This window comes from Trichosurus vulpecula, chromosome 4 (assembly GCF_011100635.1).
Source record: "Trichosurus vulpecula isolate mTriVul1 chromosome 4, mTriVul1.pri, whole genome shotgun sequence".
NCBI classification, from domain to species: Eukaryota; Metazoa; Chordata; class Mammalia; order Diprotodontia; family Phalangeridae; genus Trichosurus; species Trichosurus vulpecula.
In genome coordinates, this window is record NC_050576.1 from 431,907,728 (window position 1) to 432,041,125 (window position 133,398).

At 49.2% G+C, this 133,398-nt stretch overlaps 3 protein-coding genes across 3 annotated transcripts; all 3 read left to right on the forward strand.

Annotated features, from left to right (window-relative positions):
• The first annotated feature begins 2,242 nt into the window (after window positions 1–2,242).
• PDCD1 (programmed cell death 1) lies at window positions 2,243–29,736 on the forward strand. The gene is made up of 5 exons (XM_036757467.1): window positions 2,243–2,414; window positions 19,080–19,439; window positions 19,808–19,969; window positions 24,510–24,544; window positions 27,498–29,736. Exons 1-5 carry the CDS (start codon window positions 2,342–2,344, stop codon window positions 27,681–27,683), a joined length of 816 nt encoding a protein of 271 aa, XP_036613362.1. The 5' UTR covers window positions 2,243–2,341; the 3' UTR covers window positions 27,684–29,736.
• An 846-nt stretch (window positions 29,737–30,582) lies between these two features.
• Window positions 30,583–114,659, forward strand: MROH2A (maestro heat like repeat family member 2A). The gene is made up of 51 exons (XM_036755840.1): window positions 30,583–30,597; window positions 31,241–31,436; window positions 32,501–32,591; window positions 35,073–35,157; window positions 35,902–36,138; window positions 46,821–46,922; window positions 47,344–47,592; window positions 57,765–57,950; window positions 58,647–58,788; window positions 60,536–60,729; window positions 61,847–61,978; window positions 64,694–64,856; window positions 65,187–65,285; window positions 66,154–66,305; window positions 66,845–66,988; window positions 71,369–71,461; window positions 71,768–71,846; window positions 74,387–74,500; window positions 75,503–75,579; window positions 76,690–76,809; window positions 77,528–77,638; window positions 80,368–80,512; window positions 84,781–84,821; window positions 85,351–85,492; window positions 87,142–87,194; window positions 88,165–88,272; window positions 89,366–89,485; window positions 90,310–90,432; window positions 91,351–91,503; window positions 91,743–91,862; window positions 93,371–93,450; window positions 95,995–96,103; window positions 96,939–97,034; window positions 97,327–97,431; window positions 99,185–99,331; window positions 99,732–99,827; window positions 101,575–101,727; window positions 101,836–101,990; window positions 103,493–103,652; window positions 103,759–103,952; window positions 105,043–105,107; window positions 105,205–105,280; window positions 105,560–105,697; window positions 106,494–106,608; window positions 107,630–107,776; window positions 107,847–108,029; window positions 109,365–109,517; window positions 111,146–111,274; window positions 112,496–112,598; window positions 113,215–113,280; window positions 114,514–114,659. The coding sequence occupies exons 1-51, from the start codon at window positions 30,583–30,585 to the stop codon at window positions 114,657–114,659; spliced, it is 6,402 nt and encodes a 2,133-aa protein (XP_036611735.1).
• A 5,528-nt stretch (window positions 114,660–120,187) lies between these two features.
• LOC118845359 (receptor-transporting protein 1-like) lies at window positions 120,188–124,517 on the forward strand. Its single transcript, XM_036753259.1, has 2 exons — window positions 120,188–120,462; window positions 124,001–124,517. The coding sequence occupies exons 1-2, from the start codon at window positions 120,188–120,190 to the stop codon at window positions 124,515–124,517; spliced, it is 792 nt and encodes a 263-aa protein (XP_036609154.1).
• Window positions 124,518–133,398: the final 8,881 nt, after the last annotated feature.

Genomic DNA, 133,398 nt, shown 5'->3' on the forward strand with positions numbered 1-133,398 from the left:
TCTTTCACACTTAAGAAATGGTAAAGAGCTGTTCTTACAGTGTAACCTTTGCTATTGACTCCTTCCTTTCTCCAATTGTGTCCTGGGCTTTTGGAGCTAAAAGCTTGCTCAGAAACTGTCTTCTCTGCACTAACAACTGCTCTAAAGTGGAAGGTGTTGGGTCAGGAGGAGCTGGACTCCTTTTTGTTGGGGGTCTTCAGGCTAGATTACCACTCACTACGGATACTCAGAAGGACTCTTCTTCAGGTGTGGGTTAGACTATCGAGTAGTGAGGTTCCTGCTGACTCTAACTCCCAGGATTCTGTGGCTGTGGGAGCTAGCCTGAATCCCCCCAAGAGTCCCATTTTCTCTCTTGGCCACCTGAGTGATCTTCCTGTCTCTTGACACCCAGCTTCTCCTATTTTGTCTCTGGATGGATGCCTGGTTCCCTTTGGATCTTAATGTTTTCTGATCCTAGAACCACAGGTATTCTCTTACCTGTTATTGTACTAGAGCTGGGCAGACCCATCCTTTTAACAGCATAGGAATATCTAGTCCCATTTCTGTGCTTTCTTCTAGGCTCTGGCCTCTGTTCGTTCCAGAGCAAGAGAGTAGCTGGGAAGCTCACTCCTAAGGTTTTTGGGGTGAACTTTTTTGGGGTGACAGTAGTAGTAGGTTTTTGACATATGCAGGGAACAAGTTTGGGGTTTGGAGTCAAGTGGGCCTGGATTCTAATCCCTGCTCTGTCACTTACTTCTTGTGTGCTTCAGGGCAGGTGGGTCACTTCCCCTCTCTGGCTCTGTTTCCTTATCTATAAAATGAGGGGAACCAGACCAGGGAACTGAAGAGGTCTTTTCCAGTTTCAAGCATTTAATCCTACAAACTTCCCAAATCCTTTCTTCTTAAGGTTGAGTCAGGAGCATAGAGACATCACATCTTGCATTTCAGTTGCTCTGAATCTCCATCCCTTCCTCCAGTCCTCCAGGGTCAGAACAAACATGTCAAATCAAGTCCTTCAATATTCCCCCCAAAGTATCAGCCTGAAATCCCTCCCTCCCCCACCATGACTAAAAACTGAATTTGTAGACATTTTTTTGCACATTGAGGTAGGAGGGACATGGGGTAGATAGGTTTTGGAGGAGTTTATTTCCAGTGGTAGGGTTGGTCAGCTGCCCTTTTCTTTCCCAATAATCTGAGTCTTAGCCACCCAAGTACTGTTTCCTGCCTAGTGGGGTGGAGATGGGAGGTGGGCAGCAGAGATGAGCTGGGGTCCGAGAAGAAGGCCCTGAGAGGAAGGATGGAGGGTCAAGGGCTGTGGGGATGGGCTGGGGTGGTCCATGGGTATCAGGAAGCCTTGACTAGACCTATCTATAGGCCAGCATCTCTGTGTCATCTAGTATCTGTGTCCTAGGTTGCATGCCTGTGTGAGTATGCGTGTGTGCTTATGTGTCTGTGTGTATGTCCTGGTATGATTGAATCTGTGTATCTGTGTGTTTGTAGGTGTCATCCGATTGTACATGTCTGTCTAGGTGAGTGTCAGTGGCACGATCTCTGCATGATCGTTTATGGGTCTGTGTGACGCTGTGTGTGTGCATGTGTTTGTGCATGGTGTGTGTGTCCATCCTCATCACCTCTTCCATCTGAGGCCCTGACAGAGTCAGAGCCTTGGAAAGGAAACAGAAAGGAGAGAAGCGACGATGACACACCACCTTTGAACTGAGATCTCTCTCTGTCTCTCCCTCCCTCCTTCTCTCTGTGTCTCTCTATCACTGTCTCTGTCTCTGTGTCTCTCTGTGTCTCTGTGTCTCTGAGTCTCTCTTTGTCTCTGTCTCTGTCTCTCTCTCACACATACACACACATATACACACACACACACACACACACACACACACACACACACACACGCACACGCACACGCACACGCACACACATCACAGGGGTCAGAACATGTCAGCATGCCCAGGAAATGCGGCTCCTGCTTTCCCTTGTGGTTTCTTCCTCTCTCTGTCACCACTCCTTTCAAGGCCCCTCTTTCCTCTGCTCTCTTTGGCAGAACACAGGCTGCCAGAAACTGGCGGGTTTTTTTTCTTTCTTTTTCCAGGCCTTATGATGAGATGATGAGAACCAGCGGTAGGAGGAAGAGCAGGGGGCGGAGGACGAGGGGGCGGGGGCCCTGCCAGGGCTTCCCTCGCTGTTGAAATGGGGCTTGTTTCCTTTCCATTACCTACTGGTGTCTTGGAGGGCTGAGGGTGAGGACCCTTAGTGCTCTGAAAGGCAGAGGCTGGGCAGGCTGCTGCCGAGCTGCTCCCACAACTGGGGTCTAAGGAGGCCAGCCCCTAAGATCCACCCTGCCAAGGCGGCCATGAGGCCCTCTTGGGGGAATGGGGCTGTCTGCTGCTTCGGGTTGCTTCTCTGGGCATCACAACTGGTACCAGGTATGTGGGGAGCCCGCAGGGCTATTCTCTGAGTCCTATCAGGTATAAGCCTGGTGAGAGTCCTATGTCAGGAGGGTGCTCAGCAGGCGGGTGGGGGTGGGTGCCTGCCCCAGGCATTGAATCCAACCTTGCTAAAAGGCTTTGGAATTGAGATCAGGATGGAGATCAGCACATCGACCAAAGAGTATGACTGAGCACCAAGTGTGGGTAGACAACAGTCAGGGGAATGAAAAGACTAATAATAACAATGGACACTTCTATACTGCTTTGCTGAGAGAGATACAGAGAGAGAAAGAGAGAGAGAGAGAGAGAGAGAGAGAGAGAGAGAGACAGAGACAGACAGAGACAGAGAGACAGAGAGAGACAGAGACGGAGAGACAGACAGAGAGAGACAGAGACGGAGAGACAGACAGACTTAGACACACAGAGACAGTTATTATCTCATTTTGCAGATGGAAAAGCAGGTTAATGACATGCCAAGGTTACGTGCTAGTAAGGGCCAAAGCCAGGACTGAGGACTATAGAATTATAGACCTTGAGTTCAAAGGGACCTCTGAGGTGACCTGCTCTGACACTTTCATTTTACAGGTAAGGACACTGAGGTCCAGGTTGGTAAAGTGGCCTCCCTGAGGCCACACAAGCTTTAAGGATCAAAGGCAGGACTTCCTAGGAAGTGCCTTCTAGGTCATCTCATCTAACTTCCTCATTTAACAGAGTTGAAATGAGCTGCCCCAGATGACTTAGGCAATATGTCGCTGAGGTAGGATTTGAACCCAGGTCCTCTGACCCTAAAGCCAGGGCTGCCAGCTTTTGTTCCAGCAGCCCACAGCACCTTTCCCTTTGTAAGGGATCTTCAAGTCAGGAGACCTGGTTAACAGCCACCCAGAAATAACGAGGAATAAAAGGGAGCAGAGAACAGAGGCCTCTCCTGTGTGGATCAGACCCTGCTGCTGGAGGGAGAGCAGAGGGAGCCTTAGAGCAGTCAAGGAGGGCTCCACTGTGTGGCTCAGACCCTGCTGCTGGAGGGAGAGCAAGCAGTCTGGGAGGGACTCATGGAGGCAGATGCTCATGGAAGTCAACCCCCTGGCCTGGGTAGCAGGAAAGGACAAACCTTAGTGTGTCCCCATGAAGGACAACGGCCAGTGAGACTCTTCTGGTGTATGCTGCTTGAAAAGCCTGAGGGAAAGGCAGGGAGAAGTCACAGACCATTCAGCAAACAGCAGAAATAGGATTCCCACCAGGGGCTCTAGAGCCAGAGGGCCTGGGTTCAAATCTCATCCTGGATGCTTTCTTACCTGTGTGATCCTGGGCTCTCACTTCATCATGCTAGGCCTCATCTTCTTCATCTGTGAAATGAAGTGGTTGGCTCTAAGAAAATCGGGCACTTTTGCCTCTAGACTGGACTCTACTCTTTTTTCTTCATCAGTAAAATGGGGATGCAGATAGTGCTGGCCCAGCCTGACCTGTGGGCTTGAGAGCTGACCAAATGAGACGATAGACATGAAAGCTGGTGAGAAACTGTCAAGGGCTGATCGGAGACTTTTCTTCTGTAAGGAGCTTTCCTGATACAATGTAATTATCACAGCTACAATTCATTCTCCTTTGGAGATGTTTCTCTAAGATACTCCTGGGGTTTACAAACAATTGTAAAACACACACACACACACACACACACACACACACACCCATGTGTCACATACATGCACGTAAGATATTCTTTCAGGCTTACAGTCTTTTTTTTCTACTACCTACATAAAAAAGAAAAAAAGAACCCAGACCTCCCCCACCTTTGATAATCCTGTATTGGTTTTTCAGAAACAAAATAAGCTCGTATTTTCAGTTTCCTTCAGGGATATGATTTAGTGCCTCCCATAAGACTAGGGGAGAACCTGGATAACTTGGGGAGTTCTAGGTCTGAAAGGGGAAACCAGCTAATCATTCCTGGGTCTCTTGAAAAGCTTTCTTCCTTGACCATCTACATGGGAGGGGCAATAGGCAGCTCCCAGCAAGTCTCCATGGCCTACAACCTCCCTGCTCTTCACCATGGAGGGAGGCAGACTGCTGAGGTCAGGAGCTCCTCTTGTCCAGGTTGACCTTGGATGACTGAGGCACCTAAGGGGATGAATGACATGGTGCTGTGGCCATGCCTCAGGCCAGCTCTTCAGGTGACAGGGAGCTGACCCAGGGAAAGATCTCTACAGGTGGATGCTCTCTCTTTAAGGCTGAGGTTGTAGCTTACAGCCCCACCCATGAATCCATGAGTGCTTTGGTGAGAGGATTCCTTCTGTCCTCTGTGCCTTAGGAAATGGTCTTTGTTTGTTACAGGGCCTGAAAATGTCATCACTCCAGGGCCGGGATGGTGATGGATCTCTCCCAACTGATCAAAGCTGGAACTCAGATGATAAACATAGTTGCACAGTTTCTCTACAGGACTTGGATTTCAGCTTGGCAGGGCACACACACACACAAACTCTCTCACACACACACTCACACACACACTCTCACACACACACATTCTCTCTCTCTCTCACACACACACACTCTCACACACATATTCTCTCTCTCTCTCACACAGACACACACACACACTCTCTCACTCACACACACACTCTCACACACTCTCACTCACACACACTCTCACTCACACACACACACACACACACACACTTTCTTTTATGACTCTGTTAGGGCTTTAAAACTGGTCTAAGGATTCCTACCAAACACAAGTGTTAGATGAAACACTTTCGTGGGTTGGGGGTGGGAGAAGGACACAGCAGTGAAGATCCCCAGGCACGGTCTATACTACATGGGCCGTCAGATTAGCCATGTTCAGGAAGGTTCCATGACTGTAAGGTGGAGTTTGGTTATAATCAATAAGGATTTTATTAAGCATCTACTCTGCACCAGGTGGGAGCAGCTAGGGTGCTCAGTGAATAAAGCACTGGGCTGGGAGTTAGGAAGATCTGAGTTCGAATCGGACCTCAGACACTTACTAACCATGTGACCCTAGGCAAGTCACTTAACCTCTGTTTGCCTTAATTCACTGCAGAAGGAAACAGCAAACCACTCTCTTGTCTTTACCAAGAAAACCCTGTGGACAGTATTGGTGTGCTCGGCTCCACAGGGTCACAAAGAGTAGGACACGACTGAACAAGCAAATGACAAGTGCAGCAACAACGTGCCCACATTGTCACCCACACTTGTTGGGGACAGACCTGGCCCAAGGGGCCAAAGGCATGCTTTCGGGAACCTCTGACTGAAATTGATTATTTCTTTCAATTATTGAAAGCACGATTCTGAGAACAATCCATGGACTTCCCCACAACTGCCAAAGAGGGTCATGATTCAGAAGAGGTGAAGGACCCCTGGACTAGATGGTCCAGGCATCCCTTCTAATTCTGAGATTCTGTGGTTCTGAGAAATAAAACCAGAAGGAACTGGGAAGAGACCACGGATTGAGATCTGGCAGGGACCTCAGAGCTGATCTAGTCCGATGCTCCCATTCTACAGATGATGAAATTGAGATGGGATTCGACCGGTCCAAGGTTCCCTAAGTAAGACAATGAAAGAGTCAGGAACTGATCATAGCAGGGGACAAAAAACTTGGATCAACTTCTGAGTAGCCTTGGGAAGAGATAGTACTAAGTCTGCCCCAGTACAAGACACATGAAAGAAGGGAGGGGAGGAAGGGGAAACCAGGAGAGAGGCTTCTGGGAAAGAATAGCCATGGATGTGTGGTGGGAGGGAACTCATAGGAAGGCAGACATTACTAAATGGAATGGCAGTGAGCAGAAAAACCTTGTAAAGAGGAAGATTTGGGAGTTAAATGAAAGAAAATCAGCAACAGGTGAAGAGAAAAGCTCTAGGATAAGAATTGAAAAAGGAGACTCATTCATTCATTCAATGCTTACTTATTGATTCCTCTCCATTGGGGTCTCAAGAAGATCATAGGTTAGATGCTTTTATTGAGGGGATTTGTTCTGTGAAGTTTGGATTTAGTCAAAGGGCTGTACTTGAGGACCTAGAAGGCCACGTGTGGCCTCGAGACTGCAGGTTCCCCACCCCTAGGTTAGCAGGTTAGCTAGAAGGGATCTCAGGCTATCTAGTCCACCACTGTCACTTCACTGCTGGGTCATGTGCCCAAGGTCTAAGTCAGAACTAGTAAATGGCAACAGAGGGATTCGAATCTAGGTCTTTTGACTCCCAATGCTCTTTCAATTGTACCAAGCTGTCTCCCCCAGATCCCACAGGACCCAGACCAACCTTGGGTATGGTGCTTTGCTTTGCTTGGATCTGTGCCCCCCTCCCTGAGATGACAGAGAAAAGAGAGAGCATTCAGCAGAGACCCACCTAGGGGCTTCCCCAGTGGGAGACGCTGAGGCTTAGCTGAATCCCAGGATTTAGAGGTGAGAGGGACCTTGCAGGACATCAAGGCTGAAAGGGGGCTTGTCAGCATGGAAAAGAGCTTGTAGAGGAAGTGACTCGGTGATGGTTTGGAATAAACTGAGGGATTCGAAGTGCACAAACAACTGGTCGTCATTTCAAACAGACATGCCCAAACTTACACATTCGTATGAAAAAAAAGGCAGGGTGATGCAGGCAAGACAGCTCCAAGATTTGGACTCAGGAGACCTGAGCGAGAGGCCCAGGTTTTGCCACTTAACAGCTTCATGACAACGGATCCTTTTTGGGCTGCCCAGTTTTTCCTGTCTGGAAAATGAGTGCAACAGTACTTGCATTAACTGAAATTTGCATTAACAGTAATCTGTAAGATAGGTCATCTGCCTCACATGACATGGAAAAATTTATGCAAAATGTTTTGTAATTGTACAGAGATATGGAACTGTCAGCGATAATTATTACCAAGAGGAGAATAAGTTAGGCAGGGTGGGAAGGGCCGTGTTCTATAGCCTTTGAAAAACTTGAATTCAGTCAGCCAACTATTAAGCACCTTCTGCTGTGTGATGGAGATCCAGAGACAGGCCAAAGACAGTCCCTGCTCTCAAAAGTGAGCTCTCAGTGTGATAGGAGTGACAATATGAAACAACTGTGAGCAAACAAGCTATTGACAGGATAAATTGGGGATCATCTTGGAGGGAGGGCTCTACCATGATGATGGGAGCCTCCCCTTTAATTTGGGGGTTCTGGGGAAAGTAGTGAATGTGGAGTCAGAGGACCTGAGCAGAATCAGCCCTGGGTCTGATACATTCTAGTTATGTGACTTTGGGCAAGCAATTTCAACTCCGTGAGTTTGGTGTTTTCTCGTCTATAAAGTGGGAAGACTGTACTCCCCACTGCACAGGAGTGTTGTGAGAATAGTGGGGTCTTGCTACGTGGATTTGAAATGCTATTACAATTCAGAGCTTCCTGGTGACCAGGGAAGGGTAGGTTGAATTTCTAAACTTCTATGGTTGCACGTGGTGAGAAAGGATCCCTTGGGTCTGGGAGGAACATGGCTGCCCCAAGGTCCTTAATTATTTCTGCCTTTTTGATTTAGGGAAATTCTGAAAGGGTAAAAAGGTGTGCCCAGGCCAGTGAGTGAGATAAGGAAACTGAGCTCAGCTGTCTGACCCCCTCCATGGAAAATCATACTCTGGTTTGCATCTACTGGGCATTCAAATAGGCATCCTGGGTGAAAGAGAAAAGGAGTAGATGTCAGTCCAAGGTCTGCGGTGTTTATATGGTCTCCTGGCTCACTCAAGCCCTGTGTGTCCTTAGCCCAGGATGGGACAGTGTCTACTCCCTCCCAATGTCAGGCTTACTAGACTATGGGCAAAGAAGGAATGGGAGCCAATGTTCTTTCTGGCTTCTGATGCTACCTGCCAGTGCTCTGCTCTTCAACATGAATCCCTGAAGGAAATGTCCAAATCACCATCTCTTTTCTTTGGCTCTGAGTTTGAGGCAGAGGACTAAGGAGGGAAGGTCTCACAACCATACATGGAAAAGAGAAAGTTGATTTTTTTTTCATGGTAACTGTTGAGAAGCTGTTGATAATACAATTGGTGTGTGTGTGTGTGTGTTTGTGTATCTTGTGTTGTTTTTGGTTAACCTGCTTCTTATAGGTTAACCTGCCTGAGATGGGAATCAAGATGATGAGGAAATTTGCAGGGATCCAAATGATGACCCATCTTTTGTCAGCTCATACACCTCTTTATTCTCTGTGGTCCTTTTGTTGGTGGAGAGTGTGTTTTCATCTTTAAAATAATTTTTACTGATTTTTTTTAATACATCACAAAATTTCTCCCTTTATCTCTCCTCTTTTCTCTCTACTAGAGAGCTATTTAAAAAATAATTTTTGTTAAAAAGAGGAAGAGAAAAAATTAGTAAATCTAACCAATAGATTAAAAAGTCTTTAAATACTTGCAATGTACCACACCCATGGATCTCCCATTTCTGCAAAGGAGTGGGATGAGGGGGCCTTCTCATTTCACTTCTTTGGAAGCTTCCTTGTTTGTAATTTTCAATATTCATTTTTAGTTGTTTTGTGGTTGGTCTTTCCATTTATGTTGTTACAGTCATTGGGGAGAGTGTTTTCCTGGCTTTGCTTACTCCATTTTGCATCATAATATGTTAATCTTTCCATGCCATTTCTCACAGCACAGTCGTATTCCATTATATTTATGTACCACAGTTTGTTTATCTAGTTCCCAATCACTAGGCTTCTACTTCGTGGTGCTACTATAAATATTTTATCTGAGAAATTTGACTAGATTTTTTCTTCTTTCTTTCTTCTTATTTCCCTTCTCATCCTAGACAAATTATTGTTTTTTTTTTGCAGAAGCTTTTTAAAATCCATGCAATAAGAGTCATCTATTTAATTAAAAAAACTCTATCCCTCTTTGCTTAAAAATCTGCATCCTGCTCCTAGCAGTGAAAGGTGTATGATCTGTTTCTTTTCTACAAATTTTTTGGGTCCTATGTCCACGGTGAATTTGTTGTGGCCTGAGCCTATTTTTGTCAGACTGCTTTCCAGTTGTTCCATCAATTTTTATGTAATAGGGAGTTCTTTCCTAAGTAGTTTATGTTTTCTGGTTTATTAAGCATTAGATTATTATTGAGTTCCACCATTGGAGATTCTCTCTTGTCTGGTCTATGTCTCATTGATTTATTTCTCTATTTTTAAACCAATTCAGGACAGGCATTGTTGATTGCTGCTTTGTTATATAACGTGAGTCCGGGAAGTGCTATTTGTCCTTCATCTTTATATTTTTTCTATATTTCCCTTGATAGTCCAGATCCTTTTTCTCCAAGTATCTTTAGTTATTATTTCTTTCTTTAGTTATTTCATCAAATTCTGTAAAGTATCCATTTGATAGTTTGATTGGTGCAGCACTAAGAGTGTAAACAAATTTTCGCAAATTTGTCATTTTTATTATGACCTTATTACAGGCACAGCCCAGCCTTGAGCACCGAATATTCCTCCAGCTATTTGAGTGCTTTAAGGAGCACATTGCATTGGAATCTTTACAAGTATTTTGCGCATTTTGTAGATCGAGTACAAGAATTCTATACATTTTGTAGTTATTTTGAATGAGATTTCCCTTTGAATTATTTGTTATTGCCATATTTGGTCGTCGTGATCCCATGGACCGCCGCGCTCTAGGCCCTTCAGTCCTCTACTGTCTCCCAAAGTCTGTCCAAGCTTGTGTTCATTGTTTCCACGACACTATCTATTCGTCTTATCCTCTGCCACCCCCTTCTTTTGTCTTTAGTCTTTCTCAACACCAAGGTCTTTTCCAATGACTCCCGTCTTCTCATTATGTGGTCAAAGTATTTAAGCTTCTGTTTCAGTATTTGACCTTCCAGTGAATAACCTAAATTATTTTCTTTAAGTATTGACTGATTTGTTTTCCTTGCTGTTCAAAGGACTCTCAAAAGTCTTCTCCATCACCATCATTTGAAATTTGGCATCATTCAGCTCTCCTTATAGCCCAACTCTCACAGTCATACATTGCTAATGGAAAAACCATAGCTTTGACTATATGGACCTTTGTTGGCGAGATGATGTCTCTGCTTTCTGGTACGTTGTTCAGATTTGCCATAGATTTCTTTCCGAGGAGCAAACATCTTTTATTTCATAACTGCAGTCACCATCTGTAGTGATCTTTGAGCCCAAGAATATAAAATCTGACACTGCTTCTACCTCTTGGATTTTGTTATCAATATATAGAAATGTGATTTTGTAGGTTTATTTTGTAGCCTGCAACTTTGCAGAAGTTATTGTCTCAATTGGTCTCATAGGTGATTCCCCATATTTTCTAATTAATTCATCATGTCATCAAAAATATCAGGATGGTTTTGTCTCTTCTTTACCTATCTTTATGCTTTTAACTTCTTTCTCTTCTTTATTGCTATTGTTCTAGCATTTCTAGAATCAAATAATAGTAGGGAGAGTGGGCATCCTTGATTTACTCATGTGTTTATTAGGAAAGCTTCTAGTGTATCATTATTGCATATGATATTTGCTTTTGGTTAGATACTTTTAAAAAGATTAAAAAAATGATCCCTCTATGACTATACTTTGAATTTTTTTAACAACGTGCAAATGAGTACTGTACTTTATCAGAAGCTTTTTTCTGTATCTACTGGGATACAGAGAAGGATCATCATGTGATTTTGGATGTTTTTGTTTTTAATATGATTGTGATTATTGTTTTCCTAATGGTATAATATTAAGAAACATTAATTTATATAACACTGATTTCTTAGGTGAGTTGTTCTTAGTTGGTCATGTTTTGCCCTAAGAGCATACATTTAATCGATTTTCTTTCTCTGTCCAGTTGAGTGTTTCTGGGTTCCAAGACTCCTTTGAGCTCCCTGATGGTCACTATCTCTGTGTTTATCCTCTCTCCTGTTCCTTTTAATCATGGTTTATGCTTTCAGGGAACATCTTGTCCCATCCCTGCTAGAGAAGACTCATTGAGTGTATTCTAACCTCCTTGTGGTTCACAAGGCTTTCACTTGGATTTCTCTGGATTGATTTACTCTAGGTAAATTGTGTTTTGCATATGTGACACCAGCTTTTCTCAAGCTCTGGGGAAATTTCTTGGGAGAATCCAAAAAGGAGAAAGAGGCATCAGGATTGTGAGAGCAGCCCCTGATGCTTCCTACTCAGTCCTTGGAGGAAAGGCAACGGCATGAAAGCTATTCCATACATGCTGAGGCAACCTGCTGCTCCTTTGTCCTTTTTAGCTCTGGGCTCTGCAGTAGTAAGGGTGCTCAACTCAGAGTCAAAAGATCTGAATTCAAATCCTGACTTTGATCCTTACTAGTGGTGTGACTTTAGGCAAGTAACTTTATGTGTTAGGGCTTAGATCGGTCATCTATAAAATGGGACAAAAATACTTGATGCATAGATTCACCTCATGGGTACATTGAAAATAAAGCACATTGTGAAACTTCAAGCAGTGAAGAAGCAAGTCCTGGTGATCTAAAGCACATTCACTTGTATTGAGGGACAGCAACCATTGGTCACCATCTATTTCTTTGGATGAATTAGTCAATCAGTATTTATCAGCAGACAATCAGTGTTCACTATGTACTAGGCACCACACCGGGCTACAAACCCAGAGAATGAAGCCCTCCCTACTCCCAAATAACTTACCTTCTGTAGGGGAAGGCAATAGGCACCAATGTAAGTGTATAGAAAATGAACCCTAGGTAATCGGGGGCAGGGAAGCTCTAGCATTGGGGAGAAGAAGAAAGGCTTCCTTTAGGAGGTGATGTTGGGCTCAGATTTGAAGGGAGGTGAAGGTGAGGAGAGAAAAGACACTTCCTACCTGGGGGACAGCCTGTCCAGAGTTGGGGAAATGGGTGATGGAACATCATGTATGAGGAAGGTGAGTTTTGCTGGAGCGTGGTGCATGTGACAGGCACTGAGGGACAATACAATTAGAAAGTTAAGTTGCAGTCAGGTTGTAAAGAGCTTTAAAAGACAAACTTGGGCATTTGTATTTGGCCTTAGAGAGCGCCTTGAATTTATGGAGTGAGGGAGTGACTCAAGCGCAGACCTTTGTTTGGGTATATCACTTTCATAGCTAGGGGCGTGAGGGATTGGAAGTGGAGAGACTTCAGACAGGAAGACTAATTAGGAGGCTATTGAGGTAGCTGAGTGAGAAGGGAGAAGGGGACTGATTGATATGAGAGATGTTAATGAGTGTGGAAGAGCACATGACATGGAATCCGAGGATCTGGGTTCAAATCTCACTTGTCACTTAGGACCTCTGTAACCTTAGCCAAATTGTTTAACCTTTCTGGGCCTCAGTTTCCTCATCTGTAAAATACAAAGGTTGGACTTGATGACTTAATCTTCTCTACTTCCAAGTCTATGATTCTGAATCCATGAGAAGGCTTGGCAACGGATTGGAAATGGCAGGGGAGGGAGTGGTGGTGGTGGTGGCAGGGTGAGGGAGGGAGCGAAACTGAGGAAGATGATGGGGTTTGGGAGCTGGGTCCCTGGGCTCCAGGAAGGGTGGTGATGACCTTGACAGAAATAGGGAAGTTTATAATGTGGGTGAGTTTGGGGAGGAAAATAATGAGTTTTGGTTTAGACAGGGTGAATTGAAGATACCCAGGGGACTTGGGTTGGAAATAATCATTGGATAGTTTGTGGTGTGGGGCTGTACCAATGAACAGAAATATGTTAGTGGTGGAATACTTTTTCCAATAACAAGCTAGTTTTAAAATGCCTCGCACAGCTAGAGTATTATCAGGAGTGAGTCATCCCCCTTTCTCTAATACCTCAACATTTACAAAAAGCTTTTCTCCCAATGAGCCTGGTTGGTGGGTTGCGCGAGGGTTTTTATTTCCATTTTACGGATGAGGAAACTGAGTTTCAGGGACGTGGAAGGGGCAGGGGAGGAAATGCTCCACTGGCCCCGGGTCTTCTAATGCTAGTCTGACTGCCGTCTCTCAAGGGAAGTCTACGCCAAACCGTCTTGTGCGTATAAACCATACACATACACCCACCCAAATACACGCACTCACTAGCCTTCGGTAAAAGGTGGCTTTGTCCTATATTGGTGTCTTAAAGTCAAGAGAGACCAACAGAGTTTGAAGGCAGCTGCTTCCCCAAGACCCACTCAGCACTTCCTTTGATGGCAATCTGCCTCCTTTATTTCTCTATTTTGAAGCCGGAAGGAGTCCAAACTGCTCATTTAACAGAGAAGGAAACAGACTCTGATAGGGAAACTGACTCACATCAGGTCACACAGTGAATTAGTAGCAGTTTTGACTTTTGAGATTCATTTTCATGTGGATTAAACAAATGTTTTATGGTGAGTGTTGGGGGCGGGGTCCTGATAAATGTCTATTCGTTCTCTGAAACAAAATGTGCCGGCAACACTTTCATGTTTGATCGGCACCGTTATTTCTCCATCATCTCCTTAAGTCTTACATTAACAAAACAGCAAACCAGGCCCTGATGTGTAGCATTTGTTGATTTCTGAGGCGTAAATGTTGACGCTAGAAATTTAACCATCAGCTTTCCAGTTTGAGCTGGCTCCGGCTGTGTCCTTCGGTGTTGTCAAAGGCTCTCAGCATTCAGGGAGATGTAAGGAAGTCTAATGGATGCTGCCTGTGCTGGGCATCTTCCTTGTGAGCACAAGCAGAGCTTGGAAGCCAGCGTTCCTGCAGAGAGATCACTGGGTGAAATTTCAAACACACACAAACCACAGAGCTCCTCCCTCCTCTATAATTCACTGAGGTGCCTTCCACGAGGGTGACCTGTGTCTTCCTGCCCGGTCCCTCTCTCCTGATTCTCCCTCCCAGCATCCAGCCCTCGGGCCCCTCCTTGGAGGGACTCAAACTGGGGAGCTTTGTTCTTTTTTCCATTTACATCTTTCCCTCATATTCCCTCCACCAATCAGCAACAAATAAGCCCTGACTCTGGGCCAGCCACTGTGCTGAACACTGGGGATACCAAGAAAAAGCAAAAGCAGGCCCTGACTGCCATTCTTACATTCTAATGGGAAAGACAATGTGTCCCTCAGTCAGTTCATACAAGATGAATGCTACACAGACAGAAGGCATCAGAGAGATAAAGTAGCAGCTGGGGAGGAGTCGGAGCATGCCAGATAATCCCACCTTGCCTAAGGTCACAAAATAATAAGCATCAGAGGCAGGATTTGAACTCAAGTCCTGTGACTCCCCTTCACCTCCCTGATGATCTTAGAGCTCTTGGCTCCAAATCTGACATGCTCCATGTCTCACTGGATTGTGGGGCTTTTCTTTATCGCCACAGACTAATACTGCCTGTTCCTAATACTCACTCTAAGGAGCCAAATCTCCAGTGGGATTTCTCCACCCTATGTGTTATTTATAGGGTTACTTTTAGGCCAGGGCATAGAACATTCTGTTGTTCAGGTTACTGCCGATCTCTAATAGATTGTCTTCACTCGGTCAAAAGTGAGCTGAACTAAAGCGTTAGAGTTGTTTTTAACACCATTCCATTTTCTGTCACCAGGTCTTTGCCCAGGTGGGTTTCTGCATCTTTTCCTCACCTTCCTTTCTTGGGGTCTGTAGCCGTCTTCAGGCTCAGGTGCAGCCTCCATGAGCCCCCCACTTGATAGGGTCCAGTACACTTTGTGTCTTGGCAATACTCCTCTGTGGGTGTCGTTCTCCCCACACGGACAAAAATGTAAACTTCTTATAGTCAGAGACTGATTGCTTTTGCCTGTGTCCCCTGGACCTGGCATGCAGTAGGTGCTTAATTACTGTTTGCTGAGCCAAACTGGATTACATCCAATGTATGTACAACCAGCCATGAGAATGGGAGGGGAGCCTCAGTTCCTCCCTTTGTAGACTGGGAGAACATAGGTTGGACTAGACCTTTCCAGTCCCTTCAGCCTTCAGTCTATGAGTGCGCATGGTTGGTCTGTCTTCCCCACCTCCCTCCTCTGCAGCTTACAGTTCACTGCCTTTGTTTTATCAGTGGTGACGTCACTGAAGTTTTCCAACGTATTTCTCAGGCCTTGGGGTAATTGACTGGGTTTTTATTGCTTCTTAAAAAACCCCAAACCCTCTGGCTGTGCTATCCTTCTAGCCTGGAGAGGAAGCTGCCCCAGCTCAAGGGAGCCTGCGCTCTCCACACTGCCACCCCCTCCCGTCTCCAGAGCAGCTGTTTGCCCCCCTTCTCTCCACCTGGCCCCTCTCAGGGAAGCTATTTTCCTTGCATCTCGGGGGTGGGTGCAGCTTTTCGGCAGCCTGGTGCCGAAGACGGTTAGGTTTCAGAACACCCACCCCTATGGTCCCACACGCCTGAAAAGGGCACATAGACTGGGAAGGCAGAAATGGTGGCTGAGCCCTCAGTCTGGAGTTCTAATCACAGGCAGGTTAGACAAAACAGGACTCAGGGACCATCTGATGCAAGAAGCTTGTGGAGTCTCAGAGCTGAACAAGCTCTGGGGGTGTCTGGTCTGACCCACACCTCAGCCTGTTTAGTCATCTAATCTTAGCTCAAGGATCACCTCTTCCAGGCTGCCTTCCCTGGCTCTTTGGTTGGCAAGGAGGTTCTTCCCCCATCTGGTTCCAGCCTTATTTCCAGGCTCACATCTTTATTCCTGCCAAACTGTTCATTTCCCATCTCTGCGCCTTTGCTCAGGCTATCCCTCATTCCTGGAATGCCCTCCCTTCTCATCTCTTCCTCTTGGAATGGACCTTGAGGGCCACCTCCTACAAGAGGTCTTCCTTACCCTCCACTTCATTCCTGTGCTTCATCCCCAAATCTACTTTGTATTTACTCATCTGTGTGCCCGCTACTCTGCCTCCCTGCTCCCTGAGGGCAGGTGTTGCTTCCTTTTTGGCTCCCCCCTCTAGTGATCAGCACACAGCAGGCTCTTAGTAAATGCTTGAGTTTTCTCTCTTTTCAATTTCTAGAATTTCTGCTTTATCTCCACACCTCACCTTATGCTATATTCATAGGATCAGAGGCTGGGAGTTGGGAGGGTTCTCAGGGGCCATCCATCTAACTCCCTCATTTTACAGATAAGGGACTCAAGCCCAGAATGGGACAGGGGGAAGGGACTTGCCCAGAGTCACAAGGCTAAGAGGCATCTGAGGTGGGAGGTGCCTAAGCATGAAGAGTGCTGGATGAAGCAAGGAAGTAGTCAGAGCAGGATCAGTTAGTTCCCAAACACAGAAGCTTTAGTTGATATGTGCACTTACCAGGGTTGTGGGTAACTCCTTACTTGGTGTCAAGAACTTCACTTCATTATAAACCAGCTCTGGTTAGCATGGCAATGCTGGCATTCTGTACATGTCACAGCAAACACTCATCCATCCTCCACAGAGTCTGATCTGGGTCAGGGCAGTTTGTCAAGTGCAGGACCAGGGGAGCCCTGGCATTGTCTGATAGGATGGGGCAGCCGTGCCCCATCGGGCTGTGGTTCTTAGGGACCACTGAGGTCAACTGGCTTTGGACAGCACAGTCATCCGGAAAGCTTAAAATAATATGGCCCCCACTTCTGTATCTGGCAAGAATTCATCATAGGCCAATGGTAATGAAGGCCAGGCTTTATTCATGCCTCATTAAAGGAAGTGGTCAGTCTTCCTATTCATTTGGGGGAGAAGTTTCTTGCTGGTGGCCAATGGTGTGGCTTGCTGACAAGTCTCAGAACATGACTAATTCTCCTATTTGGGGACCCTTCAAAAATGTCCACACAACTCTGCTGTTCTCTGTGTCTTCTCTTCTCCAGAATCATTATCCCTAGTTCATTCATTCAATGCTCATAAAGCATGAGCTCATGGCCCTTCATTCGTCATCCTGGTCTCCTGCTTTTGGATCCTTATCAATGTTTTCCCTAGCATGTAAATGAATGAATGGATGGAAAAGCATTTGTTAAGTGTTTACCAGGTACTGAATACAATATTGACAATACAAATAGAAAAGATGGCCCCTGCTCTGATGGAGCGCGTGTTCTTAGGGGGAATGATGCATATGGGAAGGGTCAGCTGCAGGACAGATGGTAGGAGCCCTGGATCTAAGGGTAGAGTGGTCCAGATGGTCACACATATTCTTTGTATCATCCTCATTGATAAAATCAACTCTGTTTCTGATACTAAAACATTGGACAGCACCAAGGACTTAGCTGTTGATAATTTCCTTTTCCATGCCTTTTGGAGCAGTGGCTGGTAAGCATGGGGGCTGTCACTCCTGCAGGGACAGCCAGCAGGTCATATCTCCCTAGGGGTTGTTTGCCTGGACAATGGCTTCAAGGACAGACTGGAAGCAGGGTGAGTGGTCTGCAGAGGGTGGTGCTGCTGCTCCTGGGGCTTTTGGTTTTCCTGCCTGCCATGAAAGTTGGTTGGCAGTTGGTGTTGGTGTTGGCATGGTTGGTGGGCTCCTTGTCCACTGAGATTGCTCTCTCAGATGAGATATGGTTCCCAGTAATGAACATTGTTCTCCAGATGTGGTCTGCCCAGGGCAGAGGACAGAGGGCCTACCCTCTCTCTCATCCTGGATATTTTACCTTTGACAAGGCAGCCCAAGGAGGCTTTTGTTCCTTGCGCAGCCATGCTACACTGGTAATTCAAAATGAGCTTGTCGCTCACTAAAAGCTCCCCATCTTTTTAGATGAACAGCTGGCTAGCTGTGCCTTCCCTACCTTACACTGGAAAAATGGACTTTCGGGAACTTAAATGTAGGATTTTACATGTATTCCTCTTCAATTCCACAGTATTCCATTCAGTCTGAGGCTATTGAGTTTTCCTTCCTCCGGTGTGTTAACTGTCCCTCCCAGCTTTGTGTCATCTGCACATTCAATGAGCATGTGCCACACGTGCCTTTATCCAAGTCACTGACAAAACTGTTAACTTGCTCATGGCCAGCCTAGCCTGGTGTCCTTTTTCCAAGTTGACACTGAAGGATTACACCCAGTCATTCAACCGGTTCAGAATCCACTCATGTTTTCCCTCTTTTCCATGAGTAAAGCATGGGATGCTTGGTCTTTTTTCCCCCTCCAGAAATTCTTGTCTGATTCTCAGAGGGTCTGGTTTTCATTCCTTTCACCATCATGGGAATATTTGGTGATAAATAGAATTTCTTCAGAAATGCTTGTTATGGTGGAAAGCACACTGGCTCCAGAGTCAAAGGACCTGGGTTCAGATCCTGCTTCTGATGCTTACTACTTGTATAACCTTGAACTAATCACTTAACCTCTCTGAGCCCCAGTTTTCTCTTCTCTAAAGTGAGAGGGGTTATAGTAGATGACCTCAGAGGACTCTTTAAATTTAGGATCCTCTAGTCCCCTCATTGTGTCATCTTTACCTACATGGAAAGCCCTGTGCCCAGGACACAGCCATCTTCAATACATACTAGACAAATGGCTTTCTTGATCGAATTCTCACCAATTAGACTGGCTAGTTTGAGGCTCCAGAAAACAATAGGCCTAAGAACAATTCTTTTGGCTTGTTCCAAATGCCCACCTTTTATAGACAATCATTTCCCCCATCTGGTAGCCCCTCCCTTTGTGGTAACTCTTCAGCTACAGAACCTCAGGGTTAGAAAGGTCTCTCAGTGACTGGCTAGCCTAACCCTAACCTCAACAAGGCTGAGGTTAGGGGAGAGTAATATGGTGTGGCAGAAGGAGCGTTGTGTGGGTAGAGATAAGGGGTCAGAAGCCAGAGGTGTCATGGACAGCAGACTCTCACATCTGATTTCTTTTCCAGTGAAAACCAAGTACAGCCTTGGCTTTTGGCCACTCCAACTCTCGAGGGCAGCAGGAGAAAACGCCACTTTTGTCTGCAGCGTCTCCCACAAATTACCATTTCTCATCTTAAACTGGTACAGAGAAAAGAATGGCAGCCAGCCTGTGAAGTTAGCTGCCTACCCCAAAGACACGCCCAGCTCTCACCTGCAGGACAGGTATCACATAGCCGTGCTGGATGACAACCAGACCTACGAGATGACTATTTTGGGGCTACAGCTAGATGACAGTGGGAGATACTTCTGTGGAATTATCAATCTTGAAATGACTTTTGAAATGCCACCAGTAGAAGAGAGTGATCGGTCAGAGCTCAATGTGACAGGTGGGTTACTCGTCCTAAGGAAAAATGGGCATCGAACGATGTACCAGGGACTGAGAAAGGTTCCTGCTCTCAGGCTGTGTCTAGTGGAGCCCAACAGGGTAGTCTGGGGTTCAGGCAAATTCCAGCCTGGGTCATGTGCCACTGCTGTGGGAACTAGCTGTTCCTCTTGCTCTTTTTTACCTTATCTAGTCCCAGCCCAGCCCCAGCCCCACCATTAAGAACACACCCCGTACGCTCCTGGCTTCCCATAGCCTCCGCTCTATAGAGTCATGGCTGACCCACTGAGGAAAGCACATGAGTATGAGCTTCCCCCGGTGTCACTTAACAAGAGGCTTGATATGTCTCCTGCCTTCTTCTCCAACCTCTAGAGAGAATCGTGGTTTCAACAACGACTCCTCCCTTCACCACCCCAGTGCATCCAGAAAAATTCCCGTGGATCATTGTGGTGGTCTCTGTCATCGTGGGTGCTGTACTGGTCCTGCTGCTGCTCTTTTGTATTCTGTTTGTGGTAGAATTCCGAGATCGAGGAGGTAACTGCTCTCCTTAGCATCCCTCCCCCATCCCACCCCTCCCCCTCACCCTGCTCGGGTCTTCCTTGATAAGGTTGCCTTCCGTCCTCTCTGTATGTACCTATTGATGGACATGTTGTCTCCCCTGTTGGAACATCAGCAAGGACTGGTTTTGCTTTCTTTTTGTGTTGTTAGGGCTTGGGACAGAGACTGGCCCATAGTAAATGCTTAAGAAATGATTATAAGTTGGCTGTTTAATTGCCTGTCCCATGCTTGGAGGAGCTCAAGAGGTCATTGCCACCCTCTCTCTCTTCTCCCTCTCCCTCCTTTTCTTCAGCATCCTCATAATCAGTGATCACTAGATTGGAGTCAGGAGACTTGGGTTTAAATCTTTTTTTGGGTGAATATGGCCAGTCATTTTACTCTTATCATTACATTTTCCTCATTTTCAGAATGGGAGTAATAATACAGCTTACTCCAGCCACCACCTCAGGAAAGGGGGTGGGAATGGACCGCTCTGTTGTTCCACTTGCCATCTTGGTGATTTCCCAGACCCTAAGTTCATTTCCTGGCTACCACTCCCTTCTAGGTGCTGCCTCCCCATGTTAGAATGTCAGTCCCTTGAGGGTGGGTGGGTGGATGGATGGATGGATGGATGGATGGATGGGTGGGTGGGTGGATGGATGGGTGGGTGGGTGAATGGATGAATGGATGGATAAATGGATGGATGGGTGGATGGATGAATGGATGGATGGATGGGTGGATGGATGGGTGGGTGGATGGATTTTTGGATGGATGGATGGATGGATGGGTGGGTGGGTGAATGGATGAATGGATGGATAAATGGATGGATGGGTGGATGGATGGATGGATGGATGGGTGAATGGATGGTTGGATGGATGGATGGTTGGATGGATGGATGGATGGGTGGATGGATGGGTAGGTGGTTAGAAGGATGGATAGGTGGGTGGGTGAAAAGCATTTAAGCACTTACTATGTGCTAAGCACTGTGTCAAGTGCTGGGGCTATAGATACAAAAGCAGGACAAATCCCTACCTTGGTCAATCATTTAACTTCTCTGGGCCTTAGTTTCCTCATCTGAAAAAAGAGGTTGGGGTAGACAATCCTTCTGGGTCTAGACTATAATCCTTTGAACTCTCAAAGACCAAGATCTGCAGGGCATGCAAGTTGTATGTTAGCTTTTTTCAGCTATAAGCATATAATGATAAAAATAAATAACAATAATAATATAGCTAACACTTATATAGCGTTTACTTATGTACCTGGCACTGTGCTAAGTGCTTTACAATCATTATCTCATTCGATCCTCTCAATAACCTTGGAAGGGGGTGCTGTTATGATCTCCATTTTGTAGAGGAGGAAACTGAGGCAGACATGGTTAAGTGACTTGCCTAGAGTCACCCAACTAGTAATATCTGAGGCTAGATTTGAATTCAGGTCTTCCTGACCCCAGACCCAGCACACTACCCACTGCACCACCAAGCTGCTATTAAGTTTAAGTAATTCCTCTTTGCCAGGAATGTGCTAGGAACTGATAATACAAAGACAGAAAAGAAAATTGTCCCTCCTCTTAAGAAGCTTCTATTCTGTCAGGGAGATAATGCCTAAGTATGTGCATATATGCCCCTACCGTTTGGCTTTGCCTCCCTTGTCTTACACTGGTCTCCCCTTTCTGTCTTCTTGTGACATTGATTTTATAGAGAAGGAAATTGAAGTCATTGGCCCCTCACAAGTGGCAGAGTCAGGATTAAAACCCACATGTCCTGGATCTGTGCCCACCATTAAAAATAAAGGAGGGCAGGGGCCCTCATGGATGCTCTCCCTCTCTTACTGGCATGGGAGCTTTGTCACGCTCCACTTCTGACTTGGGTCACTTAGCCCCTCCTTAGGCAGCTTTGTGTTCCCCCACTCTTGGGAGCTTACCATATGGGTGCCAGTTTTGCTGTCACCCAATTGTGATAGCCTGTTGCAGTATTCCTTAGTACTCTGGGGATCAAGCGAATCTGCCAGTCTCAGCTTCCATGGCAGCCCTCACACCCAACTTCTAACACCATCATGCCAGGCTGGCTCTCTCTGGTAGCTCCAGGACTGGTTTCTGGACACAGAGGGGATATGCCTACTTGAGGTAAGCCTACCCCTAGGCCTGAGGTGTGTGGGAGGAGAGGGAACTAAGAGAGACACTCCTAGAATCATCAAAGGCACAAACTTGATTTCAGCCTTTGCCACTATGATAATGAGCCAGGGAAGGTTCTTGGCCCCTGAGCCAGGACACAAGCAAGAGAAGACAGTTCAGTATGTCCCAGCTTCCTCCTGTCCTCCGTAACTCAGCCCTTCTGCTTTCAAACACCACTGGTTTGCACTGTGAGAAACTGGTACAGAGGGTGAGGGGCGGAAGTGCCGGTAACTAGCCACCTAGAGTTCCAGGATCCGAAGAGAGGTCTGGCCTGTCTAGTGGTCATTGTGGAAGCCACAGAGGTGAAGAAGCTTGAAACTCTGGACTTGGACTTTCACCTCAAATTTCTGTGTAACCTAGAGCAGGTGGCTTTCCCTTTCTGTCCCAGCTGCCTCTCCAGCAAAGGAAGCTGTGTATGGAAGACGGTTGTCTCCAGGGGACAGTCGCTTGGAGAAATCAGCTATTTTTTCTTAAACTGTTAGAGACTTTCTAAGGTTTCTTTCAGCTCCAAACTATCTGATCCATATGGCACTGCTTTGAAAGTATGACGACGATAACAATTACTGCTGCTGCTGCTGCCGTTGGCCTCTATTACTACCTTTACTGCTGCTGCCGCTGCTTCTGCTACCATTGCTACATACATTTCAATAGCTCTTTGAAGTCTGGAAAGCACTTTGCCTGTGTCATCTCATCTGAGCTTCACAGTAGCTCTGTGAAGTGGGGACTTAAAACACTATTATACCCGTTTTGATAGAAACTGAAGGAAACTGAAGCTTAGAGAAGTTAAGCCACTTATCTAGGGTCCTTCTTTTTTAAAAAATATTTTTAACTTTCATTTAAAAAATTGAGTTCCAAATTCTCTTTCTTCCACCCTCCCCCTTCCTTGTGCAAGCAATATGATATCAATAATACATGTGAAATCATGTAAAACATATTTCCATATTAGCCATGTTGCAAAAAAAAAAAAAGAAAATGAAATAGTGTATTTGAGTCTGCATTCAGAGTTGGTCACCTACTCTGGGGTGGAGAACATCTTTGTCATGGGTCCTTTGGAATTGTCTTGGATCATTGTATTGGTCCAAATGAGCTAGTACATTTCTTTAAAAAATTTTTTCGCTTTATTAGGTTAAAGATTTCCCAATTACATGTAAAAGTTTTAATGTTTTTGTTTTAAATGTTTATTCATTTATTTATTCATTTAAAATTTTTTGAGCTCCAAATTCTCTCCCTTTCTCCTATCCTCCCCCACCCATTGAGAAGGAAAGTAATATGATCACATGATATATGTGAAGTTATGTAAAACATTTCCATATTAGCCATGTTGCAAAAGAAAATGGACAAAACCCTCTAAGAAAAATAAAGTAAAAAAAAAAGTCTGCTTCCCTCTGCACTCCAAGTTCACCGGTTCTCTGTGGGGGTGGAGGACATTTTCATCATGGGTCCTTTGGAATTGTCTTGGGTCACAGTCTTGGTCAGAGGGAGCTAGTACATGTCTAAGGTGGAATGTCAAGATTTTCCTGGCTCCAAGGGCAGCCTTCTGCCTCTGGCACCCCCTCCCTACTAGGCAGAAACATCTTGAGACTTTGATGAGCCTCAGGTTTCCATTTCCCCAAGTTCCTGCCACACTCACTGTATCTTCTTTAGCCCAGTTTAGGGTGGGGGAAGTGGTGATTTCTCAAAGTCCCTTTTCCTCCCTGTTAGCAAACATTTGGGACTTGAGGCTGCAGGCTGGCTCCTCCCTGGCCTGATTTCCTCACCTATTTACCTCTCTCACCCTTCCTCCTGCTCTGACCCTCCACTAGGGGTGACCACGGAGGAGCAAGGCTAGTTTCTATGTATTAGTTTCATTTTCTGTTGGTGGGAAAGGAGCAGCTGCTCTGGTCCTTGGGCTATTTATTGGTGAGGGAGAGAGTGGCAGATAGGGAGCATTGGGCCATGGAGATCTTGCTCCTTCACCCTCTGCTCTCCATGATGAAACCTTCATGCAATGATGCTGCCTTATGCAACATGGCTCTCCTGGGGGCTCCGAGGGGCCTCTCTGGGCTTCCCAACAAATCTCTGCTCTGCTCCAATGTTCTCCTTGGGGATTTTGCTTCAGATTTCTCACCTTTCAGGATCAGAGCTTTCCTCCTCCCTTGTAATCTCTGGAGAATGGTAGGTTTAAAAAGAAGAAAAGCTGTCAGGCACGAGGGAAGGAAAAGCAGAGTCGGGGAAGACCTTCCTGGACTGACCAGAAGACACCCCTTTACGCCACCCCCCACCCCGTTCCATGCTTCCTACCCCACCCCAGGAGCCCAGGTGGGGAGGTGACCACTGCAAGATCTCAGCTCTTAGATTATTTCTAACCAGTAACTGTCTTCTTTACAGGGGCTGGTAACTCTGAGAGTGACAAGGACTCTCTGGTGAGTTTCTTTAGAGTCTCTTCCTCTTATTTTGGCCAGAAGTGTGGCACTATCCATGTTTGTGGAGGCAGATTGGCATGCATGTCTCCCTGTGGAGAATCCTGGATTTGGAACCTGAGGAGTGGGGTTCAAATCCCAGCACTGCCAAGCTGTGGCTAAGTCCTTTCCCTCCCCCTAGGCCTCAGTTTCCTCTGTGTAAAATGAGTAAGTTGGGCTAACTGTTCTCTCAGGCCCATCTGGCTTTTGTCCCTGGGGTCCCCAGGGTATGGGGAGAGAGCACTGAACTAGGAGTCAAAAGGACTCATATGGAGGCTCAGTTCTGCCACTTTTCACTGGTGTGATGTTAGACATGTCACTTCAGGATAACACCACTGCAAAAAACATATTCTGGAGTCAGAGGTTCAAATCCAGACATCTTTGTGACTTTGGGCAAGTTAGTTCCACCTCTCTGGGATTTGAGCCTGGTTATCCTGACTCCAAAAGGAATTGTTCTTTCTACTACATCTCACAAAAAAAGAAGAGAGAAAGAAAAAGGGAGGGGAAGTGGTAGAGAGGAGAAAAAGGAGAGAGAAGAAGGCAAGAAAGAAAAAGAAAGAGTGCATCTGGTGGGGGATGGGGGCTACAACAGGCTTCTCTAGTCTCCCCTTTGGCCTGAGACCATCTCTGGAATCACTGCGGAAGTGTTTGACACTACAATTACAAACAATCCATTTCAGCTTTATCGTTCTTTTAACATTTCCTCCCTCGCTCCCTCCCTACCTTCCTCCCTTCCTCCCTCCCTTCCCTCCTCCCTCACTTCCTTCCTCCCTCTCTTCCTCCCTTCCTTCCCTCCTTCCTTCCTTCCTTCCTTCCTTCCTTCCTTCCTTCCTTCCTTCCTTCCTTCCTTCCTCCCTTCTTTTCTTCCTCCCTCCCTACCTCCTTCCCTTCCTTTCTTCCTTCCTTCCTTCCTTCCTTCCTTCCTTCCTTCCTTCCTTCCTTCCTTTCTCCCTCCTTCCTCCCTCCCTTCCTTCCATCCTTCTTTTCTTCCTTCCTCCCTCCCTTTCTTCCTTCCTCTCTTCCTTCCTTCCTCCCTTCCTCCCTCCCTCCCTTCCTTCCCTCCTTCCTTCCTCCCTCCCTCCCTTCCTTCCTTCCATCCTTCTTTTCTTCCTTCTTCCCTCCCTCCCTTCCTTCCTCCCTCACTTCCTTCCTCCCTCTCTTCCTCCCTTCCTTCCCTCCCTCCTTCCTTCCTTCCTTCCTTCCTTCCTTCCTTCCTTCCTTCCTTCCTTCCTTCCTTCCTTCCTTCCTTTCTCCCTCCCTTCCTCCCTCCCTTCCTTCCTTCCATCCTTCTTTTCTTCCTTCCTCCCTCCCTTTCTTCCTTCCTCTCTTCCTTCCTTCCTTCCTCCCTTCCTCCCTCCCTCCCTTCCTTCCCTCCTTCCTTCCCTCCTTCCTTCCTCCCTCCCTCCCTTCCTCCCTTCCTTCCTTCCTTCCTTCCTTCCTTCCTTCCTTCCTTCCTTCCATCCTTCTTTTCTTCCTTCTTCCCTCCCTCCCTTCCTTCCTCTCTTCCTTCCTTCCTTCCATCCTTCTTTTCTTCCTTCTTCCCTCCCTCCCTTCCTTCCTCTCTTCCTTCCTTCCTCCCTTCCTCCTTTCCTCCCTCCCTTCCTTCCTTCCTTCCTTCCTTCCTTCCTTCCTTCCTTCCTTCCTTCCTTCCTTCTGCTGAAGCCCTGACACTAAACTTTTTTCTGTGTGAACTTAGGCAAGTCATTGGGTCTCAATTTCCTCATTTGTAAAAGGAAGGAAAAACATGTATGAAGCACCTACTATGTACCAGGCATTGTGCTAAGTGCTTTACAAATATAATTTGACACAACAACCCTAGGATGCAGATGTTATTGTCATCCTCATTTTACAGTTGAAGAAACTGAGGCAGACTAGGGTTAAGGGACTTGCCCAAGATCACACAGCTAGTAAGTGTTTGAGGCTGGAGTTGAACTCAGCTCATCTTGACCCCAGACCCACGGCTCTATCCACTGTGCCACTTGGTTACCTCTAAAAAAAAGTAAGGGAATAAGTATTTATTAAGCACCTACTATGTGCCAGGCACTGTCCCAAACACTTTACGAGTATTATCTCATTTGATCCTCATAATAACCCTGAGAAGTAGTTGCTACTATTATCCCCATTTTACTGACGGGGAAAGCGAGGCAGACACAGGTGAAGCAACTTGCCCAGGGTCACACAACTAGTAAGTGTCTAAGGCAAGATTTGAACTCAGGTCTTCCTGATTCCAGCCTTAGCACTCAGAGTTGGATTAAGTATCCTCTGAGGTCCCTTCGCCTCCTTGGCCTCTGATCTGCAGGTTGGGGTTGGCTTTGAACCTTACATCAGTGACATTTCGACCCCATTATCACTCACAGAGGAGGCGTGATGTTTCTGTACAGATGGAGAAAGGGGTGAAAGGAAGTCAAGTGACTGATCCAAGGTCTCACAAGTCAGTGCCTGTGTTCTTTTTCCACTCCCTGATATCAAGAGAACCACACAGTAACAACAGCTGTGCATTAAAGCTTACAAACCCGCATGGTCTCATTTGGACATCACACTGACCCTGTGACATAGGTGCTATTAGGATCCCTACTTTACAAGGCGGGCGTTGTTAAGGGACTTTACCGGGGTCACACAGCTGTTAAGTGTCTGAAGCAGCATTTGAACTCGGATCTTCCTGACCCTAAGTCCATAGCTGTCTTTCAAAAGCGGCCAGAAGGAGGGTGGGCTGGTCCTTGCTGAAGACGTGGTCAGATGACGGAGGGTCAGGCAGAGCTGGCATTAGAGCAAGGTGTCCCTGGCTTCCCGGTCCCCACACTATGGACAGTGATATCCTTTCGGCTGCCTCACCTGCGGGATGGGGCTAATGCTGAATGCTGATGGAGACTTCGGAAGGGAAGATGCTCAGACAATCTGCCGCATTTTCTTTTTTCAGTCCTTGAAGAAGGCTGAGCCATCTGTAGCCTCCGTATCCACTGTGGTCTACGGCCAACTGGATTTCCAGAAGACTGAGGTGCCCAAACAAGGCGGGGCCGATTCGGGTGAGCAGACGGAGTACGCCACCATCATCTTCCCGGCAGAGAAGCCTGCATTCTACGGCAGCTCTCCCCATAGGAAGTAAGGTGCCACAGCCACAAGAGGACGCTTGCAGACTCTCAGAGCCCCTGGATGGGACGTCTTTCGGACTCTTGGAGGACTTTCTTCTGAGCGCAGGCTGGTGGGCTGTCCCTGACGAGTGGGAACTCCATCCCTTCCCTCCTCCCCATCTGCCGCTGCACCTGGGAAGGGCCAGCGCTGAGAGAGAGGCAGTGGCTCCTCACCCCTGTCCAGGGGTCCCAGGAGAACCTAGGGGATGGTGGGATTGTTTGCTTTGCAGTCTGCCTGGCATTCGCCTTGGGGGCTAGGAGTGAGGGTGGAAAGGAAGGGCTGTTGAGGGCCATGCACAGGGGGCTGTATTTGATCCTAGTGACCGTAGGAACCAAGAGGATGTGTTCTCTTGGACTTGACGATCCCAATGCTGGTGCTCCCAGTGAGCTAAGAAAGCACACATTGAAATCTGTCCTTCCCTAGGAGTTATGCAAGATGGGCCTCATTCCTCTCATTAGGTGGATGAGAACGCTGAGGCTCAGAGAGGCCCCCAGGAGGCCCAGCTAGTAGCTACGAGAGCTGGACTGGGCTCCTGAGCTGTCCCAGGCTATTCCCTGCATCCCACCAAACTGCCCTTCCTGGGGAAATGGATCTTGGTTGGGGGTGGGGGGAGATTACTGGTCATTCATAGAATGTACAGCTAGAAGGGGCCTTTGAGATCCAGCCCCTCATTTTATAGAAAACAGGCCAAGAGAAGGGAAGGGGCACCCCTAAGACCACTGCACGAACAGAGGATGTCCCCCTTGCTGCTGTGGACCAGCATCTTCTCTGAAACTTAGGAGCTGCCAATATAAGATTCAATCATTTGTCCAGGGGCACACAGTCATTGGGTATCAGAGGCAGCGCTTGAACTCAGGCCTCATCTGGGGCTCTGTCCATGGGGTGAGATGGGAAGGCTCGTTCAGGAGGATAGCGGATTAATGGGGCCGGATCGAATCCTCATAGTTAGGGCAGGATGATAGAGCTTCTCCTGGGTGAATGGATGGGCTGGGGGCAGAGCAAGGAAGGAGAGGGAGGAGCATGACCTGGGGCACACTCAGCACTACAGAGAAGCAAGGAGGTGTCGGCAAGTTAGACACCCTTCCCCCCAAATTGGCCCAACGTGGGCATTTTTAATGAGAGGTAATGCAAACTTTGTGGGCACAGGCTGCTAACCGTGAAAGTGAAAACCTTAGAGGTTCTGAAGGGGTTGGGGAGGCAGGGCCTGATCAGAGCTGGGCTCTTGTCCTCACCTGTCTGGGGCTGCTCTAGCCTGCGTCAGGAACCTAGAGGAGATAGAAGAGGGAATGGAGCCTCCTCCCCTACCCCACCCCACCCTGGATTCTGACCCACTCCACTCCACAGCCCTTTGCTAGCCTTGGTCCCCAGATTCACCTTTCTCCCAGCCCTCCCAAGCCCCAGGACATCAATTGGGCTCCCGCAGCCCGGAGCTCTGCCAGCTCCTCAAAGCCAAGGATGAGGTTCTTGCAGGATCCTCATACTCCCACATACCAGTCCCCAGGATGGTTCCTGGGCTGTGTCCAGTGGCTTTCTGGGCTAGTCTCAGCCTGGTTAACAGCAATAGAACTGAGGCTGGTCTAACTTTTTCCTTTAAAGATTACTCTTCATCTTTTTAATCAGCACGGTCATCCCAGATCTGGGAGCCACTTACTTCTTCTTGAATCAGTGTCTACTGTGATTTGGCTTCTTAAAGTTATTCTTATTCTTATTATTTATTTTAACAAGAGGTATTGGTGAGCCCTGCAGCCCTGGGCTCTTACTGGACACTACCCCTATCTCTGATGGTGCTGCCCTGAGGGCAGTCTGCTGGCATTGCTAAATCTTGTATTTAAGATGGTCTTTGACAGATGAACTAGAATTCTTTGGTGATTTTGCATATTTGCACTTGATATTGGCCAGTGAAGACCGTGGGGAGGGGCTGAGGTGAATCTAGCCTGGAGCTGCTCCAATGGGCTTTGGGGATGGCAAGAGAGAGAACTGGGCGGAGAACAGAAACCACGCCACATGCCGATATGATATCCCCTAATTTTTTTGTAGGCCCATTTGGGCTTTGGTGCCTCATTTCCATGAGTTTGTTTTCTACTGTATATTTAAAAAGAAACTGCCTTTGAAGCGGTTTGTGAATGTGGTCTTGTTTTTGGTGGGTGGAGAGGATGGGAACAGGAGAGGCTAAGGAGAAGCTAGTGGAGGAAGGGGAAGTAGCTCCTAAGGGTCATAGACTGAGTTCTAAGTCCTGCCCAGGAAGCTTGGACGACATCAGCATTCCCCACTCACTAACCTCTGGGGTGCCTCCCAACGTCCATCCATCGACTAAAAAACATTACCCCCTCCTGTGTGGTGTGCACTATGCTGGTGGAGGAGGGTGGGCTAGAGCAACCAGAGATACACAAGACCCTGACCCCAACGAGCCTGAACATGGAGAGGAGAGACCCGACCTTGGCAAATGAAACATGAACGGACAGCCCCACTGTCATCATTTATTAAGCAGCTACTGCGTGCCTGGCCAGGCACCGGGGGGCAGAGACAAAGGCTGAGCAATTTCTCCCTTCAAGAAGCCGACATTTTACTTGGATGGTCCAAGAGAGCCGATGCTTGAACGACACACAAAGGACCAGAAATGCTACAGGATTCAATTTCAATTCAACGAGTATTAAGTCCCTACTATGTGCCAGGCCCTGTGCCAGGCACCAGGGATATAAAGAGAGAAAACAAAATAGTCCCTGCTCTCATTGAGCCTACCTTCTATGGGGGGAGGAGAAATAACCTGTTTATCAAACACTGAGGGCTCAGGGAAGGCATGGGTTCTAGAGCCGAGCCTCCAAGGGAGCTAGAGGTGCCAGGAGGCGGAGAGCCGGAGGGGGAGTATCGTCGGCATGGAGGACGGACCAGTTTGCCTGGGACACAGAAGGAGTGGGGGAGGAATGAAATCAGTCAATTAAATAGGGCCTGATCTAGGGTAGGGGCCATTATCACCTCATTGGATGAGTGTGTGATGTGTGCCACAACAGTCCTGACAGGGACTATCATTGTCATCCCCGTGTTAAAGATGAGGAAGTTGATGCCAACCAAGGCTCAGAGACTTGCCAGGTCACACAGCTTGTAAGTGTCTGAGGCTGGCTTTGAACTTGGCTCTTCTGCTCAATCCAGCCTCTGTCCACTGTACCAGCTAGCTGCCTGTGCCCAAGGTTCAGCAGCTTTTATGGCAAAGCCAGCTCTCTGAACTCTAGGTTCAGAAGTCCTTCCTGAGCCCCGGTGACCTCACCTCTAAAATGGAGATTACACTCCTCAGAGTGCCTCCAAGGGCTTTGCAAGCCTGGTAGGCAGTCCGGCCCATGGCAAGGCCAGTCCCTATCAGTGCTCTCATTACCTCTGCCAGGAAAGGGCCCTGGGGGGCTGGTGAAATGAAGACTCTCCCGGTCCCTTTGCCCCAGACCCAGGGCCTCCCCTCGATTTTTGGGCAGGGAGGCTCGAGTGCCTGGGTGGTCGGCACAGTTGGGGCAGATAAAGAGTCTGGCTTCTTGTCTTGCCCAGATTGGAATTGGCAGCCCCTTCTCAGCTGGGGGCCCAGGCCTCCAGGGCGAGGGGGCCAAGGAAGCCTGGCTGTTGAGTGCCTTTGGCAGAAAACAGCCCCCTCCCTGGAACAGTGAGACTGGAGGCAGGGGTGTGGAGGTGGAGGTGCGAGGCAGTTATCAGCCTGCTAGTGGCTTCCTGTTGGAGGGCTCCCCCGGTGGGGCTGGGCCAAGCTGCCTCCTCACATTTTCCACTCTATTTTATTCATCTTGGGGAGAACATGTCATTGCCTCCCCCCTGCCCCAGGGCTGCAGTGAGCAGGGGAGAGGGGAGGAGGGGTGGACCGGCTCTCCTGTGCTCACACACTCATCCAAACATACACACTCATTTGCACTCATACATACACTCATCCATCTATACATACCTACAAGCTCCCTGTACAGACAGACACACACCTTTGCACAGACACACGCGTCAGGATGTCCTCATGTGCAGAGACACCAACAATCCCATACCCAGGCACATCTACTTAGCCATACACAGACACAGACACACACTCTTACGTATGTACCCACAGGCAGACGCATACATGTACTCATATATACATGTATAGGGAGGCATAGAAAGCCTATGTTTGGGAGGCATACACACACACACATACTCCTGTGCCCAGACACGCCTACCCACAATTGTATACACACTCTGGGTCCCAGATACACACACCCACACCCAAACCGACACCCTCTTGTCTTGTCTCCTCCCCTCCACTCCTAAGCCCACACTAACCCACAACAATGTGTACTTTTGTGCTCACAGGCCCTCCCCTCCCTCCTGTGGCCAGACTCACAGTTACTCACACACACACACAAGCACACATACCACTAGTCTTAGACACACACACATAAAGACACACACACAGTTACTCACACACACAGGCACACATACCACTAGTCCTAGACACACACACATACAGACTCACACACACACACACACACACACACACACACACATATAAGGAAGCAACTCTCCACAACTGCTCAGCCAGAAGCTCCTGTCCTCAGGCCAGGCACAGAGACTGCTGGGGCAGGCTCTGTGGTTAAGCCAGGGCATCGCTCTGATTCTCTGCCCTGATGCCCTGGAAGAAGGGAAGTCTGAGGCCCCAGAGAGGTGGGGACAGAGGAGAAGGCAAGGCCATTAAGGGAAAGGACATGGGTGTGGCTGGCTGGGGGCCACAAAGAAGGGACCAGAGAGGCTGTCCCGTTCAGACCCCTCCTGTTTTAGAGGATGACCCCGAGGCTCAGAGAGGGCCAGGGATTGACATGAGGTCTCGTGGGTGCTCAGTTCCTGGCTTTGGCCCCCACTTCTACCACTGGTGAGCTGTGGTGCCTGGGCAAGTTCTCTTCCCCTGCAGGCCTCAGTTTCCCTGTCTGTAAAGTGGAGGGTGATCATGGGCTCATTGACTTGGAGCTGGAAGGGGCCTTATAAATCAAGAGGCTCAAGGTCCTCATTTTACAGAGGAGGAAATTGAGTCACAGAGAGGTGGAGAGACTTGTGCAGTGTCTGAGGTGGGATCTGAACTCGAGTCTTTCGACTCCAGGCCCAGGTCTCTTTTAGCTCCATGGTGCTATGCGATGTGATCCAGGGTGGCTGGACGCCCACTCCACACCTAATTCCTCTCATTCTGCTGGATGGTTTGTCTTCTCTGGGCCAGGAGGCTGGGCAGCTGTCTAACCCTCACCGTGTAGACTCCTCTCCCACAGCTCCCCAGTCCATCCATGCCATCCTATCCAGCTCAATGGCTTACACAGTGGATGTCAGTCAGGACCCAAGGGGATCACGGCTAGGAATCTTTAGAAGAAATTCAGTAGAGTTCAATGAAAAGTCTTGCACAGGGGTACAAATTATCAGCTTTGCCAAAACAAGATGAGGCGGCATGGATGGACAGCAGCTGTTCTGAAAAAAATCTAAGGGTCTCAGTGGACCTCATTATAAATCAGTAATGGGATTTGTCAGTCAGAATCAGTGCCATCCTGGGCTGCATCAAGAGGAGCTGGAGCTTCCGGGATCAGGGAGGTGATCACTCCGTTGTCCTCTGCCCTTGTCAGACTTCATCTGGAGTCTTGTGCTCAGTTCTGGGCACTCCAGCTTAAGGAGAGTGACCAACACGGTGAAGGGGCTGGAGTCCCATGAGATTGGAGGGCCGGACGAATGACACGGCATTATCTGGAAGAGAAGATGGGGAGGGAGGGGCTTTGAGAGCCATCTTTGAGGGTCTGAAGAGCTGCTTTTGGAAAGCAGGGTGAAGAGAGAAGGAAGCAGGAGGGGCCAGAGGAAGAGGGGGCCGGGGGAGGGGGCGGGGCTTGGGATGTCCTTAACCCTTCTTGTCACTCACACTGCAGAGTCCCAAGGCTCTGAATGACAAGGCTCGTCTTTGCCCAACTTTGTGGTTTACAGACACTTAGTAGCTGTGTGACCCTGGGTGTGTTGGCAACCAAAAATGGGCTCCTTAGCACTTAGTCAACAGGTGCCCTTGAATAGTTTGGCTTTTTCCCCTGAACTAACTGAATGCCGTCTGTATGTTGGATTGGAGTGAGCTTGTTGGCCCCTTCACCTTGCTTCCCTTGGTTAAGCAGATTGAAAGAACCTGTGCTTTCCCCGGCGTACCTTACACCCCTGCAGAAGCTGCTAGCCAGATGGTTAAAAACAGCTTCTGTTGGAGCCAGAGACAGCTACAGCTACAGCTGAAGCTGAAGCAGGAGCTGCCGGTAGCAGAGCTGACCTACGTGAGGATTGAGGAGTGCTGAGCAAGGACTTGAGGCCAGTGGGTAATCTTTTTACCATAGAGGGGAAGCATGTATATGATTTTGCTTTATACCATCATGCTTCTCTGTGGCCTCCTGGTTACTCTTGTGAGGCGGACTTATTGGGCCTGGAGGCTTGTGATCAATATATCAAAAAGGGGATGCTGGTTTGTGGGCTTGTTACTGTGGAGCTTAAATATATGCTTTGATTCTTCTGTCTCCTACTTTGAGAATTCCTTATATCCGGCAGTTCCAAACATTTCAGACATATATATGATCCTCTTTGAAATTATAAACTCTGCCCTCATAATACACTGGGCAAGTCACATGACCCTGTTTACCTCAGTTTCCTCATCTGTAAAATGAGCTGGAGAAGGAAGTGACAAAGCACTCCAGGATCTCTGCCAAGAAAACCTGATAAGGGGTCATGAAGAGTCAGACGTGACTGAAAAGACTCAACAACAAAAATGATTTACAGAATGCATTCCCTACGACATCATCATGAGAGAGATGCAATGAATATTATTAATAGATGAGAGATCTGAGGTTCAAGGGTGTTAGCCTAGCCCAGGCTTACACAGCTGGCTTCTCTGCCAGTGTTCTTGGCTGGTCTTGAGATACAATTGATCAGTCAATCAATCAATCAAGCCTTTTTATGCTTCTACTATGTGTCAAACACTGAGCTAGTCTCTGAGGACACAAAGACAGAAGGAAAAACAGCCCCTGCCCTTAAGGAGCTTACATTCTGTGGGGGAAAACAACAGGTATCTATGTCACTGTTTGCCAGGAGGAGAGTGGCTGTACAAGCTACTCCTGCTGCTACCGAGGGAAAGAACCAAGCCATCAGCGGGAAGACTTGGCATCTTCTCCATATCTGGCTCTGGATGGCTCTGGCAGAGTTCTGAAAGGATGAGAGCAGCTCCATGTACACTCGAAGCCTCAAATGGCTCTGCATTCTCATTGATTTGGGAGCTCCCTCCTTTGGGGCGCATCACTGCCCATCCATGCTTGTCCATCTCTGTGGTCCATGTCCTCCCCTGGATCCTCCATAGGCTGAAGGCCTCCCTTTCTCCCGACATTGTGAGGGTACCAGGTGAGTACCCGGGCTGTCTACCTCACCCTGGTTACGTGATCACTGTAAGTTCCTTCCTTGACAGTGTCCTTTTGTCTGGTTCTTCTTAGGAGCTCTTCGTTGGTTCTATGATGTGGCCTGCTCCTACCCACCTTTCTCCCATCTTCCCACTGTGCCTTGTGCGATGTTCATCTTTGGTCCTTCAGAGGCGGGAGTATTTTAGGTCTCACTGCCATATTAAATACTAAAATGTTGATTTTGGAAAGATGGGCCTTTGTCCTTGAGAGTAACAAAGCTTTGAAATTTCCCAAAGACAATACAGTCCGTTCTCCTTCTCAACTCTTAGCCCAGTTCGTTGTCTATCTGTACTGTCTGCCTCAGATCAATACACTGCTGGGAAGCTCTATAGAGCTTGGGAGAAAGTTCAGAAGGGAAATAACCCAGCAAGACTGACCAAGTGGATGCATGTTGACATCTGGGCAATAGCTATTCTTCATCCTCTTGGTCTTTCTTGTGTGGATGGTCAGGCCAAATGCCTCTGAATGGGCCCAGAACTTTTCTGGAACCTCTGTAATGTCTTGGGGCTTGATATGATCAACGGAGTGCCACCTGCAAATGGAGCAGAGCTAGCTGTAGGTGTCCTGCTAATACTGCTCTCAGAGCCAGAAAAATGGAAAGAAAGCCTCAGCCATAGTCCTGACTTGATTCTTTCCCCTCTGAACATTATCCCTTGCTTATCAGATGGCACAAATAGGTGTCCTATGGCTCATGCTTTTGTGACTGCCAAAGGGCATTGTGCACCATGCTAGGGGCCAAAGGTGGGCCTGAGGGGTTGGGGAGCAGCAGACGCCTTTAAAGAAAACCAGCTTGGGGATGTGTGGTCAGACCCGCCCAAAGGTCTAGGTCCCCCAGACCTAGACAAATGGCAGTTTGATGCTGGGTCTGGGCCAGGGGACTCAGGGTATGAGACAGCAACGAGTCACTTCTACCAGGGACATTTCAATGCCCTTGGGAACAAGGCCAGAGAGCAGAAGCACTTTCGTTTGGTGGGTAGAGGCAGAATTTGGCTGCTGCTCTTCCTCTCCAGCTGGGTCGTAAGCCATTGCACAATAGGGAACGTTGGATGTGAGTGATAGCAGATCCATCCGCAGGGTGCTGGGAGGCTGACTCTGGGAGAGGAGTTCGGATTCTCTCCTACAGGAGACAGGGAGATAGGGAAGACTTCTGAGTAGGAAGGGGAGAGAGGTGGCCAGACCTGTGCTTTTGGACTGGAGCGAGGAGAGCTGAAGAAGTGGGATGTTTGGAGGAGGGGCAGGTTTAAGTGTGACTTGCGATCAAGGCAATTCAAGCACTTTGTGAGCACCTACCAATTGTAAGGGACTGCAGGAGGAGGAGCTTTTAAAAACCAAAACATCAAGACATCGTCTTCCCAGACACAGCCATGCAGTTACTCACAGGCACAGAAAGACGCACCCAAACACGCCCAGATGAACACGGGACACACGGAGGCCACAGGGGAAGGGATTTCGAGGTTGTTAGACAAACACTGCTTCCACCTTCCAGCCTGAGCCAAAGCTCTTGGGTGATCTAATGTCACAAGAAGCGTGAGGATTGAGGGCAAACCCGGCTCTGGATGGGAGCCAGAGGAGGATCAGAGCTCGATGCCCATGCTGCTCCCGGGGCCAGTGCCCTCAGCTCTTGATTCTGTAAAATGGGGATTTGGTCCCTTCCAGCTCTAAATCTACGCACCTAAAAGTGACGGATGAATAGCTAGATGTGGGAACGTTTGTCTGACAATCATATCTTAGGAAAGGAGGCTCATTTCTTGGTGCTGGACTCAGGATGGAGCCTCCCTCTTTATTTCGGTGGGGGATGATTCATGGAGGAGTCACATGACTTATTCAGGCTATCCCACCAAGTCATCAGATTTGCTGGTCCTAAACCATGGCCCTTTGTTTACTCTGTGGGATTCTTCCCCAGATTTCTAAACAGGGGGGAAGCTTCTAAATCTAAGAACTCTGGAGAGGTTATGGGGAAGCATTTACATCTACCTGACAGTGACTGGAACTAATTTTTCTCCTTTTGGGTCCATCAGACCAGGTAAGAGGGCAAAGGTGTAACTAAAGTGAGGTGACTGGGGCTCTGTCTAGGGGTGCTGATTCTAGAGGACACAGAACATTGACAGTCCTTCAGCATCATAGAAACAACAAAGCACAGTTATCACTTGGTTCTCAAAAATCATTGGGTAAAATAGTGAGCTGCCAGATGGTGGGAGGAGTTCTCTCTCTGCTCTCCCCTGCTCCCTCCACTCACCGTCTCCCAAGCAGCTTCTGCCTTGCTCTGGTGTTCTGGAGTCTTTACACGGACTCTACGGGACCCACAGGACCCTTCCATCCTACCCCCTCTCCCTAGAGTCCCACAGCTTGCTCCAAACTAGGTTAGGCTACATCATCTTGGAGGGTCTTGCCAACCTGGAACGGCTTCCAGTATAGACCAGGATGACAGCTGAGTCTGCTGCCTGAGGTTCCAGCCCAGCTAGCTTTGGAATGGCTGCAGTGACAGACATTGGGGCCACAGTGACTCACAGTCACCACTTACAAGATAATCATAAATCATTGTGCCCATAATGGAGAAGTCCCAGGTCCTTAAGTTAAGAAGGCGACGTATGTCCTACATGCCACCTGGTCTAGTTATAGGGGGCAGACCTGCCAATGTGGTGAGATGAGAGCAGCTCTAGAAGAGATCTGACAGATGGGGAAGCTGAGGCCTAGCCCAGGTGGCACTTCCTCCTTAAAGCTTTTTCTTATATCACCAGTTCACTGAATTAAAATTGTAGGATTTCAGAAAAGGAAAGGAGCTCATTGTCACTGCAGGCAAACTCCTAGCAACAAGAATCCCCACCTCAACATCCCCATGAAGTGGACAGTCTTCTAGCCTCTACTTGGAGACATCTAGGGACAGGGAGCTCACTAACTTCCAACAGAACCTATTCCATTTTGGGAAAGCTCCAATTTTGGAGATTTTCCTGCCATCTGATCTGAACTGGACCCTGAAACTTCTACCCATTGCTTCTGGTTCTTCCCTTTGGGGCCAACGGTGTCCAATCCCTCTCTGACATGGTAGCCCTTCATATGCTTGAAGATAGCCACCACAACCCCACCATGCCTCATTTTCTTCAGGTTAAAATATTCACTGTCCCTTCCATCTTTCCATGGCATGAACCTGAGGCCCTTCAAGTCAACCAATCAATTGGTAAACATTTATTAAGTGCCTACTGTGTGCCAGTCAACAAGTATTTATTAAACCCTTAACAGGTGATATGCTAAAGGCTGGGAACACAGATACAGGCAGAAAGAAAGTCAGTCTTGCCCTCGAGGAGCTTATATTCTAGTGGAAGAAGACAACATATGAGCTGAAGAGTGTGTATGTGTGTGGTGATGGTGGTCCAGGTGGTGGGGAAATCAACCCTGGGGGTGTGGTAGGAAAAGCTGGGAGAATCAGGAGCAGACCCCAGAGAGGAGGAGGACATGCAGCTGCCTTAATTGTCTTCCTCCGGACACTGACGTCCTTCCTAAAATACAGTGCCCAGAACTAGACACAAAATTCCTGGTGTGGTCTAACTGGGTCCAGAGTACCAGGGGCTTGTCCACTCCCTAGAGGCAGCTGGGGAGTGCCATAGTGCACAGAGTGATGGGCCTGGAGTCAAGAAGATCTGAGTTCAAATCCAGCATCAGGCACTTTCTAGTGGTGTGACCCTGGGCAAGACACTTAATCTCTGTTTGTCTCCATCCCACTTGGGAAGGAAATGGCAAACCACTCCACTATGTTCGCCAAGAAAACCCCACAGACAGTATTGGCATGTTATGGTCTATGGGATCATGAAGGGTCAGACACGACTGAATCACAATAGAGATTTAGCCCAACGTGCTAGCCTGTTGCTTCCTTTGGTTCTTTGTCCCCTGGATCCCCAGTGCCTAGCACAGTGCTTGGGGCTCATTGACTGATTGAAGGTCTTCTGGGATCCTGCTGCTTTCCTGCAGCCCGTGAGCCCCTAGCTCTGGGCCATCTGCCACCTCGGCTTTCATTTGTGTCATGGGTATCTGGTTCTCTCCTCTGCTCAGTTTTCTTTGTAGTTACCTGCATCCCTGCTCTTCAAGGCTGGGGGCTGGCTTGGTTTTCTCTTGGGATCCCTGGTGTGACAGCAGAGTGCCTGGGCCAGGGTAGGTGCTCAGGGGATGGAAGATGAAATGAATGGGGACCTTGGCAGCCTGCCCAAGGTCACAGGGCAGAGCTGGATGCCCCAGCTGGCCACAAAGCTCCCTCAAAGGTGACAGATGTAGAGAACAAAGCTCCCAGGAGGCAGGAAGCCAGGCGGCCTGTCCTGCCCCCTCCCCCAGGCCCCTACCCCTGCCTGCCCCCTGTGGTGAGTGTGGTTGTTCAGGCTCACAGTCTGCCAGTTCTTGTAACTGCTTCCGTCCACTGATGTGGACGTGGACGTGAATGTGCAGAGGTTGCCTCCAATCATGGTAAAAAGCTACCTATGTCCTTAAAAAAAAAGAAAAAAAGCCTCTTGAAGGTTCTGCTACTGGCTCCTGGTCTTCCACCCTGCCTGAGCTGGAGAGTCAGGGGAGGGAGAGAAGAGGAAGCCTTGGCCGGCCCCTGTTTCCCCTCCAGCCTCTGCTGGTGTCCAAGCTGGAGGTCAGGCAGGCTTTCCTGGGCTTCCTACAGGTTCATAGGCTCATAACTCTAGAGCCGGAAGGGACCTCAGAGGCCATCTCATCTAACCTGCTCAGTGACCTCTGGCAAGAAAGCAGTGGGGTCACAGAGGGTAGGAGGGCTCTCTGTCACTGACCAAACCAAGAGTCAATAAAGCCAGGAGTGAGACTGGTTATGGGGCAGGCCTGGGTGAGCATCCAGCTGGGAGTGTCTGAAGGCTGCCCAGCCCAAGGATTCTGAGGTTGTCCTTGGTCCAGCTCAGCTGATCTCCCTGATGGGATGGGAAAGTGAAGGCCACCTCTGCTTATCTTGAGTGGGTAGCAGCTGTGTTATGGAAAGAAAGCTGTTCCTTAGGTTCAGTTGGGCCTTCGATTCAATTCAACTAATACATATTAATGACAGACCATGTGATCAAATAGAAAAATGGATGCAAAAAACGTTGCCAACCTTAGAGAGCTATGCAAATATTTGTTATTATTGTAATATTATTGCTATATAGGGCAGGCTTACACACGTGTACACACGTGACTGCCACTTGTGCTAATTTTGGCCTAACAATTAACACCAAGAAAACACAGATGCTCCACCAGCCAGCATCACACAATCCATATTTGGAACCATCAGTTATAGTGAATGGAGAAATTTTGAAGACTGTGTATAAATTTACTTACTCTGGCAGTATACTTTCCAGGGATGTCCACATAGATGATGAGGTTGATGCACACGTTACCAGAGTTAGCTCAGTGTTGGGGAGGCTCCAAAAGAAAGTATGAGAGAGAAGAGGTATTAGACTGATGACCAAACGTGAGGTCTGTAGAGCCGTTGTGTTGACCTCCTTGCTGTATGCTTGTGAAACCTGGATGGTCTACCAGTGCCATCCCAGGAAACTGAATCACTTCCATTTGAATTGTCTTAGGAAGATTCTGAAGATCCCCCAGCAGGATAAGGTGCCAGACACTGAAGTTCTTTCTCGAGCTGGACTGCCAAGCATTCAGACTCTTACTGCAGAGAGCACAACTCCAATGGGCTGGCCATGTTCGAATGCCCAATGCATGTTTACCTAAAAGACTATTTTATGGGGAATTAGCACGAGGTAAGTGCTCACACAGAGGTCAGAAGGAGAGATGCAAGGACACTCTTAAGGTCTCTTTGAAGAACTTTAGTATCAGTTATGAGGCACGAGAGACACTGGCACAGGACTGCCCAGAATGAAGTAGAACCTCAGTAGCTCAAAAGAGATGGGAGAGGAAATGTGCAGATCCAGAGACGTCTCCATTCCCAATGTTCATACGGACTGTTTGTGCCCGACCTGCGGTAGAGCCCTTCAAGCTAGTATTGGCCTGATAGGCCACAGCTGAACACTCTGTACCTTGACCCCAACATCGTGACGTCATTTTGGTCCTCTTTGAGTATGAAGGACAAACAACAGCAGCATGTTATCGTTATTATTACTACTATGGTAGGGTAATCTGACACGCACAGGAGAAAGGTCGATAATACCATTAGGTCATGGAGAGATGAGGACTTTGCTTGTGGATGTTGGCTTTATTTATGGTGCCTTTCCATCTCTAACTCTTTGGAGAGTCGATAGTAGTCAATAAACATTTGTTAAGCATCTATTATGTGTCAGGCACTGTGCTGAGCACCGGGGATACAAAGAAAGGCGTAAGACAGTCCCTGCTCTCAAGGAGCTCACAGAAAAGGACTTTTGGGGTTGAGAATCTGGGCAATGAAGCCCTAAAGGCGAGGGACAAGGGGCAATTTGTCTGGAGGGCAGCCTCTAAAACAGGTGCTCACCAGGTATAGTCCAACTTCTGGCTATTAAACAGGAAGCCATAAGGAATTATGCCCCTGTGTAAGATGGAAGTTTCTGACAGGAACACCATCCTTGGTGGTCAGGAAATACCGGCGGAAAATTGGTTTAAGCCTGAAAGAACTAGTTGGTTGAAGATGGCTTTGCTCAGAGTTCCACAAAGTTTGGCCCCTGAAATCAGCAGTCTCTATTTGGAAAGTCCTTTGTAGCCAAGGCTGTGAGAAATAGGCAGACCCTCCTCACAGAAAAGCTTGGTGTGTGAGGAAGTTCTCCTTTCTAAAAGAACTAGAGTAGGGAAAGCCCAAGAGCTTTAAGCTAAACGACAGACACCAGAATCTACTCTTCCTCCTATAAGGCAGAGAAAGAGAAATGCTGAGAAGAGTCTGTGGGGAAGATAGTTTGAGGAAATATTGTAATTCTATAACTGCAGCTGAAGCTCAAGGCTGCAAGCAGAGAAAAGCTCCACAGCCTAGTACCCAGGGGAGTTATGGTGGACAATGACCAGCACTGACCAGTGGACCGGCAGAACATTTAGCAGTAGCCCCCTGAGAATGGTGGGGCCAGCACAGCAGTACCATGGAGGCACAAAACAACCACCCTTCCTCATTGGAGGTGTGAGTTTCCCTTCCATTGTGTGAGCTTCCATTCCTAGCCTGACATTCCCTATTTGTGTGCACATCCATGCACATGCCCTGGATGCACAGTTTTCCTAGATGTACACCTTTCCATGTGTATTCCCCACTTGTGTCTACATTTCCCACTGTTGGGTATGTGTATTTGTGCTATTTTTAATTATTCTCTTTAGTAAATGCCATTTCTTTGAACTAATTGTGTCTGGAGAATTATTAAAAGTAAACACACTAGTAGGGGCTTGTGAGCTCTAGTCTTTAATAGATGGAAGCCCATAAAGTAGAGGATGGTATGATCTTATCTGTGGAGGCTACTGTGAAAATTGGGGAATGGCCTTCTTCCTCCTCTTCCTCCTTCTCTTCTTCTTCTTCTTCCTCCTCTTCCTTCTTCCTCCTCCTCCTTCCTCCTCCTCCTCCTCCTCTTCTTTTTCTCCTTCTTCCTCCTCTTCCTCTTACTTCTGCTCTTCCTTCTCCTCGTCCTCTTCTTCTTCTTCTTCCTCCTTCCTCCTCCTCTTTCTTCTTCCTCTCCTCCTCCTCCTCTTCTTCTTCCTCCTTCCTCCTCCTCCTCTTCCTCTTCCTTCTTCTCTTCCTCCTCCTCCTCTTCCTCCTCCTTCTTCCTCTCCTGTTCCTCCTCCTCCTCCTCTTCTTCTTCCTCCTCCTCCTCTTCTTCTTCATCCTCCTCCTCTTCCTTCTTCTCTTCCTCCTCCTCTTCTTCTCCTTCTTTCTCCTTCCTCCTCCTCCTCTTCCTCCTCTTCTTCCTCTTATAGGTGCTGAGATCACAAAAATAAAAAAAAACATAGTGTTCCTTCCCTCAAGGATTCCCTGTTGGGGATGACAAGATATAATGTACCTAGATGAGTCAATATGGGATAATTCAAGGAGGAAGGAAGTACCAAAAACTGGGGGGGGGATGTGGGGGGACTTCGGGTGGGAGAAATGATTCCTGAGAGCAGCCTTGGGGGACATTGAGGACCCAGGCCAGAATTTCTTGCCAGAGAGGCTTCTGAGTACCACGACAGCTCAGTCAAACTTGTGGGGTGGGTTTCTCGTCTTGCCGAGTGGCCAGAGTGTGACTATGCCTCAAAGAAAGCCGGACAAGAGGCTGCCTCCTTATGTTACCAGTGGGAAGTAGGAAAGGCAGATGTTGTTCATGATGGGGGCCCTGTTTCTTTTCCTAATAGCCCAGAGCTGAGACTCTTTCGACACAGTTTCCTGTACCCATGAGTGTAGGGACGGTGAAGCTGCTGGGGCTTCAGAAAGTTTCCAGTGTCACCTGCTCTGCTGGGAAGAGGAGGCAAGAACATCTGTCTGGGCCGGCGGGGATGGACAGCGAATGAGAGAGAGTGTGGAACTGGGGGTGGCTCTTGGGTGAGGAGAGAATGGAAAAGGAGACGAAGCACTTTCGGTTCCGCTAGATACTGATGGGAAAGTCCCCTGGGCCCAGAAGAACCAACAACAACAATAACAGAAAAAGTCAGCCAGCGAGTCTAGCCTGCTGCCCTTTTCATGATCCCCAAATGAAACTGCCTTGAAAGGGCTTAGGAAGCTGTGAGCTTCACTGAGAGCAGGGGCAATGGAGCGCCGGGCTGAGGCCCTGGTCCTGGCTTACCCCCCGACTACTGTGTGCCTGCGGTCATGTGTCTTCCTGGCTCAGAGCCTCAGTTTCTCCACCTGTAAAATGAGGGGATTGGACTAGGTGACAGCTCTGAGGTATTTTTCACCTCTTATCTGTAATGATCCTATGACATAGCAAGGAGCAAATCTGGTCTCGTTTCCTGGCTGGTGACAAGAGCTCCTAGGGAACTCTTGGTTTACCCCCCTGCGCCTCTCTCTGGGCTTCTCCCATCTGAGGCTCAGACCTATCTCTCTGTGCCTCTCTATCTTCATCCTCTCTGTCGTCTGTCTCTGTCTCTCCCCCTCTCTCTCCCTCTCTCTCTCTCTCCCACTCCCCCTTTTCTTCCTCTCTCCTCCCTCCTCTATAAAAGTAGAGAACTTTCATGGAGACCTTCTCTCCACCCCTTAGCTGTCTGTGGGTTTCTGGCTGGCGCCTTGTGAATGAGAGTAGAAGACTTGGGTCTTCTGCCAGGGTGAAGACTTGGACTTGCTTCTCTCCTTTTGACTCAGCAGGGAGAAATCTTGTACTCAGCCAGGGTTGAGTGACTGATAATGAGAATCCTTCTTATGAATGTGTCTGAAAGCTGCCCTTTGATGGGCAGAGTGGGGACCAGCAGACCCAGGATCACAGGGTCATAGCTCTAGAGCCGAACACACCCTTGGTGGCCATTTGGTCCAGACCCTTTGTTTGACAGACGGGGAAACTGAGGCCCATGGAGTTTAAAGCAACAGGATCATTATGTAGAGCTGGACCCCAGAGGTCATTTAGTCCACCTGACACCTCAATTTTAAAGGAGGAGGGGGAATTCAAAACTCATAGATTTGAAATTAGTTGCTAAGGATCAGGCAGGATTTGAACCCAGGTCTTCTTATCTCAGAGTCAAGGCTTTTGCCACCATAGCATGTTGTCTGAGCCAGGGTCCAATTCTGCTTCCTTGTAGGACCAGGGGCCTCTTCAGTTTTCGCTGGTTTTTTTTTTCTACTTAAAATCTAACCACTTTCTCACAGTTTACAGAATAGAAAACCTTCCTTTTCCATGAGCTTTCTCACTTTCCCCAAGCCCCGTCCCCATCTCTGGCTGCCCTCCTTCCCCTCCACTCTCTCGACAGAGACAGACTACCGACGACTGCCACGAGGCAGGATTAAGGCCTTAGAGATGCTGCAGATACAGTCCTGGACCTCAGTTTGCTGGGGGAGGGGGAAGGGTCACTCTCCAGAGGCCTGGGGGAGGGGGAGGGGTCACTCTTCAGAGGTGGGGCCTGAGCTTCTTTCTTCCCCTGACCTATAACCCACTTGCTTCCTTGGGCAGCACAGGAGCCTGATTTGAAATAAAACCCAGTTGCGTACATTCAGGGGGCCAGTGCCCCTGCTGATGACAAGGGGGCTTGGCATTTTCAGAGAGCCTAGAAACTTGACCTGTAGCCGTCTCATCAGGAATAGAGCAATCCAGATGTGACCGAAGGACCCTGGAGGAGGAGGCAAGAGGTCTGCATTCTAGTTGCAGCTCCAAAACCCGGCTTGTGAAACAATAGCACAGCTTCTCTGTGCCTCAGGAAGCTTACCTGCAAAATTGGGACAAAGATGTCCTCCCTGGACTCAGTGGGATGCTCTTGTTGTGCTGGAAAAAAGCGAGCAAGACCCAGGTATAAATTTGGATGTGGATTCATTCAAGTGCCCGACTGTTCGGAGTAAAGACTCAAATCAAACAGCCCCGAGCAGGGGTAGGGACAGGATACCTAAAGGGAAAGAACACAATTTGATTTCCGTGGAGATGGGAACACAAACAGTGGGGTCCATGGAAATGGGAGTACAAACAGTGGGGTGAGCTGGGGCAAGATGGAGAAACTAAGGGGGGAGGGCATAACACTCTGAGGCTCAAATGACATAATGGGCCTGACGCCCGCCTTTGTGATCTGGCTTCTGGCCTTATCACTCCTCTGAACTTCCTCCCTCCAGTCACTGGAGACCTCTTAATTTCCCAAATGTGATGACCTTTTCTCAGTCTTTTCTTCTCAACTTCTCTGCAGCAGCTGACACTTTTGGGTGACCCTACCCTCCTGCATGTTGGGCTGTCTGGGTGGCGCAGTGGATAGAACCTGGGCCTGGAAATAGGAACTTCTTGTTGAATTACTTTTCAGTTGTGTCTGACTCTTCATGGCCTCAGCTGGGTTTTTTTTTTTGTGAAAAATACTGGAGTGTTCTGCCGTTTCCTCCTCCAGCTCATTTTACAGATGAGGAAACTGAGGCTAACAGGGCAAAGTGACTTGCCCAGGGTCACACAGTTAGGAAGTGTCTGAGGCCAGATTTGAATTCCTCTCCTCTCCTCTCCTCCCCTCCCCTCCCCTCCTTTCTTCCCTTCTCTTCTTTCTCCACATTCTCTCTCTTCGGAGCTCAGCAGATCCTATGTGTTTCACCATTTATCATCTCTCTGCAGCTGACTCCAGATCTCTGTATCCAGACCCAGTCTCTTGCCTGAACTGTCTCTTGGAAGTTTCAAAGTGGATGTCCCAGAGGCATCTCAAACTTAATAGATCCAAAACAGAGACTTTCGAGTCAGCCCTGAGCTTCTTTCCAGACTGAATAACAAAAGTGCGGCTCTCTGAAGGGCAGAGGAAATGACTATTTGCCTGCCCTGCCCACCTCCCACCCTCCATCGGATTTTGTCTCTCATCCCTTAGGGCTCTGCTTTCCAGGGTGATAGCCAGTGATCTGATAACAGGAATTCTTTCTAAGCAATCAACCTCCAAACATATGGGGGGGGGGGTGGGGAACTTGCCTTTTTTTTTTCTTTCTGGTCTAGTTATTATCTAGTTGGTCTTCCTTATGGGAGAGAATCAATCAATGAACCCATAAGTGAGCATTTATTAGGCACCTACTGTGTTCCAGGAGCTGTGCTTCTCCCTTGGGCTATATAACATGGGCCTCCTCATTGCTCTCAAGTCTCTTCTCTTTCCAGTTCACTCTCCGAAAAGCTGCCCAAGTCATGTTCTTGAAACTCTTACCCCAGGCTGTAGATGCTACAATTATCCCCATTCCGCCCCTGAGCAAACTGAGGCAGGCAGGTTAAAATATCAAGTTCAGTTTTTCCTGACTCCCAATTGCTCTATCCATTGAGCCACACTCCTAGAAATGCTATCGATGGACTGAATTCACACGATGTGCCTCCACCTGAGAGACAGAATGGTGATATGGACCATGTGTCATAGAGATCTGGGTTCAAGTCCTGCATCAGACATTTTCCTCAGGTGTAAGATGAAGGATTGGCTTTTAAGACCCCTCATATCTTGAACCCTAGGATCCTATGCATCTCCTCTGTAGAAGAGGGGTAGGATTAGACGTTGTTGAGGGGCCCTTCGAGCCCCGCTGGGTTCTGGGACCACTCTGGACAGACTGGCCGACTCTTCTCTTCCTGCCTCAGGTTTCAATGCTCCTTGTGTGGACGCAGCTGAGTCTTGGCCCAGGTGCTGATTCTCTTCCAGATGCGCCTGCAGAAGTCCTACAGCCGAGTCAAGATGAGGGTCTCTGCTCAGCGTTGTCGGAAGTGCAGCATGGTCCTGTTTGAGGAGCTCAGGTTCAGCCAGGAAGGCACTGAGAGGGTTCTGGGGGGGGGGTCTGGTGGTGCAGATTCTGCTGAGTGCTATGGGGAAAGTGTGTCCCTTGGGGCCGCCCAAGAGGAGCCTTTCAGAGAGGCCCTTCTTGATGGGCCTCACGATGCTGAGAATTGCGAGGTGTGTTTGTTGGGCATCTTTTGCCTGAGCCAATCACGCAGCAAGGTCTCAAATCCATCTCCTACCCTTACCAGAACCATCAATAACTCCAGCCAAGACCAGCAACCCGCGTTTAAAAAGAGGAAGTTTCCCCTGTTTTCCTTTTGCATTGTGATCATTATATTTGTGGTCCTGATGGTCACATGGCTGGGCTCCTTCAGAAAGAGCCTTATCTGGTGGTATGGAATGGTAAACATTTAACAACCAGTGGCTCTCCAAATATACATATACATACGTACAGACATTCACATATTTATATATACACACATAACTGGACATACCAATATATTTAATTTGTATTATTAAATTTCTACGCCATTTTCTTAAGTCTTGGCAATTGGACGAACAATAAATCAAGCCTTGGCTTGTGGTTTGCCTTTGTTCTGAGGTGCAAATGCTCACACTGAGAATTTGATGATGTTGGGAGTCTGTTTGAATGGACTGCAGCAGGCTCCTGTCTTGACAAAGATGAGGTGGCTGGAGCCGTTCCCCAGAATGCTGACATTTAGAGGCCTTTGACCAGACTCGGGCCCCTTCTGAAACCAGAAACAACGAAACTTGGTTCCTACTTAGCAAGAACAACGAGCTAAAACAGAAAGCCACCAGATGGCCTTTTGTCTTCTGGGCTTCGAGCCCACTTCCTATGAACTTCTCCCCCAGCCCAGCCTGCCCTACTCTCTATTTTGACTGAATTGCACTGTGTACCCAAATGACTAATTGAGACTTTGCCTTTAGGAGGGTTGCTCCGAGAAGGCTTGGGAAGAGAATGGCTGGGATGGAAGTTTGAGGGTAGTCCCTGGGAAGATCCTGGTGGCTACATGGGTTATTCACCCAAGGAATGAGAATCGTTTTCGTCTTCATGTTCACAGGGGCTGTATGAAACTTGCATCAGGGACCACTGATAATGTCAGAAAACAAACCTATCAAACAACCGTCTCCAGTTTTGCTTTTTACCCTAAGCTTTTTTCTTTGGATAGGATTGTCTCCCTCCAGGTGAGATGTGGAGGCTAGTCTGGGGGATAGGAGATGGGAGAGATTCCCTTCTTTGGGAGACTTTCTTTCGTTACTATCGAATAAACTTTTAACAGTCAGCAGAAAAGAACTTTGATCAAGGCCAACAACAGGGAAAATGCCAAGCTCTCACTACTCTTTTTCGGGTGGCATCTGCTCACCTTCTTAGTACAGGGGATATGATCAGTGTGGATTGATCCAAACAGAATTTTGGCACAGGGAATCTCTTCCCTCTTCCCTGGTCTGCTGTAAACAGTGAGCTTGGCACAGTGGAGCCAACTATGAATGTGGCTTACCGATGTGGTCTCTTCTTGTGACCAAAGACATGAAAGGAATAAATCAAGAATGGACAGAAAATGACTGCTATGGAGGCTCCCATACCTAGGCTGCCCATAAGCCTAGGGGGATGCCCCAGACCCAGTCATTCCAGACACAGTGTAGATGCTTAGCTTCTGTTGCTCTCTTGGGAGCTGCCAACATCCCAAATGGGGCAAAGCTTTCCCACTGCCAGCCTGTGTGGCCCATTGGTTTTCCCTCTCACTGCCTTCTGGAAGGTCACAGTTGAGTTAGCCAGGGATCTCCTGAATTAGGGCAACATCTCAGGCTTTCCCTTTAGAGCAGCCACCTGGATTCAGACTGGATTTCTTGTCCATCCCCTCTCAGATGCCAGTCTCTCTGCTTTAGCCCCTCGGGAAACCTCTTCTTTAACATGGGAAAGTGGGTACAGGGCCAGAGAGGACTCTCTTCATCCTGAGTGCCTCTTCTCTTGACTTTAATTTCCTTCTCAAAGGATACCTGCTTGCTGCACCCACAGCAGTCCCAGCTCTGTGGCTGTTTTTGTATGATCTTGGCTTTATGGGTGAAGCCTTCGCAAGACCTGGGCCATAGCTATAACCCCTGATGTGTCATCTGTCATTGAGAAAGCAGCATTGCTTGGGGGAAAGGTGTTGAGATTGCAAACTTGGATTAGAATCTTAACTCTTCCACTTCCTTCCTGGGTGATCTTGGGCAAATCACACTTCTCCTCTCTGGAACTCAGTGTCCCCAGGTGTAAAATGAGGGAGTCCAAGTGCAATCTCTATGGTCCCTCCCAGTGCTAAATTGATGGTCCTATCATTAATCTGCTGATGGCTTAGAGGCAGCCGCTATGGGGAAGTCAATGTAAGAAAACTTTCATGGTACAGTCTATGGTCAGAATGGGCTTTTCTTCTGGGAAGTCGACTAGTCCCTTCACCTCATTAGCATAATTAATGGAGCTAATTGGCTTATTAAATGTGCAAATATTGGCTAAGAAAGCTTGGATTGAAAGGTAGGTCCCTCCTAAGGGAGCTGGTCCCCAAGTCAGTGAGAAATGCTGAGGAAAGAGGGGAGAATAATGAGGAAGAAGGGGCATTGCCATGTTGATGTAGAACTTGGAAGACCTTCAGGCTCATGTGAATCATGACCTATTTCTTTTTTTCTGAGACATAATAACCGCAGAGACATTTGACCTTTTCTTCTGCCCCATCTTGTCTCAGCAGGGCTTCCTACTACTTCATCTTTCAGTGTCTTCATTATCCCCCTGGAAACCAAGCCAACTTGGGGACAAGCATCGACTTATTTGTGGATTAAAGCTTCCTGGACTTAGGGGGATGGAGTAGATAGGGGGTTGGAGTTGAAAGGATTCTGGCCAAGTCCTTTGCTTAAACAGGAAATTGTTTTGTACTGATAGAAGCCATCTTCTCCTCTCCACCATGGAGGTTGCATAGATTACTAGGTTCAGTGTGTGTGTGTGTGTGTGTGTGTGTGTGTGTGTGTGTGTGTTCCAGTGTGCACCCATGTGTCTATCTATGTTTTGGTGGAGGGGGAATGTACTTCAATTGATTGGAGCCTGTTGCAACAGTCTGGCTAGCAGCTGCTGTGGGGGGTGTAAACCCAACAACAACCAGCTCACAGAACGCTGCAAGCCCAGGTTCTTTTGATCTGCTTTACTAAGGAAAGCAACTTTAAGGGGTTAACAATCTCAATTTAATCCAGCATACAAATATCATTCACTTAATTCAGGGGGAAAAGCCAGTACCCTGAACTTCAGAGCAAACACAAACAAATTACAAACATCAACCTTGTCTGATTGAAATCTCAATGCATAGTTACCAGAGTTTAACAAAGTCCGAACATCCGGGTTTACAAGCTGGAGGGCTCTTAACTACAGCTGCCCAGAGTCTCCACATCGGCGCACCACCAAGAGTGAGAGCCCTAAGCAAATAGCTCTGTCTTCTCTCTCTCTCTTTTTTTTTTTTATAAATTTCTTTATTTATTTTTAGCTTACCACACACGGTTCTACATAGTTTTGAGTTCCAGTTTTTCTCCCCTCCCTCCCCCCTCCCTCCCCAAGACGGCATGAAGTCTCATATAACTGTCATGTATAACTTCGCATTAAATTAATTTATGCACTAGTTAAGTCGTGGAGAAGAATTTTGACCAATGGAATGAATCATGAGAAAGAAGAAACAGAACCAAAAAAAAAAACCAAAAAAAAAAAAAACCAAAAACAAAAACAAAAGAGAAGCAGAAAAGGCGAGCATGTAGTGTGCCTCAGTCTGTATTCAAACTTCGCAGTTCTTTGTCTCGATGAAGATAGCATTCTCCATCGTGAGTCCCCTGGAGTTGTCCTTGTCCCTTAGGTTGCTGAGAAAAGCACAGTATGTCAGGGTTGGTCCTCACGGAATCCATATATCTGTGGCTGTGCACAACGTTCTCCTGGCTCTGCTCCGCTCGCTCAGCATTATGTCGTGTAGGTTTTTCCAGGTTGTTATGAAGTCTGCATCATCCCCATTTCTTATGGCACAATAGTATTCCATCACCTTCATATACCACAGCTTGTTCAGCCATTCCCCAATTGATGGGCATCCCTTTGATTTCCAATTCTTGGCTACCACAAAGAGAGCTGCTATAAATATTCTTGTACATATGGGTCCTTTTCCCGCTTGCGTGATTTCTTTGGGATACAACCCTAGAAGTGGTATTGCTGGGTCAAAGGGTATGAACATTTCTATAGCCCTTTGGGCATAGTTCCAAACCGCCCTCCAAAATGGCTGGATCAGCTCACAACTCCACCAGCAATGTAACAATGTTCCAATTTCCCCACATCCTTTCCAGCATTTATCATTTTCCTGTTTTGTTATTTTAGCCAATCTGACAGGAGAGATGTGGTATCTAAGAGTTGTTTTGATTTGCATTTCTCTAATCAGCAGCGATCCAGAGCATTTTTCCATATGCCTGTAGATAGCTTTAATTTCTTCCTCTGAAAACTGCCTGTTCATATCCTTTGGCCATTTCTCAATTGGGGAATGGCTTGTATTCCTATATATTTGGCTCAGCTCCCTGTATATTTTAGAGATGAGGCCTTTATCAGAGATACTAGTTGCAAAGATTTTCTCCCAATTTTCTGCTTCCCTCCTAATTCTTGTTGCATTGGCTTTTTTTGTACAAAAACATTTCAATTTGACATAATCAAAATTATCCATTTTGCATTTTGTAATGCTCTCTATCTCTTGTTGGGTCATGAATTCTTTATTTTTCCACAAATCTGATAAGTAAACTATTCCTTGCTTTCCCAAATTACTCAGAGTATCAACTTTTACTCCTAAATCATGAACCCATTTTGACTTTATTTTGGTATATGGTGTAAGATATTGGTCTATGCCCAGTTTTTGCCCTACCATTTTCCAATTTTCCCAACAGTTTTTGTGAAATAGTGAATTATTAGCCCAGAAACTGGCCTCTTTGGGTTTATCAGAGAGTAGATTGCTAAACTTGTTGATTTCACCTACTTGTGTACCTATCCTATTCCACTGATCCACACCCCTGTTTCTTAACCAGTACCACGCAGTTTTGATGACTGCTGCTGTGTAGTACAGTTTGATATCTGGTGTGGCTAAACCACCATCTCTAGCATGTCTTTTCATTAATATCCTAGATACTCTAGACCTCTTGTTTTTCCAAATGAATTTTGTTATTATATTGTCCAGCTCGGTAAAAAAAGTTTTTGGTAGTTCGATTGGTATGGCACTGAATAGATAGATTAATTTAGGTAGAATTGTCATTTTTATTATATTAGCTCGGCCTAACCATGAGCAAGTGATATTTCTCCATTTATTTAGATCTGATTTTATTGGTTAATGAGGTTTGTGGGGTTTTTCCCCCTGGTTACCTTTTTATGTCTCTCTTGAGTTTTGTATTTGGAGATCAAATTTTCCATTGAGTTCTGGCCTTTTCATCAGGAAGGTCTGGAATTCCCTTATTTCATTGAATGTCCATCGCCTTGCCTGGAAAATTATGCTTAGTTTTGCTGGGTAGTTGATCCTTGGTTGTAGTCCCAGCTCCTTTGCCCTTCGGAATATCATATTCCAATTTCTCCTGTCTTTTAATGTGGAAGCTGAGAGATCCTGCGTGATCCTGACTGTAGTTCCACGGTGTTTGAATTGCTTCTTTTTGGCGGCTTGCAGTATTTTCTCCTTGAGTTTATAGCTCTGAAATTTGGCTATAATATTTCTTGGTGTTTTCAGTTTGGGATCTCTTTCAGGGGGTGATCGGTGAATTCTTTCAATGACTATTTTGCCCTCTGGGTCTAGGACCTCTGGGCAGTTGTCTTTGATAATTTCTTCAAAGATACTGTCAAGGCTCTTTTTTTCATCGTGGATTTCCGGTAGGCCAATAACTCTCAAATTGTCTCTCCTGGATCTATTTTCCAGGTCAGTTGTTTTGCCAATCAGATATTTCACATTTTTTTCTATTTTTTCATTCTTTACATTTTGTTTTATTACTTCTTGATGCCTCATAGATTCATTAGCTTCCACTTGCTCAAGTCTAATTTTAAATGAGTTGGTGTTTACATTTTGCTTTTGAGCCTCCATTTTCAATTGGTTGATTTCGCCTCTCAGGGTGTCCTTTTCTCTCTCTAGATTCTGAATCTCCGTAGCCATTTCGCCAATCTTATTCTTTAGGGACTTGATTTCATCAGTGGATTTTTTTCTCCCTTTTTTCCATTTTTTCCATATTTTCTTTTAGCTCCCTAATTTGGTTTTTAAAATCCTCCTTTAGCTCTTCCAGCAGTGCTTTTTGGGCTGGAGACCAGTTCATATTAGCTTTTGAGGTATCTGATGTATCTACCGTGTCATTGCCGTCCTCCTCCATATCGATATTTTGAACCTGCCTGTCTCCATAAAAAGAATCTATTGTCCTCGGTTTTTTTGTATTCTTCTTCATTTTTGTTGTTTTCCCTTTTCCTGGCATTACAACGAATTTCTATCTTTGGGCTCTCTGTCCCAGCTTTCTTATTCTGGGGGTTGTGAGTCTAGAATTATAACCTTCAGTTTCCTGAGGTGTGGGGGAGGGGTCTGGCTCCCTGGCGTCTCACTCCCTGTGGGTGCTCTCCAGCACTTGCTTTTCAGCAATGTTCTCAGCTGTTTGTTGTTTGAGCTGATGTCTGGCACTTCCCCTGGGGGAGCAAGGTTACGTCTGGGCTCCCGGTGTTGACCCCTGCCGACTCTGCGGGACTAATGAACTTCTAGTATTTGTCCTGTGAGGCCCCACTACTCTCTCCTCTGTTTCAGTTCTCTTTTTTTTTTTTCCCGAGGAATTCTCTGGGTGGGGAGGGGAGGGATCAGAGCCGTTTACCTGGCCATTGAGTCTTCCGGAAGTTCAAGAAGCCGAGTTCCTGGGTTTTGCAAGCGTCAGGAGTGGGTGTTTTCATGGCTGGTGGCGTTGCGCTGCCTCTCGTCGCTCCCACAGACTGCCGTCCTGTGTTCCTGTCTTCTCTTTTTATGCACTCTTTAGCCATCATCAAACATCATCTGAGCCACCAGAACTTAAGCTCTTACTATTGGCTCTGGAGTTAGCACCTCCCTCTAGGACCTTGAGGGCTTCACCCCCACATCAATTTAGCACCTAATAGCTAGCGGTTTTGGGCCTACTTGGGAGCAAAGATATAATCAGACCTCCCTTCATGGGCCCCACCTGGAGCCCTACCTTAGTTACCTAATGTAATCAAGGAGATAAAGGCAAAAACTCTTCAAGGGCACTTGGTTGAATAAGTGCTAAGAGCCCATCTTGGTCACCAATACAGAGCCTCTCACTCAAAGGAGCTGTGAATGAATCATCCAACCAAAAACAATTCATTGCTACTATGTGCCAACTACTCTACTGGGTGGTAGAGATATGAGGACAAAAATCAGACAGTGTCTGTTCTCGAAAGAGCTTGGATTCTAATAGGCTCAAATGCTGGGAACTTTCCAAATTGTCTGAATTCTATTTGTACCGGCCTAGTATGCAAGGGCATTCATTTTGTTTTTAATTTGAAAATTGTTGTAGATTTTTTAAAAAGCCATTTCCTTCATTTCCAAATTCTACTTCATAGACTTAGTAGTTTGTGACCCCAGGCAAGTCACTTTAATCTATCTGTGCCTCAGTTTTCTCATCTGAAAAATGAGGAAGATAATCCCTACCTCCCAGGGTTGTTGTGAGGAGTGAATAAAATGGCATACATGTGCAAAACACCTAGCAAACCTTAAAATGTTAGCTATTACTAGAATTGTAATGATTTCTCTTCCTTTCCCCAGGAAATCATCCCTTTTAACAAGGAAAGATGGGGGAAAAAGCAGCTCATCAAAACTAACCAACATATTAACCAGGTTGGACAGTGTCTACCATGCTCCATCCCCAAAGTCCTCCACCTTTGGAAAACAAAGAGGACAATCATTAATTTTAAATTTACTTAAGAATGAAAATGAATACCAAAAGAATGGTGGAAACACACTCTGTAGCAGCCAGGAGATTAAGGTCTGCTCTCCAAGAAATAGTGGGGGTGGGCTGTGGGGGGGAGTGGGAAACACCATCTCCATAAAGACCTACACTGCAAGGTAGGAAAGCTGATTGTCTTTTACATGGGAAATACGATGAATGAATGAAGCTTCTCTTAGCTTGTGCTCAGCTCAATCGCCAGCCCTCCCTCTCTCCCTTCTCCCTTCTCTCTTTCTGTCTCTCTTCTTTATCTTTCACTCTTTTTCTCCATCTCCCTCCCTCCTGTCTGTTTCTCTCTCACCCCTCTCTGTCTCTGTCTCTCTGTTGGTTCCTCTCATAAGGTCAATTCTCCTGGCCCAGACATATTACATTCCAGAATGTTGAGAAAACTGAGTGCAGTGATTGCGGATATTGGAGAACCAGAGAGAGCCAGAGGGGAGCAATAGGGTTGGAGAAGGGCAAATGCCTTAATGCATGCCCCACTCCACAACAAAATGTGGTGTTTTTTTTGGTGGGGAAGATGGGGAAAAAAGTTGACCCTGTAAACTGTAGGCCAGTGAGCTTGATGTTGATCCTAGAACGTTGATTCTAGAGGGTTAGAGGATTAAAGAGATGGCTGGTGAACATTTAGAAAGGGAAGCAGTGATCTCAGAGTCTGTATGCACTGCACTTTTACCAAGAAGAGGTCATTCCAGACTAACCTTAGCTTTCCTAGGCTGGTTGGACGATCAAGACTTTAGCACAGCATTTGACAAAATCTCTTGCATGCTATTCTTGTGGACAAAGTGGAGGGATGTGGCTTAGATGACAACACAGGTTAGACAGGTTCAGGACTGGCTAGATCCCAGGACCCCAAATTCATCGATGGTTTGATATTTCCTTGAAGGAGGTCTTTAGTAGAATGCTCCAGGGCTCTGGGCTTGGTCTCCTGCTGGTTAATATTTTTATCAATGATTTAGCTATTGCCAGAGATGGGATGATTAGCCAGTTTGCACAAGGAGATAGCTAACCCACTGGATGAGAGAGTCGCGTCTCTATAGGTGAGAGGCTAATAGAGATAGGTGCAACATCTGAGAGTTGTCTGGGGCACCAAGAATTTAATTAAGCTGTATAATATTTACTGTCTGATCCAGTGGAGGGAGTGAATTCACCAGGAATTTTCCATGTGTTTCTGGCCAGGAGCTGTTGTGGGGGTGAAAGACCAACACAAGCCCAACAGCAAGCACACTACCAGCATGCTGCAAAAGCCCAGGTTCTTTTGATCTGCTTTGCTAAGAAAAGCAATGTTAAGGGGTTGACAAGCTTATACAGCATATAAATATATATATACAGCATATAAATATCACTCACTTAGTTCAGGGGAAAAAGCCAGCACCTTGAACTTCAGAGCAAACACAAACAAATTACAAACAGACCAAATACAATTCCTAGTTACCAAGAAAACAAAGTCCGGACATCAGGGCAAGCTGGAGGGCTCTTAACTACAGCTGTCTGGAGTCTCCACATCAGCACGCCACCAAGGGTGACAGCCCTGAGCAAATAGCTCTGTCTTCTCTTCTTATACCATTTCAGACGTCATCAAACGTCATCTGAATGACCAGAACTTAGGCTGCTATGATTGGCTCTGGAGTTAGCACCTCCCCTTAGGACCCTGGGAGCTTCAGACCCACATAGGCTTAGCACCTAGGAATTAGGGGGTCGGGGCAAACTTAGGAGCAAAGATCTAATCAGGCTTCCCTTAGTTAGCCCCACCTTGGGCTGCACCTTAGTTACCAATCCACACCCACATAGGTTTAGCACCTTATAGGGGTTTGGGCCTGTGGCTTAGCACTTAGTAAGACTCAATGAAATACATGAATTAATCAAAGGAAACAAAAGCCAAACTCTTCAAGGGCACTTGGTTGAACTGAGTGCTAAGAGTCCATTTTGTTTGCCAACACACCATGCTAATGGAATCACAAGTTCAGGGGGGAAATGAAATCTTATTTTAAAAAATGACAAGGTTGAGTTGTGGAGTGACAGCAGTTTATCTGAGAAAAGTCCAGGGGTTCCAGAGCCAGCAAGCTCGTGGGACAGGGAAGCAACCAAAGAGAAGGGAGTCTTTGAGGGCTTGTGAGAGGCCCCCTTCTCTGATGTGCCCTGGCTGGGCCCCATGGCCGGGGCCCTGGTCAGTTCTGGGCCATCTGTGTGGGGAAGGACTTGGCTGGCCTGGCCAGACTCAGAAGGGCTGTTCAGAGTCCCAGAGAGCTCTACTAAAGCCCTCCTTCTAAGGGCTCCCTGGGGGTCAGGGCACCAGGGATTCTGCCCTCTCCTCTAACTCCGCTGTCAGCCTGGGGCTGCAGGGTCCCCGGAGTCTCCTGGTCAGCAAAGGCTTCCAGCACCTGGAGCTGACCCTCCTCCCTGACTCCCTGCAGGGCCTGAGCTGCCCCTCCCAGGCAGCTGCAGGGGGCGCCAGAGAGCAAGCGGGCCCAGGCTGGGAGGAAGTCCTTGCGGGACATCCTGGAAAGTGGCCAGAGCGCTGCTGGAGGGTGGGGGGCTGGGCCCGACTGGGGGACTGGACAGGTGGGGGGTGGGCTGAGGCCAGAGACCCCCTTCATGGGACATATGGGGAAACTGAGGTCTGGGGAGGGGGGGAAGGTGACATAGGGAGCAAACATGGGAGAGGGGATGAACCCGGGACCTCTGACCTCAGACCCCAACAGGACTCCTGTGGCTGCCCTGATGGCTGCTGTCCCTCCCTCCTCCCTTCTCCCTCCCTCCTCCTTCCCTCCTTCACTCCTTCCTTCCTTCCCTCTTTCTTTTCTCCCTCTCTCCCTTCTTTCCTTCCTTCTCTGTCTTGTCTCTGTCTCTCCCCTTCCTTCCTTCTTTCCTCCCTCCCTCCCTCCCTCCCTTCCTTCCTTCCTTCCTTCCTTCCTTCCTTCCTTCCTCCTTCCTTCCTTCCTCCTTCCTTCCTTCCTTCCTTCCTTCCTTCCTTCCTTCCTTCCTTCCTTCCTTCCTTCCTTCCTCCCTTCCTTCCTTCCTTCCTTCCTTCCTTCCTTCCTTCCTTCCTTCCTTCCTTCCTTCCTTCCTTCCTTCCTTCCTTCCTTCCTTCCTTCCTTCCTTCCTTCCTTCCTTCCTTCCTCCCTTCCTCCCTCCCTTCCTTCCTTCCTTCCTTCCTTCCTTCCTTCCTTCCTTCCTTCCTTCCTTCCTTCCTTCCTTTCTTCCTTCCCTCCTTCCCTCTCCAGGGTGAAGCATCACCAAAGCTGGTGTGGTCTGAGGAAGAGGACGGAGGGGGCATGGAGAAGAAGGCTCTGGTCCCTGCCAGGCTGAGCATCTCGAACCCAACGCTGGCCTCGGAGCTGCCTGGGCCATCTGGGCCATCTGGAGGTACAGAAGGATGCTGGGGAGGACATCCCTCCCTGAGACATCAGGACCCTGTCAGAGCCGGAGGGGTCTATTGGACGGAGGAGGGGGAGGGTCTGGCTTCATGTGCCCCGGGACGCACCCCGGACCACTGCCGTCCTCCCATCTCCTGCCCTGGACAGCTGCTCCCAGAGAGCATTCCCTGGTCCTGGGGCCATGGCTGCGGCACTGACCCCGACCCCACGCTGGGAGGGGTCTGCTGGAGGCCAGCTGCTGTTCCTCCCCCCCCCCCAAGAGGGTCTTCATCCCTTTCCTGCCTCCCAGGGAGGGGTCTCAGCAGGATGGTGATGTGGGCAGACTCCATGCCATCTTCTCCCCTCCCCCTCCTCTGAAGCCCACCTCCCCATCCACTCTCTCTCTGTCCCATGACTCCCAAGTGCTCTGGGCTCACCAGCTGCCCTTCAGAGAAGGAAGAAAGAAAAGGTGTGATGATGAGCTCTGAGGGCCTGGGTGCAGACTCTGACACCACCCTCTAGGTGACCTTGGGCAGCTTCCTGTCCCTTCCTGTCCTTATTCTGCTCCTCAGTCAGTAATCAATGCCATGCACATTTATTAAGCACCTCCTGTGTTTTAGGCACTGAGCCTGAAGGGCTAGGAATACAACAGAGGTCAAAGAACCCCTGCCCTCAAGGAGAGTATAATCTGATTTGAAGGTCTAGAGACCTCTGGGCATCCCCAGAACCCTTTCAGGGGGCTGCAACATCTATACTATTTTCATAATAAGCCTAAAACATTTAAATTTCAAATATAGTAAATATCAATATATAGGACCACATTAAACAAAAGCTCTTTGTGGGGAGGGGGAATCCGCAGTAATTTTTAAGAATGTAAAAGGGTCTTGAGACCAGAAAGTTTGAGAACTGCTGGCCTAGATGAAGTCTCAGGTCCCTGCCAGGTCTACACTCAGGGTCCTAGGGACTCTAATTCCCAATAAGACATCTACATCTGTTTTTCTAGGTCGTTAAAGGCCATAGCTTCATTTAATCCTCCCAGTGTCCTTTGGAAACAGGTGCTGTGATGATGGGGAAAGAGAAGCCCAGGGTGCTTCAGTTTCTGGCTCAGGGTCACTGAGGCTGGATTTGAACACAGGTCTCCTTTCTCTGGGTCAGGCATGCCTTTCATCTTGTCCACAATGGCCTGTGTGAGCCTTCCTGGGATGTCAGCTCATCGTGAGGAGGAATTGGTTCATTCTTGGCTTCTAGCAGAGCTCTGGGCACGTAGGAGACCCTTGACTAATACTGTTGATGTATTGAATTTAAGGAACTCCTAAGCTTTGGTGGTTTGTGGACCCTTTAAGCGGTCAGTCCAGTGAAGCCCATGGACCTTTCTTTAGAATTTAAAACACACACACACGCGCGCGCGCGCGCACACACACACACACACACAGAGAGGAAACTAACTATTGGAATACAATTATCAAAATATTTTTTTTAAAAAGTTCATAGATCCCAGGTCAGGAACTTTTGGCTTTTGTGTGGCACGTAGCAGGTGTTTAATAAATGCCCATTATAAGTGAAAGACGGTGCTTAAAGCCAAAGGAATGAATCTCTCACGGTAAAATTTCAGGCCTTTGTCACAGGGTCATGGGAAATGTTTTGGGTCAGGAATGGTGTCCCCGGCCCTTCTCACATCAGGGGATATAGGGGGCCACCTACCTCATCCACCCGCATGTGGGGTGGCATCTGTCAGCAGTGTAGACGGGCTCTTTCAGGGGTTTTTCAACAAGTCACCAACCTCCTGAACATTGTGGACGAAGATGACCAGGAGAGCAACAGTCTGAGCAGCCAAGAGGGTCACGGGTCCAAGATGCGCAAGGCGCTGGCCAGCATGATCATCATCCAGAAAGCCAATGCGGAGCCCTCGGAGGTCATGACCGCGCTCATCCACAGCCTGCAGCTGGAAGAGGTAGGATTGCCACCCACCCCCACCCCTGCCCCGGAAGCCCCATGAGTGTTGGCGGTCACTCACAGGGGCTGTGTAGAGAAGGTCAAAAAGATTCCCTCCCTGGAGTCAGGGAGACCTGAGTTCAAATCGAGCCTCAGACGTATACTAGCTGTGTGACCTTGGGCAAGTCACTGAAACCGTCTGCCTCAGTTTCCTCAACTGCAAAACGGAACATAATGATAGCCACATTCACCTCCCAGGGCTGTGAGAATCCAATGAGAGAATACTTCTAAAGTACTTGGCAAACCTCACAGCACTATTAAGTACTGTCGTGATGTTGCTGCTATTACTCCATCATAGTGCCGTTCAGGAAAAGGTTTATCAAAGACCGGAGACTCGAGCCGGCCCTTGAAGGCTGGACAAGCTGTTAGCTGATGACTCGGGTGGAGGAGGGGCTGCCCAGCTAAAGCCAAGCTTCTCCTGTAGGAGAGGATTGAGAGGCAGGCCTGGAAATGGAAATCGTGAACCACCTGCGGGTGGAGGGGGGGCTGTGACTCTCCCCATGCTGGGGTGCCTCAGTTCCAGGGCTTTGGGGGATCAGAAGATCAGAGGCTTTCAAGCTGGAGGGGATGGTAGAGGTCATGCAGCCCTGCCCTGTGGGCTTTTCCTGTGGGCCCAGCTGGGCTCAAGACCACACAATGAGTATCCCACAAAGCACGAGCTGGCTGGAGTCTGAGCCGGTTCATTGCCACGACTCAGTCATAGAGATGATCAGACTTCGGAAGCGGATGAAAAAGCCTTTATTCCAGGCTCGCTGTGTGCTAAGCTCTGGGGCTACAGATACCAAAGTGAGACAGGGCAGAGACCCTGCCTTCAAGAAGCTTCTGTTCTAATGGGGAGACCAGACACACACGGGGGAGGGGCAGCTCCAAGGATGATGAGCAAGTCAATCAACAGGCAGACTGATGTCAGCGCTTGATGCCAAGGTTAGGAACTTTGCACGTGGTCACTGAGTTAGGCAGTGGAGAGAGTGACGGCGGACATGGACATAGCTCTTAGAGATCTTATCTGGGGGGAGCCGGTAGGGCCTAGGCCCCAACCCCCATGCCCACGGCCAGACCCTCTGCTTCCTCCCCAGATCTCCATCAAGCGGAAGGTCAGCATCTACACTATTCTCCAGGGCATCATTCAGCAGGAAGGGGAGCTGGACGAGGAGTGTGTGCAGACGCTGGTGAACCTCGCCTCCAGGGAAATGCGGGAGATCCAAGAGGTGCATTGAGGGGTCGGGGCTGGGTGGGGGGCTTCTCGAGGAGCACATTCTCCTCGGACTCCCATTCTGACCCAAGCATTGGTAACAATTGGAACAACAAAATGCAAACAAAAGAAAATAAACAAAAAACCCTGAAGAAACTGAAGCGATACAAAAAACATTCCAGACGGTTGTGTAAGAGCAGATCCTTTGGTTATCTCCTGATTTTTACAAGAAATAAAACCTGCCTCTACCAGCTGAGCAACACAGGCGGCTGCAGATTTTGTCCAGTGCATTGAAAATGGCTGTTGGGGGCCGGTTAAAAATGCTGTGGAAATTCGCAGAGTTGTAGCCGCCGCTCTGGCTTCTTCGCTCTCCCCCATTTTAAGCCTGTTTTCCTGTAGTCCTTTAGTCGTTCCTTGGGGTGTAATAACTTTCAATTACGTTTTCCATTAAGAGTTCAGTTGTTCTTCCATCGAGCACAAATAGACTTCCCACTAATATCCTCTCGAGAGGCCGCTGTCTGAGGCTACAAGTTTCTGAGATGCTGTTGATCTCTGTTAGTGAAGGGAGTTTCTTCACTGGGAGTTCATTGTGACAAAGAAATCACAGGTCTGGTTTAAATATACACAGGTACATATGCATATATATGTATATATGTGTGCATACACACATGTCTATTAATCTATAATTTCCTTAAGTGTGATACAGCTTCCCTGTTTAGTTGTCTTAACACTTTCTAATTTGAATTCAGCTTTGTCTGGAATCACGTGTATAACTCCTAATTTTCAAGAATCAGCTGAAACAGAATAATCCAAAATATTTTACTCTAAAAATAGAAAAAATATTTTATTTATTTTATACTAGAGATGACCTAGTGCAGCTGAACCAGATTTAAATGTGATTGGGAAAAAATATATATTTTTGGAGGTGATCAAGATTAAGTGACTTGCGTAGGGTCGCACAGCTAGTAAGTGTCTGAGGTTTTGAATTCAGCTCCTCCTGATTCTAGGACTGGTGCTCTAACTACTGGGCAATTGAGCTGCTCCTGTAATGGGGAAATGTTTAACAAAATAACAAAAGAAATAGAAATACAATGGAACATAGATAATGCTGATATGTGGTTTTCTAAGTCAACATGGAACTCACAGGGATTCTTATGTATGGCTTGAGTTTGATGGTCACTGCTCTAAACCTTTAGGTGTCTTGAGGTATGTTTCTTGTAGACCCCACATTGTTAGTTTCTGTTTTTTAAACCCTTTTTGAAACGCTTTCCTTTTTCACAACGATGTATTTCTAATTTATTCAGCATTAGAATAGTCTAGTTTTTCCCCTTCAACTAGGCCTTGTAAATATTAATTATTTTTACATATAATTTTTATAAATTTACAAACATGTAGGCATTTTATTTCAGTGACATTAAAACCCTGCCATCGCTTCTACAAATGTCCCTGAATTTTACCCAACAAGATTAAATAATTCCCAAATTTTTGCTCTTACTGAAGATGGTTTCAGAGCTTTTCCTGTCCTCCTCATGGTCCCAGATAGGATTGCTGTTTTGCGTAGCTTACTCTGGCCTTTTCCCCCACGTCCTCAAAATCACTCATATTTTCATGTGTAAGGTCCACTCTTATGATGACCCTTTCCTTCCCTAGTCTCCTCCTCCTTCTTCCCCAAGGTCACTTGTCGGTTATCATTCCTCTATCACAGGATTCACTTTGTAGTGATTGTTTTCCAGATGGCTGTCTGACAAACTGGGACCTCACCGTGACGATAGCGAGATCTGCAATATTGCCTCTCCCTCTCACAAAATTAGAGTTTGATGACAATATATGTGGACAAGTTGAACTTTGCACGCATTTCTTTTATTTCCTTCTTAAATCCTCTCCCCATTGCACTGATTCTTAAAAGCCATTTTCTCATTGGTTCGGCTGATCCAGCTTTTTCTTTGGTCGTCATCGGAACAACTCCATTGCTCAGGGAATCCAGCATTTTGCTGAGAGGCCCCACCTGTGGATCTCAGCGCTGATCCACCTGGACGTCGTTTGTCCCCCTCTCTTACTGATCCTTCCTTTGTCGACGCCCATTTCTTCCACTGTTTCTCTTTGTTAACTTACTATTTCCATGGAAGAGTCTCGAGGGTTCTAGCTCCCATTTCATCCTTGAGGCCGAGGTTCTTTCTATTTCATTATGATTTTCCTTCCAGTGTCTTATTTTCCATTGTCCCATTACATTTATTTGTCATACCCCCAAGGAGCTTCCATTGGAATGGGGGAAGGTAACACATAATGGCATCAGAGGCAGGGTTTGAGCCTGGGTTCCCTGACTTCAGAACCAGTGCTCTTTGCGCTAGATCATGCTGGGGCATGTGTGTGTGTGTGTGTGTGTGTGTGTGTGTGTTACAAGGTGGGAATCCTTCTCTGAAAGATTGTGGAAAGAACTGGTTCTTGGAAGAGAATGTCAGACTCTGAGAGACTGTGGAGAGAGGGAGAAGATATGGAGAAGAAGTAGGAGGAGAGGGAGGAGGAAGAAGAGGAAGAGTGAGAGGAAGTGGAGGAGGAAGAGGTGGATGAGGGAGAGGATGAGGGGGAGAAGGAGGGAGAGGAGAAAGAGGAAGAGGGAGAGAAGGAGCAGAGCAGGAAAGGCCTTTGGTCTGGCTGTGGTGCTGGGTCAGAAGGTTTGAAGCTTGAGCCTCAGGTGCGTCTTTCTCTAGGCTCATATCCTTCTCTTTTGCAGATCGAGGGCTACTTACTGGCAGAGACAGCCAGTGACACATTGGTGGCTCTGTCCCGAAACCACTTTAACCTTGTCATGTATGAGCTGCAGCACCACCTCAAACCCCTGATCCTGACCGATGAGTTTGTCCTCATCACGTTAGCCAACTTGGCCAATGCTAATGGTAAGGCCGTCTGCCTGTCCTCTGCCCTTCCCCCTTTGATCCCTCCACTTCCCATCTTATTCTCCCTCTTCTCCTCTCCCTGTCTCTCCTTCTCCATCTTCTGTCTTTCCAGAGCTAGCTCTCTCTTCCTTTTCTCTCCATCTTTCCTCCCTCGCTCACCTTCTCCTTCTGCTTCTCTTTCCCTCTACCTCAACCTTCCTGGGACCACAAGGGAAGAAGAGCCAAAGGCTGCTCCTGGTGGGTCTGGAGGGCTGGGGAGCTTGGTAGGCGATGGGACGAGTCCCTTGTGCCCCCTCTGCCCAGCTCCTGTGTATGGTCCCCCCTTCACAGTCTTCGAGTTTATGCCCTACATGGGGATCACACTGGCCACCATCTTCACCATGTTGAGGCTGGCCAACGGGGCCAAGATGCGCCAAGTGTTCTGCAGTGGTAAGTGTCGCTTTGGTATTGGATGTTCCAAGGGGCAAGCAGGGGCGAGGGTGAAGAAAGTAACTTCTCCTTTGATCCTTCATTATCCACCCATTCATCCATTCAGCAATACTGAGGATCTATCATTGTGGTACCTACTAGGGGGGTACAACTGATGACAGGAAGTTTTTGCCCTCAAGCCGGGCCTGGAGTCAGGCAGATCTGAGTCCAAGTCCAGCTTCAGACACTTAGTAGCTGTGTGACCCTGGTCTAGTCACTGAAATTCTGCTTGCCTCAGTTTCCTCATCTGTCAGGGTTGTGGGGACCAAATGAGACAATATGTGTAAAGCACAGAGTGAGAGCCAGATAAAAGTTAGCTTCATAAGACAAATATACAAGTAATACAAGGCACACTGTAGCCTAAGAAAGGTTCAGACCAAGTTTTGTCCAAGTCCAGAGGAAGGAAAGGCCAGGTTTTTCTGGGGGAATCAGGGTGGACTTTATGATTGAGGTGGCATTTGAGCTGAATTTTCAAGTGTGGGTAGGATTTCAACAGGTCAGCATACCATGGAGGAGGGCGTTCTGGGCAGAGGGACTGCCTCTGGAGATTCCCTGATATCGAATTACTGCATCCTAGATTTTACTATGAAATCTCTTTGTGGGTAAAGACATTCAGGTCCCTGATATTAAATATTTTAGGATGTGACCCCAGAATTGGGTGCATAGGAAGGTGGGGGATGCAGGGATGGCTCTCCTGGGAGTGACCTTGGCTGTCCACAGATGGACTTGGAGCTTCAGAGCTGGAGACCTAGCTGAGTGAAACCTCACTGGGTGAGATGCTGGTTTCTTCCTGCATCCTTCCTCACATCCTCCTTCCCTTAACATGCAGCTATGGAGACGTTCTGTGAGGCGATTCAGTTTTACCTAAAGCACTGGGAGGACAGTGTGTACCCCATCATGACCGGAGAACACTTCATGAATAAGCTTTTGCCCATGTACCGCCATTTTGTCACTGTGTGGCTCCGGAGTGAGAACACTGAGGTGAGCCACAGCCACTGTGGAGGCTGTCCAGGAGGGCAGGGGCGGGGACGGCATGTGTCAGCTCCTCCTTCTCTTCCCCCCTTCTTGTCTTTCGTTTCTCTTCTCTTCCTCCTCCTCCTTCTACTCCTTAATCCTCCTTTTACTCCTCAATCCTCCTTCTTCCCTTTCTCCTCTTTCAACTTTTCATTCTTCTTTTCCTTCCCCTTCTCTTTTGCCTTTCCTCCTTCTTTCTTCTCCTTCTCCTCCTTTTCTTCCTCCTTCTCATTCTTTTTCTTCCTCTTCGCCTCCTTTCCCTTCTCCTTCCCCTTCCCTTTCTCTTTGCCTTCTCCTCTTCCTTCCCTTCCCCTTCTTCTTCTGTTTCTCCTGCTACTCCTCCCCCTTTCCTTCTTCTCTTCTTTCCCCTTCTTTTCCTCTTCCTCCTCCTGCTCCACCTCCTCCTCCTTTCCATCTTCTTTTTCCTTCTCTTCCTTCATCCTGCCTAAAGGCTCGAGTCTGGGGAGAAAGAGGATGAGGCCTAGCCAGTCTTTCTTTTATGACAGGTCAAGCTGGCCGTGATCAAGTCTCTTCGTCCCATGCTCAACCTCCTCCTGCCTATTGAGGAGCTGCGGGAGCAGGTGTATGACTACATCCCCCTGCTCCTGGCAGAGTACCAGGGCAGTGTGGAGGCCCTCTTCATCACCCAGGTGAGCAGCCGGGCTTCTTCCTGCCCAGGGATGTCCAAGCTCTGGTTTGCTCTTTGAGGAGTCCCCAGGCTCTTGGCATCTTGTGGCCAAACACATGGCCACAAGATGGGGGTTCTCGTCCAGGTGCTCTGACTCCTTCCCAGGTTGGGGAAGCCAGGGAACATCCCTAAGGTATTGCATACATGGTGGTAGGGAGTCCTTTCTAAGTTAATCTGCAGGGACCAGAATCTGAGTCATTATTCAACAGAACAGGATAGGATGCGGAACTCAGAATCAGGAAGACCTACATTCAAATCTTAGCTCAGTCACCTGCTAGCTGTGTGACCCTGACCAAGTCACTGAACTTGCCTGTTCTAGGGGCTAGGGAGACAAAGAAAAATGAAATAATCCCTTCCTGAAGGGGGCTTACATTCTTCTGGGGATACTGAGGGAAGGCAGGGTCATGACACATGTGCAGATCAATATAATGCAAGGTAGGAGCAGAGATTCAGACAAAATCCTATAGGAGTGCGTGCATGCATGCGTGTGTGTGTGTGTGTGTGTGTGTGTGTGTGTGTGTGTGTGTGGAGAACATTTTTGTGACCCTTCCCATACACCATGTTGCCTCTCACTCATCAGTAAATGTTTCTCCAGCTCCCTTTGCCAGGCTCTGGGGACACAAAGATGACAGGACATGGTTCCTGGCCTCAGAAGGCTTACGCCCTATTTAGGAGTATGACTTGTACATACAAGATGAAAACTGGACCTGCAGAGAGTCCCCTGCTGAGCACTGAGTGGATGGCGCAGAATAGGAGACTATTTTTTTTATCATTTTTATTTAATATTTTAGTTTTCAACATTGCTTTCCACAAGATTTTGAGTTACAAATTTTCTTCCCATTTCTATCCTCCCCCCATTCCAAGATGGCATATATTCTGATTGCCCTGTTCTCCAGGCAGCCTTCCCTTCTTTCACCCCCCTCCATCCCCTTTACCCTTACTTTCTTGTAGGGCAGGATAGATTTCTATGCCCCATTCCCTATATATCTTGTTTCCCAGCTGCATGCAAAAATAACTTTTTTAAGCATCTGCTTTTAAAATTTTTGAGTTCCCAATTGTCTCCCCTCTTCTCTTCTCACCCACCCTCCCTAGGAAGGCAAGCAGTTCAACATAGATCACATACATATCATTATGTAAAACACTTCCACAATGCTTCATGTTGTGAAAGGCTAACTATATTTCCTTCCATCCTATCCTGCCCCCCTTTATACAGTTTTCTCCCTTGACCCTGTCCCTTTTCAAAAGTGTTTGCTTTTGATTACCTCCTCCCCCATCTCCCTTCTATCATCTCCCCTTTTTATCCTCTTGCCCTTACTTTCCTGTGGAGTAAGATATCCAATTGAATAGGTATGTTATTCCTTCCTCAAGTTGAATCAGATGAGAGCAAGACTCACTCGTTCCCTTTCACCTTCCCTTCCAACAGAACTGCTTTTTCTTGCCACTTTTATGTGAGGTATTTTACCCCATTCTATCTCTCCCTTTCTCTCTCTCTCTCTCAATATATTCTTCTCTCACCCCTTAAATTTATTTCATTTTTTTAGATATCATCCCTTCATATTCAACTCATCCTGTGCCCTCTGTCTATATTCCCTTCAACTCCCCTAATATTGAGAAAAGCCTCATGAATTACATCCCATTTTTCCACATAGGAATGTAAACATAACAATTCAACTTTAGTAAGTCTCTTATGAATTCTCTTTCTTGTTTACCTTTTCATTCTTCTCTTGATTTTTGTATTTGAAAGTCAAATTTTCTATTCAACTCTGGTCTTTTCCTTGAGAAAGCTAGAAAGTCCTCTATTTTATTGAAAATCCATATTTTGCTTTGGAGCATTATACTCAGTTTTGTTGAGTAGGTGATTCTTGGTTTTAATCCTAGCTCCTTTGACCTCTGGAACATCATATTCCAAGCCCTTCAATCCCTTAATGTAGAAGCTGCTAGATCTTTTGTTATTCTGATTGTGTTTCCACAATATTCAAATTGTTTCTTTCTGGCTGCTTGCAGTATTTTCTCCTTGACCTGGAAACTCTGGAATTTGGTGACAATATTCCTAAGAGTTTTCTTTTTGGGATCTTTTTGAGGAGGCGATCGGTGGATTCTTTCAATTTCTATTTTACCTTCTGGCTCCTGAACATCAAGAAAGTTCTCCTTGATAATTTCTTGAAAGATGATATCTAGGCTCTTTTTTTGATCATGGCATTCAGGTAGTCCAATAATTTTTAAATTATCTCTCCTGGATATATTCTCCAGGTCAGTGGTTTTTCCAATGAGATATTTCACATTGTCTTCCATTTTGTCATTCCTTTGCTTCTGTTTTATAATATCTTGATTTCTCATAAAGTCAGCAAGCTTCCACTTGCTCCAATCTAATTTTTAAAGTGGTATTTTCTTCCGTGGTCTTTTGGACCTCCTTTTCCATTTGGCTAATTCTGCACTTCAAGACATTCTTCTCCTCATTGGCTTTTTGGAGCTCCTTTGCCATTTGAGTTAGTCTATTCTTTAAGCCGTTATTTTCTTCAGTATTTTTTTGGGTCTCCTTTAGCAAGTCATTGACTTGTTTTTCATGGTTTTCTTGCATCACTCTCATTTCTCGTCTCAATTTTTCCTCTACTTCTCTTACTTGCTTTTCCCAATTCTTTTTGAGCTCTTCCATGGCCTGAGACCAGTTTATATTTTTCTTGGAGGCTTTTGATGTAGGCTCTTTGACTTTGTTGACTTCTTCTGGCTCTATGTTTTGCTCTTCTTTGTCGCCAAAAAAGGAATCTAGAGTTTGAGTCTGAGTCTGTTTTCTCTGCCTGTTCATGTCCCCAGCCAATTACTTGACCCTTGAGCTTTTTGTCAGGATATGACTGCTTGTAGAGTAGAGAGTACTTTGTCCCAAGCTTTAGGGTCCAAGCACTGCTGTTTTCAGAGCTATTTCTACTCCACCGTCACCCCAGGCTCTGTCCCAGCAGCCCTCCTCCTCCCCCAAGAACTGCCAACCAGAACCGCAATACAGATCCAAGCAGGGCACAGCAAGAGAATCTGCCTTTGTACCCACAAAGTACTCCTTACACTCCTGCTCTGATCCGATGCTAGCCTTCCACCATGTGAGCCAGGGACTCGGTAAGCAGCTGACGTTGGAGCTCTGGAGGCAGCCTCAGGAGCTTCCTGCTGCTGCCACCGCCACTGCTGCACCACCTCTGCCACCCCCAGGGCTGGTGGCCGGACTGCTCTGAACTCGATCCCGCAGTTTCCCTCTAACCTACTCTTTGGTGTTTGTGGGTTGAGGAGTCTGGTAACTGCAACAGCTCACTTTTTCATGGCCCCAAGGCCTGTTCTGGCTGGCTGACTCAGGATCTGGTCTGTCCCGGTGCAGCCCACCCTGGGCTCTGCTCTGCTCCCAGCACCATGTGACAGACCCTTCCCAGCAACCATCCAGGCTTTCCTGGACTGGAGCCCTGCTTCCCTCTGCTATTTCGTGGGTTCCACAGCACTAGAATTTGTTCAGAGCCATTTTTTACAGGTGTTTGGAGGGATTTGGGGGAGAGCTTCAACAAGTCCCTGCTTTCTAGCTGCCATCTTGGTTCTGCCCCCAGAATGGGAGACTATTGCTGGGGTCAGAAGGGGCAGCTATACTGGGGGAAGGCCTTCCAGGGCTTTGGGCAGGGGCCTTGAAGGAAGTCCAAGCCCTAGGCCAGCAGAGCAGATGGTACTCCATATGGGGACAATAGACTAAGCCCAGCCTGGCAGGGAGAAGAAGGTTTGGCAATGATGAGGTCAGTGAGCGGATCAGTGTGGCTGGAGCATAGATACATGTTGCAGACAAGTAGGGTTCTAACTAGGGTGGAGCAATTAAGCTTTGTCCCAGGGCACCCAAATTTAGAAGGTGCTGGCAGCAGTTCTGTGCCTCTACCAGTACTGAAACAACCAAAACTTAAAGTCTGCTTAGCAGGGATGATAAATTAAAGCAGGAAGCTACTGTCGGGGATACTTGCTCCCCCATCCCCCATCTCCCTACTCAGCAGCAGTCTTGCAATGTCCTGAGGTCTCCAAATACAGAGGCTAATGTCCCAGTGTCTGTGGGATGATAGGTTGTGCCTTGGAATCTCACAGTCTTCCTCAGCCGAATTTGCCTTTACAAAGTTGAGTTGAGGGTGAATTCCTTTCCGGTTGCCTCAGGTACATTTTACAAAAAGTTTTCCCTGGTTACCAAAATGGCAAATCATTCGTTCAGCAGGGGAAAAGATGGAGAGGGAGGCGAGGGTGGGGTTGGGGTGGAAGGAGACCCGGCCCCCAGGGATGGGGCGGTTAGCCTGTGGTCAGGGAGGGGCTCCGGCCCATTCCTGTCTCTCTTTGGCAGATCCTGAGGCAGATCCTGGAGGTCTCTGTCTCCAGCAACACACCAGTCCCCAAAATGCAGCTTCACACCATCTTTACCGAGCTGCACATCCAGGTGAGGGGGTGAAATCCTGCCCGTAGCCGTCAGGCCACCCAATCCTAGAGCTGGGAAGGTGCAGAGAGCTCCTAGGAGATACACACTGAGAGCAAGGAGAGCCCCTTACTGCTACAGAGGGGAGACTGAGGCCCAGAAAAGGGGAGTGACGGTGACAGGTAGTGTGGGACAGAGCCAGGATTCAGAGGGAGGCTCGGCTGCCCAGCCCCTCCCCATACTGCAGAAGGCTGATCCTGCTCCCCCTCCTCCCCTTCCTCCTCCCCTCCCCCTCCTCTCCTTCCCCTCTCCCTCCTCCACTTCCTCCAGGTCTGTTCCAAGGCTCCTGCCCTCCAGCAATTCAGCAGTGAGAACCTGGCCGAAGTTGTGCAATGCTTCATCGCTCTGGGTGAGTGAGAGATAGGAGGTGGGGTGGAGATACAAGACCCTGGGCTGCTCCGGGTTGCTCCTTGCTGTTTCCCCTCCCACCCCGCCTCAGAGAACAGCCAGTGCCTTGCCTCCTTTGAGAAGTCTGGGGGGTCCTTGAACTTATTTCCCAAGTAAGCCCCTTGAGGGGCAGGGGAGCCCACTGCCTTATAAAAAGGTGACCCCGCAGGGGTCCCGTGAGCGGGGCTCCCCAGGTCACTCGCCTGTGTGTCCGCTGCTCACCTGTTGCTCAGTCACTTCCCAAGGCACCTGAGAACATCCTGGTTGAGACGTGAAACAGTCAGGAGTCTGAGTGGGCTGGCACTCAAGGATTTCACAGGCCTATTTCAGAGGCAGAGTGGCCAGAGAGCAGGCCTTGAAGTCAGAAAGAGCTGGGTTCAAGTCCTCCCTTTGACAACTGCTGGCCAGGTGAGCCTGGCCAAGTCATCTCCCTCCTTAGGGTCCCAGGGAACTCTCTAAGGCTAAACCTGCTGGTCTGGTGCCTATCTGCCCTGCAGGAGGGAGTTCCCGTGTGTGGAGGTATTAAACTGTACTCTTGTGTCTGGTGTTAGAGGCAGAGGAGGAGAAACCAGCCTGGGGTGCATGGAAGGGGAGAGGAAGAGCCTATAACCAGGGTGGAGTCAGAGAAGGAGAAGGGGAGGGGGTGGGGGAGGGAAAGAGACAGACAGAGATAGAGAGATAGCAGAGACTTGAGACAGAGAAGGAGAGGGAGGAGAGAGAGACAGAGAAGAGAGAAAGGAACAGAGACAGAGACAAAAAGGCATATACAGAGAGAGACAGAGATAGAGAGACAGAGAGACAAAAAGAGAGAGAGAGAGGAACAGAGAGAGAGACAGAGAGAGAGGAACAGAGAGATACACACAGAGACAGACACACAGACACACCCACACACAGAGCAGTTATCTAGGTCCCAAGGTCCTTAGTCTCCCTCCTTGCTCAGGGATGGTGCAGGGTGGGGGGCTGGGAAGAGGGGCTCAGCCTCTCCTGAAGCACACAGCACATCTCTGGAGATGTGCTCTGGAGATGGGTTCTGGGGAGCCCAGAGCTCAGTTCAGGAGTCAGTGACCAGAGGAGAGGCTGAGCTGAATTTATACACATTGAAAAGTCACCTCCAGCTGTGGATCAATAACAAATGACAACATGTGTCCGAATTTAGAGCCAGATCACATCACCAATAGTCATGTTAATGATGAGAATGATAATGACACTTAAAGGTTTGTGAAGTGCTTCCCTTAGGTCGTCTCTGGGGAGGCAGGAGCTGCAGGAGGCAGGATGGGGTAGTAGTCAGCACCCTGGCACGCAGGCCCCGGGCTGCCCTGGGCACGGCCCTCCCTTCTGCCCGCCGGCCTCAGAGGGCTCTCCCAGCTTCACCGGGCCCCTTCTCCATCATTTCTTTATGTCCAACCTGGCATGCCCACCTGCTGGTCAAAGGCAGAATCGCCTCTAGAGATGTTAGCAGCTATCAGTATTGTTATTATTGGTGTAATGTTAGGGGAGCTGCCAGACTAAGGGAGAGACATCGTTTACTTGAGAGCCTTGAAACCAGCTACCGACCCAGTGGGAGAAGGCTCTCCCTTATCCACTCAGACTCTCTGGCTGATGGAGGCTGTCTCTGTCTGTCTCTCTGTCTGTCTGTCTCATCTCTGTCCCTCTCTGTTTCTGACTCTCTCTGTCTCTCTACCTGTTTCCCTTTGTCTGTCTGTCTGTCTGTCTCTCTTCTGTCTGTATCTCTTTCTGTCTATCTCAGTCTATCTGTCTCTGTCCCACTCTCCCTTTCTCTCTGTCTCTGTCTGTCTCTCTGTCTATCTCATCTCTGTCCCCCCTATCTGTGTCCCTTTCTGTTTCTGACTTTCTCTGTCTCTCTACCTGTCTCCCTTTGTCTCTCTGTCTGTCTGTCTTTCTCTCTGTCTCTGTCTGTCTGTCTCTCTTTCTGTCTTTCTGTCTGTCTCAGTCTCTCTTTCTCTGCCCCACTCTCCCTTTCTCTCTGTCTCTGTCTGTCTCTCTCTCTGTCTCATCTCTGTCCCCCCCATCTCTGTCCCTCTCTGTTTTTGACTGTCTCTGTCTCTCTACCTGTTTCCCTTTGTCTTTCTTTCTGTCTGTCTGTCTTTCTGCCCCACCCTCCCTTTCTCTCTGTCTCTGTCTGTCTGTCTCTCTGCCTCACCCTCCTTTTCTCTCTGTCTGTGTCTGTCTGTCTCTCTGCCCCACCCTCTCTTTCTCTCTGTCTCTGTCTCTCTGTCTCTCTGCCTCACCCTCCTTTTCTCTCTGTCTTTGTCTCTTCCTCTCTCTGTCCTCTCTTTCTCTGTCCTCCTACTCCCCTCCTCCCCCCAGGCCTCTCTCTGTCCCACCTGCACTCTCCCTGTCTCTGTCTCTCTGGCTGTGGGCTTCGCTTTCCCCCTTTTCCTCATTTCCTGGCCCACGGCTTGCTGGTCCCTGGGTGACCATGGGCTGCATCCTCCCACAGCCCCACCGTCCACCAGCCTTGCTTTCTTCTCTCCTCCCCAGCCCGCTCCTACCCTGATGAGCTGATGAAATTCTTCCGTAACCAAATGCAGACGGGGAAGGAGGCCATCCGTGTGGGGACGCTGACCCTGCTTCGGGCTGTCCTCAGTGCTGATGGTGAGTGGGTCCTATGGGAGCTGCTCCTGCGCCCATCCTGCCCATTGGTGCCCAGGGAGCAGCTCAGCCCTCGCCTGCCTGGCCCATCCCCTTCTGCTGCGGAGCTGCTGGGGAGCGAGCTTCAAGGCCTCCAATAGCCTTTTCCATCTTGTTCAGAAATATATTTCAGTGGTTTTTTTTTTTTTTTTGTTTCATGACAACAATTTCTGGACCTACTCCTGCTGCCCTCTCCTACCCCACTTCTCCACCTTATTTGGCAGAAGTACAGTAACCACATCTGCACCCAACATTCTGCCCATGTAGCACCCACCTCTCTTCTTCGTTCCTTTCCCAACCCTTCCCCGTCCCCTCTACACCTTCACACCCATTCAGTGATCAGTCAGTCGATCAATCATCAATCCGAATTTATTAAGCACCTACTGTGTATCAGGCACTGAGCTAATTTTGGAAATACAAAGACAAAGACTGAAACAAGCCCCACTCTTAAGGGGTTCACATTCTAGTGGGGGGGACCCAAGTGTGGGAGTATATCCAGAATCAGACATCAATCACCAACCAATAAACAGTGGTGAAACAGGTCAATCCAAATCATGTGACTTTGACTCAGCAGATACCCAGCGCCTTGCTGGGTTGAGAACAAAATGTGCATTGGTTAGAAGGACCTCTGGTCATTACTGAGTGGGGGTGGGGGCCTCTGGTCATCACTGAGTGGGGGTGGGGGCCTCAGGTCATCACTGGATGGATTTGGGGGCCTCAGGTCATCACTGAGTGAGGTTGGGGGCCTTCTGGTCCAACCTCCTTCTTTTATTCAGGCAGACAATGTCCTAGAGCCCTTAGACCCAGGGCCATTGAGGCATTTTCCAGCGTGAAGAAGGGACTTCCAGGCACAGAGGGGGAAGGGAGGCAAAGGTGTCTGCAGTGTCTATGGGGCAGGGGCTCTGTCTCAGCAGGACTTCACACACCCTGAAATCAGTTCTCTATGGGGGGTTCTCTATCTTTTAGTGGCTGAGTTGAATAGTAGAACCCTGCATCTTGCTGTCAAGGTGGTTAGAAATGCTCTTTGTGACCCCCGAGCCAAGGTGAGATGGTGGAGCAGGGAGAGGGGAAGGGGGAGACCTGGGAGGGAGCTATGTTCACAGGAGCCAGGGCAGGAGCCTATGGCTAGACCACAACAGAAGAGACTCAGCTCATCTAACCTGTAACTGGGCAGGAATCTCTTCTCTAACCACCCGAAGAAGCCCCTCTGGAGTGTGGTGAGCCCACAAGGGGTGATCTCACATCTAGGCGAAGGCTGATTTCAGCTTGGCTGTTAGGAAAACCTGCCTCCTCCTTCTCCTTCCCCCCTCCCCCTGCTGCCCCAAGTGGGATGGGGTGCACCTCCTTGGAGTTCTTGAAGAAGAGGTTGGATGGCCCCTCGTCAGGGAGGGTCTCTTGTTCAGGGCAGGGGGCTGATGGCCTTCAAGATTCCCCTCCCCTCCCACTCTGAGGCCCTGGGATTCTGTGACAGTGGTCATCCAGGGTCTGCTTGAAGGCTTCCAGAGAGGCGGGGACCTACCCCACTCTCTCCCATTGCACTCTGGGAAGGATTTGGTTCTGTTTTGTCCAGACCTGGGTTTTCATTGGCATAGGAAACTTCTGACGGGAAATTTTCCTCTATCAAACCAGTAACTGCCCTGATCTGTAAGATGGGGACAATAATGGGGGCCATAGTGATCCAGCCAGTGTGTCTGTGACTGTGACCTGCGCTAAGGACCCTGTTCTTGGAATCATGGGGCGTGGCGCTGGAGGGGGGTGTCAGCCAAGAGGCAGATCTGGGTCTGACACGGGGAAAAGCTTCGTAAGAACTAGAGCCATCCCCAAACGTGGCAGGTGTCCTCTGGTGGTGGCGGCTTCCCCTTCTTTGGGTGTCTTTAAGCAAATGTTGGATGAAAATCAAGTTGGAAGTCCTCACTTTACAGATGAAGGAACAGACCCAGAGAAGGCAGCTACTGTAGCAAAGAGAGCAGCTGATCTGGGGCTCTGTCCACCTCACCATGGATGCCTCTTTAATCTAGGAGGAGTTCCTGCCACGTGGGAGCATAGAGTCTAATCAGACCCAGGAGCTGTCATCCTCTCTCTGGCCTAGTCTTAGTGTCGTGCTTTGAACCCATGGCCTGTCACTTAGCTTGTGTCCTCTCCTCCTCCATCAGGTGAAGCTGGCCATTCTCCGGGTCATTGGCCAGCTGGCCATCTCTGGCTACCAGGAACGGGTCAGAGGCTGGGGCCTAAGATACGTTTCCCTGCAACTTATATTATCTACCTACAGGCTGGTAAGAAGTCAAAGCCGAACCATTTCCCTGGGACTCAGAAGGCTGACTGTGTGTGGAGGAGCTCAAGCTACGTGTGTGTGTGTGTGTGTGTGTGTGTGTGTGTGCACGCGTGTGCATACTCATCTGTCCTTTTCTTCCAAGGAATTCCAGGTTGTTTCATATTATTTTAAAAAATTTATTATGAATTTATTATCAACAAATTAAAACATTTTGGCATTCAAAGAAGGATTGTAGTCAGTCTACAAACACTTATTAAGCACCTACTGTGCGCTAGGTACTATGTAAGAACTTTGCATAAGGACTCATCAACTACCAGTTTGTTTTTAAAATGTGTATATAATTTAAGAAGGGAGTAACAAATTTGTCTCCTTCTGAATAACTTTTTTGTGTCTTTTAAATATTTTATTGACCTTCCCTCTACTCCGCTCCCTTCCCCTCCCCTTCCCCCCTCTCCCCTCCCCTCCCCTCCCCCATTTCATGTTGCTTTTCCTTCACTGGTCCATGAGGACTAGGGAGTGATCAGAGCATGCCTTAACAGATAAGATTCTGGCCTCAGAGACAGGACGATCTGGGCTCAGATTCTCCTGACACATACTGGCTGTGTGACCCTGGCCAAGTCACTTGCCCCGGGTGATTCCATGCTCCTTTGTTGGCTCTCCTGGATGCTCCACAGCCAGCTCTCCCTCCATGATACTGTACCTTGCGTTCTGTGTTCCAGATGAATCGTCAGGAGAGCTGTTCTCAGGCTGATCTGGAAGAGAAGATGGTTCATAAGGTCACCATGGACACTGTGAGGATCATCACAGCCTCTGTCAGTGGGGTGATAAATGTGAGTGAGGGCGCCACCAGCTGGGGAGGACAAGGCACAGAGCCTTCTTAAAGTTCTAAGTCAGTGAGCTTTTGCTAAGCACCTACTGTGTGCCCTAGACTGTGAGACGCAGTGGTGGATGAGAAGGAAGTCAAGGAGCCAGCTCCTCAGCCTTAGTCATGACTGCACCATGCCTATGGGATGCTCCTGAGGCCAGATTTGGGTTCCATCATCTGCCTAGTGCTGGCTTCTCCAGATCATAGGCATGAAGCCTAGGAGGACATAGCCTGTGGAGATCTGGCCCTGCCAGCCAGAACAAAGGAAGTGAGTGCGAATATTGCAGCAGGAGACGAGATGCATGGAATAACCCCAAGCCATTCTAGGCTATTCTAAGCAATTAACAGGGTAGTGTGGCCCACGTTGTTAGGTCATGGATTTCCAGACTCTCAGTTGTCAGAAGACTCAGGCTTCCCATGAGAACAACCTGTACCTGCACAAGAATTCTGTCTGCCACGTCCCTCCAGAGGGACTTCCCAGCCGGCGCTCCCAGACTTCCAAGGGGTGCAGATACCAAACTTGGCACAGACCCAGACATTTGGCACCTGGGGCTCTGGATGACTTGGGGCTACCTCTTAGCACAGCTGTTTTACTTTTGAAGAGTTCTAAGACAATGTGGCCACTTTTACCTGAGGGGTTAGAATAAGGTGAAGGTCATAGGAAGGTTCTTCAGGAACAACTGACCTGGGAATGGATCCCTGTGTGTGTCTCTGATGGGGTTGTATAATTGGAGTAGGTGGAGGGAATGGGGGAAACCGTTCTATGCCAAGTCAAGTCAGCAAGTGTTTATGAAGCCCTTACTATGTGCCAAGCAATGTGCCAAGTGATTGAGACACTGTGCTGGGGGTACAAATACAAGAGAAGGAAGACTGTCCAGAGAACGTCTGGGAACCCAAGAGGGCTGCCTGGAGCCATGACTGGCCTGGGCCTCCTCCTTAAAATAGAGGGTTTGGGAGGAGGCAGCCAACGGGGGAGGGGGGAAGAGGGTACTTCCAATGTGAGAGGTTGGGGTGTGTGGACTTCTAGGGGGAAGGGGCTTCTGTGTCCTGTGTGGCAGAGACAGTCAAGTAGCAGAGCCAAGCATGGAGTCTGGAGAGGAAGAGACATAAGGGCTTGGATGTAGGACTGAGCAGAGGAGGCTGAAGACACTGGCCTGCTGCTAGCAGACGATTGGGCTGTCATGACAGCTTTGGTTTCAGGGAACCGTGGAAGAAACAGAGGAGACTGCAGAAGGCCCCTGGTCCAACCAGGGCCTGTCAAAGCATTCCCAATGCTGGTTCAGTCCCCTGGGGTCCAATCCTCTTATGGAACAGCCTTTCAAGTACCCGAAGGCAGACTGCTATCATGTACTCCTCCAACCCCCCAAGCCTTCTCTTTTTCAGGCTAAGCACCCCCAGATCCTTCCGCCCTTCCCTGAATGGGATGTGCCAGAGGTCCTACACCAGTCCAGATCTCCCTCCTCTAGATTCCTTAAAAAGTGGCACCCAGAACCAGACACAGCTCTCCAGATGTAGTCTGACCAGGGCGGCGTACAGTAGGGCCATTGTCTCCTTTGTCCTCAACATCATTTCTCTCTGTGCAGCCCAAATTTATGCTAGCTTTGTTCATGGCCGCATCGCGCTGTTAATTCATATAGAGCTTGTGGTCCACTAAGGCCCCTAGATTTCTTTCAGACCAACTGCTGCCTAGTTGTGCCTTCCCCATTGTACACTTGCGAAGGTGATTTTTTGAATCTAAGTGCAAAACTACATTAATCTTAATTAAATATTGTTTTAGATTTAGCCCAGTATTTCAGCCTGTCAAGATTTGTTTAGATCCTGATGGTCATCTTACATGTTAGCTACCCCTCCTAACTCATAGTCATTGGCAGCACTGGGCCAGAGCCAGATCCCTGGGGCCTTCCATCGGACCATTAACAGCCTCTTTCTACCAGTTTCTTTCTTTAGTTTTTAATTTTCTTTTTCTTTTCGGTTCCAAATCCTCTCCCTCCCTCTACTCCCTTCCCCACCCTCTGTGAAGGCAAGAAATACAATACCCATTATACATACAAGGTCACACATTAACCATGTTTCAAACACCTCTTACCTAGCCTCAGTCTTTGCTAGCTTCAAAGTAAGCTACATCGAAAATATTCCCTTGACCTTTCAGCTCAGTAACACTGGCAAAAAAAAAGACACAGCCCATCCTTGATGCAGCCACTCTGGCTCGCGGTGATCACTGCCCCCTTTTCTAATGGTCAGCGGCCACCCCTTTAATGAGATCTTCTTGAGCTTTGCCAGGAAGTGAAGTGAAGTTCACTGGACTAGAGTTTGAGCTTTCATTCCCTTTCCTTTTTTGGAATCAGGACAACCTTGGTCCTTCCCTGGTCTTGGGGTGCCCCCTCCTGTTCTCCACTGGCTACGCAAGCCTGTCTGCCAGGGTTTTCAGCACCTGAGGATGACGTTCCTCCAGGCTAGGTGATTGGAATTGGGAGGGGGTTTAAGGGTTCTCTGTTTATCTCCTTAGGTATCTTGGGTATCAAGCTCTAGAACAAAAATCTTTTTGATCCATTCTTTCCACTATTCACCTCTGTGACTTGTAATTCTGGGCTGATTTCCTTTCCACTGCTAACCCATCTGGACAGGGCTCTAAGGCCAAGGAATGTAGGCTGATCTGAGCCTCTCTTTCTTTCCCCCCTTCTGCTGCCTCTATAGGAATTTTGGCTGAAACTCCTGGGTTACATCATGGAGACAGAATACACGGAGGCCCTCACACCTATCTGCATCAGCCTGACCAACCTGGCTGAGCGTCAGCGCCAGGAGAAAGAATCGAACACGAATGTGGGTTGGCGCGGACAAGGTCAGTGGCTCTCTCTGGCTTCCTCGGGCTCCCAGCCTGGCCAACAAAGCACCGGTTTCCTCTTGCGGTATCGCAACCCTCTGCACCTCCCAGGGGGACATTGTCTGCCCTCATTTACCGGATGTTTCAGATATTTCATTATTGTTTTTCTACTGTGGAACATGAATTCTAGCAGGCTCCCTAAAGGCAGAGAGCCTTTGAAGATGACTCATGGAAGATCAGGCCTAGAGAGGTGTGAGGGCATCAGGGCATGGATGACTCATCTCAGAGAAACAGGAAGTGGGGCCGGGAGAGGGCCACCTGGCCAGCCAGGACGTAGCTCTCTTTCAGCCCTCCAATGGAGGTGGGAGCCCCAGCAGACAGATGCTGGGATGCTTTGGGAGGCTTGAGCAAGAAGGGTGGAGGGACATGGGCTGAGAAGCAATACAGGGGCTTTTTGGAGTTTGGGAAATGTTCAGGCTGGATGGTCCAGGGGACCTGGGTCTCCTCTGCTCTCAGGGCGCTTGCCCTTTGAAGAAGTGAGCAGTAACCTCTCCCAGAAGCCAGTACAGGTTCCTGGTGGGCCTGAAGCTCAGGTGGCCTTGTCTGGAGCTGGACCCCAGACTCAGAGATGGGATTCCTCAACCTGGGGCTAAGGACCCAGGAATTGGATTTTAGACAGCCTTGACAAGCAGGAGAACTGGACCTTTGGTCCTGTCCAGGCAGAATCACCCTAATTGGCTCCAGTGGGGGGATTGCTGTCAGTCTGGCAAAAGGTGAAGGCCGAAAGAGCAAGACTGGTTCCCTGTGCCTGCTGAATCTAATTGATGTGAAGTCCAGAAACTTCTTTGTTGGTTTTTTCAACCCATGGCACTTAGTCACTTAACTATCACTGACCACCCTGTGCCTCAGTCTCTTTATCTATGAAATGGGGATAAAAGTAGCACCCGCCTTGTTGGGTTGTTGAAGTGCTTTGTAAACCTTCCTAGCTAACAGTAATCATAGTGCTATAGACCGCTCCAAAGAAGGGGTTCTGGTGTTTTCAGGGAGAACCCTTAGCTGTCTCCTGCAGGGAGAAGCTGGAGAGCCACAGCCTGAGACTGGAGAGCGGGAGGATTAGATCACGGGGCCTCGAAGTGCTGGGGGTCAGGGGAGAGAACCAAGTCCAAGTAGGCTGGGCTCAGGGCTGACCAGGACAGAGCTGAACTGGAGTAGCCTGTCTCCTCTCCTCTCCCAGGCTTTCTTCCCCAGTGGGATTCTTCTTCCCTGTCCAGGGTCTCTTGCTAGCTTAAAACTAATAATTATAACTAATGACGAATTCCCTCTAGGCTTCATTGAGATGACCTTAAGGGTTTTCATCTCTCCCTGGGCTGGCTTCCTTTAATATGCCAGGATGGATGTGTGTGTTTTTGTTGTCACTGTTTGGTCAATTAGTCCAGTCTGACTCTGTGACTGCATTTGGGATTTTATCGGTAAAGATACTGGAGCATTTGACATTTTCTTCTCATTTTTACAGATGACGTAACTGAAGCAAACAGGGTGAAGTGACTTGCCCAAGGTTGCGTAGCTAGGAAGGGTCCGAGGCCAGATCTGAACTCAGGCTGATGAGTCTTCCGGACTCCATGCCTGGTGCTCTATGCACTGTGTTACCTAGTTGTCCCATGTATGTATTGGAAGGGGGCAAAAACAAAGACATTGACTGGGAAAGAGAGGGACCTTTCAGATGTAAAGGAAGGCCCTTAGAAAGGTTCGGTAGATTAAATAGCTGTATTGCACAAACAGCCTTTGTCCTGTGGCTACTCATCTGCCCAAGGTTCCAGCAGGAATCTGGGAGGTAGGGCTCACTGATGTCCTTCAGTAAAGGAAGAGCCCTTCCCAGGGCACTTCCTCTGAACCTCTCCCCAACTCCTGCCCATTGGTGACAAACCTCAGAGATGAGGCTTGGAGAGGGTCAAAGAGGGGAAGCACATGTGTCCTGGGCTCAGGCACTGTAACACTCCAGCTGAAGGGAATGCAGTAACATCTAGCCAAGCCAGGTCCTGGAAGTAGTGAAGACTTGTCAGTCAGTCAAAACCATTTATTAAGGACCTTGCTATGTGCCAGAAGCTTCCCACTGAAGAGCAAGCCCAGGGCGTCCAGGGGATCACCCATCGAGCAGGGATGCCTAGCTGGGCGGCAGCGTCCTACCCTGCCTGGGCCTCGTAACTCCTTGTAACTACGAGGTGGCTCGGTGGGTAGACCTGGAATCAGGAAGGTCTCAGTTCAAATTCTTCCCTAGGCTCTTATCAGCTGGGTGACCCTGGCCAAGTCCCTTTACCCCCTTCAGCCTCATTTTCCTCATCTGTAGTATGGGGATAATAAGATCACCGGCCCTGCAGGGTTAAATGAGGCGACCTCTGCAGGGCAAACTTGAGCAATTCTAGCCACTTTTACTGCTGTTGGTCTTGCTCTGCAACTGAATTGATGCCTTCTCTAACAATCTAATCGTGTCTACGGGCTGATTGTTAAGAGAAGCACACAAGTTGGGGCTCATGATCTATGGTGTAGGAGGAATCCTGAGAGGAGAAGCTGGTGCTCCTCTGGGGACCTGACCCGCCCACGCCAGTGAGGGCAGTGGGGAGGCCACGGATGAATGCCTCCTTAGGCTTGCAGACCCAGAGGTCGGACCCCTGGGAAGGAGGCTCTCCAATCCTGGGGCTTTAGGTACCACTAACCAGCCAGGGTCTATCGGACAAGCCACCTCCCCGGGATGGGCTGCGGTGTCCTCGTCCCCAAAGGCAGATGTGAGATGATGAGGCTTGGAGGCCCTGTGGCAGGGCCAATGTGGTTCAAACATTTATTTGTATTAACACCATATTGTTTTGACACTTCAGTCACTTCCCAATCGCACCCCACCCCGGAGCTGAGAACCTTCCCATAAAAACTGTAAAGCAAAACCACATTTGTAGTGTGTTAATGACACTCTGCATCATGTTAGTAACAGAAAGGAAGGACATGTCATCAGTCCCTGAGCCATCTGAACCACCATTTTCCATAGTATTTGACCTCAGCTTTGTGGCCTTTCAATGCTGGTCTCATTTAGTGTCATCATAATAGCGTCTTAGACACGATAATGTGCATAATAGATATTACATTATGGATAACATAGCATATTGTAACATAAGGTAGCAACACCCTACCTAGAGAATAGGACGGTGGGCTTTGCTTCTCTTTCTGGCCTGAGTTCCTCTGCACGCATCATGTGGGTGGTCTTTGAAGCCTACTCACGCTCCATTAAATGCCTTTTCAGCCGTTCACATCTCTCGTATAGCATCGTTTGGTCAGCCGTTGCCCGGATGTTGGGAGCTCGGTTTGTCTCTAGTCTTTGGCTCCTGCCCATACGGCTGCTGTGGATGTTTGGGTCCATGTGGGGCCTTTCTGTTGCTGACCCCCTTGGGGGCCCCCAGGGCTTGGGCCCTTTGTTACACCAATCCCAACTATTTCCCAGAATGGTTGGCCTTGCTCATTGCTCCCTCCAGCAGTGACTCACTGGGCGTTATTCCCCCCTCCTTCCTTCTGTGATCCACCCAAACTGGCCTTCTCTCTGTTCTTCATCCCTGCTCCCATCTCCCACCTCCAGGCCTTTGCATCAATTACCTCTCATGCCTAGAACGCACAACGTCCTTACCTCTGCTTCAGTCTCTCATTTCCTTTGAGACGCAGCTCAGGCACCATCTTCTATAGAAAGCCTGTCCCAATCTCCCCAACTAACGCTTTCCCTCCCAAACTACTTTGTATTTAATTACTTTTTATTTATGATATTTATTCTCTATATCCTTATATTCATGCTGGTTATCTCTCCCATGAGAATGTAAACCCCTCATGAGAAGGGACTGTTATTATGATGTTTCTGTTCTCAATATCTAGCACAGTGCCTGGCTCATAGTAGTTGTTTGGAGATTGGCTGGCTGAAAGATTGTTGAATTCTTCCCTGGTCTTCAGCTATGGAAGACTTAAGTTTCCATTCTCCTTCAATTGTTTTAATGGCGTGATGTCCTATGTATTTCAAGAATTTATCCATTTGGACTTTATTGGGGTGTGTGGTATAATAGGTTGGACTCGCTAGATTTGCCACCTACCTGCCTTCATATTTTCACCAATGGTTGGTATTGATAGACTCCCTGGGGAGATGTTTGTGAACAAGGTCTCCCTGGGTTCCCCCAAGCCTGCTATTCTGCCTGGTGCCAAGGCTGGCCCCAAATGGCCCAGGCCTCACCTTGATCATGACCTTGGCTTGCTCTTCTTTCTAGTGGAACTCCCTGCTCCTCAGAAATTGCTGGCCCGGCTCCTGGTGAGTAGGCTCACCCTGCTGGGGATGATGCTACTGACTGGATGGGTGAGCATTTGCTCACCTCTGCCTTGTCTTCAGTGCCCACAAGAGAGGGGCCCTGCCTGACTTTATTACAGACAAAGCTCCTTTGGGAGTGGCTGGGATGTGGAGGATACTGGGAGAACCCCAAGATACAGACCACCCTGGCAGGGGAATGTCCTGAGCTCAGTGGCATTTCCAAATGTCCTTGGCTCATTTGGAGTGGACACACTGACCATTTTGTGCACAGTGAAGGAGAGAGGTGGAGTAGGTTTGTTTTTGGGAGACCAGATGTGAAGTTGGAGATCAGGTGCCTTGTGGTGAGGACTCTGACGTGAGAGCCTTTGTCTCTGGCTCTGTGACTTCTTGGTCCATCCCAGGGCCCTGAATCTGTTCCCCCTCCCTCCCATACTAGCCCTGCCCCACTTGGTTATTCCACCCCCACCCCCTTCAAATGGCCTGGTGTCTCTTGAGAAAAGCCTTAGCCTGACTCTGTCCTCCCCACCTGCAGGTGCTTCTCTCAGCCCCGTATAAGGGGGAGGGCCGAGGTGTGGCCATGCTCCAGCTGCTCAAGACCCTGCACCAGAATATTGCCCCTGCCATGGCGGACCTATGGGAAGTTGAGATTCCTGCTCTGATTCAGTACCTGGAAGGTAAGGCACCTGGGAGGTGGGTCTGTCCATTGGCAAGCAGCTTCAGGAGGTGTCCTTCAAACAGGTCCTGCATATAGTTGGTGCTTAGTAAATACCTTTGCCTTATCCCCTGCCCCCCCCCCACTGCAGAAATCAATTAGCATTGATTAAGTGCCTCCTATGTGCCAGGCACACAGTGGGTGCTTAATAAATGCTTGTTGTCTTGATCCAAGCCTATACAAAATATAAACCAAATAAATAGGAGGTGATTTGGGGGGAGCCCTTAAAGCCTCAGGAAAGGCCTCCTGGAGCCAAGGCGGTGCTTGAGCTGAGCTTTGTAGAAAACAAGAACATGTTAATGGGCAGAGGTGAGCCGGGAGGGCATTCCAGGCATGTGGCACAGCCTGTGCAAAGTCATGGAAACTAGGGATGGAGGGCTGGATGTGAAGAACAGCATGAAGATGAGTCTCAAAACATATAAGACATCATACCATTAAAACAATTGGAGGAGAATGGAAAGTTAAGGCTTCCATTTTGAGAGGAGGCTGGACTAGAGGGGCCACAGGGAACCAGTGTGGAATAAGATCGATGGATGGAAGGATGGAGGGATGGAGGGATGGAGGGGTGATTTATTAAGTGCTCGTGCTGTGCTGAAGCCTGGGGGTACCAATGGGCCAGTCAGACAGCCCTGGGATGGAAAGGGCCAGTGGCAGGGCCCTGTAATGTAATGAGGCTTCTTTGGGGTCACTTCCATGGAGAAACAAAGGAGACAAACAGGGCAATTTGTCTGGGATCCTGGAGGTAGGAGGGAGCCCCTGAAGTTACGGAGCAGGGGAAGGACCAGGCTCTCTGGTGCGGTTTGGAGGATGGCCTGGAGCAGAGTGGGAGAGCCCTGGGGCAGTGTTCCTCCCCACAGTGAGGGGCGGCCCATCATTTCTACTTAAAGGATCTGTACCTTTTTGTATCTCTGTCCACTTCTGGGCGGGAGGAGAGCATCCTCGCAGAGGTTGGTCATTTGTCTATAATCCCCCACAGCGCTCTCCAATGCCCGAGGACTCTCAGTAACTGCTGGGTTTTGATTCTGAGAGAGTCGCTAGGTACTGGGTGGTGGCAGCGGTGGGGTCTGACGTCCTGCACCGGCCCCGCCTTGGCCACCAAGCACAGGTGGCCCTGCACGAGCCCCCTCTGATGCCTCCCTGATTGACTTCCTTTGCTGGATGCCCTTTCCCCAGCTCTCCATCATGGAGCCTCAGTTTCCCCATCTGTTAAGAGGGGCCAGTCACCTGTGTCGTCCTTCCCCCGGGGTTGTCAGGAGACTTTGTCGAGTCCACTCCAGCAGCATTAGTTATGGATGTTGTCATGCCTTCCCTTCTGGCAGGGTGCTTGCGGCCATCTCTTCTAAGGCCACCTTCTGTTCACTCTCCTTGTGTCTTCCATGTGCCTCTTCAGGGGCCTGTCTCTCTCCCAGAGGAATGTAAGCTCGGGGAGGGCAAGGGCTGTTTCACTTTTGCTCCTGTACCCCCATGGCTTATGTAGTACCTTGCACACAGTAGGTGCTTAATAAATACTTATTGCTTGATTGATTGGCTGCTCCTCCCTTTTTATTTGTGGTTAAGAGGCCTAGGAGGGGAAGGTGGTCACATCACACCATTGTTCCATTGTTTCTGTAGAGCACACACAGTATACGTGGAACCAAAAGACCTGGGAGGACAAGCTGATCCAGGTACTTGGGATGGGTGGGGAGGGGTGGTGGAATGTTGCCCCAGGTTGGGGGGGGGTTCTGGAGCCAGAAGGAGCCTCAGAGTCCAGCCCCTCCATTTTACAGATGTGGAAACTGAGGATCATATAGGCAGTAAGGGGCAGAGCTGGAATTTGAACCTAGGACCTCTGCCTCCAGAGCTCTTTCCTCCATCCAGGATGTCCTGTAGCCCCAGGCTCCAGAGGTCTTTGAGGATCCCAAGAGGCTTCCCTCACTATGTACTCCTTAGATATTGACCAAACACCTGCCTTGTGCGGTGCACCAGATGACTGATGGAGGCAGGGAGGAGAGCCCCTTCTGCCCCCAGCTACGTGTGGGGGGATAGACTTACAGTCAAGAGAGCCCTGGCTTCGAATCCTGCAGACACTCTGTTTTTCTGAGGTTCATTTACTTATCTGTAAAGAGATGAGAATGATCCCTGGTAGCAGGTGCAGCTCTAGGCTGTTGTGAGGCCTGGATGGGAAATGTCCATAAAGTACCTTATAGACCTTAAGGCATGAGGGAATGCCAAGAGTTGGTGTCTTTGTTGTTGTAATGTCTGGGAGCAGCATGGCATACTGGGTAGAGTGATGGCTTTGGAGTCTGGAGGCTATTGGGTCCAGTGGACAGACGGAGGAGAGGGATTCCATTTGGGTTCTGACCCCACTCTGTGATCTGGGGCCAGGTGACCTCTGAGGCCCCTTCTTCTAGGATCCCACATCCGGGGCAAGTCATTCTCCGTGTTCCCAGTTACTGTTCTAAGAGTCAGAGCAGAGCTGCTGATTGATCAGCATTGGTGGAGGAAATCACCCACACTGGGATTTCACTAGGCCGATGAAATCACAATTCTGGATGTCAGCAAAGTGTCTTAAGGATACCTGAGGTTCGATCCCCTTCCTGCTCCCCCATCCCTGACTACCCGCTAGACTAGAAAGGTTATCTCTCTTGTTTGTAGTTTTTGAGAAACTCCCTCAAGAGAACGCAGGGGACCACATGGAGCCTGCGCCTGAGCCGGGAGCTGAACCACCAGATCGTCAGCTACGAGAGCCCCTCGGTGGAGAAGGTGTGTTCTCGGCTTGCCCTGAGAAGGCTCAGTTGTTGGGGCTGCCATCAGTGGAGGCAGCAAGGAATGGGGCACATGGATAGTTGATCTTTTCAGGGGCTGATGGGTGAGCTTTATAATGCTGAAGGAAAAGAGCTGTCTAGATGGTGGGTGGCTTTGGGCAGGCCATTCCAATACCTTGGGCCTCAGTCTTCTCATCTCTAAGACGAGGGCTTTGGACTCAAAGACTACTGAAGTTCTTTTTGGCTCGGATAGTCTGTGTCCCCATGAAAGAGGTGCTGGCAGTAAGTAGTGACAGGGTGAACCACAGATGGGGGCCCATCCACAGAGAATGAAGACCCAAGGGGACCTTCCCTCTAGGCAGGCATCACAAGCTCCTTGCCCTCTCTGGGGCCTCTCTGGGCCTCGGTTTCTTCATCTGTATAATGATCCTACTTCTAGGACGATTGAGCTATAGCTTGAAGGCACAGAGGACATTTAGTTTAACCCTCTCCTTTTACAGATGGAGAAACTGAGGCTCATTGAGGTGAGATGTCTCCCAGGGTCAAGCTCAGGTCCCTGGGCTCCAAGTCTCCTGGACCACACTGCCTTCCCTGAGTTGCTGAGAATCTCAAGTGAGATAACGTATCTGCAATGTTTTGAAAATTTAAATCTTTTAAATTAACAAGCTTCTCTCCCTCCCACTCCTCCTCTCTCCCCACATGGAGAAAGAAAAAAAGAAAAACAAAACTCCTGGAACAAATCAGAATAGTTAAGCAGAGCACCCTGAGTCCCCCACCTCTGTTGGGAGTTGTCAGTCCTCTGGAATAGGATTGGTTACAAAGTGCTCTATGGGGATGTTGACTAGTGTTGTTAAGGGGCAGAGCCCTGGCCCGGGGGCTCTGAAGCCTGGCTCCTGGTCCTGGCACTTGGAATAGGCCTCAGTTTTCTCATCTTTAAATGTGGGAGTTGTCCCTGGGCATTGTCAAGGTTTCTGCCCCAATGGCCTGTGGATCTAGTCTCCTCAGAAGATGAGATTCTGGGCCCAATCCTTTGGGGGATGGTGATGCGTCAGTCTCAGGGGCTCCCCTTCCTCTTCTTGCCCTCCTTCCAGGCCTTCCTGTACCGGGCACTGGGCTTCACACTGGCCGCAGGGCAGGAGGCTGACAAGGTGGAGATCCAGCTCATGGAGCTGCTTCACAAGACAGATTATGGCAATGACTTTGACCGGGAGGTGAGGCCCTGGCCCGGTGGCTCCCACATTTACGTGGCTGTCCTTCACTGTGGGGCCCATGCAGGAGAACATCTGGGCATACCACCCCCAGGGAGGGAAGGCCCTCCTCAGGCTGGTGCAGCCTGGAGAAGAGGACACTTGGGCTTGGCTGGCAGGCATGAGGGTTGCTCCATTTGGCCCTGCTGGAAGGGCAAGCCGGGATGGGTAAAAGTTAAGAGATACATTTGGGGTCAGGAACAACTTTCCTAATAGTGGGGGCTCTCCCAGAGTGGGCCAAGCTGTCTCAGGAGGCAGTAGCTTCTCCCCTGGGGAGGTCCTCAGCCCTAGGCTGGATGAGCCCTTGGAGCAGGGAGGGGTTGTACCAGGGGTTTGTGAACATGTTTACAAACAATGTTGATAACTGTATTTCCATTAAGATTGGCCTCCTTAGCAAGCCTATGTGTCGTATGTTATGCATTTAAAAACATTATTTGGAGAAAGATGAGTGCATGGGCTTTCACAGGCTGACTGCCCAAGGAGTCCAGGACGCACCAAAGGGGGACACTGCCCTGGCTTCAGAGTGCTGTAGAGGGCCCCAGACCCTGAGGGGGGGACTCATGGGCACTGGGATTCTTCCCAATGCTGTCTGCTGCTTGGGGGTTCTCCGATTCTCCCAGGGAGCTGGCAATCTGCTTGCCTTGGGGGCTCGACCTAGCAGTGACCCATCTGCCCCAAGCCCAGGAGGCCAGGCCTCATCCCCACTGCCAACCAGGCTGGCTTAGCAGCCTGTGCTCTCTGTGCTCTGTTCCTCATTCATCCTCCCCTGTCCTCGTCCCACTTTCCAGGGAGCAATTCTGTGCTTGGGACTCTGTGCCAGGGGTCAGGTGGTCACTGTGCTCCATGTGCTCCAAGAGTTTGAAGAGAAAATTCAAGAGACAGAGGATTCCTGGCATATCAGCGCCTGGCGGGTGAGGGCCTCTGGGTGGGAGGTGGAGGCCAGCCTCCGGGGGCCCAGAATCAACTCGCCATGGATGGAGGGTTCACAGGAGCCTAGGCAGAAGCCAGGGGGAGGGTCTGTCTCACTCTCCTCTGTGCCCTTCTTTGAGGGGTGTAGCTGGTCGCTGACATTCCTCCCGGCTCTAAGACTCTGTGGCTTTCTTGGGTCCCAGGGGGCTGGGGCAGACACTGGAAGGTGACTCTTTCAGGCCCGTCACCAGGAAGTCCTGCCTATGGGCATCAGGGAGGCTTCCCCACCCCATCCCCTAGTTCATGCCATCAGTGAGTCAAACCATCAATTTAACTCAATTCAACATGCATTAATTGAGTACCTGCTGCAAAATGAAAAGTGGCCTCCAGGCTCACAGAGCTTTTCTACATTCTAGTTGTGGGGTGGGGGGCGGGGGCGCGGCAAGCAACAACGAATCCTGGATTTATGGTTGGAAGGGACCTTAGTGGTTGTCTGGTTTGCTGGCTGCTGAGGAAGTGGAGGTGGGGAGAAGTGCTCCCACAAGCAGTAAATAAAAAGTGGGATCTGGACCCAGGTCCTCCAGCTCCAGCCTGGGGTCTATCTGCTGAGCCACACTGCTCCTTATATACATGAAAAGCAAATGCAGACTCTCTGCCAAGTTTGCGATTTGGTCAGGGCGGGGACTAAAGCATCAATAACCAGGGCCTTGAGCTGAGCCTGAAGACAACCAGGGATTCTGAGATCTCGGGGAGCATTCCATGGCTAGGGGGAGAGGGAACAGTCCATCTGAGCAAGAGAAGGGAGGACCAGCCACTGTGGACCTTGGTGCCTCAGTTTCCCTATCAGTAAAGTGAGGGGCTGGGTTTGAGGTCCTTTCCAGGAGGCTGGCACTGCCAGGGTTCCTTTGCTCCCCTTTCAGAGCGATCACCCCTGGAGGAGGGAGGTGGTGAAAAGTGCCCTCATGGTGATGTACAGCAGCGTGGCTGCTCACTGCCACCCGAGGATGCTCCTGTCCTGTGTGGAAAAGGACATCACCAAGAAGATCCTGCATCACTATGCTACCAGCTGCCAGGTTACCCCGGCTTGGGGTCTGGGTGTGGCTGGGTGTCCTCTGGGAGGGGGTGGCTTGGGGCAGTGAGGGGGGCTGAGGCATCTAAGCCTCCTGACAGCAGGAGGCTCCCCTGCCTCCCGGGTGCCCCCCAGAGCCTCCTGCATTCTAAAGAGAAGCCAGGGGGCTGCAGCTCTTCCATGCTGACACAGCTTCCTTTCTCTTCTCGGGCTGCGGCTCCTGCCCCATCTTTATGGCCACAGGATGTGTCTCTGAAGCTAGCCTTCGTCCAGAGCATCAGTCAGATCTGTCTGGCCATCCAGGCCTTGGGCAAGGTGGATTTTGACTATACCTACAAACCTGAGCTCACGACTAACCTCATGGTGAGCTGGGAGCGGGTTCTGCAGGATTTGGCGGGCTCCGGGAAGTATTCCTGGGGCTGCCTGGGCCTGGCCATTGGAACAGGGGGCAGGGAGGATTCCAACTCTGGAGTCCCTGGATTCCACTCAGGGATCCTTCAAGAGTGGGAATCAGGACCCTGGGCTCCCTCTAGTGAGAGGTATGCTGAGGCCCGAGGAGTAGTAGAGGGGTGTATATGTGTATGTGTATGTGTATGTGTATGTGTATGTGTATGTGTGTGCATGTGAGAGTATGTGTGAGTGTGTGAGAGAGTATGTGTGTGAGTGTGTGTGTCAGTGTATATGTATGTGCGAGAGTGTGTGTGAGAGTGTATGTATGAGTGTGTGTGTGTGTGTCCATGTGAGAGATTGTATGTGTGTGTGAGTGTGGGGGAGTATGTGTGTGTGAGAGAGAGAACGAGTATGTGAGTGTGAGAGTGTGTCTGTATGTGTGAGAGAGTGTGTGTGAGTGTGTGTGAGAGTGTATGTGTGAGTGTGAGAAAGTGTGTGAGAGAGAGTGCGAGTGTGTACGTGAGAGTGTGTATGAGAGTGTGAGTGTGTATATGTGAGTGTGGGAGAGTGTGTGTGTGTGTGTGTGTGTGTGTGTGTGTGTGTGTGTGTGTGTGTGTGTGAGAGAGAGAGAGAGAGAGAGAGAGTGTTTGTGTGTACGGTGACAGAGATGAGAGACAGACACAGAGAACAGAGAACAAAAGGGGACCTGAAAATGGGCCTGAGGGGGGTGGGGTGAAGACCTTGCTCCCCACCCCTTTTTCCCTCCTCAGGCTTGGGGGGGTTCTAGACTACAGGGGTCTTCATGTGGGGTCTGTGACTTTATTTAAAATGTTTGAGTAATTGTGTTTCAGTGTAGCTGTTTCCCTTGTAACGCTGGGTCTTTTCTTGTCCTCGAAGGCAGCCACAGAGCCCTGGGTCTAGGAGTTCCTGAGTTAGGGCTGGGTTAGGGTTAGGCTTTGGGGCAGCCTCCTTCTGGGGCCTGGCCTGGGGTTGGGGGGCTGCTATTGCACAGTCTGGGGGGCCATGCTGCTCAAAGGGGAAGGGGCAGGCAACCTCTGGGAAGCAAACTGGCTTAATTCATGCTAAGGCACCAGGAAGATTTTCCATTTAATTCAGACAATTTGGTTAGCACTATGGACTTTAAATTTCTCCTCTGATGTTCCTTTTGACTAGGAATCGTTTCATCATTTGTACTTGTAACCCCAGCACTGAGACAAGTGGCTGGCACATAAGAGGTGCCAAATAAATGCTTGTTGGTTAGTTGTGTGGCTGTGGACAAATCATTCCAGCTCTCTGAGCCTCAGTGCCCATGTCTGTAAACTGGGGACCATAACAGCATCTCCCTTAGGGGATTTTTGTGAGACTCAGAAGAGTTGGCACATGGACAGCTCTTTGCAAACCTCTATTAAAGGGCCCCGTGTGCCTGCTGCCACGACTGTGATCATTACCATTCTCATGGCTTCCTTGTTTGTACTGGGCAGGCAATCCTGAAGATGGAGCCGCTGGACTCACTGGTGTCTCCTGTGCGCTGCCTGACGATGACTGCGCTCTGGCACCTCAGGTAGGCTGGATCTGTGCTCCTGGGGCCCTGGGCCAGAGGCAGGCACAGCCCCATCTCAGAGATCAGCCATCGGAACCTACATTGTCATAGGAATGCCCTTTGCCTTCTCATGGCTGGGCCCTACTCACCATCTGAGGGACAGAGTTCCGAGAAAGCATGATTAGGGGATTGATCCCCTCAGGGAAATGGCCCCAAGAGTTGGAAGGAGGGTGCAAATGAGAGGTTCTAATGGTCAGAGTGACAGCTGAAGTAAAGGAGGCAGGAGGCCTGGCTTTCTGGTGGTAGGAAGCCATCCACCATCTTTATAGGCCAGGCATGTTGGAGCAGGAGCAGATGTGGCCCAGCCCCAGGGCCTCTCCCTGGGAAGATGAGGCAGGTGCCTATGGAAAGGGAACCCACTGCATTGAATAGACTGCTACACTCCATGTGGGGACCATTCCAGCCCCTCTCTGGGCCTCCAGCTCACACTGACCAAAGGCCAGAGTTTCATCATATGACCTCTGAAGTCTTCCTGTTGATGCATAACTGGACTGGGAGGCAAGGCCATCTCCCTTCCTTTGCCCTTTGTTCTCTCTGGAACCTGGTGCAAGCCCCTTCCCTCTGGGACTCATTTTCCCCATCTGTGAAATGGTGGGGGGTTGTATTGGATGATGACAAAGATCTCTTCTTACTATGAATCCTTGAAGCCCCTGTAACCCAACTGGCCTTTGACCCAGAGAAGTATTTTGAGAAAGGTCCACATGCCTGATTCCTGCAGCATACCTCGGCTCTCCTGGGCTTGCCTCGTACATGCCTGGACTAGTCCAGGGGCTTACAAAACACGAGAATGACGCAGACGCTGCCACCATAACAGGAAAATTGATTCCCTGGAAACCACCATAATTTCTTGTAATGAACAATGAAATAGGGCTCCCTATGTCACACATTTAATGGATAGGCACGCAACCTCTACCACCCAGTGCACAGGCATGTGTGTGTGTGTGTGTGTGTGTGTGTGTGTGTGTGTGTGTGTGTGAGAGAGAGAGAGAGAGAGAGAGAGAGAGGGAGACATATTACTGTGGACCATGGGGAGCAGGGTGGCCCCAGGAGGCCTCATGGGAAGTTCCAGGTCCAATCTGGAGCCAGAGTTCTGCTGCTAAGGCAGGACACTCCTGGTGCCCCGTGGTTGATAGCTCTCTCTTCTGTGAAGTGGACATGGTGCTTCCTGCCCTGCTGGGATGATGCATAGATGAAAGAGACCTTATGTGAGTTGCTTCGAGCATCTCAGAAGCCTGGTGGGGGAGAGGTAGCCTAACATGTGATAGGATGTCACTGAAAGGCATAAATGGCTGCCCTGCCTTCCTCCCTCCCCTTCCGAGTGGCCAGAGGAAGCTCACTCTTTTCAGTTTAAGGCAGCTGAGCAAATGAGCCATGGCCTGCTAACCCAGCTGGGCAGAGTACAGTGTGGAGGAGATGCCTGGGGTGGGGGGTTGCTGGCATCACTGGGAGCTCCAGCACCCCACCCAGCTGCCCTGACTGAGGCACGGGCACATTAGCATCATTACTGTGGGGAGAGCAGGAGCAGTGTACCTTAGGGTCTTAAAGAGATGGCAGCCTGTTCCTGGGAGGTCCTAGCATCCTCACTGGGTGCCCAGCTTGACTCACTGCCTGGTCTTCACCTCCTGGACCGCAGCCTCGCCCTCCCCACCCCCGGTGGGTGACTTCCCCCATCATCTCCCTCATACATGTTTTCTTCCCCTGGTGTTTTCCTTCAGGGTAGGGACCATCTCGTTTACTTCTATTTGTAACTACAGCTCTTAGCAAAGGGTCTGTCACAGGGCAAGTCCTTGATAAATGTGATAAATGCTTGCTCACTTACTCCTTTATCTATTTATCTATCTGTACATATATATGTATGTATGGATGTAAGTATGTATGTATGTCTATCATCTGTCTCTGTCTGCCTGACCAGGTGTCTCTCTCCATCCATCCATCTGTTCATCCATGCATCCATCCATGGCTGTGGGTCTGGGTTCTAGGCCAGGTTGTACTCCTCCAGGTTCTAGGCCAGGCTGTGCTCCTCCTCGCTGGCTGTGGATCAGACTTCTAGCTGGGGGACCGCCCGAGGTCTCTTGTTCTCAGTTTCCTCAGCTATAAAACAAGGGACTGGGTGAAGCCCTCCATTCCCTTCTGGCTCTAACCTTCTGTAGAATGTCAGGTCCTTAAGGACAGGGATGGTTTCATTCCTGTCTGTGCAGTCAGGAATTCAGGCAGTTGATAGACATTTGTAAAGCACCTACTATGTGCCAGGCACTGTGACAAGTGCTGGGTATACAAAGAAGGGCAAAGTCTGGGCCCTGCCCTCAGGGAGCTCACCCAGCATGCTGTCCTGTGCACAGTAGGTGCTGAATTACACTGAGTTGAGGGTGCATCTACCCTGAGACTGGAAGTCGGCTGTTCCATCTCCCTTCAGCCTGCCTTTGGACAACGGGACTCTGTCCAGGGGTGGGGCTTTTGCTGGGCTGGACCAGCATCGAGCTCCTCACTGCCTCTCACTTTCCCCAGCAAACTGAGGCCTCCTTTTACCCTCGAGGAAAACCACGAGTTGATGGACAGGAGCATCCAATGTGTATTCCCTCTCCCTCCTCCAGGAGAGGACAGTGAACAGGTCAAGGTGAGTTCTTGTCTTAGGCCTCCTCATCCTGTCAGTGATGGAGGTCTGTGCTGTCCAGGGTCTGGCATCCCCAATTCAGACTGTTAACGCTGTCTCTCTCCCCGCCTATCCTGCCCCCGTCCCCCCCACCCCTCCCGCCGTCCCCGGCTAGGTCAGGCTCTTTGACCCGGACCCAGGCACACCCAAGACCATGCAGAAGGGCTGAGGGGGTATTACCCAGGTTGGAGCCATTGCTGACCTTATGACAGCCCTTTGGGACACTCTGTGCCTATGACCAACCTTCGGCTGTTTATAGCAATGAACAAAACCTTCCTGGAGAAGCTCACAGGGAGCCCCAAGGTGCCCTGGCCTGCCACAGGGAGAGCCCACACCCCTCTCTTAGAGTCACAGGACAAGGGCAGGTGCAGGGTATATCAGACCGGAGGTGCTTTTCTGGGAACTTCCCACAGGCAGCCTGGGGAGGAGAGGGGCCCTGCTGACCACCTTCCTCTGTCTCCCTGGTCATGGCAGTGAAAGTAAAACTGGCTCAAGTCTCCTCCCAGCCTCTCCTCTGTGTCTGCTCCTATGGCCGATCATACTAACGATAAACTCTTGCCAGTCAGGCTTCACCAGCTTCAGCTGGCCTCAATTCATCTGGTGATGGCCTGAGAGTTTCATTTTACACAGGAGGGAAGAGCTTCCCAGCATTTCAATTACTTCTCCAAGGAGCCTTTGGTGGGGGGACGGGGCAGCATCTCTCCCAATCCCTCTGCTGTTCTTCTTCCTCCCTTCGGGCGACCAACAAGGGACCTTAAGGTTACGTCTTCCATGACCCCCGTGCATTTCTTGGTCTCAGACTTTGTACGAGAACTCCATGAGTGCCTTGATGAGGCTGATGCAAAGCCTTCTGGAAAGAGAGATGGATCCCAAGGGCCTCCAGGAGACCTTCCACGTGAGTGTCTTGGAGAGACCCCAGAGCCTTCCCCCATTTACCCAAGAAGCCATCCTCGGTGTGGCCGTGAGCCAGGCATCTTGGCTCGGGGCAAAGGCCTCCAAAGCTCTCGGGCCTTCTGGCTGGGAGGGCAGAACGCTGGAGCATGGGAGGAGCTCACTCTCAGAGTGAGTTTGAGGGCCCTTCACCGCTAAGTGGAGGGGAGAACCTTCCCCTGGGAACTCTGGAGAAGCCCGAGTTTTCCAGGCTTTCAAGGCTTCTCCCTGTGTTCCCACCTCCCTCCCTCCACCAGCTGCTTGTGAAGTGGTTACACTCAGAGAAGGACTGGGAACGAGAGAGAGCGGTCATGCTGAGCCTTCACCTCCTGCAGGTCTACAGGGAGGGCGTCACCATCCTTGTGAGTACGGGAGACGCCCGGGACCTCAGCCTCTGGCTCAGTCCACCGACTCTGTAGAAATGCCCCTCCCGGGCCGCAATGAGGCGGGGGCCAGGACGAGGCCCCATGGCGGGGCTTGTCTCATTGAGAGCGGGCATCAAGCGGGGGCCGCCCCCCCGCCCCCCTCACATTTACTGTGCTTCTTTTAAAGGAGATTTAAAAAACCATTTTTCCAATTAACAAACATTTGTTTTCCCTCTCTTCCCCTCGGCCCCCTCACCCCCACTGAGCAAAAAATGCAAATCAAACCTTGAAAACCAGAAACTTCCCTCCCTGGCCCCGCCCCGCGATGTCTGCCTGCGGACGCACCCCCTCCCCACCACCTCTCCGTCGGGCCTAGATCAGAGTCCGTGTAGTTCTCCTTCCCCTCGCCCGGCTCTGTATCAGCTTCTCCACGTTGTCCTCTTTCCTCCGTACTGTCCCTTTGTAGCACTCTTGGGGTGCGATACTACTGCATGACCCCCACTTGCCGCAGGCTTCGCCATCCTTGGGGAGTCTCCAGGTGTTGGGGTAGTTCACGCTTGCACGGCATGGTTTCAGGTTTGCCAAGTTCTGTGCACATGGACGGGAGCACAGTGGCTTCTCACACAACCCTGGGAGGTAGGGATAATATTACAGCCATTCTGCGGATGAGGGAGCCGAGACAGGCTAAGTGGCTCACCGCGGGGCACATAGTAAGTCTATCTATCTACCTCGGGTCTTCCTGACTTCCTCCTTTACGCCGCCTCGGTCCGTCCTTCTCAGCCCAAGGTCGTTCAGGGAAATAAGCTTTTTAAAAAATGGTTTTTTTCTTTTTGAGTTTGAGCATGGAGTAGTGGATGGCTGGCTGGCCCCGTAATGCGGAAGACTTGGGTGCTAGGGTTTGCTGTAGCCAGTGCTAAACCAGCTCTGAAGAGCTGATTGTTAAATTTTCGGTATGAACATTCGCACCTTGTTGAAACCAGCGAACACTGTTTTGTTGATTGTCTGGACTTACGAAAGGGGTGGATCAAATGTTAGTAATGTGGATTAAGCTCAGAAGAGCCTATGGCCCCTGAAGAGCCCATTAAGTCTTTAACTGCACAGAACTGTACTAGGTTGCAGTTCTAATTTTGACAGCCAATGGCTTGGTGACCGTGGACCAGTTCCTTCAACCCTCAGTGCCCAGGCAGGCCCTAAGACTGTTAATAACAGCTCTGAATTGGTGGAGGGTGTTTCTTCATTGGAAGTCCTCCAGGCCAATGAAGTGGCAGGTTTGGTCTATTAAAAGTCGTTTTCTTATTGCCTTCTATTGTTACGCAACAATCATAATCCCCTTGCCCCAGCAGAACTCTGCCTTGTAACAAAACCCAGAAATCCTTGGACAAAGCCAACAGACAACAACGGATGCATCTTAATGGTGTATGCCACACTCCACACCCCCAGTCCTCACTTTCCTACTGAGAGGAGGAAGAAATGTTTCCTTATTAGTTTTCCAGCACCAGGTTGAACCTGGGAGTGAGTGTAATGAAAGAGAGAAAGAGAGAGAAAGAGAAAGAGAGAGAGAGAGAGAGAGAGAGAGAGAGAGAGAGACAGAGGCAGAGAGAGAGACACAGAGAGACACACACACAGAGGCAGAGAGAGACAGAGAGAGATAGAGACAGAGACAGAGACACACAGGGAGAGACATAGAGACAGAGACAGAGACACACACAGATTCTAATTGGTCCAGCTGTTTGCCCTTGCTTAAAAATAGATACCCTTGAAATCTGGCCAGTTTGGCACTCTGATCGGACTCCTGGCTCCACATACCTGTGACTCCCAAGTAAGGACCCGCCAGTCCACCATTGATGTCATCTGCTGCCTTCTAGACCTCCAGGGTAAGGAGACAAGAAATCAGTGGGTTCTACTTTGCCCAGGTTGGGGTGGGTGGTGAGTGGAAGTTCAGATTGTTAGATGCTGACCCTACCCTTAGAAAGCTTACACTCTTATCGAGGAGAGAAAGCAAAGATACATACAAAGCTAATGGACTTTATTTTTTCACTCCCTTATTTTTCCCCCTCAAGTAATTTTTTAACATTAATTTTAAAAAATCTTGAGTTCCAAATTCTCTCCCTCAAACTCAGATGCTGCTGTGCAGAGCCCTGGGAAGCTGCTGGGGGCTATACTCAGATGTCCCGGACACAGTTCTCTGCCCTTGACGGGTTTGCCCTCCTTTTGTGGGGAACGCTGGGGAGCAGATCTTGCCTTGCTGAGTGTTTTTATTGCGCTTTCTAATTGCAGCCCGGCCTTGGTCCATACAGGACACGGTGACAGAGAAGCTGCTGCTGGACATCAAAGATGAGCTGAAGACGACCAACATGGAGAAGATTTACTCCCTGTCCTCCAAGATCGCCAAGGTGACTAAAGCCAGGGCCTGAGCTCTGTGCGGCGTCTGTCCCCAGGTGGGAGCTGGGCCTGGCCTTCCTCTCTGAGCTTAGGACTGAGCACTTGCTGCTCCCCAGGCAACCCTGTGCGCTGGCGGATAGAGGCAGTGCGGGGCTCCTTGGTCTTCCCAATGGTGTCGCTGTCTCTGTCAGCACTACCAGTAATCCCACTACTACCATTACCACCACCACTGGTACTAATACCAACATTACTATACTACTACTACTAGTCTATTATTAGTACTACTACTGCCACTGCCTCGACCACCACAACCACCACTCCTACCACTACCACTCTCACTACTGTTACCAGTTAGTACTTCTCTAGCCCTTTTGGGTTTGCGGAAGACTGTACCCGTATTCACTCATCTGACCCTCATAACAGCTCGAAAAGGTCGATGCTCTTATTCCTGTTTCCACATGAGTAAACCGAAGCAGATGGAGGTGGGCTTTTCCAGGGGTCACCCATCTGGCAAGTGTCTGAGGCAGGATTCGCACTCGGGCCTTTCTCACTGCAGACTTGTGTTCTATCCACTCAGCCTCTGAGTCGCCATGACAGACCAGGCCCAGAACACTGAGGGGGCAGCCCAGAGGGTCTTCCCTTGCCTTCTCCCTCTGTTCTCTTTAGGGTGTTCCCCTCTGCTCCCCCAGGAGCTTAGTAACCTCCAACCTCAGGGTTGGCTTCTTAGCTTCTCTCTGGGGAGCTTAGGGGCCTCTCAGCTGATGGACTAAAGGGCGTTGCTTGAGATTTCTCCTCTGGTGCTGAGGCTCCAGGGCTGCTCTCTGTTCTCAGCCTGTTTTCCTGTGTGTTTGGGAGGCTCCTGCTTGCGGGTTGGGCATCAGAGACCTAGTGGGGACAGAAGGAAAGAGAAGGGTGAGGAGGCTCCATCGGATTCAGCCATGGGGGTGTGTTAGCTGAGAGGGCCAACGAGGTCACTGGCAGTAGGTAGTGTCCAGACCTGGGGAGCTGCTGGTTCTACTGGCCCCTTCCTTGGTCAGACCTCATCAGGGTTCTGGGCACCACATTTTAGGAGGTACACTGGGAAAACTGGAGGATGTACCTAGGAGGGCCGCTGAGATGATGAAAAGTCTGAGGGCCTAACTGGGATGTTTAACCTGGGAAAGAGAAGGCTCAGGAGAACAGGATGGGGTGGGGGCAGGGAGAGCTGCATAAGCTGGTTGTCTTCAGTTATGTGGAGGGCTGTCACATGGCAGCAGGCCTAGGAGCTATGGGTAAGAGTTGCCAAGAGGTCAATTTAGGCTTGATTCTGGGAAAGACTTCCCTACAATGAGCTCTGTCCCAAAGTGGAATGAGCTGGTTCCCATTCACTGAGGCTGTGCTGTCAGTGAGGATTCTAGGTGACCACTGAGATTCCTTTCAGCCCCAGGATTCTGACCTTCCCCAGTAGGTCTGGGGAGAGTGGGCCCCTCCAGAAGAACCAGAAACCTCTAGACCAGGAGTTCTTGACCTTTCCTTTGTCTCTGGCCCCTTTGGTAACTGGGTAGAGTCTATGGACCAACCCTTGTTAGAAGAAGGTGCTTAAACTCATCAAATAAAATACATAGGACCACAAAGGAGACTAATGATAACGAAAGGCATTAAAAAGCTAACCAGCCCACCCAGGTAAAGAACCTCTGCTCCTGCAGAGGTTGAGGAAGTCTCTGATGGCCTCCGTCTCTCTGTCTCCATTGCCCTGGCTGGGGCTTGGTTTGCTCACAGGTGATTAGCAAGGAAGTTCGATGGGAAGAGCTGGTCATCCTTCTCCAGAGCACCTGTGAGAGCCTGGGGGCCACCAACCTCACCCATGACAAGGCCGCCGTCACGTGGCTGAACACCATCCTCAGGCTCCGGAGCCATGAATTGGAAGACAAGGTAGAGTGGGAGGGGGTCTGGGGACAGCCTCCCCAGCTGGGAGGCCACCACTGATGGCTCTCCTGGAGCATCAGCCTTGCCCAGGGCCATGGTTGCCATCCTTCACAGGTACCAGAGATCTTGAGCACCATCTTGGCACACCTGCCCTTGGTGCTTCATCCAGATGTGCGGCGCCCCCTGGTGGAAGCTGTCCTCCTGCTGGCTCACTCCTACCAGGAGCCGGTCATTACCTCCCTCCTGAGGCAGCCTCTGCCTCTAGACAGGTACGTGGACGTTGACTGGGAGACCCACATCTTAGTCCCGAATCTGGGAATCTTCTTTTGTCTCCCCCCAATAACCAAACATTTTTTATTAGAAACAGCCTTGAGCTTCAATACACATGATCAGACTGAGCAACTAGTCCCACTTAAGTAAACTGATTTCACATCTAACAAGCAGGGTGGCATGTTGGAGAGAGGGCCAGGTGTAAAGTCAGGAAGACCTGGGTTCGAGTTCCATCTCTGACACACTGTGATTGTGTGACCCTGGGTGAATCAGGAAGCCACTCTGTGCCCAAGGGGCTCTCTAAGACAGTCTCAGAGAAGGTGCTGACCTGCTCTGGTGGAGGGAGTTCCCTATTCCAGTGAGACCAGAGCTGTAGTCCAGAAAACCCAAACCCAAATCATGCCCACACATACGTTTAGCCTTTCCCTCAGGAACCCTCAGGATTCTTTGTCTGGTCTCCCTATCTGGTTTGCATGCATGCCATATGAAAGACCATTCACAGATTTGGCTAGAAGGTATCTTAGTGGCCATTGAGACCCACCCCATCCCTGAAGAGGGGAAGAAGTAGGCCCAGGTGGATGAAATGACTTACCCAAAGTCACACCGGGAGTAAGGAGAACAGGGCTCCACCCAATCACAGAAGCTGAGATTTGGAAGGGAGACTTTAGAAGGCTGAGCCTGGCCCTGGACTGGGGGCCATGCACAGGAAGCCCCTGCCCCTGGGGAGGTTCCACCCCAAGACGATCAGGTTGGTTACTTTGTGCCGATTCATTTGATCTCACCTGATATGTATTGAAGACCTATCAGGTGCAGAGCACTCTGCTAGGCACCGGAGGAGACTGACACCTGATTTAGCTAAGATGTGGCTCCTGCCCATTTGGAATCAGGCTGGGGAGGAGTGAGACACCCAGACAACCGTCACACACAGTATCACTCAATGGGCACCTTAGGGAAGGGTGAAGAAAAGGTACAGAGGAGGTTCAGGGGGGGATCAGGGAAGGCTTCACAGAGAAGGCACCATCTGAGCTGGACTGTAGAGGATGGGCAGAAATCTGTCAGGCCAGGAGGAGGAGAGGGGACCTCCTAGGGAGAGGGTGTGAGCTGAGGGAGGGCATAGAGACGGAGAGGAGGGGAACAAGCGTCAATCAAGAGCCTACTATGTGCTGGTGTGTTATCTCATCTGATCCTCACAACCACCCTGAGAGGTTGGGGCTATGATTATCCCCCATTTTACAGTTGAGGAAACTGAGGCAGACAGGTGAAAGGGACTGGCCCAGAGTCACACAGCCAATAAGTGTCTGAAGCTGAATTTGAGCTCAGGTCTTCCTGACTCTAGGCCCTGTGCTCTCTGTCCTGAGGTTCCACCTAGATGGGAGAGCACAGTGTGAGTGATGTGGGATCAAGCTGGTGGAGTGGGGCAGTGTTAGTTGGTGGAAGGCCTTGAATGCCAGGCAGAACTTATCTGGTGAGTGATGGGGAGCTACTGATGTTTCCATTACAGCAACATTACTGAGTTGTGGGAAGCCCTGGCAGAAGACTCTGCCTTTGCTCGGAAGATCCTCCAGGCCCTGATGGCCAGAATCCAGGCCAAGAAAGCTCCCAGGAGCAGCCCAGCCTCCAAGAAGGACATCTGGCGCCTGGCTGCTGTGGACCCTATTACGGTGAGCGAGTGCGGGGCGGGGGGCAGGGCGTGGCTGGGAGCTGCCCAGCTGGGGTGAGGACAGTGTGGGGAGGGAGCCTGGACATGGGGGCACGTTTCTTCGCCAGGCGGTGTGTGCCCTCCACAAGATCACCATGGCGCTGGACAGCGGGGAGAAGCTTCAGGATATCTTTCCAGAGCTGTCCTGCACGGTCCTCCAGGAGCTGAGCAGCAGCACCGGGCCATGGCAGACCTCGCTGACCCCAGACACCTGGGGAGTCATCCGGACTGGAAACCTGCAGAACAAAATCACGCCCCGCAGGTAATGCCAGCTCGCCGAGGTTGTGGGGTAGGCTGCTGGTGTGAGGATGAGGAAAGAGCTGGACCCCCGGTCCCGTTGGTGCAGGCCAAGACCTAAAACCTTTCTGCCCTTTATCAGCCAATCAAAAAGCACTTACTATATGCCGGGTACTGAGGCCATAAAGTGCACAAGCACGAACAAATTGCTGAGAGTGGATTCGAGGTGGCTTTGGCGGGGGGATGGGGCATGAGCTCCGTCTCAGGTAGTGGCATCGAGCTGAGTTTAGAGGAAATGAGGGAGTGCAGATGGCGTGGTGAGGAAAGCCGGCACAAGAGGTGGGTGTCCTGGGTGAAGGTACCACAGACCGGTATAACAAGACCGGTGGAGCCCAGAGGCACCAGGGAGCACTGACTGGAGTGGCCAGTCAGGTGTGGAGGATGGTTTGGTGTGGGGAGAGGCTGGAGGCCTGGAGACCAGCCAGGAGGCCTCTGTAATCACTGAGGATGGTGGACATGGGAGTAGAGAGAAGGGGATGGATTCAAGAGATGTAGCGGTAGGGAAGGCAAGCAGACCTTCGGGGACGGGAGGCTCACCATCTCCCCCATTTGGACAGACTTAGAAGGGGTGCACCTTGGTATGTCTGAAGGCCTATCCTATGGGGACAGCTGGGAGAGGTAGGGAGCCCAGGTAGCGTCGTCTCCATTTTACAGAGAGTAAGATGAAGGCTCAGGGGGTTAGGTGATGTCCCTAAGTCAGACCTTAGAGGCATTTGAGCCCAGCCCCCCTCCTTTTACAGATAGGGAAACTGAGGCTCGCAGATGGTAGAAGTCTTTTGATTCCCAGTCCCAACGTGTGGTTCCCCCTGCATCCCACCAGACCAGGGAGTGGAAACCAATGGGAATCAGATTATGGCTCAATGCAAGGAAATCTTTTTAAACAAACAAACAATGGGAGATGTGCCTGGGAAAGTAGTGAGCTCCCTGTCACTGGATGTATTTCGGAAGGAGCTGATTAAGCAGCTGCAGCAGGGATTGTTGCATTGAGTGAGAGGCTGGACCAGGTGACCTCTCAGGTCCCTTGTCCCTCTAATATTCTGTGGTTCCCATTCTAGTCCTAACTGCATCCTCCTCCTCCTCAATACACCCCAGGGGCTCTCTACTGCCTCCAGGAGCAAGCGTGAACTGCTCTGTTTGGCATTCAAGCCCTTCATAACCCGCCCCCCTCCTCCCTTTTCGTCTTACACCTCGACGCCCACATGTGCTTTTCCATCCAGTGCCCCCAGCCTCCTGGCTGTCCCGTGAGCAAGATGCTCCATCTCTGCTCTGGGCATTTTCTCTGGCTTCACCCAGGTCAGCATTCACTCTTCCTCCTCATCTCTGCCTCCTCCCTTCCCTGGCTTCCTTTGAAGTGCCTCCTCTCCAGACAGCCTCCCCCGCCCCTCCCTCTATTAATCCAGTCCCATTTGTCCAGTCTGTCGCTGGCTTTGTATGCAAGTTCTCTCCCCGCTTAGACCATGAGCTCCTGAGGGCAGGACTGTCTTTGGCCTCTTCCTGCACCCTAGCACTTAGTGGCCTGTTGCAGGCACTTAATAAATGCTCGTTGACAGGATGTCTGGTTCTCTTTTCCAGGCTCACCATCAAAACCCTGCAGGGTGTGCTGAGCCGAGCTGGGAGTGAGGAGATGATGTATAGCCTGGTAGACCAGGGGGTGTGGACCCTCCTGGAGGACCCCAGGACTCACATCGATGGAATGTGTCTCCTGGCCAGGTACCCCGGGGCCACTGTCTGGTCCCTAAGGGGATGAGTATGAGGAAGACAAGTGCGTCCTTAGGGCCTTAGGGGGTCGCATCCAGCTGAAGGCATGCCGGGGACCCAACCACTCCCATCCTGGGGTGCCTTCCCCGCTGTGTAATTTCATGTTGTCTTAAAAAAGCCCTTGTGAAGTGGGATGAGCAGGGAGTAGCCTCCCTAGTGACAGATGAGGAAACTGAGTCTCACGGTTGCTTAAGGGACAGCGAGCGTCAGGTGGGATTTGATTCTGGGTCTTCCTGACTCAGAGCCCAGCACACTGCCCACTGTGTCAGGCAGCACCTCCTGAGGTCCTGGGAATGAGCTGCACAACTTAGAATTACATTAGAGATCACTTGTTAGGCAGAGTCACCCAGCCAATCAACAGCCATGGATTAAGCACCTACTATGTGCCAGGCACTGTTGTAGGAGCTGGAGACACAAGGTAGTTCTTGCCCTCCAGAAGTGCAGATTGTAGTTGGAGGAGACAGCATGAGCACATATGGGTATAGACTGAATAGGTACAAGATAATTGGGAAGTGGGGGGCAGCAGAGCTCAGAAGGAAACTTCTAAGAGGTGTGAATGAAGAGGGAGGGCATTCAGTGAGGCAAATGTCTGGAGGTGGGAAGAAAGACAGTAAGATGGCTACTTTAGCTGCATCACAATGTATGATTAGGCCCCGGCAGGGGTCGCTTCCTGGGACCCAGCTCAAAAGCCAGCACCTGTCCTTAGATTGCTGCTCTGTCCTCCTTGACCTGCCTCCTTCTCCCCCAGAACCATGATCCTGCACATCAGTGCTTATAGCCAGAGGTTTGCGCAGCTGCTCCTCCCAGGCTTGGACTCTGAATTCCTCCCCTGGCGTCTCAGCAGCACAGCCTTCTTCATAGAAGTGAGCACCGGAGCGAGTGGAGGCGGGAACCCTTCTGAGCTGGGCCTGCTGCCTGGAGGCCAGGAACCTCGAACTCCCACCTTCCTCTTCCCTAGTGCTGCCTGCTGGAATTCATGGGCTCTGCCTTTGCGCTGAAAGATGTGGACAGCTCAGGGGAGTGGCCCATAAGTGCCCATAGGGCAGGTCACTGGCTGCTCGTTGGCAGGAGGCATTCTGCTTGTTGCCTGATGGGGGGCGCTGGACATCCCCTGGGCTGTGAGGGCGTGTGGCTTAATTAATTCATTGATGAGTCCCAGGCTGATGTCCCTTTGTTGGCCAGGCATGGGGCTTGTTTCCAACACAGATATACCTTCTTCACCCCTAACAGCCCAATACTCCCCTACCTTCCCTCTGCCTTCCCCCTTCCCAGCTAGTCATTGGCTCCTTGGGCCAGGGGTAGCGGATCCCAGCCCAGGACCCTGTAGTGCCAGCTGCTCACATGCCACTGGGGAAATCCTCCCTTTCCCCTGCCTTGCCCCCGTCCCCCAGGGAGACAGAAAACTGATGGGAGATTGAGATAAAAAATCGCACTTTGGAGACCCCATCTTAAGGCGCTGTGCGGGGTCAGCAAGGGGGAGGAGGCAACCTGGCCAGATTTCTAGGATTGCAGAAAAATGGGCCAATTGATACTCCTTCCTTGAGGTTTATTTTGTACTCGACTTAGTGGGCACAGACACTCAATTGGTCGACAGGCATTGATCAAGCACCTACTGTGTGCCAGGCTCTGGGCTAGGTGCTGCCCACAGTAAGGCTTTAGTCAAGATGATTTTTTAATTACATATTTTTATTCTGACCTTGACAAACACTGATTAAAATGGGCATCTCCCTATACACAAGGATTGTGCCCAGACCTGGCATCTCTCTCCATTACCACCCATTTCCTCCCAGAGGAGAGGTTTTCCCAGAGCGTTGGGGGACTCATTGCTGCTGGTGACCCTGGCTGACCAGCGGCCCCTCTTTTTTGAACCCGTGTCTTTCCTAGCTCATGTGTGACCCAGTTCTCTACAGAAAGAAGATGCTGAAGTCCACAGTTCTAAAGCTGGCCAAGGGGGCCAGCCACGTGCACAGCACCCTGCGCCTGCTGTCCATACGGGCCCTGGGCAACCTGGCCATTGGGGCTCCCAGCAAGGTGAGAAGAGGGAGTGGCTGGGGACCCTCCTCTCTGCGCACTCCACTCCATGGTCTGTCTCCCTGCCCAGGTGAAACACTACCGGAAGCTTCTGCTAAAGAAGTTCCTGTGCTCGCTCAGTGACCCCCTCAGCACCCAGGTGATCTCAGAGACCATGGTGGCACTGACCAAGGTGCTGGGGCTGATGGCTGAGGAAGACTTGGGCTCCTCCTTCGAGGTCATCTCCATGCAGTGCAGGGCTTTCTTCGATGATGTGAGTCAGTGCCCCTGGGTGGGGAGGGCCTCAGAAGGCACCCAGCCCATTCCCATAAACCCCTACTTTACAGATGGGGAAACTGAGAGGCCAGATGGTGAGCTAACTTTCCCAGGTCACACAAATTGGAAAGAGCAGGGCTCCATTTACTACCTAGTATGCAGCTTCTTTCCAGGCTGGGGCCTGGTGCAGGACCTCTCTCACTCAGCTTTTCCACTAAAATCAGTGTGCATTTATTGAGTCCCTTAGAGGACCTGGGCAAGACTAAATGGGACTGTGTGCATGCCCTCCAGACAGGGGCCCAAAGTCGAAGAAGTTCCCAGAGTGGAAAGGGGCCGTGGAGAATGGGGGAGGGGTATTAGCTGGTAAAAATTTAGGACATTTCCTGCATAGCACACAGTGTGGAGCCAGGAAAGGGTGGGGTGTGCCCGGTGGTGCTGAGCTGTCCAGCGTGGATGGGTCCAGTATTGGCTGTGGGAAGAGAAGGGTGTGAGATGGTGCCACAATGGAAGGCTAGAGCCACATCGCTGGGGGCACCAAAGGCCCCACAGTTCCCTGGCCCATGACTTAGAGCCTGGACCTCAGTCAGTGAACCTCAGTGAAGAATTTGGCAGAGTCTGAAGATGGGGGACATAGCCCAGGCCTTAGTGAAGGCACGAGGAGCGGATGGGTATCTCCCCACCTAAGAGATAGGGGCTGGAGGAGACCCCAGGGTCAAGATGGTGCTGTCCCTTTTCCTATGGGGCTTGCAGTGTAACAAAGCAGCTTAAGATTCATTCAAACAAGCAACAGAACTGGCTAATCCCCTGTGGCCAAGGCTGGTGACAAAGAGGTAAAAAGAAGACATTCCCTGACCCAAGGAGCTTACACTCTCCTAGGGAGGAACATGCAGATAAGTGCAATATGAGGAAGGATGTGATGGGGGCAAAGGGGGGAATCGAGGAGGGCTGCTTGGAAGAGGTGGCCCTGAGATGAGCCTTAAAGGGTCAGGAGGAGCCTCAGTCAAGGCCTGAAACACAGAGGGGGAAGCTTGGGGCCCTCTTGCTTAGGAGGCCATTTTGTCTGGAACATAGAGAAGATGGAGGGCAGCCATGGGCAACAAGGTGGGTAGAGTAGGTAGGAGCATTTTGCATTAACTTGCCCATGTGTGGCAGAATGTAAACTTGAGAGCAGGGATGGTTCTGTTTCTGCCATGGTCTCCCCTGAACCTCACCTGGGTGTGGCCCCTAGGAGGTGCTTATGAAGGAAGTGCTTGTGGATTGGATCAGTTCAGTCCTCAGCAAGTCCCTGTGTGTTTGTGGGGTTTCAGGCTTTGTCCGGCTCTCTTGGTTGCAGGAGAATGAGATGCTTCGCTTGCAGGCCATCATCCTGTTTGGGAAGCTCGCCATCTGGGTAGGGAAGAAGAGGGACTTCTTCACCATGGAGGTCAGGAAGAGCTGGATCCCCCTGATTCTCCATCTGCAGGACCCCTGCCCAGAAGTGGCCAAGGTGAGCCGCTCCCCCGCCTGCCTCCAGGGCTCTGATGGACAGAGCATGAGAAGAAAGTTGGCCCATTGGTGTGCTGGCTTACTGTCCAGTGCTGTCCAGCTGGCATGAACCAAGTGGCCCTTCCTGTAGAGCTGGGTGGATGAAGGGGTGCAACTCGGTGGCCCCTGAGCCATGAGCCTGTGGTCTGGGCACAGATGAGGCGCTTAATGAATGTGGATTGATTGACTGATGGACCACCATGTTCTGATTACCTGTAAAAGGAGGGTCTAGATTAGACCCTCCCTGAAGTTCCTTCCTTAAAACGTCCTGCAGGCTCCAAGATGATCAGAAGAATCCATTTATGGGTTTAACATGTTTATATTAAATAAATATTTCATATTATTATAGTGTACATTAATAGGAAGATCAAAACAATATGAATGCAATATTATTAATTATATTAAGAATACAGATACAGCACTAATGGAATATTGTATTATTATAATGCTATTGCATTTATGTACATAATTAATGCACAATAATCAATTTATTAGATATAAATACATTATGGAGCAAATATACATTAATTTATTGTGTATTTAAACATTTATGTTAATAAACTCCAGAGAGAGTCAGGAAGACCCCTGGTTTCAAGCCCTTCTGACATATCCTGATTGTGTGACCCTGGCCCAGTCATTTCATCTCTGAACTCTCTAAGACAAGGAGGTGCTGCTTGCACTGGTAAAGGGAGCTTCTTCTCCTAGAAGTTTCCTTCACTGATTAAATTGAGGTTTGGACTAAAAAGTACATCCCCTTTCCAAGTCCCACATAAAAAAACCCAACCAAACAACCCAAACCAAGGCCTAACAAACATGGTTAAGGTGTGGCATGTCCATCATTCTGGATTTGGTGCTTTTGCCCTGTAATCTCTGGGGCAGACCCTCGCCTCTCCCCCACATGTTCCCCTCCTGTCCTCCATGGCTGTGGGGTCAATGCTCTAGGGTGTTGCTGGCCCACCTTCTGCATTCTCATTTCATCAACCAGCAGCTTCCAATCTTCTATGATGACATAGGACACAGTTTGAAATGACCTCATGTAATGAGGTCAGAGTTTTCTTTGGAATGATTTTGGGATGCCAGAATCCTCTTCTCATGGCTCCTCTTGGTGTGGAGGGGCCTGGTTCTCGAAGATGGTGGTGTGTCCTTGTGCCAGTCATTTGGGCCCCTCTAATCTTCCCATCTCCCTGTCTTTAGGAGGGAGAGGTTTATAACCTTTTCTTTGTGTTGGAGCTTATGGACATTTTCTCAGTATAATTTTTAAATGTGTAATATGAAATACACAGGGTTATTGAGGAAGTCAATTATGTTGAAATTAAGTGATAAAAAATATTTTTAAAAAATTTCCCAGACCCTGGGTTAAGACTCTTGTAGAGTCTTGGTCTCCTTCATGATTCCTTGCCTTAAACCATGTGGCGGCGGTGAGCAGAGTTTAATGGTAACTCTAGCCCCATGCCTTCTTGGAGTCTGACAGCTTTGTGCCCAGAGACATCGTGCCACAGGGCAGCTTCAGCTCCGCCTTCCCTGCCCACCCCAGCCAACATGGCCGGGACTAAAATGTGCCAGCTCTGATTGGATGTTTCCCTCTTCCAGGCTTGTGAAACCACCATTTGCTTGTGCATTCCCTTCTGGGGCTGGAGGAGACTACAAATGACCTTAGAGAAGTTTGTCAACCAAGGCACTGACCTGAGCCTCTTCCAGATGGAAATGTGCAGTTACCTGGTAAGTGGAATTCTCAGATGGGTCAAAGAGGAGTTAGTGGTTAATGGTTCCAGATTGGCCTGACAGGAAATCTCTAGTGGAGAGCCCAAGGGATCTATGCTTGCCCCTGTGCTTTTTTTTTTAAACACATTTATCAACTTGGATGAAGGATTAAAAATTTAGAGATGATGTTAAGCTGGGAGAAGAGCTCAAACTCTTGGTGACAAAGTCTGAATCCAAAAAGACCCTAAAACTCTAATCAACTGAATGACCAACCATGATTTCCGAGGACCAATAATGAAGCATGCTGCTCCACTCCTGACAAAGAGGTGATGGGCCCAGGGAAAGAGCTGATGGTGTGTGAAATATACTGCTTTTAAACTTTCTTTATTTTTCCTGAGTTTTTTGTTTATGTTTTCTTTCACAATATGACTATTATGGATATGTTTTGCATGACTACACATGTATAAGCTATATTGAACTTCTTGCCTTCTCAGTGGGGGGGGGTGGAGTGGGGAGGAAGGGAGAGAATTTGGAACTCAAAGTTTTAAAAACAAATGTTAAAAATTGAGGAAAAAGAAATACTAAATAAAAAGACAAACAAAAAAGCAATTAAAAACACACAAAAAAGCAAAGAGGTGATGGCATTGAGCTTTCCCTTCCCTGGGCTAAGCCTCCCTGGGTTATTCACTTGGCCTGAGTCTCCATCCCTGCTCAGCTAATCTAAGTGACTTGACCAGGACATGAGCCTTCTCTCTTATTGTCACCATCTTTGTGGGGCAGGGTTTGAAAGAAGGCCTTGTTTCCTTCTTGTGGTTCAGTCAGCCTGGCTCCTTCCTCTACCAGTGCAGGCCAAAGGCCCTCTGCAGCTTACAAGGGGGTCCTTGCAGGCTGCTATGGCCTCCCAGGGCCTGCTCTGGAGCCTCTCTGGTTGTAAGCCTGCCTCCCTGGAAAGACTCCAAATGCAGGACTCAAACCCTTGGCACCTTCAAGGTAGAACCGAATATGTTGGAGCCTGGGGTTGGCTGACCCAGCCTCTAGGACCTCAGGCTGCAAGGTGCAGAGTCCAGCCTCAGAGGCTGCCTGGCTAGTGCTTCCCTTCTTGGGACATCTGCTGGAGAGGCTGAGGGAGGATGCCTTCTTCAGGGAAGGATTGCGACCAGAACTTTGTCAAGTACAGGGGCTCAGGGCATTCCAGGTCTCTCATTCGAACAACTGGACTTTGTCCTTTACTTCATCTAGGCCAGGAAAGACCCTGCCCTCTTGGACACTTTTTGTGCAGAAGCCATTGGCTACTATGACAGCGAGTGGGCCAAGATTAAGGCGGCTGCCTGCACATTTACAGGTGAGTTGGTGGGTGGCCCAACAACTCCCATTTGTTGAGCCATGTGTGAAGCCCCTTCCATTGGGCAACACTGTAGCTGTCACCCTTCTCATTTTCAGAGGGGAAAACTGAGACTCAAGACAGTGGCTTGCTCAGGGTCCCGCAGCTAGAGAGTGCCCATGTCCTACCTGACCTGAGGCTCAGCCCCCTTTCCTTCCACTGACACTGCTGCGTCTCTAAGGGCCCTCAGTTTCCCTCAAGGACTAACTCGGGAGCCCTCTTCTCACGGGAAGCCTCCCCTGACTGCTCCAAAGCTGGAGCCCATAGTGGGCACATCTCATGCTGGCTCTGGCCAGATGCTCTTGGTAGATGACTTGCCCTCCAGCCTGGGTCACCGTGGAGGGCTGGCTTGGGATCAGGAGGACCTGGCTTCTTGACCAGCCTCCAGCACCTTCTGTGTGACTCTGGGCAGACCCGGTCAAGGTGCTTCACTTCTTGGCCTAAGAATGTCACCCAACTCTCAAGGTGGAAGCTGTCCTAGAAGCACCAGTCCTTGGGATGATGGTGATGCTGCCAGGCTGGGTAGGGTGTGGAGAGCTCTAGGAAATACAGGAAACTTCCTCTGTTGTCACTGCAGGGTACGTTCTGGAGCAGGTGGTTCCCCAGAACCTGGGGGAGATGGACTTGGAGCGGCTGCATCAATGTAAGTCATGGGGCCGCTGACCTCCAGTCCCTGGGGTGGGCTTGTTGGTACTTCAGCACCAAGGTCAAGACACTGCCCTCCCTGCCCCTCCTGCTCATCCTATGAAGCTCCTTGGAGGTCTGGGGAAGGTCTAGAGGGGTGGGCAGGTGGAGTTAGGTAACGTCTCCAACTTACCTCTGTGGGGGAGTGGGGCAAAGGCTCCTGTTAGGGGACTCTGTCCGTTCTGATCTGAAAGCTTGGAATGCTCCCCACCCCCACCTGTAGCCTTCCTCCTGCCAGGCCCCAGGGGCTGTCACAGAGACTTCAGCTGTCCCTGGTTCCTGAGATTTCCGCAGCCAGCGACTTTCCAACAGGTTCTCAAGGGGCCCAGAGAGCTCCCTGTGAAGTGTTTGCTGCTCTTGGACACAGAGGCGGCTCTGTGTAGACACCCCCAGAAAGGCTGCTCTGGGACACAGAGGCAGCTCTGGTGTAGACACCCCCAGAAAGGCTGCTCTGGGACACAGAGGAGGCTCTGGTGTAGACACCCCCAGAAAGGCTGCTCTGGGACACAGAGGAGGCTCTGGTGTAGACACCCCCAGAAAGGCTGCTCTGGGACACAGGGGCGGCTCTGGTGTAGACACCCCCAGAAAGGCTGCTCTGGGACACAGAGGAGGCTCTGGTGTAGACACCCCCAGAAAGGCTGCTCTGGGACACAGAGGCGGCTCTGGTGTAGACACCTCCAGAAAGGCTGCTCTGGGACACAGAGGAGGCTCTGGTGTAGACACCCCCAGAAAGGCTGCTCTGGGACACAGAGGCAGCTCTGGTGTAGACACCCCCAGGAAAGTAACCTGTCAGACAAACCAGAGCAAGTTGCATTTCTTCTGTTTTCTGTCTTTCCACATCTGGTGGGATCTTGTTTTCTTTCTTTTCTTCTTTTACTCCTCCTCTCAGTTAACAAACATTTTTTTCTCTTCCTTACACAGTCCCTCCTATTGATGAAAGTAAAATAAAACAAAGCCTTTGGCCCAAAGATGCCCAGTTAGGCCAGAGGAAGGTGTGCCTTGGCAGTGAAGGAAGAAGAGTCTCCTCCCGAGTCCTGAATCCATGTGTCTGCCCTTTCCTTGCCTCTCTCCTCCCCTTTCCCCCTGCTCAGGAGCTGGGAGGCTCCAGCCAGGCCCTGGGCCAGGTGCTGAGAGGTTTCTGGCTGCAAGTTCCCACAGCTCACAGATATCTCCCTCTCTTATTCACTCTCAGGTCTCCAAGCGCTACAGATGGACTCTGAGCCCATTGTCCAGAGTGCTGCGAAGGAGACCATTTCTCTTCTCCGGGGCAGGGAGCTAGAGAAGAGTGGGAACATGCCTGCGAGCCTAGTGGAGATGCCTGTTCCCTTAGAGTCATAGCTGCTGGGCTCCTGCCCTCTGCTCCCCTGGGAATGCTTGCTACTGAATGGGAAAGACCCAGGGCTCAGGGAAGTAGCCTGTTGTCATTCAAGAAAGTCTTGGCCCACCCTCTCAGGTCAGGGAGAAGCAGAGGCAGTGGTGCTCAGGGAAGGTGGGTGCCTTGGCCTTGACCCTCCCTTGGAGGGGAGCTGAGCAGTAGAGCTGTAGATGCTCTGTCAAGGAGGGGGATGGACAAGAATGGTTGGGGATGGAGAGGTGGCAAGTCCACCTATGGACAGGAGAGTCTCTGGAGGGACAGTGCCAAATGTCCCCTACTGGAAACCTCCTACACATTTGTCTTCTTCCTCCCTTTCCTTCTCCTCTGCCTCTTTCTTCTTCCCTTCTCCTCATTTTCCTCCTTGCCCGCTTCCTCTTCGATGCATTCAGGCCCCAGTAGAGGCCTCCAGGATCCAAAACCTTTTGGCCTAAACTGCCTGAAATTTTAATCTTCCAATTGAAATAACTACAGGGGGGACCCCCCAGAGTCTTGACCTTTAAGGGAGACTCCGAAACTTTGACTGATGTGGCTCCCCTTGATTGGGGAGGCCCTGGGCTTTCTACTTTAGAGGACCATGGTTAGCACTCTTCACCTGGCCTGCCTTGGATTCAACTCTGATGCTGGTCTATAACTGTGGCAAGCTCCTGTGGTTAGCTGAGTCTGGGGTCTTGGGAGGGAAGACCCCTGCCCACAGCTGCCAATGTCCTTTGAGTCTTAGCTGCCCACATCTGGAGGGGATTTCCCTAGTATTTCTCGAGGGCCTCTGGAGCATGAGTGCCATCAACCTCCGTCTTGGGAGGGAAGAGAAAGAGGTTTTGCCCAGTTATTTTGAGCTGTTTGTCTTGGCAGAGCATCCCCTTCCAGGGTCTTTCTTGGTGTTGGTTTTTCATGAAGCTGCTTTGTTTTTATTCTTGGTGCATTCTAATAAAGTTTCTTTCCATGACCTTGTTTGGCTTCATTCTTTTCCAAAACCATCCAGCCCAATCTTCAGTGACTAAACATCATAATGATATTGAATTACCTGTGTGAAACATTGTTTTACAAAATGCTTTCACTTATATAACTCCCCCCTCACCACATCCTGGGGTGCTCTATGTTTAATAAATAAGGGAGGCGCTTGATTTACCTCAACTCATTCATCAACAGTGCCATAGCTAGGACTTGAACCCCAGTCTTTTGGCTCCCAGTTCAATAGGCTCCGTGTTTGCTCAAGAGCATGCAATCAGATTTGAGGACGCTGGCCCCCCTTTTATTGATTTTCCATATTTACCGGTTTGGTTGAAGGAACTGGAGCTGTACCTCCAGGGGAAGACTCAGAGGAGGCATGAAATCATCTGGAAGAGGGATTAGCTTTGTTCTCCTTGGCCCCAGATGTCAGGGCTTGTAGCTAAGGGTGGAGTTTGCAAAGAGACAAATTAGGTTTGCTTTCAGAAAGAACCTTCAGACCAGCAGAGCTATCCAAAGGCATAATGGGCTGTCTTGGGGGCAATGGGTTTCCCTGCTGGAAGTCTTCAATTAAGGATTGGATGCCCACTTACTGGGGCTGCTATAAAGGGGATTCTTTGTGGGGAGGGACATGGGTTGAACATGATGGTCCCTTCTATCCTTTCTAGTTTCCAATATATGATTCTCAGAAATCTCATCTGAAATATAAGATTGCAGCTTCACCAGCAAAGTACCTTGGAAATGTGGACCTTTCTTGGTTCTGCCATTCTTGCTGTCATAAGCCCTGTGGTAAGCCCTTGTAGGTCATAATGAGGGTTAGCTTTCAAAGCGTTCAATTAGATAGCTTCCTAGCCCACTGGGCTCTGTGTCTGAACTAAACCTGGCTCTATGCTGATGGGAATTGCATCACCTGGTTAAAAAAACACATACAATGAAACTGGCAGAAAATTCCCACCCTCTGTCTTTTTGTTTTTCTTCATTGGGGCTCATTACGCCTATAGCAGGAAAGCACTTCTACAGAGTTAAAGCTTGGTGGTGGTTAATAAGCTTGGCAGGCTGCCAGGCCATTAGCTCTTCAGAGGCAGAAGTCACATTGACTCTGGGGATGACCCCAGCCCCACTTCTTTTTTGTGCCCGCTTGGATTTCCATAACAACTGACACTTGATATGGGGACTTAGCCAGGAACTATGCTAATTTCTTGTTTGAAGTGGATTTTTACCATTGCAGCTCCTCCCAGAGTACAGATCTAAGGGAGTGGCTCTCTGATGTCCCAGAATTTCTGGATAACAGGTTTGGAAGGGACCTTGGAGGCTGTTGAGCCCAATCTGGACCTGGGCAAGAACGTTCCTAGACAACATACGAAAAAGTGGTCATCCAGCCTGACGACTCTCAGTGAGAGGAAACCTCAGTTCCAGTGGTCCTGATGTCTCCAGAGCTGTGCCATGATGAATTATTAGCCTGAACCTAAGGAGTCCATGGATAAATTATTATAGGAGAATATGTGAACTTGGATTACATTATATTCTACTGGGAGAGAAATAACATCAATCGATTTATTTTAAAGGGAGCCATCTGGTTTATGGCATCTTGTGCTGTGGAAAATCACCTATTATTGCTAATTATCAATATATGAATATGCAAATGCATTGCATATGATAAATGAATATTATATAACAATATGTAACAGATATAACATGTAATTAATAGGAACAAATTCATATAATGATAGGAAAATATGTCTTTTCATTAATATATGGATAAATATATGGTTAATAAAAAGTAACTGACATCCTGTGAGTTTGCCATCTCATCCCAAAGGATTTGCTGGAATGTCTTAGGTTGGCTCAGATGATATCATTACAGTCCAGTGTTGATTTAAATACGAGTCAGTCTCAACTGGTTCACTTACTCGGAGAGCATCCTACAGAATGTAAACTCTCGAAGGCATGGAGGGTCTTCTTTGTCATTTTATTCTTCAGTGCTTAGCATATAGGAAGCACTTAATAAGTTAGTGTTGAGTAGAATTAAATAGTAACAATTCATTCAACCCTCATTTTTGAAGGCCATTTGTGTGCCAGGCATTGTGTTAGGAGCTGGGAATACAAACATAAATACTGAAATTGTCTCTCCCTTCAAGGACCTTACATTCTACTGGGAGAGAAATAACATCAATCAACTCATTACTAAGCATTTATTAAGCACCCACTATGTGCCAGGGATTTTGCCATTTGCCTGGAGTACAGAGGAAAAAAAGAAACAATCTCTGACCTCAGGGAGCTTATATTCTATCACCACCATTATGGTCATCATCTACTTTAGTCAACTCTGGGGGCAGCTAGATGTCCAGTGCCAGGCACTTACACTCTCATTCCATGCCCATCCTTCACTCTACTAGTTCCTTAATATTTGAAATGGAAATTTTCAAATTCAAAGCTTTCTGAGATTCAAATGCTCTTTGTGACTTATCTGGAAGGGTTCAATTCAGTTCACTTTAAAAGTGAGCCATCTGGTTTATTGAAATTTAGAACTAAATCTCTCCTTTGGTGGCTAAAATATTTGCATTGGGTGCCACAGCTTTCTGATATTTCTCAGGGAGCTGGGTTCTCAGAGAATGATTCTGTCCTATATGTGGTTCCCCTGGCACCTAAAAAAGTAGGCAAGGTGGTTGGGTAGTGTTGGGAACAGGAGTGCATGGCTCATATGTGAGTGGTTCCATCACATGCTATAGTGTTGTGAGTGATGACAGCTGGCAGATGGCAGTCAGTAGGATCTCCTGAACCTTGATTTACTTGAATCCTTAACCAGGAGGAAGCCCCTGGAAGGACCTAAAGACAGATACAGGAGCGACCATGAGAAAATGTAAACTCCGTGGAATTAAACACTTTGTGCCCAACAATTCTAGCCTGGTCCACAGTAGGTGTTTAATAAATGCTTGTTGACTGACTTCCAAAGAGTGAGACACAAAGATCTGTACTCTGGGCAGTGTGGCATAATGAATAGAGAACTGATCGTGTGACATGGTTCAAGCCCTGCCTCTGACACATACTGGTTGCATGACCCTAGGCAAGTCACTTAACCCTGACTCTTAGAAACCCTGACTCTTAGTCAGTTTTCTAAGACTAGAAGTTGTTGAGAAGATGCTGCTTCCATTAGCAAATGAAGTTATTTCACTGGAGAGTTGCTTTTACCAAAATCTGAGGTCCAGTTCCTATCCCTTTCCTTGTATTGTGCAGAGACCCAAATCAGAGAAGTCAACACTGATCACCACTGGCCTGCTGAGAGTGATTATTACCGCTTTGGCATGCAAGGGACTGCTTCTAGGAATAATGATTATGTGAATAGATTAATATAATATGAATATATATCATTCACGTGAATATTTATTATGTGAATAGTTATCATTCTATTATTTGTTGAAACATTTTTGAAACCTTACTTCTTCTTTGATCACTCTAAAGGTACCATCTCTTCAAAGAGAGGGGGCCTGGAGTAGATCGATGACGATAAGCTCCTTGAGGGAAGGTACTTGCTGCATCATACCTGTGTGTCATATTGTTGATTGATGAGTGATTGTAAAGTCCCTGGGTTCCCTCTCAGGTTTAGATCTATGACCCTTTGATTTATTATCCTGTGAATGTGAGTGGTTTGACATTGGGCATCCCCTCCTTTTTCTTGGTCTTCTATCCCCTGCCCCCCAATCTCTGACTCTGGGAATAGCTCTTCTTTAGGGATGCTCAGCATTAGGGGACCCAAGTCCAGTGAACTCACCTGTCACATTACAGCAATAGAGGGGTGGGTCAGGGGGAAGCTCCCATCCCTCTTGTTTCTCTCTTTCTGGCCTGAAATTACGGCCATCAGGATCAGCCACTCATTCATCCCACAGCCCAGCTGAAAGGAGGAGTGGAAAGTGTTGGGCTGGTCCCACGTAGCTCTACTACAAACTTCTCATGTTTCTAATAGAGCAGGGGCATGTGTGTGGCTCCCACTCCCTGGGCCTCAATGTTCTCCTCTGAAAAGGGAGCATTGGGCTGTACCATCTTGGAGATCATTTCCATCTCGGAATCCCTCTCATCTGAACCTCGGCTTGCTTCTCTATTAAAAGTTTCAGAATTCAGATCCCAGGCTTTGGATTCACAAGACCAGGGTTCAGCTCTTAGCTCTTCCGCTGATTGTTTGTGCGGCTTTGGACAAAACAATTCACCTCCCTGACTCTGTTTCTTTCTCTGCAAAAACTAGGGTGTTGGATTTAATGGCCTCTGAGAGTCTTTCCGGCTGAGTCTAGCATCCAGTGGTGCTCTCCAAGGTCCTTCCATCACCACTGTTCTGTGGGGTGCAGGTGTTCCTGCAGGTGGAGCCCTTTCATCTCTGCCTCCCAGACCCTGCTTCTCAGTCTCCACCCCCGCCTGGGTCTCACTCAAACTCCCCCTAGATTTGGCTTTTCTCTGAGCCTGGGGTGCTTGGCTCCCAGCCTGGTTGCCTTGGTGACTGGTGCCTAGGAGGACAAAGGAGAGAGATCGCTGGAGCTTTTCCTTCCAGGTCCTGTAGATGAGGAAGTTCAGACCGTGGAAACTCCGCTGTCCTGCCATCCACTTGCCCTCGTTCACTGTGTTCTCTCTCTGGCGGAGGGCTGAGCCCACCACCTCATCCAAAGGGGACATGTGCAAGAGCCTGACTACCGCTGAATGGAAGAAAATCTTCTATGAGAAGATGGAGGAGGCGAAGCCCGCCGACAGCTGGGATCTCATCATGGACCCTAACCTGCAGCACAATGTTCTGGCCCCGGGCTGGAAGCAGTACCTGGAGCAGCATGCCTCGGGAAGGTGAGCCATGCCAGGTTCAGGAGGGAGGGAGGCCTGGCACACCCCCATGCCAGTAACTTGGGCTAGCAAAATCACCTCTGCTCTTCCCCTCTTTTCATAGTGGGAGTTGGAGCTGAGAAAGGGCATTGGTAGACTGGAAAGGTCACGGCTAAGAGGGAGGCCAGTACACTGAAGCCAGTGAGCACAAGGAGGGTGTCCAAGAGTCTTGAGTATCAGAGGAGAGATAGGCTAAAACCTGTTGTCTTCAGACTATGTGATGGGAGAGGATTGGAGGGATTTGGGAACTAGAGAACAGGAACCTGAGAACAGAACAAGGATCTGGAATTTCAGTGGGAGCAGGCTGTGGGGGGAGGCTGGAAGCTTGAGTCCTCATAGTATAATAGAGAAGTCACAGGACATAGGTTCGACTCTCACCTTGGCTGGTTCACCTTTGACTTACTCTTCTACTCTCCACCCCTTTCTCACTTATCTCCTTGGAGCCTCAGTTTCCTCATCTATACAATGAAGAGATTGGAGACAATAGTCTCTGAAGTCCCTTCTAGCATCCTCTGACCTCTCTGGACCTCAGTCTCCTCTTCTGTAAGATGCAGGGGATTGGACTACAACCTCTCTAAGGTCCCTTGCAGCTCAAAATTTGTGAGCCTGTGATTTCTTCTTTCCAGGGAACACAGAACTAGCTAGTGAAGGGTGACATTCTAGACAGTGGGCTGGGCCAGCTACAGGACAGGACTGGTGAAATGAGGTGGTCTTTGGGTGCAGACGGAGGAGGAGACCCCCCCTCCTCCACCAGGAGTCTACAGGTGTTGGTTAACCTTTATGATGCTGTGGTGTGCACACTCACTATCCCAGTCTTCCTGCTGTTATGGTGTCCCTGGAAAGGGTGGATGAGAAGGGCTAACTCAGGATAACAGGCACTCAAGTCCCTTGGGTGGGGGTAGGGGAGAGCTTCTTCATGAGAGGGTTCTAGTAGCACCATCTCTGAAGAGACAGTGACTAAACAGGGGGACTTTTCTAGGTCTCACTCCTAAAGGGAGGAGGCGGGGTTGACTTGCTCACTTTACTTTATTTTTTCCTGACTTCTTTTTTTACAATTAAGATTTTTTATTTTTTGTTTACAACACTCAGTTCCACATAATTTTGAGTGCCAGATTTTCTTCCTTCTCTCCCCCTCCCCTCCCCAAGACAGCATGGAATCCGGTATATCTTCTACATATACCTTTGCATTGAACTAATTTACACAATAGTCAAGTTGTAAAGAAGAATTATGACCAATGGAATGAATCATGAGAATGGAGCAACAAAACAAAAAAAAACACAAACAAAAACAAAAGAGAAAAAAATGAGGGTAAAAAAGGAGAGCAAACAGTGTGCCTCAGTCTGCATTCAGACTCCATAGTTCTTTCTCTGGATGTAGATAGCATTCTCCATCATGAGTCCTTTGGAGTTGTCTTTGCACCTTATATTGCTGAGAAGACTTGCTCATTTTAAACACTTAATACATGTTCTTTTGATACAACAGCTCCCCCTAAGCCCACCCTGCAAGGTCCATTAGGGGAGAAGGACTTATAATGCACAAGTGAGTGTCCTAGGTAGCTGTGAGAGCATTTGCTCTGATGGAACAGTGTCCCTCTTTTGTAACAGAGCCAGGGTGTTCCCTTCTGGTCTCACTTCCTTTCCCACTCCCCTTTCAAGACCAAACACACTCTGAAGCTTCTGCCCAAAGACCTTGGCGTTAACCCAGAAGAGCTCAAGGGGCCTTGGCTCTAAGTTAGTGGAGGGGTTGGGACAGGGGAGGCTATGGGGGGAAGGTCTGCTCTCCTGTGGCAGCCTCCTCCTCATGTGCTTACTGGCTTCCAGAGCTTTACCTTACCTATGGACTAGATTGAAAGATGAAGCTAGACAGGGAAGGGTCCTGATGACAGGGGCAGTGGGAAATGCAGGTGTCTGTGTGGAGTCGGAGACCCTGGGTTCAAATCCCATCTCTGTGTAACCCTGGGAAAGTCATGTAACCTTTATGGATCTCAGTTTCTCCTTTGTAAAATGAATGGATTGGACCAGATAACCTCACAGGTGTCTTCCAATGCCCACCATATGTCTAAGGTCTTATGAACAAGTCTGTCCTGAGCACTTATTGTGTGCATGACACTCTACTAGTCTAAGGAGAGTGCAAAGCCATGGCCCTGACCTCAGAGGGCTTCAAGTCTAGGAGGGGGAATGAGGACCTAGACAGAAAAGCAGACCTGGCTGTATGATACGAGGCCATCTGGGATAGTTGCAGATGGGCAGCCCAGGCAATGAAGGTCATGGGCGTTCACTTCACCTGTAAGGCTATCTGGAGGAGGAGAGGTCTTGGGCTGGACCTTGTAGGGTGGGTAGGGAGGAAAGCAAAGGGCATTGGAAAGATAGGTTAAAGTCTTAGAGCTCTGAACTTGGACATGGGTTCAAATTCTGTCTCAGAAACATTAACCCTGTGACCCTGGATGAATCACTTAACCTCCTTCAGTCTCAGTTTCTCTATCTATAGAATGGGCATTTATAATAGCACCTACATGGGGTTGCTGCGAGGAACAAACGAGATGGTTAGTGTTGATGTAGCATTTTAAGGTTTGCCTGGAACTTTACAAATATTTATCCTCACGACAGCCCCGGGAGGTAGGAGCCATTGTAACCTCATTTTACAGATGAGGAAACTGAGACAAACAGACATTAAGCGTGACTTGGCCAGGGCCACACAGCTATTAAATATCTGAAGAAGGATTTGAACTCAGGCCTTCCTGACTCCAGGCCCAGTGCTCAATCCACTGCACTACCTAGCTGCCTACACAGAGTGCGCTGAACGCTTTGGAGCATCCTGTAAATGTTAGCTAGTATCATTGTTTTTATCAATGTGATCATTATCACGAGGGTCATGAACAAAGGTCTAAGACCAACCATGATTGGAAGGGTCATTGGGCACTATCTAGGTCAGCCACCTCATTTTACAGATGAGGCACTGAGGCACTGATCACAGAGGGAGGCAGGGTCTTCAGACAGCGCAGTTCGATGTGGTTGTGGGAGGGAGGGAAAGGGACCACTTTTTGGAGGTCTCTAATTTTTTGACTCCCAGGTCTTCTGGCTCCAAAGCCACACTCATTAAGCAGTACTGTTCCATGCTGAGACAAGAAGGCACGCACTATTTTGAGAGGACCGGCCTGGATGAAACGGAAAGTTGGCATGGGGGCCGCTGGGGTTAGACTAAATGGGTAAATTGGGATGTTATTATGGGGGCTTTAAATGCCAGGCCAATGAGCTTGGACTTGAGACTGCAGGAAATAGGGCCTTGGTAAGCTATGCGCCCCGAGCAGCCTACCCTGGAGGAAGAATCTCCCAGGACGAGCGCCCTGAGGGATGGGGCAGGGAAGCGGAGGGCTGCTAATGAGCCAAGGAGGCGCAATAAACCCTCCTAGCTCCGCGGTCCCCCAGGTGGGGGCTGTGGTTGCCAGGAGACTCAGCCTGCTCCATCCCCTCCCCCCTCCCCTCCCTCGCCCCTCCCTCCCAGGTTCCACTGCTCCTGGTGTTGGCACTCTTGGCAGTCTTCGCACGTGGTCATTCTCTTCCACATGTTCCTGGACCCGACCCAGAGGATGGGCTGCGTGCGGATGCGGGTCTTTAAGCAGCACTGCTACGAGTGTGGCACCGCCCGGCTGGACGAGTCCAGCATGCTGGAGGAAAACATCGAGGGCCTGGTGGACAATCTCATCATCAGCCTCCGGGAGCAGTGCTACGGCGAGCACGGCGGCCAGTACCGAATCCACGTGGCTACCCGCCAGGACAACCGGCGCCACCGCGGGGAATCCTGCGAGGCCTGCCTGGCGGGCATCAACCACTGGAAGCCGAGCGAGAAGATGCTGGAGGAGGAGGCCACAACCTATACCTTCTCCCGGCCGGCCAGCCCCAACAAGGCTTCCGAGGGGGGCCAGGGCTGCAACTTCTGCTCCATCCCCTGGTGCCTCTTCTGGGCCACGGTCCTGCTGCTCATCATCTACCTGCAATTCTCCTTCCGCAGCTCTGCCTAACGGGCCTAGTGGTGGGCAAAGCCACGTGCCCGGGGAGGGCAGGGATTGGGTCGGCTGGCCCAGACTGTCTTGGCTTTGTACATTCCAGTCTTGGTTGTCTTGGGGTGTCCTAGAGAAATCCTGGGGACAGAGACTCTTCTTCCTCTGGCCCCATTCCACATCCCATCTTTATTTCCTCTAAAACCCCACCTAAATTCCCCTACCATTGGCTTTGTCCCATTTCTGTGACCTTCCACTAAATGATAGATACCAATGGTTACCCTCAGAGAGGGTAGATGAGGAAACACAGCTGTTTCCATTCCTATCCAACATAAGAGAGAGACTCCCTCTGTCCCACAAATAAGGATATTTGGGACCAGGCCCTCAGTCTTCCCTCCCCCTCTCCTCGCAGTCCTAGGGTTCAGTTTCTGAGGCTGGTGTTGACTCCTGGGGGTTGTCTTGGCTCAGAAGAGTCAGGGACAAATATTAAAAATGCAGCTCCTCACCCACCGTACCCTGCCTTAAGGAGGATGCCTAAGGACCTTCCTACCTAGGGACTCTCAGCCTGAGCTGTTCTGTGTCTCTGGCCTGTCACCTCTGGATGAAGGAAGGAGGAAGGAGAGGACATTAATAGCAGATAATAGAGACCCAAACTTCTAGAGCTCACTGGGTCCTTGGGAGGTCTGGGAAGAAACCCAAGGCTGAGGAGCAGCAGGACTCCAGAGCAGAGGAGACAGGCCTCCTGGGTGCTGTTCCTTAAACCACCTCTGGGTAGCTAGGAATCACTGCTCAAGAGACTTCACCTCAACTTAGCACAGCGCCTGGCACATAGTAGGTGCTTAATAAATTCTGGTTGACTGACTGAGGTGGGGGACTGGAGGGGATGATGGTGAGGGGTAGAGAAAAGCTATAGAAACCAACGTCTTTCACATGGGGATGAAGCCCATTTCAGTGTGGAGACTTGGGGATTTTCTGACCTTGAGTGGGAGGATGGATTAGTCCCAGGCTAAGGAGGCAATCCCTTAGCCCATAGCTTGTGTGGAGGCCCCAGATTCCCTTCCACCACATGCTAATGGCCCCTACCTCTTGGGATGGTGTCTTTGCCTATTTTTTCATCTTGGGGGTGATCAGGGGTGCATGTGTGCGTGTGTGTGTGTGTGTGTGTGTGTGTGTGTGTGTGTGTGTATAGGCAGGGGGCTAAGTGAGTTAACTTCACATTCCATGTAAACTGGAACAACCCAGGATTTAGACTCCCTGCTCCCCCCTGTATTTGTTGCATTTGCCCCTGCAGCATTCCTGCTGTGGATCTTCTTCCTCCTGCCTTCTTTCTCCTTTAATTTAGCGGAGGCCATGTTGACCTCTGAGAGATCACTATGATAGTTCTAACATTCCTACTTTCTTGGGGGAATTTCATAATGGATCCTATCTGCCTCTGCTGACTGGCATCCTCTGGCACTGGTCATCTCCTCTCTGGCTCCACCCAGCTTCCAACCTCTATCCTAGCTCCAGAGAAGTACTTCTGGGCTCCCTCCTTCTGTTGCTCTTCCTTCCTTCCTTTCTTCCTTCATTCCTTCCTTCCTTCCTTCGTTCCTTCCTTCATTCCTTCATTTGTTCGTCTGTTTGTTCGTTTGTTCCTTCCTTCCCTCACATATCTGCTTGACTGCAGATCTTGACTCTAGCATTTGCTAGTTGTGTGACCCTGGGTAACCTGCTTAACCTCTCTGATTTACTTTTCCTATCTTTAAAACTAGTGGGTTGGGTGGTGTCTATGTTGCTGCTAAGTCTTGTGATCGAATGATTCTGGGTCATGAGGTCAGAGAGGTCAAGGTGAGGAGTTGGGATAACTTATGCAAGTCACTGGATGGAGCCATAGAGAGGTAGAAATTGCCCTCACCTTGGGAGTGACTGGGAGCTGAGAAGTCCTCTGAATTAATCCTGGTGAATTAAACCTCTCCCTTGGTGCCCAGTGGAGCCCAGGTTGGGGCCAATGGCATCCTCCTATGGTTCTCATAGAAATTCCCATTGGCTAATACCACGCTACCAGGCCAAACCCTTTAGCAACTCCAGTGTCTGGTCATCTTCTGCACCTTGGCTGGGCTCCTAGATGGTCCATGACCAGGGCTTGAGTCTCATGCTTTAGTGGCAGAGGGTCTAAGATGTTCTTTGGAGACTTGGGCAGAGCATGAAAGGCACTGAAATGTTTGTCTCTACCTTCAATATGCATGTGCTTGGCCAGTTAGGTGCTTTCTTCTTTGCCTTGGCTAAAAGCTGCAAAGACAGAATCCTGGATATAAATCAATATTTTTTACCCCCAGTGGTCACTGTTGACACTCTCTACCCTGTACCCTACATCCTTGAGAACCTTCCTGATCCACCCTTTTTCCTCTCCTGTGTCCCTCCTCCTGAGCTTCTAGCTGTGCCCTGGACCTCAGGCTTGACAGAACGTTAGAGATAGGTCCCTACCCCCCATTTTACAGGTGAATAAACTGAGGCCCAGAGAGGGGGAAGGGAGCTGCGCATGATCTCCTGAGCTGTAAGTGGAAACACTGAGATCAGAAAATAAATGATTATGGATCTGCCTGAGGGGAGGTTGGGGGGTGACCTGCCTAGGGGCAGGGTCTAGCAGGAGTGAGGTGGGTAATAGAGAGGAAAGCTTGATTATGTAAATTTGTTACAAAGGGTTTGGTTTTTGTTTTTGTTCTTCAATGTGGAGGAGAAGAGAAGAAGAGAAAGTTGATTGTTTTTATTGAAAATAAATTTGAGGAAGAGAAATCCCAGCCTCAGGGCTCTGGGTAAACCTTACCACCTCTCCTCTAGCCCCGGGCTTACTTCACCAGAGCCTTCTGTTTCTCTGCTCCAGAGATGTGGCTGACTCTGCAGGGGCTTTCTGTGGCTAGGCTGCTGTTCTTCCCACAAAGTCAGGGGGTGCTAATCAAGCTGCTGTTCCCCACTCTCTCCCTGATACCTCATAACTGGGCTTTAGATTCCCTTGACCAAAGTAGGTGAATTTTCCCAAGTGCTGGACAGCTCTCCTCCTTGGCCTCCTTGGCCACATAGAATGGCCTGTGAAAGGCAGGAGTAAGAAGCCTTACTGGCTAGTTAGAGAAGGAGGCCATCTTGGGGTGGGGGAGCCTTGGAGACAGCATCTCAAATTAGCAGTGACCTTCCCTGGCCACCAATGGAGGCCAGTCCCAGCTTTGCTCATGAGCATAGAAAGGGCAATGATCTAAACCTACAAGGGTGGAGAGGAGCCCCTTGGCTTTGGTAAAGCAAGTTAGGAACCCAGCTAAGATTACAGGGGGAATGCTGAACATGGAGCACTTCAGCAGCTTCCTGACAAATGAGTTAGAAATTATCTGTTCATTAAAGCAAGTCCCTGAAGGACCTTGAAGTCATTCCATTTGCTTTGTATGCCTGGACAGACTCAGTAGAAATGAAGATGCGCTTCTTTAAAGTCTATGATTCAGATTCTGCCCTGGTTCTGATGGTTCTGAATTTTTTGGGATCTGTCCCACATTAAAATGTTTCACAGTTTTTGTTTAATTAAAAAATTTTTTAGAAAGGGCCTGCAGATGGCAGTCTTGGAACAGAGTCTGACTAAGTAAACCAGTGGAGCTGAGTTGTAAATCTAGCTTGCTTCACTGCTGTCCTCCCTCCAACTTCTCCTGGTTCTGCTCTCTGGGCTTGGGTAGCACAAGGCTCATCCTCTCCCAGGGCAGCCTTTCCTAGACTGGAAGATGTTGTGATGCCAGGTTAAGCTTTAGCTTCTCCAGACTGAGCAACTCCACTTCCTACATCCGATTCTCATGGTCCCAAGACCCTTCACCATTGACATTGGTGTTGGTCATTGTGCTGCCTAAAGCATGGCAGCCCCAATGAAACACGGCACCCCCAAGGAGGTCTGACCAGGGATTGGGACAGATGGACTGCTTTCCACTTCACTCCACGGTCTCTTTGGCAAAACCTGAAGTGCTATATAAATGTTAGCTGTTTACTACTACTGCTATCCTATTATTAATGTTATTGCAATTTATTAAAATTGAGATACATTGGATTTTTTTGTTGCCACACTATGCTGTTTGATACATATCAAGCTTGTCATCCACTAAGCACTCAGTTTTGGTGCCTGGCCAGGCCTCCCATATTTGGGACTGGTTCAATTGATTTTTTGAACTCAAATGGAGTTTTATTTATTGTTATTATGCTTCATCTTGTTAGGTCTGACCTATCATCAAATAGAAATCTGAATTTTTATTTATTTGAGACAGCTTGGGATGATGGTTGGAGTGTTGGTCTTGAAGCTAGGTAGCCCTGGGTATCATCATCATCGTCATCATCATCATCGTCATCATCATCGTCACTATCCAGTGTATTCCCTATCCCTCTTAGCTCTGTGTTAGCCATAATCCTGAAGCATGAAATCTAGACCTTCATTCAAGTCATCGAGAAAAATGTTGAGTAGGACAGGGCCTTTGAGAGAGCATGGTGGCAGTCCACTGGAGACTACCAGCTGTGCTTGCCATATTTTCATTGAGCCAATAATCATCATTCTTCAGTGTCCCAGCATCCAGGCCATATCTCTCTATCTTGTTGTTTTCTGCCTTTTCCAGTTAATGAAGCTGTGGGTATCTTCCACAGTAAGTCTTAGGACCAGACAAAGTGTTTGGCACAGGGTTATTTCTGTCTGGTTCCTTGAAATTTAGAAAGACATCTATTGGGTCATCTCACTGAATGCAGCAAGGCATATACCTGTAAGCACGGCATTGCAATGTAAGCAGTGAGAGTAAATGCTAACCAAATGAGTGCTGGTTGACAGATTAATCAACAGTTGTATGCATGCCACATGTGAAAACAGCTAGTGGCCTCTAGTGTGTAGGGACCTTGTTAGGTGATCAATTGATAAAGGAACACTTGGGTGTGTAGGCAGTCCTGATGTGTAGAAACCAAAGAAAACAAACCCAGGAAACTTTCCTCAGAGAAGAAGCTGTGTAGCCCCAAGCAAGTCACTTAACCCTAATTTATCAACTGTAAAATGTGGATTTACCCAAGGCTACACAGTAGGCAATGGCAAAGAGGCCCTAGAACTGGAGTCTCCTGAGGTCTTAGCCCCAGTACTCTGGTATGTGGTGGGTGTGCCCAAGCCTGGACCAGTCCTGCTGGTCTTCAGAGCAGGACTTGGATAGGAAGGGGCAGGATTGGCAGTGGGCACTTGACAGTGGCTGATAAGGAGCATCTTTGCTTGGAAATTGGAGGAAACATTTTTAGGAGATGAGAGTCCCTCCCTTCCTGGGCATCGCAGATGCCTTCCTCATTGGTTTTGTGAGTGGGAACATGGGTTGTTTTGCAGCAGCTGCAGGTGGGAAGACCCTGGCTTCCCCCCCGGCTGTGGTTGATGGCTGATGGTCCTCTGGACACGTTGTGATTTGGCACAGTGATAATATCAGCACATGCTGAGCTGGTCAGCCGTACTTTGGACATTCTAAGGAGACTTCACTGTGGTTTCTTCTGCTCCCCATCCTCTCTAGCCATGAATCTGCATGTTTGGGTCCTGAGCATTCCTTGTACCACAGCCAAGGGAGGAGGCCTCTTGGGACTGAATGTTGGCTCCCAGGTCCCTGGTCAGGGCCAAGTAGGGGCAAGCAGGGAATTCTGGCTTCGGGGACTTGAGCCCCAACCCAAGTTGCACCAGCGAGGTGTAGATTAGGGCTGCAGTATGGGGAAACTGAGGCTAGGAAAAGGGGTACCCTTTACTGAAAGGGCTTGATTCTCCTGAGGAGGAAGGAGAAAGCAGGCTCATGTTTATAGGTCAGCTAGAGGGCTCTGCTGGACTCCGGAGTCAGGAAGACCTGAGTTCAAATCTTCCCCTAGACATTCACTAGCTGTAAGCACTTAACTGTGTCAGCCTTAGTTTCTGAATCTGTTAAAAAGAAAATAAAAGCTTCTATCTCCTAGGCTTTTTGTGATGATCAAATGGGAACAGATAGGTACCGTGCTTTGCAAACCTTAAAACTCTATGCAAATGATAGCGATGATGGTACAGGTAGAGTTTGCCTTCAGGGCCCCTCATCCATTCCTGGTTTTCCCATCCTTTTCTGCTCCCCCTCCCCACTCCTGGTGCCCAGTCAATGGCAGACAATGGCTCAGTACAATACCAGCTCTGGCCCTGTGTGACTCTGGCAGGCCTCAGTCTCCTTATTTGTAAAATGACCTCTAAGGCATCTTCCAGCTCGAGATCTGGGATCCCACATATTGCAGAATCTCAGAGTTGGACGGGTCCCTAGAAGCCATCGAATCCACCTAACCTGACCTCCCACTCTACCACATCGTTAACAAGTCTCTGCTCCAATGTCTTCATAGAAGGAGGACCCATGACTTTGCGGGTCCACTTCAGGGCAGGTCTAGGGGGTTTTCAAGGCCCTGATATTGGGACTCAAGATACTCCTTCTTGACTTTTGAAAACTTGCATTTCAATGGGGCTGTTTGACCACCACCACCACCAACAAAAGCGATAGAAAAAAGGGCAGGGAATTCCAGGCAAGGCAAACAGCTATGATTACGACAGCATTTTCTCCTTCTTGTTATTCGGTTGTTTTTGGTTCTGACTCTTCATGACCCCATTTGGGGCTTTATTGGTAAAGATAGTGGAGTGGTTTTTCATTTCCTCCTCCAGCTCATTGGACAGATGAGGAAACTGGGTCAAACAGGGTAAAGTGACTTGCCCAGGGTCACACAGCTGCTAAGTGTCTGAGGCCAGATTTGAACTCAGGAAGAGGAGTCTTCCTGATTTCACACCTGGTGCTCTGTGTACTGTGGCACCACCCAGCTGCACCCTTTCTAGCATCCTTTAAACAGGTGTCAAACTCAATGAGCTGCCTGAACCAGATTAAAATGTCATCGGGAAATGTTTAACAAAATAAATAAAAACATAATAGTGCATAAATAATGTTAATTTGGGGTTTTCTTAGTCACTGTGTTGCAAGGATCCCTTTCTATTTGAGTTTGAAAAGACTGTATATCACTCCAGGTGGGTGGCCTATTTCACTTTCAGGTTCTAAGATAAGGGCAGCTAGGTGGCACAGTGGATAAAGGGTTGGGTCTGGAGACTCCTCTTCCTGAGTTCAAATCTGGCCTCAGACACTTACTAGCTGTGTGCCCTGGGCAAGTCACTTAATGCCTCAGTGTACTTATCTGTAAAATGAGTTAGAGAAGGAAATGGCAAACCAATCCAGAATTTCTCCCCCCAAAACCCCAAATGGGTTTACAAAGAGTCAGACATGACTTAAAAACAGCCGAACAAACTAAGAGTGGAAGAAGTAGCCAACCACTTTTCCCACTTCTTCCTTCTCACTCCCCTCCCCTCCCCATATGTACATTGAGGCTATTGACAAAGTAGCCAGTGGTGAGCTACACTGTCCAGCTGAGGGTGCAAGATGGTCAGAGAAGGATGCCAGGGCAGGATGGCCTCTCTGAAAGTCATGGGTCAGTGTCCATTGATTCATCTATTACATTTAATCAGACAGGTGACACCACCAGAAACCTCCCCCCCCCAATATCTGTCTGCCCTCCTCCATCCCTCCACCACCACGTACATTTCAGGAACATGCATCTATAAAAACACTCCCAATTGAACAAGCATTTACAAAGCACCTACTATGTACTGGGCACTGTACTTGGCACTGAGGACATACAATAGTCTGTACCCTCAAGCAGGTCATGTTGTACTGAGACCCCCACCCCAAAGATATTTCAAATAGACTAGAAACTGTGACTTTTTTTAAAGCACATATTATCCACATAATTCCATGTAATTTGAAATTATTTACTCAAAGACATGATGCATATGGCAACCTGGGTGTCAGGGTCATGCAGCTGAAACTTGGTGATCCCATTTCATTATAAAAAAGAGGATATCTAGGACTATAGCAACATTTATATATAGCTCTTTAAAGTCTGCCAATGCTTTGCTTTTCATTGAACCCTGTGATTGGGTAGCAAATGTCTGACCATCCCATTTTACAGATGAGGAAGCAGAGGCCAGATAGGTGGCACGATTTGCCCTCAGTTCTTCAGCTGGCGAGTGTTAGGCCCATGGTTCCAATCTGGAACTCCTGCAGGGTCTCCTGGCTTCATGTGCAAGACTCTTTCTTTAGTGACACTGAATGCCATGAGATTCAGTGGAGATAATGAGCTCAGGAAAGGTGGAATCGACAGTCTTACTAATGATAGATGTCCATGGCAAGAAGTGAGAGAAAGTATAGGAAGTGGGAAAGAGGCCTAGATAGGGAGATAGTGGCCAGGTGAAGGGGGAGGGGCATCCAAGAAGGCACATTTTACTTGGAGTCACCTGTTCTCTTCTTCCCCTAAGACTAAATATGGTTTGACTACTCAGAAAAATGGGGGCAGCTGGGTGGTGCAGTGGTTGCAGTCCTGGCCCTGGAGTCAGGAAGACTCATCTTAGGGAAATGCAGGTCCACAAAGAAGGAGGGCCATGCCCCTAACTGTCCATCGTCCTGCCCTGCAGAGTTTGGAGTGATGGAGTGAGTGGGGGTGGGGAGGAAGAGGGCCATCACTGCATAAGAGGTGCAATGAGGTAGACAGAACTGCTCTTAAAAATGCAGACATTGCACAGAAGTGTATTTATTAGGCACTTGCTGGGTGCCAAGGATAGCACCAAGTAGTAAGGATTCTCCTAGAAAAGCAGGACAGTCCCTACTCTGGAGAAGCCTATGTTCTGAAGGGAGGTTCAGCTGAGGAGCCCAAGGAGAGACCCAGTGGTCCTCAGGGCACAGTAACAAAGCAGATGTCAGGGCCCAGGATCCCGAGGGCAGGCTTTCAGGGCAGGGCCAAGGTCCAGTGGTCTACCATTTTACTAGAAGGAGTGTAGCTGGAGACTCCCTGCCAT

Coding starts and splice junctions, on each gene's coding strand:
- PDCD1 (XM_036757467.1), top strand. CDS start 2,342: ATGAGGCCCTCTTGGGGGAATGGGGCTGTCTGCTGCTTCGGGTTGCTT. Junction 19,440..19,807: donor GTCAGAGCTCAATGTGACAG/GTGGGTTACTCG, acceptor TCCAACCTCTAG/AGAGAATCGTGGTTTCAACA. Junction 19,970..24,509: donor AGAATTCCGAGATCGAGGAG/GTAACTGCTCTC, acceptor TCTTCTTTACAG/GGGCTGGTAACTCTGAGAGT.
- MROH2A (XM_036755840.1), top strand. Junction 75,580..76,689: donor TTTGTGACCCCCGAGCCAAG/GTGAGATGGTGG, acceptor CTCCTCCATCAG/GTGAAGCTGGCCATTCTCCG. Junction 96,104..96,938: donor AGGACAGTGAACAGGTCAAG/GTGAGTTCTTGT, acceptor TCTTGGTCTCAG/ACTTTGTACGAGAACTCCAT.
- LOC118845359 (XM_036753259.1), top strand. CDS start 120,188: ATGAGGAAGTTCAGACCGTGGAAACTCCGCTGTCCTGCCATCCACTTG. Junction 120,463..124,000: donor GAGCAGCATGCCTCGGGAAG/GTGAGCCATGCC, acceptor CCTCCCTCCCAG/GTTCCACTGCTCCTGGTGTT.